At 40.2% G+C, this 144,179-nt stretch overlaps 4 protein-coding genes, 1 long non-coding RNA gene and 2 pseudogenes across 24 annotated transcripts; 5 read left to right on the plus strand and 2 right to left on the minus strand.

Annotated features, from left to right (window-relative positions):
* Window positions 1-12,599: 12,599 nt before the first annotated feature.
* Window positions 12,600-16,464, plus strand: LOC148714335 (receptor-like protein EIX1). Its single transcript, XM_088718100.2, has one exon. It carries the CDS (start codon window positions 12,685-12,687, stop codon window positions 16,264-16,266), a length of 3,582 nt encoding a protein of 1,193 aa, XP_088574226.2. The 5' UTR covers window positions 12,600-12,684; the 3' UTR covers window positions 16,267-16,464.
* Window positions 16,465-23,826: 7,362 nt separating this feature from the next.
* LOC103721309 (uncharacterized) lies at window positions 23,827-63,285 on the minus strand. Of its 18 annotated transcripts, none has more exons than XR_005510712.3 (14): window positions 63,075-63,283; window positions 62,671-62,830; window positions 62,478-62,563; window positions 58,468-58,735; window positions 57,817-58,160; window positions 55,103-55,388; window positions 53,248-53,315; window positions 46,338-46,586; window positions 41,654-41,729; window positions 37,523-37,599; window positions 37,396-37,445; window positions 27,054-27,138; window positions 25,032-25,107; window positions 23,827-24,294 (listed from the first exon to the last, which is right to left on the minus strand). XR_005510712.3 is itself a non-coding variant. In XM_039123640.3 (14 exons), the coding sequence occupies exons 2-14, from the start codon at window positions 62,804-62,806 to the stop codon at window positions 24,088-24,090; spliced, it is 2,031 nt and encodes a 676-aa protein (XP_038979568.2). In that variant the 5' UTR covers window positions 62,807-62,830; window positions 63,075-63,283; the 3' UTR covers window positions 23,827-24,087. The 18 variants fall into 18 exon arrangements, 14 of the variants coding, with proteins under 14 accessions (XP_038979568.2, XP_038979566.2, XP_038979567.2 ...); XM_039123640.3 differs by having other exon boundaries at window positions 25,032-25,130; XM_039123638.3 differs by having other exon boundaries at window positions 23,827-24,309; window positions 25,032-25,130.
* Window positions 63,286-67,143: 3,858 nt separating this feature from the next.
* LOC103721317 (UDP-glycosyltransferase 86A1-like) lies at window positions 67,144-69,000 on the plus strand. The gene is made up of 2 exons (XM_039123647.3): window positions 67,144-67,864; window positions 67,938-69,000. The coding sequence occupies exons 1-2, from the start codon at window positions 67,354-67,356 to the stop codon at window positions 68,855-68,857; spliced, it is 1,431 nt and encodes a 476-aa protein (XP_038979575.3). The 5' UTR covers window positions 67,144-67,353; the 3' UTR covers window positions 68,858-69,000.
* Window positions 69,001-84,959: 15,959 nt separating this feature from the next.
* On the plus strand, window positions 84,960-87,001 carry LOC148714342 (UDP-glycosyltransferase 86A1-like; annotated as a pseudogene). Its single transcript, XR_015976246.2, has 2 exons — window positions 84,960-85,587; window positions 85,685-87,001. The product of XR_015976246.2 is annotated as a UDP-glycosyltransferase 86A1-like (transcript).
* Window positions 87,002-107,212: 20,211 nt separating this feature from the next.
* LOC148714346 (UDP-glycosyltransferase 86A1-like) lies at window positions 107,213-108,919 on the plus strand (annotated as a pseudogene). Its single transcript, XR_016399863.1, has 2 exons — window positions 107,213-107,772; window positions 107,842-108,919. The product of XR_016399863.1 is annotated as a UDP-glycosyltransferase 86A1-like (transcript).
* Window positions 108,920-138,871: 29,952 nt separating this feature from the next.
* Window positions 138,872-140,085, minus strand: LOC149768067 (uncharacterized). Its single transcript, XR_016399864.1, has 2 exons — window positions 139,964-140,085; window positions 138,872-139,875 (listed from the first exon to the last, which is right to left on the minus strand). It is a non-coding gene; the product is annotated as an uncharacterized LOC149768067 (long non-coding RNA).
* On the plus strand, window positions 139,314-141,258 carry LOC148714345 (UDP-glycosyltransferase 86A1-like). Its single transcript, XM_088718105.2, has 2 exons — window positions 139,314-139,842; window positions 139,934-141,258. The coding sequence occupies exons 1-2, from the start codon at window positions 139,314-139,316 to the stop codon at window positions 140,851-140,853; spliced, it is 1,449 nt and encodes a 482-aa protein (XP_088574231.2). The 3' UTR covers window positions 140,854-141,258.
* The last annotated feature ends 2,921 nt before the right edge of the window (window positions 141,259-144,179 follow it).

The following is a 144,179-nucleotide window of genomic DNA, read 5'->3' on the forward strand; positions in this document are numbered from 1 at the left end:
TTACCTAGATTGGATCCAAATTGGTTCACCCTTGGGCTAAGCCTAATTGGATTAGAACTTGACCACATTAGGGCATTGCAAACCCTACTTAATGTGGATTAGGGTTTACCATGAGGAGGGGCGTACGCCCCTCCCCTTTCCATGTGGTGAGGGATGAAGAGAGGGGGCCGGCGCCCCCTCTTAGGAAATAACTCTAGGACTCCTAAATTGTAGGAGCCCTAGATGGCTATAAAAAAGGGAGGGATCATGGGCTGATGCCCTAAGGTGCTTCCTCTCCTCTCTTCAGCCGTCATCACCCCCTCTCCTTCCTTGGTTCGGCTGCAAGCAAAGGAAGAACAACTCCAAGTGTTGGCGGCCTCCTCCCCTTCCCTTCCTTCATCCAACGCAAGGAAGAAAAGAAGGCTGCGTGGGGATTCTTCTTCTTCCTCTTCTTCATCCCTCTTCTTCCCCCTCTCAAGTACATTCAAGAGTTGAAAGAAAGAGAGGAGATCAGCCATCAAAAGAAGTCTTTGCAAGGGAGCTAGCACTCCGAAAAGACGAGAGAGCTTTGATCGGATCTTTGCTTCGTGTGAATACCTGTAGAGGCCGGACACTTGAATGGCTTCAAGCGAACCCTCTTCCTAAAACCACGAACTCAGATTTACGGTGATCATCTACCCGCACAAGGTGAAGATCTGATCTTCCTAAAGGTTTTAAAAGTTTTAATCCTTACCTATCTACGAACGGTCATGAAACAACGTTCATGCGATGAACGTCGATCCCGCACTTGCCTCTTCCGCTGCCATCTGATTTTATTTTTGAAATATCAGCGGCATGGGCGGATTCCCAACAGTGTTATCAGAGCCTAGGCATCGTAGATTAAGATAAGGATTAATTATTAATAGGCTTATTAGATCTGAAAATTGAATGATCATGCATGCTGAAAATTTTCTGCATGCAGATTTTTTCTAGGGTGCTGATTTTTGCATGCTGATTTTTATGTGATAAAAAGATGATTCTAATTGCATTGTTAATGGGATTACAAAGTTTAGAATCATGATTAGCATGATCAGCAACCTATGTCATAAGATAATCAATTAGTTTTCAGATCTGAAAATTATAATTGTTGCATATGGTGATGATCATAGGATTCAAACCCTTTTGGTATTAAATGTAAAGACCTGCGATGTGATCTGCAATGTCATGTAATTTTTCAGATGCTTGCATGCATCTTATTTAATGTTTTGAGAGGCCTGCGTGCCTCCTAAAAGGGAGATGTAATTTATTATTATTTTTATTTTATATCTGGTTGTATTTCTGTGATGTGATGTACGTCAACGATCAAATCGAAGATGATGCATGAGATGAGCAGGGGTCTAAGCGGTTGATGGCGATTGGATCAAGAGTTAGTCAAGGATCGAATCAAGGAGGCTTGGAACCAATTTAAGAGTTGAAGACCAGTTGATCGATTAACGTGCATGTGCTTGTAATACGACCTAACTAGAATCCATGATCATCACCTATTTAAAGTTTAGCTTTAATTATTGCTGCGATTATAACTGCCTGCAATGTGCCGTTTGCATGTGATGTGAATGAGAGTCGGGTAGATAGGTTTACATGTGATGTAGCAAACCCAATTGAGACCTAAATTAAAACCTCCTCAATCAAGTCGAGAGTGAACCGACATGAGCAAGTCATATTAGATTAATTGATCTAATTGGTGTCTAGGAAAGCATGAAAGGTGGTTACTTAATTAGGACCTTACTCTCTGAGTAAGGGGAGCCTCCCACCTGCTTACCTGGCCAATTGTTCGATTACCTCTTATGAAGAGCTCAAGTTGCAAACACTAAGACCTGATTAACCAATATTAAGTCAATAGGTCTTCCACTGTAGTAGAGCTGCTAAGGTCTTTCTGATGTTGATTTGTCTCGGTTGGACACAGTGGGCAAGTTGCATCGGGGGGCTGGACCTCTCTATAGACATGAGATGTTGTAGGGTAAAGGTGGGGTTGGGCACCAATAACTATTAGGTGAGGACCCAATGACAACTTTATTCCTACGGTTATACGGTGGGTCAGACTTAACTAAGAAATGAGACCAATAACTGTTAGGTGAGGTCTTCATGGCTTAGAGACCAAGTTGCACTGCAACATACTTGAGAAGCATTGTACAAGAGTTGTACACTCATCCATCTATGTGTCACCAATAACTGTTAGGTGAGGTGCCATGTAGATTGGTGAGACCGCAGTACCTACTAGAAACCCTAGTCGCGTAGGATTTCCGTTTACTTACCAGGGGAGTGTAAGAGATTCGAAAAAATAGTGGGAGTTACATTTGTTCTAAAAGACCTTAGAACAGATTAGGATCAAGTACAAAAGTCTAACTAGAATCTTTACTCTCTGCAGATACAATGTCAGCTTCAAACCCTTTGACCCGTATTCTTGAGACCAACCGACTGACCGGAACCAATTACAAGGACTGGCTTAGAAACCTCAAAATCGTTTTGGACTGTGAGAAAATAGGCTACGTCACGACCCCCGCCCCATTCCCGGCGGGCCGCCGCGACGGTCCTAGGGTGCGGGTAGGCATAAGGCCACCAGCCACCGCGTAGAACCCTACTACCTATCAATCATCAATAAATCTTGAAAAATTTGGCATGATGCATGCACAAAATGATCACTTTTCCTATAGTGACCTGTCAGGATTATCTCAATACATACAACACACTACCTGTCAGAGCAGCAATCACATAATCTGTCACATAATAAACCTGGACAATATATAGCAATACATTATCACAGGCACACAACTGATCTGCACACATATATATATACCTGCTTCTCAATCCATCCATGGTCAAACCCATATCCACAACAGGATCTATGACTGTAACTATGCACTATATACAATAGAAGGTTTATAATACACCAAAAGGTATAAACCTCTATCTACATTATACTATACTATGGAGCGGCACAGCTAGCAGACAACCACTAATCCTGCTCCTCTCTAAACAATACTTGCCCTGCAATCAAAAACACCAAACTGGGGAGTGAGTATATGAATACTCAGTGAGTGGAGTAGAGAGTACTATGCACATGAGACCAGATATAATCATGGCTCGAGGTGAAATCTCAAGATCAATAACAAGATGAACATGATCTCAACATAGAGAATATGGAGTAAGTCATCAATATCCCCACAATCAATATCAACTCATCTGAAGCATATATGGAATAATCAAGTAAACATATATGCTACTCATGAATATGCTCAATAGATCATAATGCTGGAACATACAAATCAGGTGTCAATATGCTGAATCATCGACAAATAGCTATCGGAAGGTGGGTCTTACGCCCCAGGCGAACCACAACAACTCCCTACTGCCATATGCATACATCAAATATGACACCACACCAATATGTAAATCATCACTAGACAGCTATCGGAAGGTGGGTTTTACGCCCCAGGCGAACCAGCAACAACTCCCCACTGTCACATGCATATGCAAGATAAGATACCACACTGATCATGTAAATGCTAGACAGCTGTCGGGAGGTGGGTTTTACGCCCCAGGCGAACCAGCAACAACTCCCTACTGTCACATGCATATGCAGGATAAGACACCATACTGATAATGTAAATGCTAGACAGCTGTCGGGAGGTGGGTTTTACGCCCCAGGCGAACCAGCAACAACTCCCCACTGTCACATGCATATGCAGGATAAGATACCACACTGATCATGTAAATGCTGGCCAGTATCCAGAACAGAAATCTATCTCACATCTATATACTAAACGGCACCTCGCGGGAATTCTACATCCGCGGAAAGCCATACTGCACCTCGCGGGGTCTTACTATGCCCGGCGGCAAGCAGAATATAAGTCGTAGGACCGGCCGATCCTACGCCTAGGGTCGTGTCCCCCCTAGGAAGGGACTGGGCTCCGCCCACCCAGAAGGCTACTATGTGCACAAAGGCCGATGTTCAACCCCCATCGACTATAGGTGTCCTGCAGATACTGCCAAGCCATTCATAAATGCCATAATGCACCCTCCCAATACTCTACTAAAAAGGAGTATGATCAAGACTACCATTCACTCGACTCCGACCCAATCATAAACTAACATCAGGGTTGGGAGTGAGGGGTCAAGGAAGTGCAATACAACTCAATATACCACTAAAAAGGCTCTACAAATCTTTGAAATAGAGGAAATGAAATCAATTTACAAAAGAAATCATTTCACAATTCGAAATCAATTTGATTACTCATCAACCCCTCGTAATTCCTCTCAATGTTTCCTTAAATGCATGTACAGAATAATCAAGCATGGAGAACAAAACATAGAGGAATCTACCACAATATCAATCAATATGCTCAAGTGGAATCAATTCACACTTGGCGACATTCATGAAAATGAATTAAGGATGCTCATGGTGTAAAGTACATGACTCCCACTCACCTGTCAATCTGGCACAGCCCTGATACACCTTCAAAACTTTATGGTAGGCAGTAGGGGGCTCCTTCTTCTTGCTCCCTAACTTATTGCCCAACTGTGACATGCATTTATAATACATTTAGTCATGTATCAAGGGTCATAATCTACGTGCCAATTATAACATAGGGAACTTTAATTGATTCAACTCCCCCGTTCCCTAAATCTTTTCTTTTCTTTCTTTTTTTTCTTTTTAATTAATTAACTCACCATTTATGTGTATTAGAGACTCCTTTGCATGAGTACAAGGTCCCTTTTAGCTTGATCTAGGCTTAATACTCTATTATAGCATGAAATCCCTTATTTTCCACCCGGATGAACAGTAACCCGGACTGACAGTGGGTTACTTCATCCCGATTTTGATCCACTTTCAGGACTCCAAATTTGATAAAAGTTTTACCTAACATTCTACACTCATAGAGAATTCCAAAAAGGTAACATGCATCACCATCGGAGGCCGATTGACCTCCGAAATAATTCACCGAAGTTAGGACTTCGACACAGTTTTTCCGTAGTGCCGGAAAAATTTGTCGAAATCCGATTCTTCCTCTTTTAACCACCTCTACAACCCTTATCCGACCCCTCTAGACTACATCCACCCTTTGTATAGCCTAATATCATCAAAAGACTAGATAGAGATGGATATTTACCTTTTTCTTTTTGGAAATCGAGGTCCTTGCGTAGAGGGGAAGGAGACCTACGTTTTTCCCTTCAGCTGGAAGTGCAACCGGAATCCCTTTCCTCCTCGAATCCCCTTCCTCTTCTTCTTTCTTCTTCTTCTTCTTCTCTTTTTCTTTCTTTCTTTCCTCTCTGTTTCACGCCTGAGACTCCCTTCCTCTCTCTCTGTTTCACTCTCGTGAGCCAGCTCAAACCCTCCAATTAAATCACATCAAGATACTATTCACCATTTTTTTAATATTATTAAATTTCCATTTTGCCCCTAACACTTCAACATATCTACTGTTATGCCATTATCTTTTCATTCCTTCCAATTTTACCCCTCATATCAATTTTAAAGGACTATTCTATCCTTTTTTTATATAAAAAAAATATTTTGGGGTTATCACACTACATACTCGATTCAGATATCCCCACAATACCAACACGTCCTACTGATGTTCAGCGACAGATGCATCAAAAGTGGATGGATGATGACATTAGAGTTAAATGCTATATGATGGCATCCATGTCAAATGAACTCCAATGCCAGCATGAAAATATAAAGACTGCTAGGGACATACTGGCACACCTGCAAGAGTTGTATGGTGAGCAGAGTCGCACAGCTCGTTTTGAAGTGTCCAAGAGGCTCTTCAAGACAAAGATGCGCGAAGGGCAGTCTGTCCATGATCACGGTCTGACTATGATCAAGGACCTAGAGGAGCTTGAGAAGCTCGGAATGAACATGCACAAGGAATTACAAGTGAATTTGATCCTACAGTCACTTCCTGATTCATTTGGTCAGTTTATAGTAAACTACCACATGAATAAAATTGAATGCACTAAGACTGAACTAATAAACATGTTGGTAACTGCTGAGGGAGCCTTGAAAGGTTCAAGGGGCAATGTCCTTGCTGCTGAGTTGACTTCTGGTTCCAAGAGAAAGTCTGCTAGGAAGAAAAAGAAGCCTGCTAAGAAGCAGAAGAAAGACAAAAAGCCAAAGAAGGAAGTTCAAAAGAAAAAGGCTAATGACAAAGGAAAATGTTTCCACTGCAATGTCGACGGCCACTGGAAGAGAAACTGTCTTTCATACCTCGAGAGCCTGAAGAACAAGAAAGGTGACACACCTTCAGAAGGTATAGACTTGCTCATAAATGAAACTAATCTAACGGTTTCTTCTACTTCTAGTTGGGTTATAGATTCTGGTTCTAGTGCTCATCTGTGCACTACCATGCAGGGTCTAAAGGAAAGTAGAAGGCTGGCGGAAGGTGCAGTAACCCTTCGGGTTGGCAACGGGGCAAAAGTTGCTGCTGTGGCTGTGGGCACCTACCATCTGCGACTACCGTCTGATTTTAGTTTATTACTTAGAGACTGCTATTATGTACCTGCTGCTAGCAGAAATTTGATTTCTGTTTCATGTCTAGCACAGAAAGGTCATGTTTTTACATTTGACAAAGACTGCTGTTCTATTTATTTCAGAAATAAAATAGTCACACGTAGTTTTATGATTGACAGTCTCTATCATTTGCATATGGATGTATCTATAAATGTGTCTGAGCAAGAAGTGAGTGCCAAAGGATCCAAAAGATCCAGGAATGAGATAAACCAAAAGTATTTGTGGCACCTCAGACTTGGCCATATTGGAGAGGACAAAATGAACAAAATGGATAAAGATGGGCCTCTTGGCTCATTGACTTCCGAGTCATATCCAGTTTGCGAGTCCTGTCTTCAAGAAAAAATGGCCAGATTGCCCTTTGTAGGACATGGGAAGAGGACCACTGAAATACTTACCCTGGTACATACAGATGTATGCGGCCCATTCGATGTGCTAGCCAGGGGACGTTATTCATACTTCATTACCTTTACCGATAATTATTCACGGTATGGGTATGTGTATCTTATGAGACATAAATCTGAATCTTTCGAAAAGTTCAAAGAGTTCAGAAATGAAGTAGAAAAACAAACTGGAAAATCCCTTAAGGCTCTTCGATCAGATCGAGGAGGAGAATACCTTAGTGGAGAATTTCGGGACTATCTCAAGGACAATGGCATAGTCTCACAATGGACACCTCCTGGTACACCTCAACTCAATGGGGTCTCAGAGAGGAGAAATCGGACTCTATTGGATATGGACCGGTCCATGATGAGCTTCACTGATCTACCGATGTTTCTTTGGGGAGATGCCTTACTTACCGCAGTATATCTACTGAATAGGGTTCCCTCTAAATCCGTTCCTACCACACCGTATGAGATATGGCATGGGAAGAAACCAAGTCTTGGTCATCTCAAGATTTGGAGATATCCGGCCCACGTCAAAAGACTACATGCGGACAAACTAGAGGCTAGGACCATAAGTGCTCGTTTTATAGGATATCCTAAAGAGTCATTAGGATACAATTTTTACATCTCAGAGGATCACAATGTGTTTGTGAGCCGTCATGCCATCTTCTTGGAAAATCAGTTTATCCTTGACAGAGGCAGTGGGAGGAAAATTGAGCTTGAAGAGAAAGTTTCTGAAAAGCAACGAGTCATGGATCCTATCGAACCCATTCATACAGAGCCAGTACACGATGTCCCTCGACCACCTCGTAGATCTAGTAGGGTCTCCCATCCTCCTGATAGATACTTAGGTATACTAGAAGAGGATACCGAGGAAATGTTCCTAATGGGAGATAGGGATCATACACAAGATCTCAAAACCTACGACGAGGCGATATCTGATATCGATTCCGAGAAATGGCTGGAAGCCATGAAGTCAGAGTTAGACTCCATGCATTCCAACCAAGTCTGGACCTTAGTAGACCCACCAGAAGGTATTGTACCTATTGGATGCAAATGGATCTACAAAAGGAAAATAGGTTCGGATGGAGAGGTAGAGACCTATAAGGCAAGGCTTGTGGCGAAAGGGTATAGTCAGCGCGAAGGCATTGACTATCAGGAGACCTTTTCACCTGTAGCCATGCTAAAATCCATCCGAACATTGCTTGCCATTGCAGCATTTCATGATTATGAAATCTGGCAGATGGATGTGAAAACTGCTTTCCTAAATGGATATCTTGAAGAAGATATCTATATGGAACAACCTTTGGATTTCACTTCCAGTGATGGAGATCACAAGGTCTGCAAGCTGCAAAGGTCCATTTATGGACTAAAACAAGCATCTCGGAGTTGGAACACTCGTTTCGATGACGCAATCAAAACGTTTGATTTCATCAAAAACGAAGAGGAACCGTGTGTTTACAAAAAGGTTAGTAAGAGCGCTGTCGTATTTCTCGTACTGTACGTGGACGACATCCTCCTGATAGGGAATGATATTCCCATGCTAACCTCGGTCAAGGTCTGGTTGTCAAAAGAATTCTCCATGAAAGACCTTGGGGAAGCATCCTATATTTTGGGAATTAAGGTCTATAGAGATAGATCTAAAAGGATGCTTGGCCTATCACAGAAGATGTACATAGAGGAAGTGCTGAAAAGGTTCAGCATGGAAAACTCTAAAAGGGGTCTCTTACCCCTAAGACATGGAATTCATTTCTCCAAGAAGATGTGCCCCAACACATCTGAAGAGATTCAACGCATGAGCAAGATTCCTTATGCATCGGCAATAGGGAGCCTCATGTATGCCATGCTATGTACACGACCTGATATAGCTCTTGCTGTGAATGTCACAAGCAGATATCAGTCGAATCCAGGTGAAGAACACTGGACAGCTGTGAAGAATATTCTTAAGTACTTGAGAAGAACTAAAGATTTATTCTTAATCTTTGAAGGATCATCAGAGTTAAAGGTAGAAGGGTACACAGATTCAGACTTCATGACTGATGTCGATGATAGGAAGTCAACATCTGGATATGTGTTCTTGTGCAATGGTGGTACGGTGAATTGGAAGAGTTCTAAACAACCGATCATTGCTGATTCTACTATGGAAGCTGAATACATCGCCGCCTCTGAAGCTGCTAAGGAAGGCTTCTGGTTCAAGAAATTTATTGCGAAATTTGATGTAATGTCATCAGATGCCATAACACTCTACTGCGATAATAATGGCGCCATAGCTCTTGCTAAGGAACCAAGGTCTCATCAGAAGTCCAAGCACATAGAGCGGCGCTTCCACCTCATACGCGACTATGTTGAGAAGAAGTATGTCGAAGTGCAGAGAGTAGACTCCGCGGACAACGTGGCAGACCCATTCACTAAACAGCTAAGTCAGCAAAAGACTGAAGCCCACCTTGAGAAGATGGGACTAAGATATGTGACTGATTGGCTTTAGTGCAAGTGGGAGATTGTTAGATGTATGCCCTAGAAGCCAATTTTTGGCTGACACATTATTAATTCTGGGACATAATTTGTATTTGACTTTATTATTGAATAAATAAAAGGCATCTTTTTCATTCATATTAATTATGTGTCTATGAATCATCCAAGAATTAATAAGATGATGATGCATATTCTTAAGAGTTAAGATTTGAGCCATGCATCATTAGTAATTAATTTCTGAATGCTCCTGATCGATGGATCATCACGAGGACGGTGATCGATTCGATGAGATCAGTGCACACATTACTTTCCTTATGGATGGACGAGACTCGAGTCCACAGTGTGGAGACACTGAAGTAATAGTGCAGGTGCTTGTTAAAGAACAAGGGTACTGAGCGTGACCAAGACAAGCAGTCACTTGGATGTCTATCCACTCGTCAGTGACTTGCTTGATGTTGCAGTAGTATGACTGGTCCTTTGACCTGCGGTGCTTCGGCCACTCACAGTGAGGTTATTGTAGTTTGACTGCACACATACATAGTCTCTAGCTATATGGGTCCATGCAGTGTAGATTGGCTGCAGTAGGGTCACTGTAGGAGTAGGGTATGCACCTATAAGGAATCTATCGACCTTGATAGATAAGGAGAGATCCTATGTGATTTGTTAGGCTGAGTTCTAAGACCTCGGCCAGGGCAGTAATATAAAGTGGAGAAAGAGTTTTCCACTATCGAACTCGAGTCGAATAAATCTTGACATATGACAGACGAAGGGGTTTGACGAGTTATCCATGACCTTCGTCCTGTAGGGATCTACGATAGAAGGACTGTATCACATAATTACTGCACCTAGAGGTTCACCATTCTATTCTGCTGGGTAGCGACTACATGCTGCTAGGTGTCACTGGTGGATGGTGGGACTCATAGGGATTGTCTCGATGATCGATAAACCCTAATGAGTTGAGTTGGAATCGTTCCAACCCATTGAAAGAAGTTTTCAATGATATTGTGATAGAGATCGCAATATATCTCATTACCAGTCAGAATAGAACCTATGGGGTCACACACACTAGAAGTATTGACCGATCCGATGGTTGAAAAGTGATTATGAATCACGAGTAATCAATTCGATTGATAATAAGTTGAAGAAGGAACAATGGGAATTGATTAATTGGACTTAAAACACAAATCCTACTTAGAGTAGGATTTCTAGAGTCCTAATTGGATTAGGACTGGGAATCCTATTTGGAGTAGGACTGGAATTCCTACTTGGAGTAGGATTCCTACAATCCTAATTAGATTAGGATTTTGAATTCATTTTTTGGATTCCTACTTAGAATAGGATTCCTAGAAATCCTAATTGGATTAGGACTTCGGATTCAATTAGAGTCCTAATTGGATTAGTACTAAAATTAAATATGTCCTAATTTGGATTAGGGTTTCTTAAGTCACAATTAATTATTAATCTAATGAATTAATAAGACTCCTAATTGGATTAGGATTGAAGAGTTCAATTGAGTCAAAATTGATTTAAGTTCTAATTGGATTAGAACTTACCTAGATTGGATCCAAATTGGTTCACCCTTGGGCTAAGCCTAATTGGATTAGAACTTGACCACATTAGGGCATTGCAAACCCTACTTAATGTGGATTAGGGTTTACCATGAGGAGGGGCGTACGCCCCTCCCCTTTCCATGTGGTGAGGGATGAAGAGAGGGGGCCGGCGCCCCCTCTTAGGAAATAACTCTAGGACTCCTAAATTGTAGGAGCCCTAGATGGCTATAAAAAAGGGAGGGATCATGGGCTGATGCCCTAAGGTGCTTCCTCTCCTCTCTTCAGCCGTCATCACCCCCTCTCCTCCCTTGGTTCGGCTGCAAGCAAAGGAAGAACAACTCCAAGTGTTGGCGGCCTCCTCCCCTTCCCTTCCTTCATCCAACGCAAGGAAGAAAAGAAGGCTGCGTGGGGATTCTTCTTCTTCCTCTTCTTCATCCTTCTTCTTCCCCCTCTCAAGTACATTCAAGAGTTGAAAGAAAGAGAGGAGATCAGCCATCAAAAAAAATCTTTGCAAGGGAGCTAGCACCCCGGAAAGACGAGAGAGCTTTGATCGGATCTTTGCTTCGTGTGGATACCTGTAGAGGCCGGACACTTGAATGGCTTCAAGCGAACCCTCTTCCTAAAACCACGAACTCAGATTTGCGGTGATCATCTACCCGCACAAGGTGAAGATCTGATCTTCTTAAAATTATAAAAAGTTTTTAATCCTTACCTATCTACGAACGGTCATGAAACAACGTTCATGCGATGAACGTCGATCCCGCACTTGCCTCTTCCGCTGCCATCTGATTTTATTTTTGAAATATCAGCGTCATGGGCGGATTCCCAACACATGGGCCCACATATCCAAATCAAGAGTCAAGTCTTTCTGTTGCATGGGCCCACACATCCAAAATCAGGGGGGCCAAAAAAAGAAAAAAAAAAATCCTGTCCGATCTCCCACCCCACCACACGATCCGCAGGATGGAATATACCCTAGAATCACTTCACTTATAAAGCAGAGCATCCAGACGATAAGAATCCTGCAAACAGCCTGTCATAGCTTTAATTTCCTTTTTTCATCCCTTATCTTTGGAATGGTATCAGCTGCTGCTGCTGCTCGCATGGCTGTTAGCAATAGTTGGTGTACAAATGGATCCTGTCTTCATATGCGTGTGATGCTGATTGGGCTCCTCCTCTTGTGCATGAGGCCATCCCCTTGTGTCTGTGCCCTTATCCTGATCGCATTGAGTAATAGTTGTTGTCATCTCTCTAGGGGCAATGTCTAGATCTCCCATTTTACTTGGAAAAATTTATCGAATTTCTTTCGGGTTACATTCAGCCTGGCATGGAACACCGATTCTTTACCGTGCGTGATTTGCATGGCAAAGATATCAGCTGATTACTACTAGAACAATCTATACCTAATTGTTTACTTGCCTTGAGAATAAACCGAGTATTACTGGCGGTGCAATCTAACATTATTGTGAAAGTTTCGCATGATACCAAACACTAGAAAAGAGCAACATACGGAATAGAGAGATTAGCTGGAAGAAAGAATCAAGAAACCTAATTCCCAATACTCACGAGAAGGAAAGTGGGGCCCAAGCCACAAACTATTGATGGGGCCGCGCCTCATCATAACACCCGCACACAAAAGGAAGTCGAACAACCGCGGAATAGTCAAGTCCCTGTCGAGGGGGCCCAAAAAAAAGAAAAAAAAATCGTCCAAGGATCTCCCACCCCACCACCGCAATCCGCAGGATGGAATATGCTCTCTAGAATCACTTCACTTATAAATCAGAGCATCGAGATGATAAGAATTCTGCGAACAGCCTCTCATAGCTTTAATTTCCTTTTTTCATCCCTTATCTTTGGAATTGTATCAGCTGCTGCTGCTGCTCGCATGGCTGTTAGCAGTAGTTGGTGTACAAATGGATCCTGTCTTCATACGCGTGTGATGCTGATTGGGCTCCTCCTCTTGTGCATGAGAGCCATCCCCTTGTGTCTCAGCCTCGCTGATGGGGATGATTCCATCTTGGGTGGTAGTTGCACAAAGAGTGAAAGAACAGCTTTGCTTGCCATCAAAGCAGACATATACGATTCTGACCGACGCCTCTCTTCTTGGGGAGGCCAAGACTGCTGCGGATGGAGGGGAATCGGCTGCGACAATAACTCCGGTCATGTGGTAAAGCTCGATCTCAGGTACCTACATGACCTTCATGCCCGGCAAGCAATTGAAATGAACTCCTTTTCTTCTTTCCTTGCCTTTGAAACTGGTCCAAGTAAGGTAAATCCTTCTTTGCTTGACTTGATGCATTTGAAACATCTGGATTTGAGCCTGAACAATTTCTCTGGAGCGCCCATCCCAAAATTCATTGGTTCCCTCATGCACTTGGAATATCTTAACCTCTCCAATGCTAATTTTGGTGGATCCATTCCACCCGAGCTTGGAAATCTCTCCAGCTTGAACTTCCTTGATCTTCATTCGGATTATTATTATTATTATTATTATTATTATTATGATGGTCTTACATACATAGATGATTTTTCTGATATGAATAGATGGTTTTTACATGCCGACAAACTTCACTGGCTCTCTCGCATCCATTCTCTGCAGTTCCTTGACATGAGTCGTGTCAACCTCTCCATGGCAGCCAACTGGGTTCATGAGATTAACATGCTCCCTTCTTTGTTGGAGTTGCATTTGATTGATACCAACCTCCCTTCTATCCCTGGTACTCCATCCCACGTCAATCTCACATCTCTTAGAGTGCTTGATCTTTCTCTAAATTATCACATCAATACTACTGTATCCCCCTTGCTGTTCAATATTAGCAGTAGCCTCGTGCACCTCAATCTTGCAAGATGTGATTTCCCTGATAGGCTACTTATTGCCATAGGGGATCTACGCAACTTGCAGCATTTAGACTTGTCCGAAAACCAAATAACCAAAGAGATTTTTCAGAACTTGGGAAACCTCAGCCACTTGGAGTATTTAGACTTGTCGGACAACCAAATTACTGCAAATATTTCGGAAATGATACCAAAACTTGGCCACTGGAAGTATTTAGATCTGTCTTCTAATAATATCAGTGGGCACATTCCAGAAAAAATGGGAAACCTCATCCACTTGGAGAAGTTATTGATGGGTAAGAATCATATCACTGGTGCTATACCGAAGAGCATTGGGAATCTTCACAGCTTGGTGGAATTAGATTTGTGGGCAAACTATATAAGTGGTGAGATACCAAAAAGCATTGGAAACCTTGTACACCTACAACAGTTATCATTAGGAAATAACATGATTAGCGGAGAGATACCAAAAACTATTGGGAACCTCGTACAACTGCAAGCAATATATTTATGGGGGAATCACATAATTGGGAAAATACCAAGATCTATAGGGAATCTTTGCAAGTTGAACCAGCTAGTTATAGTTCAGAACAATATTAATGGAGAAATTGCAGATATCATAGAAGGTTGGTCTAAATGCATCAAAAATACGCGGGATACAAACAACCCTTTATACGGTCTAACAAGTCTACACATGAGTGACAACAACTTGAGTGGGGTAGTCCCAAAAAGTCTGGGTCAGCTTTCGACACTACAAGAACTGGATCTTTCCTCAAACTCCTTTACAGGTTATTTGACTAAAGCCCACTTTGCCAACCTCAGAAGATTAGAATATTTGGATATGTCTTACAACTCATTTGAAGTGATCCTAAATGATGATTGGAACCCTCCTTTTAATGCTCGATGGATTGGTATGAGCTCTTGTCATTTGGGACCAAAATTTCCTATGTGGCTTCGAACCCAGACAAATTTGGACGGGCTATGGCTCTCAGAAAATAGCATTTCAGATGACTTCCCTTCTTGGTTTTGGGATCTACATATCAATGATTTGAATGTTTCTCATAATAGCATTACAGGAAAACTGCCAACTTCTTTGAGAGGCCAGCAATATGAATACATTGAAATGAGTTCCAACAACTTCCATGGTCTACTACCTGAATTGGACCCTTCTCGTCTACAGATCATAAATCTATCCAACAATTCATTTGAGGGACCTATTCCTTTGAGCTTTGCTAGAGCTATGGAACTCAATTTCCTTTTGTTATCCAACAATTACATCAACGGCAGCATTCACCCGTTCATTTGCAATCTCACTAATCTGGCTGTTCTTGATTTGTCCAATAACAACTTGTCTGGAAGACTTCCAAATTGCTGGCATAAATCAAAGCTAGGGATAGTTGACTCACAACAAGACAACATGTTAGGGCATTCTCAAGGCTCCATGGCTGGTCCTATTAACCTCCAATCATTGCACATAAGGAACAATAGTCTCTCTGGAGATCTTCCTTTATTCTTGAGATATTGTAAGCAATTGGAGGTTCTTGATCTTAGCGAAAACAAGTTCTCAGGTAACCTTCCATTATGGATTGGAGAAAGCCTCGTGCAATTGAGAGTTCTTTCTTTGCGATCAAATTTCTTCAGTGGTAATATACCGGAGCAACTATCATATGTTACTTCTCTTCAAGTTTTGGACCTTGCTTGCAACAATTTCTCAGGTGTTTTGCCCCCATCTTTTGGAAAATTCAGTGCAATGATGGCAATAGAGAATGTGGACAGACCGATGATTTCAGAAAACTACAGCTTTCATTATACAGAGAACTTACTAATGGCCACAAACGGAATAGAAATTGAATACACCACTGTGCTTTCACTTGTTACGAGCATAGACCTCTCACACAACAATCTGTCTGGAATGATTCCTAAAGAATTGGTGAATCTTCGAGGACTGCTTTTCTTGAACCTCTCTAATAATCACTTCACAGGAAGGATCCCAGAAAATATCGGCGCCTTGGAGCAGTTAGAATCACTTGATCTGTCAGTGAATAATCTCTCGGGCATGATTCCCTCGACACTATCCTCCATGTATTCCTTAAGTCATTTGAACTTGTCTAATAACAATTTGTCAGGAAGTATTCCTTGGGGCAAGCAGCTGCAGACATTCTGTGATCCCTCCATCTATAGTGGAAATCCTGATCTTCATGGATGGCCAATACCATGGTGCTCTAATAGAGGCCCTCCAAAGAGTCCATTTCACACAAAAGGTCAAGAAGAGGAATCTGAAAGCGGAGACAAGTCCGAAAAGATATGGCTTTATGTTAGCTTTGCACTGGGCTTTGTTGTGGGGCTCTCGGGGTTCATCTATGCACTTATGATCCAACGAGCTCTAAGGATTACTTATTTCCAATTGATTGACAAGATTTTTGATTACATCAACGTTCAATTAGCCATATGCTTTGCTAAGCTGAAGCGCATTTTGATGAACAACATCGAAGGATGAGGTCAAACCATAAAGAAGATTGTACTGTGATTTATATATCCATGTAAAAGTTTTTAGTTTGGATTATTTTCTATGTTTGAATGGTCGACCGTTGTTGTAGTAACACTTACAAAGATAACTGCCCACTTATGCCACACAATCTTGGTACTCAAGAGTATTATAATTACAAATAATTTGCAACGCTTTTGGATTGTTTGATATTTTATTCTTATGAATGGCCTTAAGTGATACCCGAGATCTTTTTTACTCTTCTTTGGATATTACTTGTAAATTTATATTTGAATTAATGAATGAGTAGAGGTTCTCAAAACCTTCGATTTCGGCATACTGAACCTCCACAGCATTCATGCAATTACATCACGAGTCAAATGATATTACATACCTCGAGTGTTGAGGTACTTGTCACGCCAGGCATGGCGCAGTTGGGATGTTGATGCACAGGTTTTTTTAGACAAGAGAAGATGGAATTTCACCTCAAAAGCCTGCGAGCAGTCAGGCCTGAGCACACTCGAGGTGGACCGAAGGTGCAGAACAAGAACAAAAGTTGAACCAAGTCGTTGGAGGAACCAATACAGAGATGAATATCGTACACGAACTAGGAAAACATAAGTACATAACAAAGAGAGGTTGCTGCAAAAGTTTAAGCCAATCTATGGTCAAGGAACAGCATGAGAAATGAACCAAAAGATAGGAGGGAAATAAAAAGCATGAATTAAAGGCGATCTAGAATTTACCAAAGAAGATAGAGAGTCCCACGTACGTAAAAGGTCATAAATGGACTTGAACCAAGCAACACTGCAAATGCATAGTGATAGTAGGGTTGGATGTCTCTGCTCTCCGAACGGATGTGATCAGTCTCCACTCACTGCTCCTAACATCCTCATTTCAGGTCAGGCCAGGTTTGATAGGGGCCAAGTAGGGACGGCCCAATGTATTTAGAGGCTTAAAACGAATTCACTAAAAGAGATCTTTTTTTAAAAAAAATAAAATTAAATTAATAAGTGCAAAATATCTTAAAAATTTATTTAAAAATAATTCGTTTAGCTTTTTGAGATGCAAAATTACTAATCAAACTTTTGTACTCAAAATTCTTTCATTTCTTCTTTATTTCTTTCCTTTCCATTTCTCCTTCCTTCTATTATTTCCTTTTTCTTCTTTTTGCCTCTCTTTCTTCCGTCCTTTTTTTTTCCTCTTCTATCTTTCCTTTCTTGATTTTTTTTTCTTTCCATTCTTTTGTTTCTTTTCTTTTTCTTCTTCTTTCCTTCCTTTCTTTTCTTTCATTTCTTTCCTTTCTTTCTTCCCTTCCTTTCTTTCCTCTTTATTGTTCTTTCCTAGTGTGGGTTTCTCGGTCCCAACCCCATCCTGATTCCTATTTTCTCACAAGAACAAAATAATTTAGGAAATGGTATGAGAAGCAAATTTAGGAATGGCAGACAAAAAGAGAAAAAAGGAGTTACTTGAACACTAGGGTACGTCAGCTTGTGCAGTCTATCCTTGATTGCTAAGAAAATAGGCAATCAGGACCTGAGAGTGATTAGTGGAATTCTAATATGATAGCTCATACACTTAACGGTGTTATATCTGCATTATGTCTTGCTTGACACACTCTAAATGGAAGATCTTTAGGGCTCGTTTGGTTCGCGGGAAGTATTTTTCCTTCTAGGAATATGATTCCTGTGAAGCAGATTCCTAGGAAGAGAATGCCTGAGAAAATACTTTTGGCATGTTTGGTTGACCATGAAAAAGTGACAGATTTTCAGAGTGCTTATATTTGGTTGACCATCCACTTTTCTGGAAAAGTTATGTGTAATACCTATTACATTCTTAATAAAAATTAGATCTTTAATGCCTCTTTAATGTTGAAGGGCCTTTTTGGAAAAAAATAAAAATGGAGTGATTTCTGGCTCATCGGAAAGTAATTTTCCTATGTTTCTCATGGGAAAGACTTTCACATGAAATGTGGGAATCATATTTCCATGGGAATGCAACTTTTCTATTTTTCTTCTTTGAAAACTCCAACCAAACAAGAGGCATCTCATTACTTTTCCGTTGACCACACTTTTCCTCCTCCTTTTTCCGCAAACCAAACGAGCCCTTATATCTATTATACTAGTCTTCTCAACCATATAGAGCTAAAGTGGAGAATAAGAAGTGATCATGGCATACAAGAAGCGCCTCATATGGGACCCGGGTCCATCCGTTGAGAATAAGAAATGACCATGGTGTAAGTGTTTCGCAAGAAATACACGGACAACACCATGTATGCTTAGTTTAGATTCCATCTTCTTTCCCGAATCTGCCTGGACATTGTGTATAAACGACTTTGGATAAAGTTTTCCGGTAACTAGATCAAGTTTGGGCTTGGGCTAGAATATGAAACGCATCTTGATAGCAATATGATATCATAGATGAAACAAACCCGTAAGACACCTAGGTCCCTAAAATAGATTTGGACACGCAATCCAAATCCATTTTTTCTGGGCCTGCTTTATTTTGATTCCTATGAATTGATAGGTTACAAACGAATCCACAAAAAAAAAAAAAAGGCAAATGAATTAAGACTCAACCCAATCCAAATGACGCTCATTTGAAACAAAACTAACTCCACCAATTGGCGCACACATAGCGAACCTCCCATAAACTTTTCTTTTTTAGGGTTCTCCTTACTGCGCCACTCTAATACTGCAAGCCCTTTTATCCCGATCGTGCACGACCCTCCTCTCTCATAATTTTTAGTTGTCTTTTTGCATCAATGCCTTCTTAAATAGAATTTTTCTTTCTTCTTACACAAATGCCTCTGTCACAAACCAGTCGCTCCAATACGGTCAAAAGCAAGCTTTTTAGTAAAATGACATCATATCGTTGAGCCTTCATTTATCTACAATGAGTTTTTTTTGGTAGATAAGAATCTCCAGCAGCCAGATCAGTCCTTCAAAGGTTTTCCTTCTCTTCTTTTGTCAATTTGTTAAGAAAAGTTTGTAAAGAAATGTAATCCTAGATTAGGTTCGTGATTGACAACAGCAAAAGCATTTATGGACAAAAAAAAAAAGGTGATATACATATATATATATATATATATATATATATATATATATATATATATATATATATATATATATATATATATATATATATATATATATGACGGAATGGAAGTCAAAGTAATCTTACAAACTACAATACAAATTACTCAACCACCCAAACCACAAGCAGTAAGATTTTTTTTTATTTTTTATTTTTTATTTTTTTTGCAGAACTCCTCTGGATAATAAAATTTAAAATTTTTCATCTGTCATGGCAAAGATAATTGCAGAAGAAATAAATGTGCCCAATACGTACATGAATGGCATAGATGATGAAAGAAAAAACCAAAAATAGAGATCCTATATTGGCAGTTGCATCAAGCCGAGATCAACAGAGCTCCAATTAAACCAATGATTCAGTAAAAAAAGGAAATGTGATGTTATCATGGACTGCTAAAGCAGAGTAAAACCGAAATTATGTTACGATATAACCACACCACATCAAACAGTCCAAAGATGGCTACAGCCGGTTGTATCGCCTCTATATATCATAGTGTTTGGACGTATCATATCTAGGAGAGAAATGAAACTCAGGTTTGTTGCAGGCAGAATAAATAAAGCTACTTAAGAAGGCAAGGAATTGATACGTGGAAGATCTTCACATTTGTAACCTAGTCAGTAATCATTGCTTACTATGTCAACTAATTGCAACAAGAGGTTGAGAACCTATATAGATGTAGATGCAAGGGCGCCCAGAAGGTCTACGACAGGTCTCTGTTTTCCCTTTAAAAAATGAATTGCTTGACGATAGAGAATATTTCCCAAGAAAAAACCAAAAAAAAAGAGAAGAGAATAGTTTCAACTCAATGCTGCAAGCATCCACCATCCAGCATAAACCCTCAAACATAAAATTGGTAGGATACTGCAGAGATCTTCATTGATAATTCTGATGAAAGTTGATGATATCCATGTGATGTTTAATTTGCACATCAGCATTCGGTGCAAGAATGGTACATAAAGCAGATAAAAAATGATTTAATGGTACAGAATGGCAGGTGCCATCCACAACAGCCGTGAAGTGCATTTGGTTTATAATAGCCTGTATCATTTTGATTGTGTAATGTTCATATCATCACTATAAAAGAGCCTTATCAATCTTCATCAAGTCCCTCACAACTAACCACCTCAACCTTAAATTTATACAGTATTCTAAACAACCAAAATTTATGTCCTAATAAGCCTATAGCACAAAACATCACCATGTTGCCTTTAAGCTAAAATGGAGCAGTAATGTGTGCTTCAAAATAAACATAATAAACTGAAACTTGGTTTATAGCGACAATGTTGTTTGGTTGCTTTCATCTGATCACCTTTATGAGAGACTACAGCCTTTACAGAAACGAATTCATGAACCACCAATCAGGCATGGTGTCCCGCATTTAGGAGTTTACAAAATACAAGCATTAAATGGAGAACAGTTCCAGCTCGAATGAACTAATTATACACTCATCAAAAATTATTCTTCAGCATTACAACAATGGCCTCGCACAAGTAGCTCAAGGAATCAAATTTAAAAATCTGATGAACTATGGCTTGGCTCTACCAAAGGGGTTTCACTAAGCACAAAACTCCGACTGATAAAATGTAAGAACTAGAGAGAATTTTTCCATAACTGTGTTTCCCGGTAAACTTACATCTTAGAGACTCCATGTCAAAATTGATCAGGCATTCATTGGCAAATGAAAGAACAAGACCTGCAATCAAAATCATTACAAAAAAAGAACTAAGTTCGCAAAACCTGGACGCTAGTTTTGTACATTACTCAAAATGCAACAATTAGATAACTATCTTAAGAATTGAAGAGCACAATTTGTGCAAGACACGCGATAGACATTATTTCACCATACAATGCAATCATTGCAATTTTCGAATAGAAGAAACATATGCAATTCGGACATGTTTGGTCAGTTTCCAGTCATGATAAACTAACAGAGAGCTGAACTTGATCCTTTATCTCTTAATACTAATCATCAAGGGCTTAAGTAGCAGTACATAAAACATTATGCCATCCAATACATACTGCACCACTAGGTCGTTGAAACAATACAAAGGAGGAATGTCGTATAACGTCCCACATAGCATGTACAGCAATGTATTGGACTGCATCATATACTGCAAATCAGGGTGACATGCTAAAATATGGGGCCAGAATTCATCGACATCAGTATGAGACTGTATACAGGTAGCAAGAATGACCCCTCACGTATTTGGACAGGCAGGTTAATATCTCACTCTCTCTTCCTATACTTTGAACCACATTTACATTCTACTCAGAATTTAGATTTACCAATGGTCAGGAAAGACAACTAAATAAAGATCACTCCGTAATTCGTACAGGAGAGATTGGGTTCTCTGGTTTCATCAACATGAACATCTGAAACCATTGTTTTTTGCAACAAATTGCTGAGTTATCTCAAAAAAATATAAATGCTTGAAGATGTGATCCTATGTTCAAACAATGCAAGGTACTCTTTGTTAAAGATTGACAATCTTCAGTATCCTCCCCTCAAAATTTCGCAAATTTGACAACAAGGAAGACTCCATCCTTTTAAATTAGTTTCTTGATAGTTTGTCATAACGAAATAATGTGCACATCCTTTTACAAGGATGCTGGTTTCGAATCTATAAATAATAATAACTACATGAAACTTTAATAGGATGTTAGCATAAATAAGCAACACTATTTATAAAAATCTATTTCAACTAATTAGCAATTAAGTTCATAGTCCTTGCCATTCTGTGGACAAACCCACTTAGTGCTTTACACATGCAGATAGCTTTCCTTCATTTTTTTCTTATTAACAGTTTTGGACTTGTTCACGCAAGCCATTTTGTTGAATGAACCTTAAACTCCAGTAAAGATAGATTGCTCCTAATTAGTAGTTGAATTCTCATATGTAGAAGCATGGACAAGCATAGGATTATACTTTCTAGATGAATGACTAAAAAGAGCACTTCAAAAGCGATGACAAGCACATTGAATCACTGAATCCTTTTCCTATGCAAGTATAACAACATTCTGGAAAAATAGTGAAGTGAAAGCTAATATACCATGTTTTTAAATAACACCAAAGGACAGTACAGCCAGTACCGAATGGCTCTGGCCAAAAACCGGCACCGGGATGCCTCCGAGTCGCATAAACTCGTTAAATCAAGGCATCCCAGTCAGGTCGGGTTGTTACCAACTGGTACCGGCTGGTACAAACCCCCATTCATCCAATATGATTGGCCAAAACAGGTTGGAACAGCCTGAAATCAAGACCTATTCGACTGGCACTGTGGTCATCCCGACAAATCCACCCCTTTTTTTCTGAAAAGTTGTATGGTTGGGGGACAAGAGGAGCAAAAATGTGTCCTAGGGTGCCTTTAAGCATCTCGTGAGAGCCTAAGCCTTTCCTTTTGCCCAAGCTGTGAGAAAGAGAGAAAGAAGAGAAGCAAGAGGAAAGTGGAGGGGGGTCTTGGCGGAACAAGATGAGGCTCTTCCACCCTCCAACCCCCTTTTGGGACCAAAAATTGGCAAAATTGGAAAGATTAGGACAATCCATGCTTGATTTTTCCTGATTTACTTGAATTTCACAAATGACAAATGTTGTAGGGTGGACAGAACCCTACAACATGGCAATTTTTATTTTTTTTCTGCTTATCTTTTTATAAATTATTAACATTTTCAGATTTGAATATTAATAAAAATAAAAAAATTGGAGTTTGAGTTTGAAAATTTCTACCACACTTGCATCCATACATACTGTGTGCACACTGCTAGTTTATTGATTATTGAGTGTCACTACCAATATCAAGGCTCTGATTTAGATATGTAAGGGCTGTAGACCTCTAACATTTCTAAAGCTGATTTAACGAGATCTCCCATTTCTTAAATTTTTTATTGTTTAACATTATAGCAGGACCTAAGAAATAAACCTCTGTTTTTTCTCTCCGGTCCCTCAGCTATCACTGATCTCAATTCCCAAGTGATGTTCCCCTGCCCAACCCATATACTATAAAATTACTTTTACCAGTTTAGTAGTTGTGACAAACAAATTTATCACAATATTCACATGCTTAGGGATTGGTTCAATCTTGAGCGCAAATAGGCATAAACAAGTGTATTAGTCCTTTTGGAATATTAAGTCCTATTTGGTATTGCTATTGTTTTGTATTTTCATTTTCAAAAACCCACGAAGAAAAGTTAACGGACAATACACGTCTAACGAAAAGATACATTTTTTTCTAAACCATCTTTAAGATTTTTGAGCTTTCAATACCAACGATATATTGCTTTAGTGAGAAATAGAAGTAAGAAAGAACAGAAGTTTTGTACAAATGTTATCTTCAACACCCATCTCCTCTTCATATTTTACTAATTCATAGAGAAACAAAAATATAAATACAGCAAGAAATATACCTAACAGGCCCTAAAACTGTATTTCATACATCTTATGAGCAACTTTATTCAGCTCATGTAATGCTATACACCATGTTCTCTAGATAGGCCTCTTTAGCTTTATTTATAGTTTCCAACGGCTTTTCAAATATGTATTTAATGCTATACATGGATGCATCACAAGCTAGAAAAATTAAGAACTCAACTTGAGATAAAAGAGTAACGAAAGACCCTGCCCGCCTATTTACATCACAAGGCCAAAATACAAGAGAAGTTACAAATACCTAGCTACACAAATTAGCTCAATCTACAATTAGCACTTACAGATGACCAAATATAAATTGGTTGTTCTCATGGTCATCGAACTTTTCTAAGCATAATTCTAAACATGGGAGCACCTCGATCTATGACATGCTGTTCCCAATCTGATCGAATGCCAAATGGATTTTCCTCTAGCCATCCCATGTTCTCGTCCCCATCCACAACAAGTCTTCCCTTCGCGTACATGATAAATTGTTCTTTCATTCTTGTGGCGACAGCCTCAATGTCGGACTGTAAGAAGACCTGCAATGTCATTAACTGCAACTTGCTCAGGTGCAATAAAAGTGACATTTAATTAGGAATTGAAGTGCTTCACTTTGCTTAAAAGTGATAGCCAAAATGCATCTAACTCGAGCACATATGCAAAAGTTCGAGCAACCAATATCAAATCCAGAAAATATTTTAAAGAAACCATAGACTCAAGTGCTGATTTGCACATACTTTGTAGACCACCCAAAATAAACAGACTGTCCAAACAAAATCTTCTAACCAGACAAATTTACTGACAATAGGTCAGTGCATATATAATTCACTAATTCGTGGATATGGATCTTTTCTTTGTGGGCGCAGTTATTTGAAAAGGCAGAGTTGATTGTCAGAAAAAAACAAGGAGATTAGTAGAAGTGCAATGCTATCGGGGAGCAATTAATTAGAGAATCATCCATCTTAAAGTTGGAGGGACAAAACTATCTTCTGGCTGTGCACATAGAAATTTCTATGGGGGCATTGATGTTGGCATTGACCTTCTGAAGCCACTCAGGATACTCATATATGGCATCACAGCCAAGAAAGGGTGTCACCTAGGCATCACACCATGCATTTGTCAATTGAATGCCTTTTGGGGCAAGCTGGACGTGGAATTGCCAACCAGAGTTTATCATGCACATGTCCAAAATATAGACTTCTCCAAGTAGAAAAAATACAGGAGAAAATATTCTCTTTCAGTACAGAAAAGCATGAAAAATCTTATACAAAGATACCTTTCCATTGGTTATGAGCAGATCAATGATTGCTTCAATGAGCGTTCTTTGCACCATTCGCCATCTATGTTCTTCTCTGTTGAAATCAGGATTTGGGCACTAAATACAGAGAATTAGCTTAGAACGATGACCTTTTGTCATCAAATTTTAAAGATTTTAACATCATACAATAAATTTGAAATATCAATATACTTCTATGCAAGAAAAAAGCACAATTCACCATATGTGAGCACATGAACAATTTCGTGAAGATTATGTTGTGGCATAATGTCAGGTACACATTGAGCTCTCATTGAATTCGGAGAGTTCATAGTGCTAATAGGCCCTTGCACAAGGTAAAGAGCTTCTTTCATTGCCATCTAAAGGTAATGCAGTAAAACTAGGGGAAATAAGAATTTTGAACAGGAAGAAACAAGATTCTGAAGAAATTTGAAAAATTACTTGACTCTAGGCACACAGAACAGAGTGATCGAATCTATACTAAATTAAATGACATGGTGGAGGCCAACCAGAAGTATGCATGAGTGAATTTCCCTTCATCATCTTCCTTTCCTAGTAGGCCTATATCAATATGATTTAAGAAGCCATTTTATAGACCTATCGTCTGTCAAACTATAACTAGATATTAAATCTAGAATCCTCACCAATTCTGGTGTGCTCGAGACGAGTATCACATGGTGGTCGGTAATCTCTCTTTACTTTTTGTATTCCACATTAGCATGAAATACAGAAATATAACTATTACTTGGTTTAGAGAAATTTGATACTTTGGAAGTCATTCACTTTCTGTAATATCTGATCGCTCGCATTCTCACCAAAGGAGTAACAAAGTTCAACCATCAGTGAGTACTGCCGTGCTTTTATTTCTGCTGACATTAAGCAAGGGAGCATGAAATATAATATTGCTTCAGGGTATATTCATAAATTCCATATAAGCAAAGAAAATGGCAAGAAATTTTTATGATACAAAATAACTTATGGGCTGCGCACCCTAAGAAAGAATCGGAGCTACATCCATTGCTTCGATTTCTATTTTAAATCTTAGATTCATGGTATGTTGTACTGGCCCAAACCAGATGGTACAGGATGTACCATACCGTACTGGTTCAGTACCACTACGGGTGGCATATCGATACTCGGTACGCCAAAAACTTCTGTATCGTACCGTACCGACCAAGATCCGCAATCTTGGTACCGGATATCATATCGGTACCTTATCGGTTCGATACAGTACACTTCTGTGCCGAAATAGCTTTCTTATCCATTTTTTCGACTTTCATCTCAGTACGCCTCAGTACGGAGTGGGGTACAGAGCTTGTACCGACTTGAAGGTGTGTTTCATACCGATTTTCTTCCGATATGATACGGTACGCTCCGTACTGGGTGGTACGGTACGGTACGCCCCATATCGGGCGATACAACAAACGTTGGTACTGACACGGAGTTAGTATGGCACCAATATGGGATCCGGTACCGAGACGACGAATCTTGCTTAAGTTAGTTGGTTTCTGATTATTGTGAATATGAATTCAACTACAGATTTAAGAATCAATGGATTGAAATGGAGAATGATAGATATTCAGTATTATAATCAATTAATTCTCTATAAATGTATGGGGATAAAAATCTATACCTGATTGTTAGATTATATAAAAAGTGATTGTATGTTGTAATCAAGAAAATAAAAGATTGCCATATATAATGTTTGTTTAAGTCTTAATAAGTACCCTCTAATTCCTTTTGTCTTTAGGATGAATCTTCCCATTAAACTGATTGATCCTTTTTCCTTTTCTTTTATGAATTTGTGGTACTTCCATTGGGGTAAAAAGTCTGTACCAAGAATCTTTAATTTAGTAAGTCGGAGCACATTATGGACTTACTAGATGAGAGAATTAATATGTAAAACAACAATGAGGTGTAATACTGGAGGATAACATGTAAGATATACAAAAGAATGGCCACAGAAAATAACCAGGCAATAACAGAACCAGAAGAAAGACGACTGCAAATGAAACCTTATACCTGTACTGTAACAAGTACCGGATCTCCAGGATAGCTTGAAACTATAGGGCGAAATGTAGAAGTTGCGTTTGTTGATATAAAATATCTAACAGGAATAAGAAAAAAAATCATCTAAGTGTTGTTGCAGATGTTGAAGCAAATCAGGCTGCCATAATGGCAAAATAAGCTCAAACACAAGTGTTCTATGTTCTCAAGGAAGCATAGATGTTTAAATAACTGGTCAAGAGACCTAGTACATCTAGAGAATCACTAGAACCAGTACTCTAGGGAAATAAAACAAAGAAAGTTTTTTTTCCTACCTTCATATCAGTTATAATTGTTCAAGAAACGCCAAGGAAGAAAAGGTCAAGTACACACTTTCATAAGGAATTTTCAGTACAGAGTGATGCAGCCAACATTTGAGGTGAACAAAAAACAGAGAAAATTATTATTAATAGCAAAATGACATATATCAGTGGATTGGTCAAAAAAAGTTTAAAGTTTAAAGAATCTACTAGATCAGCAGCAGTGAAATCTGAGTTGCTAATTTCTAGATCAAGGTCGACGGAACCGTCCCGAACCAGACGGCGTTCTGAGCCGTACCGACCGCGGATCGGGAAGGTTCCGACGATGAAAATGAGACCGGCGCCGGAGGAGGAGAAGACGAAGGAAAAAGAGAAAAAGAGAGAGAGTGGGGGAGGGAGAGCAAGGGAGAGAAAGAAAGACAGAGAAAGGTCGAGGCCGGCTGGCGAAGGCCAGGGAGCCGTCGGGAAGCCACAGAAGAAGGGCTCCCTCCAGTCCCTTGTTTCGAACAAAACAAGGGACCAGAGGGAGCTCTTCTTCCGCGGCTTTCCGGCGGCTCTCCAGCCCTCGCCTCCTCCGCGTTGCGGCTCTCCGGCCCTCCGCTGGCTCTCCGTCGGCCTCTTTCGACCTCCCCCTACTCTCTCTCATTTCCTCTCTCATTCTCTCTCTCCCCCGCCTCTTCTACTGTATAGGTACGGGCTCAGCACAGCACGACGCATACCCGTACCAACTTGTCCCGCTGGGCAACCAGTGCGGTGCCCGGTACCGGTTTCGCCGACCCTGTTCTAGATCATTCAAAAGTAACCAAACCAACTACATGACTGTAAAGAAATTGGCCAGCCTTAAAAGAGGTAGAACTTGACTAGGATCTATGATGCATCTTATTGTTCCTTGTGCAACATTCTCAGCAATTTGCTTATCCTATCCAATGTACATATGTATATCTTTGGGCAGATGTCCTAAAAAGAATATGATCTGCTTTGTCCATTTGCTTCTCAAGCTACCACATGTGACTCTAGAATATGACTGTAGAATGGCATTACATCAAAAACCACATGTGAAAGCAAGAAATCAATGTTCCATTGGCTCTTGATTTGAAGAATCCAAACATTGGATTGTCATCATCTTGCTCATGTCTTTAGAAGATCTGGCAGCTGCATCTACGACCTAAAGAGTACCACTGTCAGGCAAGTTCATTAGAAAATGGGCTTTTGGTCCTGACTCTGAGGACTTTTGGGATACACCTTGGATTTGTATATTGTTGATGAAAATACCTGAAGCCATAATTCCTTATTGCTGAATATTGTCTGGTTTTTTGAGGTTTGTCTCACAGCTGAATGTACTTAACTACTTCTATTTCATGCCCCATGGGAAACTATGAACAACCACCTAAATGTGCAAAACTGCAAATAAAACAATCCTAACACGATAAGGTGGGCTTGATATGGGTTCCACTAGGTCCTTGCACCATCAGAGTATCTACTCCTTCCCTCTAATAGCACACTCCATCCTCTTAAGCCTTTTTCTTAGCTGACTGATTAGTTTTTGCTCAATATTTCCTCCTTTTCTCCAAATTCTTCCTTCACCATTTCTAGCTCTACTTGATTCTAGAAGCTTCCCTCGTTCTGCATGATCTTTTACACATCCCTTCCTATTTTTGTCATTCAGTGGACCTCTAATTTGGATCTAACTCCTTCCTTTTTGCCCTTTATGTGTTTCAAGGGCTTCAGCAGTTTGGCTTAGCCTATGGACTCTTGATATACTCTCCTTTTCATCTTGCACATTTTAATTCATCCATGCCAAAGATATGCTTACTAAAAATTTCCTTAACATTCCGCCACTTGGACATCACATCAAGTCATTATTATATCATCTACAAAGACTGCAAGAATGATGTAACTTGCAAACTATAGTTTATGAACCCATAGCAATCTACCTGACGTTGAGAAAACTTAGAAAATAAAGCATGTCGATAAACAAATTTAGATAGGACATCAGGGCTAGCAAATATACTTGCTTTTCCTTTGAGTTATATGTATCCACAGATCTTCAGAATCCATTATCCTGATATTACATGGTGGCTTCAAGGAAACAGGAGTTGGATGTTTCTTGACCCTTCTAATATAAAGCAAGGGAGGCTCCTCCTTTAGTCATCTCACTCTAAGTAGCCAGAAGCAGGCGTCATTGCAGGTGCAGACTGGGGAAGCAGCAAGGTCTTATAGGGCTGAAGCACCTCGGGATAATTGTGGGTGCAGCAGATTTTGTAGATAGGCTCTGCTAGAATGATAAAATCTCAACAGTAATATTTTTACACTCGTACTATGGTAGCAGTGATGTTAGTAACAACTTCCGAAAATGTTAGTGAGGCACATATCGCCACCACCAGAGACCTCTAGTACCTAATCTTATCGTCTAATCCAATGTTACAAATAGAACATGAAAAAACCACTTCCCTACTATATCACAACAGGAGGTAAGCAGTGCTTAGCAGCACATTCCACTCACCCAAAGATACATGGCTGCCTGCCACTTTCTCCCTCCCTCTCTCTCTTGCATTATGTTCCCATCCCCATTCTGACCACCACCTCCCCCTTGTTTCTTTATAGACTTATATATTTTTTAAATCATTTTCCTTTTGCTTTAATGAGATCCCAAACTCTAATAGATCCCGATCAGTATTGCCATTATGGCCATTGTGAAGCACCTCCCTCTCCTTCGTGCACCTTCCCCTCTTGCTGCCTCCTATCCACCATCATCACCGACATTGCCGAACTCCTCCACTGCTAGCAGATGCAGCAATCGCACCTTCCATCCAGCTGCCTCACCACCACCACCATTGCAAATATCGATCCCCTTTCTGATGCAGGTGCATGAACATCAGACAACTTGCATGCCATTTTCAGAGTATTAAATGGCCGAATTTAGAAAAGTTATTAACATAAAGGTTTCAGGTCTCTTTCTCTTCTTTCCAACAAGCCTAAGAACATTAAAATCCGAGTTATGGTTGGAAAGTTATAGGTATTTCAAGAGGCAGGTGTCTTTTGACCTTTTAAATTCCCTAAGAGAATTTAGTTGGTTTTGATGTCTTTTATTGTGTGAGTTACCCATATTAAGGTGACTTTTGATCTTTCATTTTCTTTTGTCTTTTCATGTTACCCATGACTTGCCTATAAATAGTCATGAATTGTAATGAGAAGGCATCCAAGTATTTGAATGAAAGTTATCTTCCTCCTTGCACAAGAAATTTATCTTATCTTTTCTCCCACTTCCATTGGATTGCAAATTGATCCAAACGGGATCAAGTGGTATCAGAGCGAGGTTATCATCTCTTGACGTTTCGAGAGGAATCCTATCGCATTTCTCGTGGTGGTGTTGACGCAAGCTTCAACCAACCATGGCAAGCCGAGGCAACCAAAGTCGTTCTAGCGATGAAGAACCTCGTAGAGAGCGAGATCTTCGCGACATAGAGAATGATGAGTTGCGGCGGCAAGTCCAAAATCTTACCGAAAGGTTGGCTCGTTATGAGCAAAACCCGAGTGAAGAGGAGGGCGGCACCACTGAAGAAGATCGCAACACCTTCCGTGACCAAAGTTTACGTCGTGGTAGGAGGAGCAACTCTTCTTCATCTCACCAACATCGTCATCAATTTCGATTTTCAGACATCAGGGTAGACATTCCTGAGTTTGAAGGAAAAATGCAACCCGACATCTTTCTAGATTGGCTTAACACTGTTGAGCGGATCTTTGACTACAAAGAGGTCCCCGATGAGCTTAAAGTGAAGATTGTAGCCATCAAGCTTCGAAAGCATGCATCAATATGGTGGGAGCGCCTCAAGTTGCAAAGAGCAAAGGAGGGCAAAACCAAGATTCGTACTTGGGAGAAAATGAAGAAAGAGCTTCGCAAAAAGTACCTTCCCGAAAATTACCTTCAAGATGCATTTCTCACTATGTATCAATTCACTCAAGGGATGCGAACCGTGGAGGAGTACACTGAAGAGTTCGACAATCTTATGGTTCGTTGTGGTGTAGCAGAGGCCGAAGAGCAAACAATAGCTCGTTACCTTAGCGGATTGAGGCGTGACATCCATGATATGGTACACCTCCATTCTTTTATTTCTCTTAATGATGTTATTAAACTTGCTACTAAGGTGGAACGCCAACTTCAACAACGGCGAGAAAAGGGTTTAACAAATGCTCCTGGAGGCCGAAATTTCAAGCGTGAGGGCATTCCTAACCGGGGGAGTGCATCGCAATCTCATTCATCTTCTACATCTAAGCCAACCACGATGGTGAAAAAAGATGCTTCATCTTCTTCTCGGCCAACATCATCTCGACCTCAATGTTTCAAGTGTTCTGGCTATGGGCACATTGCTTCTGAGTGTCCAAATAGAAGAGTGGTTTCTCTTGCCGAAGAAGGTGATAGTGAAGAAAATGAGTCAGACTCTATATATGATGAAATTGAAGGAGACATCACATATAGTGATCATGGTGAAGCTCTTGTGGTCCGTCGAACCCTGAATTCAATACGAAGCGAAGATCACATGTGGCTCCGGCACAACATCTTTCATACTCGATGTACGGCTCATGGCAAAATTTGCAATGTTATTATCGATGGAGGAAGTTGCGAGAATTGCGTCTCAATGGAGATGGTGGAAAAGTTGAAACTCAAGACAAAACCTCACCACCACCCATATTCTCTTTCTTGGCTCAAGAAAGGAAATGAGGTAAAAATTTTCCAACGTTGCCTTGTTCAATTTTCAATTGGGAAAAATTACCGTGATGAAATATGGTGTGACGTGGTTCCTATGGATGCTTGCCATTTACTTTTGGGGAGGCCATGGTTATTTGATAGAAGGGTTGTTCATGATGGATACAAATATACTTATGCATTCTTGAAGGATGGTGTCAAAATAACCCTTGGGCCTTCAAAAATGGACAACACACCCAAACCCATTAAGGGAGAGGGAAGTACCTTTTTGTCCATGGCAGAGTTTGAAGTTGAAATTCGAGAAGCCTCCCAAGCATATGCTCTTATAGTGGTGGAATCTAATCCGGAGGACAATTTATTGCCACCCAAGATTACTTCTTTTTTGCAGGAATTCCGAGATGTGACTCCCGATGAAATTCCTTCTGGTCTTCCACCAATGAGAGAAATTCAACATTGCATTGATCTTATGCCAGGTGCAACTTTACCAAACAAGGCGGCATATAGAATGAGTCCCAAGGAGCATGAAGAATTGCAAAGACAAGTGAACGAGTTGGTGGCCAAAGGCTTGGTACGTGAAAGCATGAGTCCATGTGCGGTTCCTGCCTTACTTGTCCCCAAAAAGGATGGAACATGGCGTATGTGTATTGATAGCCGAGCTGTTAACAAGATCACCATCAAATACCGTTTTTCTATCCCTCGGCTAGACGACATGTTAGATCAACTTGCCGGCGCTTGCATCTTCTCCAAGCTTGATCTTCGAAGTGGCTATCATCAAATTTGCATGAGACCGGGTGACGAATGGAAGACGGCATTCAAGACAAGAGATGGACTATATGAATGGCTTGTGATGCCATTTGGGCTCTCTAATGCACCAAGCACATTCATGCGCCTCATGAATCAAATCTTCAAGCCTTATATAGGTAAATTTGTCGTTGTTTACTTTGACGACATTTTGGTCTATAGCAGGGATCAAGAGCAACACTTGGAGCATCTTAGACAAATTTTTATGACGTTGCGAAAGGAGAAGCTCTATGTCAACCTTCGCAAATGCGACTTCTTGACCGATAGCCTAATATTTTTGGGTTATATGGTCACCGCCAACGGCATCAAAGTTGATCCTAAGAAGATTGAAGCTATCTCTAGTTGGCCGGTACCTCGTACCATTCACGAGATCCGGAGCTTTCATGGGTTGGCCACATTTTATCGAAGGTTTATACGACATTTTAGTTCTATTATGGCCCCCATCACAAATTGTTTGAAAGGTGGATCCTATCAATGGACTATGGAGGCTCAAGAAAGTTTTGAGAAGCTTAAGGTATTAATGACAACGGCCCCTATCCTTGCCTTGCCAGATTTTGAAAAAGTTTTCGAGGTGGATTGTGATGCCTCTAATGTGGGCATTGGCGCAGTGCTTAGTCAAGAAGGACGCCCTATTGCCTTCTTTAGTGCCAAACTTGGAGATGGGCGAAAGAACTATTCAACATATGATAAAGAATTTTATGCTATTGTTGAGGCTCTTCGTCATTGGCGGCACTATCTTGTGACTAAGGAATTTGTTCTCTACTCCGATCATGAAGCCTTGCGATTCCTCAATACTCAACACAAGCTTAGTGCAAGGCATGCCAAGTGGATTGAATTTTTGCAATCTTTTACCTTCACCATCCGTCATAAAGCCGGAAGTCTCAATCAAGTTGCGGATGCTCTTAGTCGAAGACATGCTTTGTTGTCAACCTTGGAGATTAAGGTAATCGGTTTTGATTTCATCAAAGATATCTATTCTAATGATGATTATTTTGGCGAGATTTGGGCTCGATGCAGTGATGCTCCTCATGAAGATTATTCAATTCAAGAAGGTTACTTATTTAAAGGTAACCAATTATGTATTCCTAATTGCTCTCTTCGCCAAGCAACCATCAAAGAAGCCCATAATGGAGGACTTGGAGGACACTTTGGCCGAGACAAGACTTTAATCCTTGTCAAAGAAAATTTCTTTTGGCCGAAGATGAAAAAGGATGTAGAGAGACATGTCAACTTATGTCGAACATGCCATATTGCCAAAAGCCGAGCTCAAAACACCGGCCTTTATACTCCTCTTCCTATACCTCAAGCTCCATGGGAGGATGTAAGTATTGATTTCGTTCTTGGTCTTCCTCGCACTCAACGTGGAAAGGATTCGATCATGGTGATTGTTGATCGATTCTCTAAAATGGCACATTTTGTACCTTGCGAGAAGACCTATGATGCATCTAAAATTGCTGATCTTTATTTTCGAGAGATTGTCAAACTTCATGGCATTCCAAAGACTTTCACTTCGGACCGAGATTCAAAATTTATAGGACACTTTTGGCGGACTTTATGGGCGAAATTGGGCACCAAACTTCAGTTCAGTTCTTCTCATCATCCACAAACCGATGGTCAAACGGAAGTGGTGAATCGAAGCCTTGGCAATCTTATTCGAAGTTATTTGGGCAATAACAAGAAGCAATGGGACTTAATTCTTCCTCAAGCGGAGTTTGCATACAACCGCTCAAGTAGTTCTACTACCGGTGCTAGTCCTTTTGAGATCGTCTATGGGTGCAATCCTAATGGCCCCCTTGATCTAGCTCCCCTTCCTCATGTTATTCGATTTAGCGGTGATGCAGAAGCAAGAGCTAATGAAATCAAAAAGATGCATGAGCAAGTTCGATCCAAGATTGAGAAGAGCAATCAAAAATTTAAGGAGAGAGCTGATAAGTATCGACGCTCGGCATCATTTAAAGAAGGCGACCTTGTATGGATTCATCTTCGTAAAGAACGATTCCCCCATGGAAGATATAGCAAATTACAAGATCGTGCTGATGGACCATTTCGAGTTCTTAAGCGTATTGGAGAAAATGCCTATCAAATTGAACTTCCTGATGACTATGGAGTTTCTGCTACCTTCAATATTTCTGATCTAATTCCATATCATGATAAAGAAGAGGCATTGGACAACTCGAAGACGAGTTGAGCTTCAACCGGGGGAGTATGATGCAGGTGCATGAACATCAGACAACTTGCATGCCATTTTCAGAGTATTAAATGGCCGAATTTAGAAAAGTTATTAACATAAAGGTTTCAGGTCTCTTTCTCTTCTTTCCAACAAGCCTAAGAACATTAAAATCCGAGTTATGGTTGGAAAGTTATAGGTATTTCAAGAGGCAGGTGTCTTTTGACCTTTTAAATTCCCTAAGAGAATTTAGTTGGTTTTGATGTCTTTTATTGTGTGAGTTACCCATATTAAGGTGACTTTTGATCTTTCATTTTCTTTTGTCTTTTCATGTTACCCATGACTTGCCTATAAATAGTCATGAATTGTAATGAGAAGGCATCCAAGTATTTGAATGAAAGTTATCTTCCTCCTTGCACAAGAAATTTATCTTATCTTTTCTCCCACTTCCATTGGATTGCAAATTGATCCAAACGGTATCACTTTCTCCCTTGGCAAAGGATGTCCTCTCCATGAAGGACGTTCGCATCTCCGACCACCCCATCTCGACATGCAGGCCACCACCCCATTGATCACATATTGATGACATGATAAAGTTTCAAGGATGGAGATCGAGGGGTGCTGGAAAGGAATAATTGTATTTCAAATGATAAAATTTTATGCATGGCAGTATGCGCCCCACAAATATTCTTAAGAGCTGATGCTCACGTTATCATCATCATGATTCATGTGGTAAAAAATATCACCACCAAGATTTTGCCATTCTTGTGCACCCCATCTATAAGGCCTACTATATTGAGGCTCTTCCCAAGATATGCATGAGGAGACGGTATGGAGGTGCAAAGTGGTCGCTCTAGCACATAAGGAAAAGCCAAGATGTCCATTAATGTGAAGATGACTTCATTGATGAATTTGTGGAAAAATCCCTATTATAATTCTAGCTTTTTTTGCATGTTTAAATAACTAGCTTGTAGAAACTTCTCAATTCATTGTAAGTCAAATTTTCAGTGACTATTATAATATGAATCTAACTTTGCAAAAGATATTTTCCAGGTTAAACAAAACTCAGTCATGACATTGGAAATATTTGCCCAGTATAGATATCAAAAAAAATAAATTAATCAAATCAGATACATAGAATCTGTACTTGATTATCTATGCTGTCACCACATTAGAAAATTGGCTAGGTGTATTTACAATTCTATCACATCAATCCCTTCTCTTTCTTCTTCCCTTACCCCACTTAACCTGATAGTTAATAAAATCAGCTTGATACCGTCGCATCCAGTCATCAGCCCTTCCCTTTTTCTTTTTTTCTTCTCCAACAAAACTCATTCACTCCATGCAAGAGAAATCTTGGTCTGAGGGCAAAGCCCATCTCCTTCCTACTCCTCTCCCTCTCACCCCCCCACCCCGCCCCCCCCCCCCCCCCAAACACACACACAAAAAAAAAAAAAAACTAACTTAGTTTCATGCTGCCATTGTTGGAACCCTAAGAAAAGGTTCCTTCCGTGCTGCATCAGCCATGGTCGATGATGACTGGAGGATGGCTGGCCTCAGCCCCGCCCACCAGCCTTCACCAACCCTCCACCCATGTTGCTACCACACCCTCCACTCATCACAACTTCCTGCTGCCCACCCTGCCTCTCTTTTTACCCTTAGCATCGGCCCCTGCTCCTGCTCAGCTTTTGCTACAAACTAGCTGACCTGAACCCACCTTGGATAACCTTGAGTTTTCTTTTGTCAAAAATATTCTAAGCAGTGGTTGCAATTCAACACTTCCGACTGCACTTTGGGATGGTAAGGTCCACGTTGAAGCCGAATCCAGTTCAGAAATGTGGGGCATGATTTGGGTGAGATAGCCTACTCCTATGGTTTCTCTCGTCACTAGCATCTTCATCATTAGCTTTTGTCATCTTATTCATAAATCTAGAATAGGTAAAGGAAACTGGCTCAAAAATTTATGTATAATCTCCGCAGCGGACTCAAAAACTTCTTGTTGTATCGAATATTATGAAGCAATGTAAAAGAATGTGACATCAACACTAGTACAATGTTTCCCGAGTATGAGCTATAGCACTTGTACCTTCTGGAGTACAAGATTGATGAAGAAAGATGCAAATTATTGACTTGGCCTCTATTTTCTTTCTCTAGGACTAAATTGATGTACAAAACATATAAATTACAATATACTTTCTGGAGGAAGAGAGAGCAAGAAATACTCTCCAAGTTTTACCAATAACCCTTCAAAAAGTTAAGTTAGATAGCAATTCATGAGAAATTAACAACACATAAACTATAGTATAGAATAATGTTTAAAATCTAGTTTAGTTATAATGACTAAGATGGGTAATTCTATCTAAGTTATTCAGGGAAGGCACTTACCCATTCTTGATGTTAGACTGAACCACATTATTTAGGCAACGCCTAACAAGCTGTACAAAATGGGAAAAATTTAAATTTTAGACATTCTTTCTCAAGCAATGTAATAATGATGAAAACATGCATTTACCTTTTTGTTAATCTCTAGGCCAAGAAAATTATAGTTTTGGCGTCTTCTAGCCATCTTTAAGAGAAATAAACCATTTCCTACATTATTAAACAAGCAAATTTATTTATAAGGATCATAATAAAGAAATAACAAAGTAAAACAAGCCAACGAGCATTAGGTTCTACCATAATAACAATTTCACAGAAACAAAGCATCAATCTAGTTAATGCATACATATTGTTTTTTTTCTTTAAACATAGAAGTTAGAACAGTAGTAAGTTAAAGGACTTCCAAAAAATGGATTCCTATGTTCGATGAGAAAAACCATCTCAAGATAATTAGAAACAATTATCATGAACATTTATATCTTACTTGATTTCACAGAATCACATTTTGAGAAAGTTCTAGGTGGCTACTCTTTGCAACATAACCAATATCCTGAAGAGATTGTATCTTCTTGTGAAACTCTTAGTTGCATAGGTTAATTATGCTAAACAATGCTTAAGAAAATGAATACCCAAAGTACCTTGAAACCATTTGATACAAGGGTATCTTGCGCCATGCCAGACAGATTGTGTTGATTTTGATCCCTGATGTTCAATGGCATTTATTCCAAGAGATCATCATATTGGCCAAGTTTGAATCAGAACTTAACAGTGTTAAAGTGTCGTAGCTTAAGATGAGATACTATTTATTTTTGTTTGTTGAAAGATTTAAGTCCTGAACCTGGTGCTCATGCCGGTCGGGTTTACGGTCGGTATAGTAGTAGGATGCTCATGTACACACAACAAATTGTGCCATCTCAGTACAATACTTGACCTTAATTTTTTTCTTTTTTTTCATTCGTTTGATGCCTGTTAATGTTCTTTAGGCTTTCTTTTTTTATTTAGGGTTAAATGAGGTTTTTGAGCCCCAATTATTTTTCTACTTTTTAATAATTATTTTACCCTAAAATTAGTAATTATATGAAAACAAGATATAAAGGAAAAGAAACGCAGTGTTGGAGATTCATGCCCGACTTGTAACATATCAAAATATAATACTATTTTTTTAAAAGGGCATGATCTTCTCTCTCTCTTTTTTGAATTTCAGCCATTTTAATGGCAAAAGAAAAGATGAGATGGGCGATGAAATTACCTAAAACATACAAGATTTGGGGTTGGAGTGCTATGTAACTCCTAAAGATCTTAAAAATAGATCGACATACTCTAACCTATGCTCCACTTCAACTCTAGCTACATCACCAGTGTGATGCTTAGTAGTCTTTTTACATTGGAAATAAATATCTTTGGTTTTTATAGGCAACAACATTTATAGCCCAATTATCAACCATTAGCACCTAGGAAGTTTATTAAGCAAGATGATAGACATTTATATTCTAGCTTTGAGAATCCTTGTCTAGTTTGCTTGATTTATAAGAGCTTGATGAAAAGAAAATACAGTTATTCTAAAGAAATCAATATTCAATATATAGCACAGATACATAATTTGAAGTTTTCAAAAGGCCGGGCTCAAATATTTGTTGATAAGGGCCAATATATCTGGATGATAGACGTGTAGGAACAAAAACTGAGTTCTTAAACTCCACATCAAGACAAACATTTACTTTTAGTATCTTAAGTTGCTTGGAACATGCCTCAAGCTTTCCAAGATAACATAGTTAAAATCCTTGGAGGATAGGGCACCTGTGATGAGCTTTGCCAATAAGTCATCCTTCATACTAAAATGAAATATCTTGACCAAGGTACGCCATATTGGCCCGAACCAGACGGTACAGAGCATAGCATACCATACTTGTTCGGTATCGGTACCTAATATGGGTGGCGTCCCGACAGTCGGTAAACCAAAAAAGTTTCATATCATACCATACCGACACTATACTAGTGTGGCACTGGCATGGGGTCCGGTACCGAGACGGTGAACCTTGATCTTGACTCTAGGGAACACAGAACCAGGTATTTTGAGAGACCAATTAACAAATTTAAGCATCACGATATGCAATGACAGGTGATCAATATGCAATGTGCCACACTTTTATCTTCATGTAATTCCACTGCAACCACTCAAAAACTTTGCGTTATATCATCTGTTGGCGCACAACATATCATAATATTTACACTAATGGAGATAGAATTTATTTGTCTGGCATATTATTGAGATGACACACATTATTAACAAAGTTCTTGAAGCGTTATGCATCCTCATCAGATGTGCCATACATACGAGATCAAAGTAAGGATTTCTATCTTCATGGTCCTTCAATAACTTTATTAACACCATGCTTCATCCAAATAACGTGACCAACATACATAAGTTCTATCTCCATTTGTATAGAGATTATCATGTATTAGGCGTTGATAGGTGGATGCCATTTGTAATACAATGTAGAATCGACTAGTTGTGCTAATTGTGGAATTGTATGAAGCAAGGTTCGCAATCTCGATATTGGGTAATGTATTAGTACCTTATCAGTTTGATACGGTACGGTGCAGTATGCACCCTATACCGAAATAGTCTTCTAACTATTTTTCTTATTTTTTATCTTAGTACACCTCGATACAGGTCAATACGCTTTGGTATGGGCCGGTACGCACCTCGATTTGCCTTAATATGGGGCGATACATCTCAATACAGGGTGGTATAGGGCTTGTACCAACTCGAAGTTGAATTTTGTACCACCTCCTGGTACCGTATGGTACGCTCCGTACCGGGCGGTATGGGGTGGTACAGCAGATCATAGTATGAAGATAAGTTGTTGCTTTTTTTTTTGTGATTGTTTGTCACTGTAGGTATTGATGCTTGAATCTGTTAATTAGTCTCTTAGAATGCTTGGTTTGTTATATTTCCCCATAACTAAGATATTGCACATTGTTCTCTCTAATATGAAGGACGCTTTGTTGATAAAAAAGCTCATACTTGATGCCCTCTTCTCTAAGAATTTTACTTGAAAATTTATTAGTTTGAAAAGCTTAAGATCTATTCCACTCAACTTAAGATACTAAACTTAGATGTTTATCATGATATGGACTTTATTGTTTTAGTTTTTGCTCCTATATTACTAAGACTCAACTTTAATCCTTGCAACATTTTCTTCGAAAGGATTAAAGCTTCCGACCGCATTGATCCGTCTTGGCCATCTCAAATTAGATCAGTGAGATTCTAGGTCCTAGGATAGGTCTAGAACCTTGGAACATCAAAAATTGGGCTATCTTGGTTGGTACCAGAGGGGATGAACAAGGATGATGACCAGGTAGGTCGATAATAGTTGTTTTGACACTTGGGACGACTTGGTGTTTTGATAATTCACCAATATGCCATTTTTTTTATTTTTATTTTGTTCATTGTTTTTATGGTTGTATAGAGACAATTGAGGGTTTGTTTATGTCAAATTTAGAAGCAGAGGATGTTTTTGAGGATTTAGGGTTTGGAGTTTGGCCTTAGTGGCTAAAGGCCCAAGGAGAGGCTTTGAGCTAGTACATCCTCAAAATACAAGATAGAACATAAGAAGAGAAAGAGAGGAAGGAGAGAGAGCTCAGTCATGTGGCACCTTTATCAAATTGATGCCAATACTAATATAACACCATAAACCCAATTCTAGGCTCAAAATCTTCTCTAATCCTAAATTATGAAAAACCAACCTTAAAAACCTTTCAACAATCATTTAAAACAACAAAAAATACAAGCAACAAAACAAAAAAAAGGCCATTATGCCCCTATCCCTAAAATGAATGAGACGTTTATCTTTGTCGACGTGCAAATATTGGTAATGGATGCAAGCATATTGGAAGTGGATGAACATGTCTTATGGGTCAGTGCACACTAGAAATGTTCTAATAAGTAGTTAGGAGGGCAGCGCTATAATGGTTTAGTAAACGTTTGAAACAAACTAAGGCGTGAAAAAGTGGTCTTTTTTTGCAAATTTCATAATCGAGTTGTTCTGCAAAATTCCCATGACCAATACTTAATAGACGATATCACTTGGTTTATCTTATTCTAATTGGTTTATCTTATTCTAATATTAATGACATGCATTCTTCTTTATTAATTTGCAACATTCTAAATTATAGATAATGATCATCTTTAGATGGTATTAAAAGCTACAAGGTGGTAAAATTTGCCTTTCGATGAAAAGTAAATAAAAGAGAGATGTACCACTTCCAATATCAATTATTAAAGGTTGAGATGGATCAGTAAAAGCAATGTTCCAATCAAGATCATGGGGATAAGCCTGCAAGAAGACAGCACAAAATATAAAGGAATGTAATGCTCTCTTAAAAAAATATTGTAAAGTTCACTTTCCATCTATGCCATATGTTGAATAATTTCGGTGGAAGGTTTAGTATGGATATCACTATGAACATAAATTCTTAACTTAATTCCTAGACAAACTTACACAACTAGTAGTGTCTATAATTGATACAAAAAATATATGGAATATATACACATAGTACGGACAATGAGGAATAAATGCTAAAAAAATCATCAAATGGTAAAAATAGTGCCATAATTCAAATATGTGAACAGGGTGTTAAGTTGCTTGTGGATTACATCCAACAACAGGACAATCGATACTCAAATTTGTAAGTTCTTTTTTCAAGACAGAAATTAAAGGCTGATATATATTTTAAGACTGACTCGAGAGAGTTATCAATCATGAGTTGGTGAAGCAAATTAGGTTCAAGTATAAAATATTGGGATGATGATCCTTAACAAAAGAAGAAATATGAATTGCATGGCTACGTCTTAATACAGGAATCTTGATGCATTAAGGAAAATCAATCGTCGCAATTAGTATTTGTCATGAAGTTGCACAATGTTAAGAAGTATAATCTAGAAAATATCTAAGGTTCTCCCTTGATAGCTTGTTTGCAAACAAGGACTTTTAAAGAAAAGGTGTGCACATCAATGTACTTTAATATGTCATAGAAAGCATGTTATGCACTTCAAAACCAACGCTACTCGTTTTGGCAGCTAAAATAAACCTGATGAAGCCACTACTAGTTAAAAAAGGTTAAGCAGTTCTTCGGGTTCCTCAGGATGTCCAATACAAGAACAGTTAAAATTCATGGCCATCAAGCTTAAGCACTAGACATCATTATTTTCAAAACATAAACAATATCATAGCCACAACTACACCTATGACCATAAGGTCCATAACCATCAACTCTTGTCTCAGCTATTTGAGATTATGTTGCAAATGTACCAAATATGAAGTCAAACAGGAAGAAGCAGATGAATGGGAAATTCTTTGGGAAACAAAAGGACATTCTTTTTTGTGTGTGTGGTCTCTTCTAGTTAGAAACTTAACAGAAGGAAAAGAGATACATTAATGTCAGTTATTAATCATTACATTAATTTCCAATTTTGACTCAATTTTAACTAAAAAATAGAACTTAGGTACTGATTACAAACAAAATGGTGGATGTACCAGTAACTTTATGTCATGCATCAGTGCACTTGTAGGATCCATGATGAAGGCAAGGCTTCTAAATTTCTAATAGTTCCTTCAACAAACTAACACAAATCAAGTAGTCTAGTAGATAATGACAAGGAAGCCTAAAAATTTTTGTTCCATGCTGATTAAAAATTCTATAAGTCCATCATCAATCAACAAAGGTAACTCTGGTCAAGTAATGTAAAAGAACACCACTCACCATATGAATGTAGAATTGAAATATATCATTAGATGAACTGTAGAACCTGCCTTGAATTAGATGGAGATAGTAACAGAACAGGAGCCACTCGAGCAAGTCTGAATCAGTATGCACTCACCATAAATGGATGTAATAGATAAATGTGTGCAAGGAATACAAACCAATCTTTTGCCATTAGTTCATACTTCGTACATATAATTAACAATGGGACTGTGCCTGCTTCACAGATACAGTGTGTTAAGAAAGGCACTTTTTACAACTCTAACTTGGTGTAAATTTGATCTAGCCTTGTTCAGTTTTAATGGCTACATGATATAGATCTGCACCAACTTTTGGCCCAGTTCTGATATATGAACAGATTTGATTAATGTAATAGCAATCACCTTAAAACTGATCAGTGATCTGCTGTTTAGAGAATGACAACAGTAGAAACTGATTCAGAACTAGATTTGTATAGGAGAACAGCATTTAGTCTGCTGATGTTAATATATCTGGAGAGTTATTTGCTCAGCAGTAGAAGAAACTAGAGAAGAGGAAAAAATTTAGAAGAGAGAAGAATAGAAAAAGAAAGAGGAGGAAAAAGAAGGCCCATGGCCAAAAATATTCTCAAGTGACATCACGTAAAATCCAAAAAATTACCACAAACAGCCGGCAGAAGCCCCTTACATTAAACTAAACCAGCTGCTAATCCTCCTACAATTAAGTCTGAGATTCAGAAATAGACCAAAATTAAACAGCTAATTAAATTTTTTCTTAATAGACTAGCTGGCTCACTATTAGGTTCACATTAGGACTCCCTAATTTAGGCATAAACTGAAACAGAAGAATGATTGCCCTGCTTGGCTCAGTTACTGTTCATGGTCCAGTAGAACAAATATGCTGCAGTATATTAATCCGCCCTCTCCTTAAAACTCGAAATTCATGACTAAGAAAAAACACCGAAAACAATACATATTGCATCAAAATCATTAATACATCATACCATTCAATTGACCTACACTATATATTTTCAAATCTTGTCATATTTTTTGATCTAGTTTATGCATATACTGCTTTTTATTATAGGCAAGGACTGTTGTGCCGGAACCAAGGCCTAGACCAGTTGCCTGGTGGCACGGGTCGGTATGGCCTTGTGACATTTCGTACCGGGCCCATACCAACCCAGTAGAGGGGATGGGGAAGAGGGAGAACCGGAGAGAGGAAAAGAGAGAGAAGGGGGGAGAGGGTGAGAGAGAGAGAGAGAGAGAGAGAGAAGGAGGGTGGAGGAGGCCAGCGAGCCGTGTGGAGGAGGCGGAGGAGGGGCTCCGCCTTTGGTTCCCCTGTTTTGTTTAAAACAGGGTCCCAAAAGGGGCTCCGATTTCATTTAAAAATTGCAAAAAAAAAAAGAGCCCCCTCCAGGACCCTGTTTCAAATGAAACAGGAAAACCGGAGGTAGAACCCCTCCTTCGCCTCCTCCGCACGGCTCGCCGGCCCTCCGCTGGCCGGCCTCCACCTCTCTCTCTCTTTGTTCCTCTCCCTCTCCCTCTCCCTCTCCCTCCCTCCCCCGCTCTCTCTCTCTCTCTTCCTCTCTTACCTTCTCCCTCTCCCTTCCGTCGCCGGTTTCTCGTTTTGGTTGCCGGAACCGTTCCAGTCCACCGCCGATAGGGCTAGGTTTGGGACGGTTCCACCGACCAAGATTATAGGTAAACAGACCAATATGCGGTGATATCTATTTTATATATTTTTAAGCATAGAACACAAAGCTTTTTTAGAAATCTTTCATTTCTAAAATTTATATTCCCTGATAATAGTTTTGATATGTTGGTTTGTAGTTTTAAGTAGTATACTTGTGAAAAATATGTGTTTCGATTGATGATTACCAGAAACTATTAGCAAAGTTGCAGTGCAAGTGTTTAAAAATGTGAAATATACTTAAATTGTTCATTTTCATTTGCTCTGTTTTACACCTATGGTGAACATGATAAAAATATAACCTACTAGGAACTGACTAACAAGAGAAAATATTTAATTATCTGAAAATTGGTTTCTGCCATATGCACTCATATGTACATTCAAAAAAGAAAGTTGCAGTGGAAAATCTAACATCCTATATAGTAATTGTAATCTCCTGCAGTTATATTCAGTAAGGCAGATGATGGAAGAGGCAATTTATTCTGATTATCCAGTTAATGAGGTCACTTTAATTAATTTGGATTTCTTTGGGCGAGCATACAATCTGTTCTCTCTGGAGGTCATTTGAATTTTGGAGCATGTGCCAAGAATGATCTACTTATGTCCCCATTATTATCTAAGCAAAATGATTTTCTCCCAGGCTCCCAGACAATTTAAGTAACCGAAATGGTCCAGCTGACTATATCCAAAAAAAAAGAATAAAATGAGTACCAGCAGAGTGCAAAAAGGGTGGGTTTATCAATAGAAACCAAGAAATTAATGACAGGATCAGTGACGTATAGGCCAAATGATGTGCAGGGAAATTACATCCTTCCAAAATCCAAACAAATAGCACAGCACACTGTAGGTGGAGAGTGTCACTGATTTCTGTTGGAAGATGGGTGGAGATCAAGAATGGCTGAAAAGCAAAAAACACAACAGTTACAATCTAAGGACAATAGTCGAATAGTATTTGGTCAATATTTGGGTATCTAAGCAAAATTGGACCGACAAAGCTGAAAATTTAATAAAGCCAATACAAATAAAGGTACAAAGAATTGGGTGGAGAATGAGAAGTGGGTACTTTGCGGAACCGCTCAACAAAATCTTTATCATAAATCACAGTGAAAAGCTGATTCCATTTTACTAATAACCAGGTGGGTCATCACAGTAGATATAAGATGATAGGACAATCAGACTATGAAAAGCATTTTTCAATATACTGAGTCAGAGATTGCCCAAAGTGAACTTTACTCCGATCACTTCTCACTTAAGGGTAAAAAGTGCAAATTTAGATTGAAAGTGAACTTTGAAAGAATGCAGTGTTAAAATCGACTATTAGAATAAATCTTTACAACATGCATCTGAAGTTATTGTCTGAACTCTGAACAACGCAACCTCTAGAAAATGTACATATTACAATTTGTTAACCCAAACTATATGTAAAGACAAATTTTGATGGTTGATCTACATAATTCAAGTAATTCTTAAGAGCTTGAGGCACAATCATACAGAGTTCAGAACAGGCATACTCTATCCAATGCTGCAACACCCGGCAATATTCTTCCTTTGAGAAATTCCCAAACAATTGATGCATTATTAAACATTTTATATTGAGATACAGAACATGATGTTCCTGCAACTGCCTTGCAGGCTGCATTCCCAGCAACCGTCACATCACATCCGGTCATGCTTATTCTTTGAAGCATCAGAGCCAATTTAGATGCTCCCACTGTGTCTTTTACTGAATCAAATTTGATTGAACCAATCAATAGAATCTTCTGTAATACAAAAACAGAGACTATGAAAATGATATTGTTGAAAAATATAACAAATTTTAGATATAATATTAATATTAGAAGAGATAAAAAGCATCAATGGAAATGCAGGGGGAGATCTGTCAGCTCTAAGCATAAGAAACCTAATTAAGGGGCAGAATTATTCACACAAGTACAAAATAAAAGAAAAGAAACAATTTATGATAATGAAGAGTAGCAAATTAGATGTAAATCATAAAAATCTTCCATGACGATAAATGATAACAAACAAGCCGCATCCCGGCTATTTGAGATTAGCTTTATGAATCTATCTTTGCCTATTATCTCTCCCAAAGACTGTCTCTGCTGCTACAAGCTTTACCCAGTCCTTTTCACAAAGTCATCTAAATTTTGTTATAACTTTTCCTCCGATTCTTGACCATTCAACGCACAATAGAGCCTCTACCCTTGCCTACTCTTAGTCAGATCATTTATGCAAATGCTCCTATATTTTTTTTCCTCCACTTTTTAGTCCTTGACCAGCGCAACCCTTACGCTTCTTCTAGTATGCTCATTTCTCATCCTACCCTTCTGAGCTTTAGCAGTGATCCACCTTAACATTCTCATTTTTTTTCCATTTTCATTTGTGTGCCAAGATCTTCTTCATTACCCAACATGAACCAAAACATCATGAGCATTTTAAAAAATCTTTTGTTGTCATATACAAATGTATCAATGACATGACATCCTTGATTTACCTGCATACTTCACCATTTGGTGCTAACTCAGTAAGATATGTATTCATTTAACTCCTAGTTTTTTATTATTAGATCCAAAAAATAATCATAGAAGAAAGAATTGTTTCTTGTGCCTATATTAGTTAAGGTATGATTGTTACGCCCCAAACACAACACCTGGGTCGGCTACATGACACAACCGCATACTCCCTAGGGCAAAGCCCTAGAGAGTATGCAAGGCCTGAAAATTTATTACAACCTCAATATCATTGAACGATAACAATATCAATTCATAACAATTAACAAAACTGGTACAGTTACAAAATTTAATCATCCAACTAGTATCAGTGATGGTCTATCTACTCATCCTTTCACCCGTGATCCCAACTATAGCCAAGTACCAAGCAACTTGCAACTCTAAAAAAAAAGGAAAGAGGTGGTGTGAGCTTTACAACTCAATAAGAATTCCCACACATCCATACCAACACAATAATATAAGTATGAAAATAGCAAAAACTTGTCACACACATCATGAAATCACAAACCGACTATCAATAATACTCGAATAAACAGTATATATATGTACATCAAATATCGATAGAAATCTAGCTACTCAAGAGTGATATATTATATGATATCTCACATGGAATGCCGTACCGGTTCAGTTCTAGACCGGTACCGGAACCACTAAAAAACCGGTATTTCCCCATTTTTTAGCCGAACCGGCCGGTACGCACCCGTACCGGCCGGTACCGGCCGGTTCGCACCGGTACGATTTTTTTTTTTAAGAACCACAGCGCCTCACGCTGTGGTTTTTGAAATCACCGCGTACCGGCCGGTACGTACCGGACCGGACCGGACCGGTACCGTACCGGTCCGGACAGCCACCGGTACGCCGACCGGTACCGGTACGGCGGACCTTGATATCTCATAATTCTTCAATAGTGTTTTCAATGCTTTTCATTCCATTCCATTTTAAGTTGATCCAGGTCAATTATCTTTTCAACTTTAGGCCAAATCTCGGTCACGTTTCTTGCTCGTGACGGGGCCATCAATAGGTGTCACGTTTCCAGCCTATGACGAGGCAACTGATGGTATCACATTTCTAGCCTGCAACATAGCCTTCGATGGTATCACATTTTCAGCCTGCGACAGGTCTTTAATAGTACCACATTTTCAACCTATGATGGGGTAACCGATGATAACGAGATCAGCCTAAAGTCCTTATTCATTCAATCAAGTTCACATCCACACATCAATTTTCTTTTATTTTCGGCTTTAGACTAACCGTGGTCACGTTTTTCATCCATGATGGAGCAATCAATATAAAATAGTTAGTCCAAAATACCGCATCCATTAGTCCGATTATGCAAGTGTAAGTTATACTCATATATGTATCCATCATACTATCAATCACAAGCATACATGATTAAAATATTATTTAATACAGAAACCATCATAAAACTATTTTTGCTTCTTACTTATCTTGATCATTAGCATATCATACATATATATGTACAAAAATATTTATATTATGCAGGTCGGTGTACAAGAATTCTTACCTCTTTTCTGACAACCCAGACAAATTAATCACCTGCCTATACCACGATCTATGAACTAGGGTGCAAAGAACTCTACTCAACGTCCTCTTGCCCAGAAGATTATTCTCCTACAGAACCAAATCAACATCAAAAATTATCCAAGGTATCCAACAACCCAGAACCCTCTACTGGTCCACTAAAGGGTCCACCATCACATAATAACCTCAAACTACCACCAAATCCTTTTAACCAAAAATTTTTCTGAATCAACTAGAGAGAGAAAACACCAAGATAGAGAGAGAAGTCAACTCAAAAATTCGGGACCCCTCATACACTCGCATAACGCTAACCTAGAACCCTTCCTACGGCTGCATAACGTCAACCCGAGACTAATACCGGCTCAAAGCTCTAGGTCACACAACACTGACTAGAACCCCTCTAAGAGTCAGTCCAACTTCACAAAATACCTAGACCCGCCATCAGTCTACTAAAACATGTAGAAAGAGAATGAGTAAAGAGAGAAAAACAGGAAGAGAGAGAAAATAGAAAAAAAATAAAAATAGGAGAGACCTTTCTTGCGATCAATCTGGCGATTTGCCGGCCGGATTCAAGGGAGAGATGGTGGCCCAATGACCAAAAGAAAGAGGAGAGAAAGATCAACCACCACGACTCACCTTCGGTGAGCTCTTTCGGCCAGATCGACGGCGAAATCTCCAAGTATATCCCACAATAATGAACTCAAAAATCCTCTATTTAAGAGACCTCACCCCTCCTTCGAGCCTTGCTATAGGGACCTCACCCCTCCTTCGAGCCTCACCATTGATCACCTGAGTTTGCTGCCGATTTGAGAGAATTTTTGAGTTTATTACTGTGGGATATACTCGGAGATTTCACCATCGATCCGGCCAGAAGAGCTCACCGGAGGTGAGTCGTAGTGGTCGGTCTTTCTCTCCTCTTTCTTTTGGTTGTTGGGCCACCGTCTCTCCCTTGAATTTGGCCGGTGAATCGCTGGATTGATCGCGGCAAAGGTCTCCCCTATTTTTGTTCTTTTCTCTTGTTTGGTTGACCACCACTGGGCATGGCTCGCCGTCGTTGGCCTACCGTCGGACGCCACCAAGGGGCATGGCTCACCAACGACTGTTGCTGCCTAAGGCGGCCTTCCTCCATTCGAGAAAGAGAAAGAGAAAGAGAGAGCCTCACGATTCTCTCTTCCTCTATTATTTTCTCTCTCCTTTCTCTAGTTTCTCTCTCTTCATGTTTTTCTCTTATCACTCTTTCTCTCTACTCGTTCTCTCTCTACATGTTTTAGTGGACCAGTGGCGGGTCTAGGTATTTTGTGAAGTCGGGCTGACCCTTAGAGAAGTCCCGGTCAGTATTGTGTGACCTTGAGCTTCGAGTCGGTATTGATCTCGAGTCGGCGTTATGCAACCATAGAAAGATTTTTGGATCGGCATTATGCGACCGTATAAGGGTTCCTAATTTTCAGGTTGGCTTCTCTCTCTATCTTGGTATTTTCTCTCTTTAGTTGCTTCGAAAAAATTCTTGGTTAAAAGGATTCGGTGGTAGTTTAAGGTTACTACGTGATGGTGGACCCTTTAGTAGATCAGTAAAGGATTCTGGGATGTCGGATACCTCGAATGATTTTTGATATTGATTTGGTTCTATAGAAAACAATCTTCTGGGTAAGAAGACGTTGAGCAGGGTTCTGTGCACCCCGATTCATAGATCGTGGTATGGACAGGTAATTAATCTGCCTGGGTTGTCAGCAAAGAGGTAAGAATCCTTGTACACCGACCTGCATGATATAGATATTTTGTACATATATATGTATGATATGCTAATAATCAAGATAAGTAATAAGTAAGAATAGTTTATATGATGGTTTCTGTATTAAGTAATATTTTGATCATGCATGCTTGTGATGATAGTATGATGGATACATATATGAGTATAACTTATACTTGCATAATCAGACAATAGATGTGTTATGGACTAACCATATTATATTGATTGCCCCATCATGGGCGGAAAACATGACTATGATTAGTCTAAAGCTGGAAATAAAAAGAAATTGATGTGTGGATGTGAACTTGATTGAATGAAAAAGAACTTTGGGTTGATCTCGTTATCATCGGTTGCCCCGTCACAGGCTAGAAATGTGATACTATCAAAGAATCATCGCAGGCTGGAAATGTGATACTATCGAATGCCCCATCACCGGCTGAAAATGTTATAGTATCAGTTACCTTGTCACGGGCTGAAAATGTGACACCTATTGACAGCTCCGTCATGGGCAGAAAACGTGACCGGAATTTGGCCCAAAGTCAAAAAGATATTTGATCCGAATCAAGTTAAAATGGAATGGAATGAAAAGCATGAAAAATACTATTGAAGAATTATGAGATATCATATGATATATCACTCTTGAGTGGCGGAATTCCTATTGATATTTGATATACATATATATATTGTTTATTCGAGTATTATTGATAGTCGGTTTGTGATTTCATAATGTGTGTGACAATTTCTTGCTATTTTCAAACTCATATTATTGTGTTGGTATGGATGTGTGGAGATTCTTATTGGGTTGTAAAGCTCACACCACCTCTCCTCTTTTTTTTAGAGTTGCAGGTCGTTTGGTACTTGGCTATAGTTGGGATCACGGGTGAAAGAACGATTAGATAGACCATCACTGATACTGGTTGGATGATTAAATTTTGTAATTGTACCAATTTTGTTAATTGTTATGAATTGAGATCGTTATTGTTCAATGATATTGAGGTTGTAATAAATATTCAGGCCTTGCATATTCTCTAGGGCTTTGCCTAGGGAGTATGTGGCCGTGTCATATAGCCGATCCGAGTGTTGGGTTCGGGGTGTGACAATGACATTAACAAGTTTGTAAAAATGTTCTCAAATGGCTTGCTAAAATATGTTATTTTATTCAATCTCTTCCAATTCATGATACATTACCATGCCATACTTGCACTGGCATAGCCTGGCTCTAGCATCTGACACTTAAAATCTTAATTTTGACAAGTTAACTACTTTTCTTAGTCTTAGGCATGTTTTAGACTTGTACTTGACATATGAGATATGGTTTGGTATTTTATACCAATGTATATTAGCAGATACTAATCTAAGTTGGACTTTATCACAAAATATCACAGATATACTAATATAGGCCAGTGTGGTTTCAATCCCTTCAGATTTAAATTATTGATGCATGATCTGCACATTCCATAAACATATTGGAATTTTTACATGAGAAATCAATAGCTAAAATTATTTTATATAGTGGTTAAGGAAGAAGAGAATTAACAAGATTCTCTTTAAAATCAAAACTTCTTGTCTTGCATATGTATTCTTTAATCTTGTATATGATAGTTCAATTTATGAGTTAAATTCCTTGAGATGCATTTTATGCTTCATATGTTTAAATTATGTTTGTCAACAATCGCATTTATATTGTCTGACTTAAGATGCTAAACGGAAGTGGCAAAACTTTTGTTTTAGTGTGGAAGGATGTAGGGGGTTGGGAAGATCTAAGGTGACATGGATGGGAGTTGTCAGAATAGATGTAGAAAGGCATAAAATCACATCAAAGGTGGTCCTAAATAGGAATTCTTGGTGAATGAGAATCTATGAAGCTGAGCACAAATAGTTGAGATAAAAATGCATCTACTTTCCATGGAAATGCTATTACACAATAATTACTGGAAGAAAAAACTAAAAATCTGACTTTATACTCAGTTAATATAAAAATTATGAATTTTGGCAGATCAAACAGCTCGTCAGTAAAAAAACCAGAGCTCCTCTATCAAAGCTCTGGTTCCTACATTCCTGAGTCTCTAGTAGGGGCAAGAGAGAACATCTTGAGCAGGGTCTTAAGGAGGAGAAGAGTCATTATCAAGCCAAAAAGAGCAGGAACAGCTGAAGGCCAAACTAGGATAGGGATGTGGTAAACTTTCTTAAGCATCATGCCCACCAAATCAGACTGAAGAAACTATGCTTGGCGCCCTCCAACAAGCCAATAGTGAATGTCCATTCCCGCCTAAAGATCGCACCAGGAGCTTTAGGCTAGGCAGGTCAGGCTGTATGTGATTAGGTTTACTCTGTAGATAATCCTAAGAATGGAGAAAGGAGCAAAATTTAATCCAACACCTTGTGGAACACTCATACCTTGAACTTTATGAAGTGCAAAGGGAGGAACTATAACTAACCTTGATGGAACCAGTGAAAAAAAGCCTTTAAAAAATTAACTTCAACGAAAGATTTAACTTTAGATGATAACAAATGTTAAACAATAATTAACAAAAAATTACTAAAATCCACAAATAGATGAGGACAATGCTTCTTGGATTTGGCTATGGTAATCAAACCACTAGCATGATGAGCTTGCCATACCTTACATATTGAAAGCAAGGAAGAGAGTTCCTTCAATGATACTGGCCCAAGATCTATAGGTGTCCAACCTAAAAGACAAACACACATGACATATCAGGTACAGATATACAAGGCTGTGTATTCAAGATGCAGTCTGGTAAGATATAAAAAGCTATAACCATGCTAGCTCGAATGTTAAAAAGGAAGAAGAGACCATTTTTACCTCACAATTTAGATCCTATTTTTATTAGCATGAAATTTCGAAAAGTAATAAATTATGCTTCTAACATTTCCCATATCATGGATATGTTTTAGAACAAGGATCAGAGTACTAGCCATACTAACCAAGAATCTATATGCGGTACCCCTTGCGTGCCCTCAAATTGCATACCAACCTTCATACTAACTTGTAACCTCCCAAATCATGTCGTATCAACTGATAATGCCTGATACAACTTGTCTTTTCTTTTTTTCTTTTTTTTTTTTGGGGGGGGGGGGGGGGGGTGCACATTTGAAGTAGCCTCGTATCAGCTTGTGCCAACTTGATATTGCCCCACATCACATTATGTACTACACTCACCAATAAGAGATACAGGTCTGTAGCTTGAAATTTAAATCCTTGGTTTCAATATACTCATGCATTAGCTATACAATGTAAAACAACCTAAATACCTTCCTCATTTCCAAGTACTAGAAAAATATAATAGTATATTTTGTGTTTTTTGCTATCAAGGTATTCTTGTAATTTAACCAGGTATTAAATGCATCCAAGAAAGTCAATCATGAGAAAGTTATGATATATTTAATGCCCAGTGAAATTACATATCCTTGCATTTTTCAAGGGAAGGATATTTAAGATATATGATGATCTGTTGAATTCCTCTCTTTCACATGTATGGTTTCATATGTGGATATATTGGGATCTTCAATAGGTGCTTTCAAATAAACAGTTCTATTTTTGGGCCTAAGCTAGTTAATAACATGGAATTAGATGGGTTGGATGGAATATAGTTTGCAATTGGGAATACAAAATTATTATTGCCTTTACTGATATTTCCCCCTTTGAAATTAATAATCAATTAACAATGCTCCAAATGATCATTAACAATAGCAAATAATTCATTGCTTCTGAAGATTTTAACCAAGTTATCAATCAAGAGACCTGTTAATTTAATAAAAAAGATTAGCCAAAAGTCAAGAACCACTGGATGTATATTGATAATAATGATGGGAGGACCACCGACCACCAAACGTTTTCATGAAATTTTGAAAGAATAACCCGTGCCAAACACTTTGAGCGACACCTCCAAGATTTAAGTTAGGAACCTCTTTCATATGGAAGAGGGGCACACCTGTTGGTCTATAACCTAGCTTACAGGAATAACTATATTATCAAAACAATTAATGACCTTATCAACTGGAAAATTGAACAAACAACAAAGCAAACAGAGGATGGAAAAAAGACCAAGATTACAAATCATCTAATTTGTCTGTCACGTATCCTTCAAGAAAACTTTACTTTTATGGATCTGCCTGATTACTATCATAGGTCAACTGTTCTCAAAAATGCTTGCCTAATTTAAGATCACTTCCATATAGAGAAGGCCATAACATCAAATATTGTAAAGCAAAAGGCAATTAATGAAACAAAATAGAAAAATGAAAGTTAAACTTAAGCATGCACCAATCTAAATTGATTGAACAATAAGCAAAAATGTGATCTTAATTATAATGTATGTGGAACAGAAAAGAAACCAAAGAAAAATTAAAAGGACAAGCCTCAAAAAAAGTTAATTTGAACAAGAAGAGCACAAGAAGTGTGATTAACTAAGACCTGAGAAAGCTCATGATTTACGATTAACAACTTAACACTCACCAGTCAAGATACCGCCTGAAGGAAATATCTCCAACAGGTCCTGTTTGCTATTATTAATACACCAAAAATCATTTGGAAAATAAATTGGAATTTTCCTACAATGTGCATGCTGGATTAGTTTCAATGCTTCTCCAACAGCATCCTGCTCCACAAAACATCCAGGGACAGAGAGGCCCAGAGCATTCATTACTTGAAATGCGAGTTTCCCAAAAAAATACAGTCCATCACATTTAGAGGCAAGAAAATGTAATGCATTTGCTTTTTTCAAGAAATTACTCCCTCCAATCTGCACCAAAGTGCAGCAATATTAGGATAAAAAGACAGGTAAAAAAATACAGATGAGCAAGTTAAAACCAAAAATAAAAATAAAGATGCATGTAAAATCATTTACTAAGTACCAAGATGCATGTCTATTCAATTACGAGATTTATCCACAATTCCACATCCTGGTCATGCTTAGCAAAAGAATAGTGCAGCGAAAAGAATCTGGGATAAGTTCAGAAACATGTCTGATGATTTTGACAAGTTTCAAAAAATTAGTATCGCCCCTACAGATGTGATACTGAAAGGTTTGTGAATTGTAAGAAGATAATCTCATTTCATAATTATATTAGCATGACTGCCATCAAAACATGCAAGTAAATAAAACAAACTGAAAGATAAAGTCATGAAGAAATAAATGGGAATTTATTTAGTCAAGAAATCGATGTTACAATGATTAGATATGTTAAAAGTTCAATTCAAAAAATTATGGGATTGAAGACTGATGTAATATCTGATGCAAGGCTCCAAAACAAACGGAGAATCATCATATATAATTACAACAGAATTTTTCCTTCAACATATAAGTGCATACAGTACACGACAAAACAATGTATGCATGTAGAAACCACAACTTCAGCATCTAAAGCAAATCTATTCCCGTTTCAAACCCATGATGGATGAAAGTCTTACCTATAAAATAATCAAAACTTACAAAATAGCATTGTCATTATCAAAAAGTCCACAAATAGCGATATAAATTACATGAATCAAGTTTTAGGCTGGAATGACAGAAGTGGTGGACAAAATGCCAATGAATACTTCACCCACTCTTGAAAAAGTAACATTGATGGCAATCTGGTAGACACTCAAGTCACCACCATGTATGGCAGTGACCATAAGAGTTTAGATGGAGAAGCCATACAAAAACCATATGACAAACCGTTGTTTGTGGATCATTTCATTACACTAGACCATGACATCGAAGAAAACGAGAAAATATTTTGTTTCTTCCTATGTGTTGAGATCATAGAATTTTCTGCGAAGGCATGGAAGAGCACAACAGCAATTATAATAGGATTGCTAGCATGATCAGAGATAAGCAAAAAAAGCAAAAGAGAAGAGAAACTAACAATACTATAGAGAAGAGAAACCTTATGAGTGAAGAAAATCAATTGTATAGATTGAGCTTTATGGTTCTACCACAAAAATCACAGTAAACTAGTGCGGTCAAGCAATAATTTGAAACTGATTTTTGCCAGTGACTATGTGACGTATAATCTCATTACTATGCTAAGTATCAACTACGAGCATTTTAGTTAACTAGGTGTCCATTTTTGGACTAAATACATACTAGGTGTTCATTTTTGGACTAAATACGTAAGAACTAGATAGTAATATTTTTATTTCTGATAGTGCCATAGAAAAAAGGGGTTTCGGAAACTCTCTTGCAATGCTGCAACTAGTGAAAGAAATCAAGTGACAATTCTTACATCATCAAAGCAATCACCCCGTAGTTTCCTGATGGTTTGCTGATCAAGTGAACTGATAACAAGTCTTTTAAAACTTCTCATCATGCGTAGAATACATTCTTATGTGCACAAGATGCGACTGAGACGAATTTGCCGATAAGTTGTCAGTACTGAAAATCAAACATTTTTGGACATGTTACACACTTAGGAAATGGTAGCTTATATGTTATGCACTTGCACAGTAGCTCTAACGTAATTGTATTGAAATGACTGATATGAACAACTTTGTTGATTAAATGGAACCTTCCCCACTTCCACTAAGCAAAGAAAATTGTGGCCAGATCAAAAGACATAGAAGGAGATACCTATAACCAAGATTCATTGTCTCGGTACCGGGCCCCGTACCGGTGCCACACTAGCATAGTATCGGTACGGTACGGTATGAAATTTGTTTGGCATGCCAAGTGTTGGTACGCCATCCGGATTTGATACCGGTACCAAATCGGTACAGTACGATATGCCCCGTATCACCCGACTCGAGCTAGTACAGCATATCATGCCTACAACAATTTGCCTTAACTATGTAGTCCTCCACCAGCAAAGCCATCTATCTCTACCAACACTGGGGCAACATTTCATGATCCCCACAAACCAGTTATTGTAGGTATTTCTAACTATAGCAATGTATATGGTTCGTTATGCACTGCTAATTTCAAAACCCCCCAAAGTCCATCTCTGGAAAAACAATAAGGATAATACTAGTGTTGTTGGCTATCCTTCATATGGTTTAAAAAGAAGACTTTCTGCAAAAGCAATTCCATTTACCCCGGCAACTTGACATAGAAGATGAACTGAAGAAAAAAAAAGAGAGCATGTTGCACTTTACAATCTAACAAAAAACATATTATAAAGAATAGGTACCAAATCTGCATAGCTTGCAATGACTACTAATTAAAAGATGAATGAGGACAAAGAATATACAATTGCAACATATGGTTGTCTAGTGGTTTTGCTGATATTTTTCAATTGGAGTAGTTCCTCCTCAAAATTGAAGCCAGCAACAGATGCATGGCAAAAGCGAGTGACACCAACAGTTGATGCAAGAATCTTATGTGATAAGGAGAAAGCATCATTAACAAATATGGTGGCGCCCGAAGATAATTTCTCAGAAAACTTGGAACAATTGGCAACTTCTTCTCTGAACATTGTCAGGTTGGCAAGAAGAAGAATATCTACATTCTCCCACTTGTTCATCTTGGACTGCGTCAAACCAGAAACATCATTTGCCGGCACAACTTTTACTTGGAGAAGTGATGACAAACGGTCTGTTAATTGTTAATGTTGAAGTAAAACCAAGTCAATAAACCAAAATAATTTTTTGAGATTATAGGCCAAGATAATTTAAATAAATATCTATCTGAGATTTTCTAATATTCATTTAATCTGCAACCTAACAGTAATGATGCCTAATAAAGCCGATAAAAATAGAAAATTCTCAAAGATACTATGAAATAGCAAAAGAAAAACTGATTGCAAGATCATAACAGTAAAGAGGGATTGGCATCGTTGTGAGCTCTAAGTAATCTACAAGAAGGATAAATCACATGTTTTGACAACAGGAATGATACTGACCTGCAAGGGACTCCACAGAGAAAAGCATTGGATCATGTGGTCGACCCCAGTTACTGACTAGAAGTACTTTTGCCCCAGCATTAAATAAATATTTGATCGTAAAAAGAGATTTATCTAATGAGAAATTGTTAGAGTCCAATGCTTCCAGCACAAGAGTGGAATTAAAACGTACTATGACAACCTCTCCATAGATCTTTTCAATTGGAAAGTTCCTAAGAGTTTGGACATGCAGAAATAAATTTGATTCACCAGAATCACCATTCTTGTCCTGAAGGAAAAAAATGAAAGAAATGCTCTCAAGTCAATGTTACAGCATGCAATATAAGTGAGGATTACAGCTTAAGAGTCTACCTACAGAAGGATAAATAATAAAGTGATTGACAAAAACACAAATTCTGGAGAAATAGACAAAGTCGAGAGACAGGTTATGTAATGATGCTGTTCTGCAATGATATAGGAGATAAACTAACCAAACACCATTCATTTCATCTCCTATCTAATAGATCTTGACTATCAGATTATCCCTATTCTACGCCATCCTCTGCTCCATCATCTAGGCGTCTTAAATTGTGGCAACAAACTGGAACAAAAGGTGACATTTAAAGTTATCCCATGAACTGATTCTTCTACAAATATGAATTATCAAAACCGACAGCAACCATCAATGCATTAAAAATCCAAATTATCACCTTTCATCAGGCTCCACACAATCAGACATTAATTTAGGCATCCTTAAAAGGGAACTCTGCTTCAAAGATTGGCAAAATGCCAAGCATTTAGGCATCCAAAAGAGCAATGACACTTCAACCTATGTATCTGTGCTGTGTGTGCCTGCATGTGTACGTGTGCGCGTGTGTGCACAAATGTAAGGGAATTTATTGACTATGTGGAGTAGTTGATGGTATTTTTTTTTCAAAAAAAGTTAAACACTGAGTCCATGCTCCATCGCATTATAACAGACAAAAAAAAGGTATCAAATTCCAGTAAGCATCTAGCAATGTGATGTGACTATTAAACATTTGAAAACAAATTAAGAATTGAAGTTCCGTAACTTGCTCTACAGCGTCTTTTGATGGGGCATCCAAAAAATTATGCCAAGTACTGATAACTCTTGCTGACATGAGCAAGGCGTCCATTTCTTGGGATACCGATATGTGTCATGCCATGTCCAAGCTTCCAGAAGTGTTGACACTCCAGATTTCAGAAGCTGAAGTGTTTTAGTAATACGGAGCCTCTACCATCACTATACAATTTGATTCATTCCATCTGAAGCTCTTTCCAAGAAAAACAGATAGGTTGGTTCCTTTCAGGGTTTAAGGAACAGCCTCACATATTCAAGACAGTGACAATTTATGAGAATCTTGCGATTCCAGCTTGCAAGTCTGCATGCAATACTGAACAAAAGGAGGACATTCTCGAACCACAAGGTTTTCTATGTCCCTCGCTGGTTTCTTTCTGCCCAAATATGCCAAGCAGAAACCAACCAGAAAAAAAAAATCCTGCCCAGAGAAAATAGTTGGTTCATATTTCTGACAGCACATGATATCAATCGCTTCTTGCTACAGCATGCAATTCTAGATTGATGAAGACCCAGCTTGAGCCTATATATATACCATGGATTCCTCCTCCTTTTCATTATATTCTTCAATACTTTTTAATTGATCAGAAATTTAGAAGTACTAAAACGTTCTTTTATCTATTTATTTATATCTTTTGGACTATTCATATGATTGCATGTTAGATTGCAAGTAGTGAATGATTGATAACATTTGGAAAATCCAAAACACTGTTTGAAAGAGTAACTCGTATAAACAAAGAATGCTGCTAAGTGAATTGAGTCCCATTCTTTCAACTAGAAAATGAAAGTTACATAAGCCTAAAATAATTATGCAATTATACCTTAAGAAATGAAGAAATAATTCCATTATGTCAGTTTAAACCCAAATGAAGGATCCAAGTGCTAGTGCTGATGGGCATGCTGGCCATGCCGACATGTGCCATGCAGAAGAGGAAAAAGAAAGAAAGAGAAAATTTTGGCTTAATAGGGAGTGGCATCAACACATGCTTGACTAGCATGGATCTATATGAGTTAGCATGAGACAATACCCTGTGATACACAGGGTATCACAACAGACGTGCATTCCAAGTGCCTTACACCATGTTGGCTTGGCAATGCATGGTCGGCATTGATTGGAACAGTTGGCACCTGTATCCTGAAGCCAAAAAATAAATAAATACAGCATTCATGTTTGGTTTTTGTCATTTTTATCCAAAACTGACCCATAACCAATGAAACTGGCCAAACTTGATTAGTTTACGTCAAAATTGGTAGAACCTGAAATCGGGGATTAGAGTCTCCTTCATCCTACTCAAAATAGAGCTCGCTTGCACAAAATGAATTGAAATTGAGATTTCTAGAACAAATTTTCATGATGGCAATATACTTTAACAACATATTGATCATTATATTCTTAACAGAAGGTTGGGGGTAATAATGACTAGATTGATTGATATCTTCAGATGCAAGAAAGTGCAAGAGTATTGGTGAACAAATAACATAAATGTATTCTTCGTGTACAAACAAGTTGTACGAGTAAAACTTAAGTAGCTTCCATCAAATATAGTGAAATAGATGTTTCAATGTGTTTGACCACTTGTGATGGACAAAGGTAGACGTGACACAAGTAGCTTAATTTCTATAGTAAAGAAAGTGCAGGAAATGCTATAGCACTGAAGTTAAATATGATGTGTTCTTTGATGGATCCTAGTTCGATCCAATAACAAAGCTTCTTCAAAAAAAAAGTTGGGGGGGGGGGGACTTTTTTGAAGCCGACAAAATTCTAACTACTTCATGGATCCAAGATTTGCGATACCAGTGCATACAATCTCGTACTGAGCATACCATATCGTATCGATACCTAAACTAACCCCTATACTAGGCATACCAACACTTTACTAATATGATGCCTACACAGAGTCCAGTACCGAGATTGAGAACCTTACATGGATCTTTCAAAAGCATGACTATTTGTACAAATCAAACCAAGAGCAAAGAATCAAAATATCATAAAGTTTTCTTAATTTTCTTTTACTTTTTCTGAAAAAGAAAATTAAACCCAACTTTTGTGCTTAGCTAACGAAATTAAGAGATGATATTTTTTTTTGCAGAAGTCCAAACTAAGATCCACATGTTCAAAATACATCTAGTCATCACAATAAAGAAAACTGAAAGAGTCAAGATTACGAAAAAAGCACTACATGGCTCTTTCCATTATCTTTTGAATACCAATAATATCCTTAAACAGAGCACATTCATTTCCTTATAGCTCCATGCCAATACTTAAGAAGGAATAATATAACATCTGACCCACAGCATGATACTTCAAACATATAGAAAGGTGGGGGGTGGGGTAGTGAATACAGTTTTATTCAAAGAACAAAACACGCATTATTCTCACCTTGGAACTCCCTTTTAGTCGGTTCAAACATGTAGAGGTAACTTCCTGAATCACATCCGTCACTTTTCTCTACAAACAACTCTTAACAGTTTCATTTTAGGCCGAGATTGAAACAAGTACATAATAGAAAAAGAAGCCCATTGTGCATGGTTGGGTTATCTTGTTTATGTTTTTAGATTTGTTTGGATGAGTCGAACAAGTAATTCAAATGTTCATAGCATGCCATTCTATGATTTGAAACAGATAAAACTACAATATTAGTTTTCCCTAGCATGTATCTGCATATTTGAAGAATCGCCCAAGACAATGCTATAAATCTTTCCATGAGCTATGTACCCGTAATTGGCATTATGCTGTATGATCATTTCAGAACCAACTGATACTTGCATGATAAGTTTTGATTCAAGCCCTAACAGTGAGAATTCTTGAAATATCGCAAATTGTTCTCATACTATGAATAAAATTCCATGACCTTCAAGTGATAATGAACCGAATTATAAGACAATTTGATGACCAACAAATAGGAGGCTGTCATATATGATTTAGAATTACCACTTCTTGAACATGGCATGTCTTTATGGAGTCTACCACTTGCCGGCACATAACTCTGAATTCTGAATGATAAGATCTTAAAGTACCTGGAGCAAAGAGAATAATGAATTGGCAACAACAATTTCGAAAATGAAGGAGAATAAAAAGAAGAATCCCGCTGCATAAATTATTGTTATTACTTTTGACGTCTTACCCAAACGAGATTGAAGCTGTTTGCAGCTCCAGGATCCAGCAGTGGTGTTGCAAGACATACATGAGGAATGTGGAAGCAATGTTAATGACTCAAAACGGCAATGGAGTTGATAAAGGAAGCTTGAAGTGTGAAGCATTGTCTGAGGCCGACTAATCGCTTCCTAATCGACAGAAAAATACTCATTAAAACAGACCTAACAAAAGTATAGTAGTTCATAAATTTTCTTCAAATTAAAATATAAAACCATATGCATTCAGTCAATCCCTTAACAAACAATGCAATGAAAAAAATGAGAGAAGGAACATAAGATAAGATAAACGAGGTCGTTCGAACTCCTTCAGCATCCGTCACCTTCGCAGGAAAGAGGAAAGATCAAGAAGCAAAGTGAGACGGCGAGGCGTTACCTTGGAGGTCGTTCGAACTCCTTCAGCCTCCGTCTCCTTCGCAGGAAAGTGGAAAGATCAAGAAGGAAAGTGAGACGGCGAAGAGGCGTTATCCATCTTTCAGCCCAAAAAAAAAAGAGGCGTTATCTTGGAGGTCGTTCGAACTCTTCCAGCCACCGTCTCCTTCGCAGGGAGGAGGCAGAACCGGATAAGGCTATTGGATTGGACGTAGGTATTAAAAAAAAAAAGGTTTTGCATAAATATTTTTTAAAAAAATTTAAATTTGCATAAATACTTTTTAAAAATTTATATTTATTTTTATACCCTCGTAAAATACTATTTTGGTACAAATGTCCCTAATATAACGGTTCTTCTAACACCATTAATAAAAATCATATTTATTTTAATTAAAAATAAAATAAAATTTTGAAATTACTTTTTTGTTTTCTGTTGTGATCGTCTTATAATTAAATATTTCTTTCTACCCATCTACCCATTAAAAATATTTTAGTCATTTTAATTTAAAACTGTTAATTTTTTAACGGCGGGCGTGGGTATATATGAAATAAGAATAAGAAAATAAAATAATAAAACAAAAATTTTACGAAGGTATACATATAAAAATGAATTTAAAAAGATATTTATATAAAATTTGATATTTAGAAGGGTATTTATAAAAAAAAAATTCTCTGAAAAATTGGGCTCAGATGCGAGAAAAGAAGTGGAAACGGTTCGCGCAAGTTAGAGTTGCAATCCAAAGCCGAGGGATTTGATTCTAGAAGAAACCCGATTCATCTCTGAACCAATTCGTAGTTACCCTGCCTCCCTCTTGGTTCCGAGAATGTGCAAGGGGTGGAGGAGGAGAAGAAGAAAAAGAGAACGAGAAGGGAAGAGGCTATTCATTCTTTTCTTTTCTTTTTTTTTTTTTCTGAATAAACATGAGGCAATCTCCATTATATAGGGTGCCCTAGATTTTTCTGGTTCTTCCGCAGCGCGAACGCTTTAATTAAAGGTCGCCCAAGTATGGCATCTGAACCCACGAACAAAACAATTGTGTAGGTTTACCTGCGATGGTCCAAACAACTTGGGAGCACTCACTGAGGTTTTTCAATGAAATGGAGATCGCTCTAAGTTGGTCATGTGCAATCCCAAATTTTTTCCTGCAATTCTCTGCAACCGGATGCCATATGCGGCTCATCCCATGGATGTCCTACGGTACAAGGGACTTATTTATTTTATGCACTTCTCTCTTTTTTTAACCAAAAATACCACAAAAATCAATGCGCTCTAGCCCTCCTGGACTACCGGATATCTCGCCAATGCTTATACCCCCCGTGAGACGCAACTTTATAGTGTCTTTTGGCAAGTCGTGACCCATAAACCACTTGTAGAAATTAGGCTCTCGTAAACCCATGACGGCGCAAATCACATCTAATGAAGAGCCCAGCAAACCTTGAAAACCAACAAAAGTAGGAAGAATAGTTGTGAGAATCTATACAGCTATATGTTTAGTTATACATCCGTTATATATTAAATAAATTTTTAGTATTTATACAAAACTAAAGAATTTAAATCACAATATTTTTTTTTAGGTGAAGCCTTAGGTTACGACAAACGCTACAGCATGAAGTCATTAGGGCTGATCATAAACTGAACGTAATGTTTGTGATTAGATTTGGATAAATTTACATCTTTAATTTAGTAAGGTTGGCAATGCTTAAACGGAAGGAGTATTTGAGAATCCATGCTGGTAATATATTTAGTTCTATATTGACTATGTACTCGATAGATTTTAGCTATTTATGCAAAATTTAGAAATTTAAATAATACCTTTCGGCTGCTGATTTTTTTGGATGAGCTCTTGGGTTGTGACAATGGTAGGAGGCATTTACTTGTTCAATTGTTAAAATAATACCTAACCTAGTTATTATTGAGCCAAGTACTCAATAATAATTGTGATTCGTTCTAGAATGTTCTAAAATGCACCCTTGCCATGTAAGTTTTTCAATTTGCTAACAATGTCCCATTAATAAATCGACGGTGTTTGGAAAAGCTTCTTCCGTGCTTGAAATAATATTAACATTGAATAAGTTTTGATATTTTGCCAGCCTGCAATCCCTTTGCAAACCAAAATCCTGGCTCTGAAACTGGCAGAAATTTGATGGTAATTGGGTACGGTGCTTGTGTTGGGCCAACGGACAAGGTAGTAGTCTCTCTAACTCGAATACGACAACGTAGAAGGATCGAAAGCCCATCATCAATCCATTGATGCCCATAGGTTGGGCCTGAGCTTTTCAATAGAATTCACCAAAAGGCCCAGCCTGAGCGATGTAACAATTCTGGGTTACTAACGTTTAGATACGCCTCATATAAACTGGCCCTTTCACAGTATTCTTCCACTGAATGTGCACATTTGCATTTAATTGGAACTGCCAAAGTAGCCCTCAGCATTCTAACCAATAATGAACCTAACCATTGAAAACTTGGTCATATCCAACTTTAACATTTTGAACTGAAACACAAATTGGCTTGGATTTGTATAGATCATGCTGGATTGATCTACGCAAGGCTTAATTTCCATTGGGGGTTCTTTTAGAAATGAGAATTTACATTGTTGGCGACATGCGGCTGCTAAAGTTTTGTTGAGCGAGATTGGGAGCCTTCTAACTAAAATTCGAGTTGGGCGAGGCTTTATCTTCAACTCAAACACAAACCAACTTGAAATCGGGATAACATTTTTGGACTCGAGCCTCACTAAAATTAAGCATCTAATGGCTAGCTCTGCCCAACCCAAACTGCAAGCTTGCATAGCCCATAATCAAATTTTACCTGCACCCCATGAATCAAGATCTTTTAATTCAGTGATAATTAAAGAATTAAATTTTACCAGCACCTGCATGGACCAAATTTTACCAGTCCCATATTGAGAATTAAAGAATCAAAGAGCTACATATACATTTGCGGAGGAGGAGAACAACATGGATGATGAAAATTTAGGACAGATGCATTCTCGTATGGTTCAATTTTTCTTTTGTATGTATATTTTAGAGAGTCAATAACAAAAAATTAATTCATTATTTGGATTTAACAGGGGTGTATTTGTGAATCATCTAAAAATTTTACAAATAAAGAGTTTTCATTTATTTAAATCAAATTACTTTCCCTATATTTAACTTTCCTTTCTTTTTTTCTACCATGTGACATGTTATAATTTCACGTAACCATCGTCAAATGCTTCTAGCTGGAAAGAGTCCACATGCTGTGTCGTTTGTTTGGTAGTGTCTTGAACGTGAAAGGAAGACAGGCAGTGGCAGCCGAAGAGCCTCAGCCACACCTCTTCTTATCATAATTTATCAGCGTCGGAACGTCATTCTTTGCTTGCATTTACGTCCATTTTTGCTTGCATTTGCTGATAAAGATTGGTCATTGGCGTGGCAATCTTGAAATGAGGAAGCGCAGTTCTGGCAGTTGTCGTGTCCCCAAAAGTTAACAAAAAGCCGCTCCACTAATTGAGCACTTGAGCATAACTCTTGATAAGATTTCTACATGCCAACGTCACTCAAGAAGTAAGCCAACTTCGCGGCTTCCTCTTCTTAAAAATAGTAAATAGCAAGTGGAACCTGGTAAAAATTGTCATGAAAGAGGAGACTTAAAAACGTATATTTATTGAAGACCATAGACGTGATTGACCTAGCTCCGTTGGCACAGTTGTTGATAGATCAGGAAGTATCTTCGAACTTTTTAAAAAATTAAAAAATTAAAAATATCGGCTTAGAAAAACTTCAAAATAAAAATTATTTTAAAAAAATATTTTTAGCATGTATCGAAAAGCTGTTTTAGATATATAATTTTTTTAGATCAAAATATTCATAATAAAATTATATAATTATAGAAAGTGTACCTTTATATTAAAATACACGAAGGAAGAAATCTACAGAAATTCTAGTAGGTAGAAAATTCTAATTAGTTTTAGCTTTTTTTTTTTTTTCTCTGATCAAAATATTTTATTTATTTATTTATTTTTTATTTTAATTTTTGTTTGAGGGGAGAGTTTTTCCTTGGGCGAACCCATACCGAGTAATTTTAGGCTATAACACCAAACATGAAAAGGACAAGTCCCTCTCTCAGCACATAATGAGGCGAGGGTGTTTCCGTCCATTCAAACCTACGACAACGTCAACACTTTGTCCGCCACCTCTATCTCACCGTTCAACCAGCCCGAAGTCTGGTGCCCCCTTCACTCTCTCTCTCTTTAACTTTCTATATTAAATCTTATCTCTGTGAAGCAACCGTCCGAGCAATGGCGGAACAAGGCGCGAAGCCCCACGCCCTTATCATCGCCTATCCCCTCCAAGGCCACATCATCCCCGTCGTCCACCTCGCCATCAAGCTGGCTTCCAAAGGCTTCACCATCACCTTTGCGAACACAGAAGCCGTCCACCACCAGACCACCCAAGCCCACAACTCCGACGACATCTTCGCCGGTGCCCGTGCATCCGGCCTCGACATCCGCTACGAGGTTGTCAGCGACGGCCTTCCCGTCTCCTTCGACCGATCCCTCAACCATGACCAATTCATGGCCGCCCTCCTCCACGTCCTCTCGGCCCATGTCGAGGAGCTCATGCAAAAGCTATTGCATGCCAGCCCCCCGATCACCTGCCTCATCACCGACACCTTCTTCGTCTGGCCCTCCACCATAGCCAAGAAGTTTGGCATACCCTATGTCTCCTACTGGACCGAGGCTGCCATCATCTTCGCCCTCTACTACCACATGAACCTCCTTACAAAACATGGCCACTTCGCTTCTCTTGGTAATAAGTACAACTTCTTCATCTATTGTTAGAATTTGTTGCCAACCTCAACATGTTTGTCGATGGATTGCAGAGAATCGCAAGGATGCCATAACGTACATACCAGGAGTGCCAATGATCGAGCCAACCGAACTCATGTCATACCTCCAAGAGACTGATACGTCTTCCGTGGTGCACCAAATAATCTTCAAATCGTTCGAAGAAGCCAAGGGGGCGGACTTCGTACTATGCAACACGGTGCAAGAGCTCGAGCCAGAGACCATCTCGGCACTGCAGAACGAGAAGCCATTCTATGCCATCGGTCCGATCTTTCCGGCGGGCTTCACCAAGAGCACCGTCGCAACGAGCTTGTGGACCGAGTCGGATTGCTCTCAATGGCTTCACTCCAAGCCGGCAGGCTCCGTCCTGTACATTTCCTTTGGAAGCTACGCTCATGTGAGCAAGAGAGACTTGGAGGAGATAGCATATGGGATTTTAGGCAGCAAGGCGAACTTTATATGGGTTCTTCGACCGGACATCGTAAGCTCCGACGATCCCGAGCCATTGCCGAGAGGATTCTTAAAGGAGAGTCATGGGAGAGGGATCGTCGTTCAGTGGTGCTGCCAAATAGAAGTGCTGTCGCACCCTTCGATCGGAGGCTTCTTGACGCATTGTGGGTGGAATTCGATATTGGAGAGCATATGGTGCGCCGTCCCGTTGCTGTGTTTTCCGCTGCTGACCGATCAGTTCACAAACAGGAAGTTGGTGGTCCAAGATTGGAGGATCGGTGTCGGAATTGGAGAGCTTAATGCTGTGAGGAGGAAGGAAGTCTCGAAGAAAATCGACAGTTTGATGGGAGGAGAAATTGGAGACCAAGCCAGGAAGGAGATCAAGAAGGTGAGGAAGGCCCTCGAGAGTGCACTCGCTCCTGACGGCTCGTCGCAGAAAAACTTTGATCAATTTATTAAGGATCTAATGAAGCATGGTTCGGAAATAAAACCCAATGGAAAATGATATGTATCTTATTTGTAGCTCAATTTCTTCCTCCATCTAACTATGAACATGCAGTATCTAAGGAAGAAAGACAATGAGCTAATTATTGTGAATTATGTTCTACAATAAAATAAGAAGAGTTCTCATGGCGTGGTTAGGTGAAACATTATGGAACATGCTTTGAGACATGGATTCTGTGCACAGAAAAAGTTGTCTGGACGCATTAACGCTTGATTGGTAGCTAAATAATCAAACTTTTGCTAACAATACCAACCTCCCCCTCCCATATATGGCAAGAATGGACTTTCCATGAGCATACAATTATTCATGAAAATATTTGAAGATATATATATCCAAATTTCCAACATGTAGATTCGGCAGGGCAACTACCAATCAGGTATATGGATGAGGAAAAAAAATTTCAAGTCCTTTTATTGGGGAGAAGTTAATATATACAAGAATGCATGGAAGGTGAATGAAACAATGTAGATTGTAGCTTTCGACATTTGCACGCAATTCTTAAAGTAACTATTCTTCTTGCATTTTTACTTACATCCAACAAGCAAGCATCTAGTTGATAACTATGATTTCATTAATTAAATTGTAATCTGCATATTAAAATTCTTAAAGTAACTAATCTTCCAGCTACAGATTATGTTGTTTAGAGGCTAGCCAATTTGAGGTAGGGCTAACTTGAAGCAGAGCCAATTGGGGGCAGAGCTTATTTGACATGGGCATATTAATTAAGGCTAAACTTTACATCTCCAGCGATCAAGCAGCCAAATTTTATTTTGTGACCAAATTATTTTGAGATATGCCAAGTGATTGAGGTGTACTAAATAAATTGCATTATGCATATTTCCATATGTTTGCTTGCGGAGAAAGAATTTATTAATTATATGTCATATAAACTATTTACTCAAGATAATTAATTTTTCACTACCAATTAGCTTCTAACATTAATACAACTTGATATGCTTCCATAAGACTTTTGGCCACTTAAACTTAATTTAATAACTAATGACTCAGAAATCCCACTTAAACTTATCTGCATATAGCTTTATGTTTGCTAGTTCTTGTAGTTGATTTATTTATTAATTTTTTGATATTGAGGGAGGCAAGGCCACCCAGCTTTTATTAGAAAAAGAGATTTTACAGAAACTATTTACAAAGGAATAATTTAATTAATTTAATCTATCATAAAATACAATAGCGTAGTTTTCATCTTTTGTTTATCTAAAAGAAATTATGTTACGGATTCCTAGTAGTGAAAATGAAGTGGTTGTCTGCTATGGCTGCCTCTCGCTTCATTCCAAAGATCAAGAAGACACCTCACAACAACTTGAAGGTAGAATCTAACCAAGATTGGAACAGGTGAGCCAATGTTTTAGTTCTTGAGTTCTTTATCTCAGAGCCGTCTTATTTTAATAGATATCGACAAAGCAAAAGCTTGGTTACATTCTTCATACAATGGATTGTCTCTAGACCTTTAGTGCATGTCTTGGATCCCTTTGGAAGCCACTTTTCTGAAGATGCCTGTAAATAATTCATCTACTGACTTTTTATGTGAATAATCCATCAAAGAAACGAAATGGGCAATATCCTAGTGCTTGGATTGACCTTCCACCATGGTGGGAGGTTCTTGTCTTCATTGAGCAATCCATCCTTATCTTCTCAAGGGATTTGTCTTCTTCTAAACGTCGTTAAGTCATCAATCTAAAGATGCCTTGAGTACACGCTGGACTGTGCATATTGGTCTGTCCTTATCTCCTGGAACATAAGCATAAATCTCTTTGTCCAGAGCTTGCCTAGCATTTTACTTTTTTAATTAAAGGAAATAATGAGGAATCATCTAAAAACATGAAGGTGCGCTTGCCACTTCACCTGTATTTCCCAAATCATGTATACAATAGAGAGCGAAACAATTGTAAATATTCATCAGCTTTTGCATGGTATTTGTGCCAAGTGCCAATTTCATTAAAAAGAATAAAGATACAAAACACCAAGTAAACAAGTTTGATGGAAACAAGTAAACAGAAAGAAGGCGGATAATTGGCCTCCAAAAGAGGAGGAGATATGAATTTGCTTAAGGAGATTCTATTATTACTTCCAATCCAAAGAGACCAAAAGATGGCAATGATTAAGAGGAACCAATGCAAAGGCTATTGATAGAATAGACTTCTCCAAGGTGTTTTGCAGTGGCCTCAAACCATGTTCCAACTGAAGGCAGAGAAGGGGCATTGGAAGAGAAGGTGGTCTATGGCATTTTGTGTGAGAAAATTGTTCGATGGGTCAGTCTTACTTGATGTAAGATGTAAGAGTAGCAATGGCCATTTGTCCTCTAGCTCAACCCAGTCCAACCAGCTAGCTTGTCAGCAATGGCCATTTGTAAGCCCATGTCTGTGCTTAATTATTGAGTTGTTTGCGAGGTTGTTTACTGAAACTTGATTTGATAGCCGATTCCAAGGTTGTTTAAAGCACCTTTACTTCTAGGACTCCTTATTCCTGCCAAGCCCAAAATGTTTAATTAAATCAGACCTAAGGCTTTTAAGAAATAAGCCTAAATTTACATAATCATGTGATGGGTTTTGGTATCCTGACTTAGATGGGTCAAAATCTGCTGATAAACCCCACCCAAATAGTTGGTGAATCAAGGATGTCTGCCTTAGATCGGTTGGCGAACCCAATGGTTTTTCGAATCTGGTCTAGATTAGGAATTAGGAGTTTATTTGGTTTAGATCAATTTTGCCACCCCTAGACATGCATTACTTAGTTGTCACAAATTGAGATATCAATATAAGAAGGTGGCGTGCCCTCATACGTTAAAAGGTTTTAATTTATTTTTTACTATTTTTTAAAAAAATTTAATAGCTAAATTGGATCTCAATTATATTTTTTTAACATCATTCTTAGGTGCATGTCATTAGTTTTATTTATTTTATGCTATTATTTATATTTTAATAGCTAGATCAAATCTCAATCATACTTTTTAACATGGTCCTTAGGTATATGTCCCTGTCAATGATTAGTGAAATATTTTCTTAATTTTTCAATCAATACACAATCTTTTATTTTTAATAAAATTCAAAGAGCTTATGGTTATATCCATAAAATTAGCTCTCTCTTTGCTATCAAAATCAGGACCTACGCAGTGATTGTATCAATACACAATCTTTTATTTTTAATAAAATTCAAAGAGCTTATGGTTATATCCATAAAATTAGCTCTCTCTTTGCTATCAAAATCAGGACCTACGCAGTGATTGTAATATTTCTAGAAAACGGAACTGGTTCCTATCTAACTTCACTAGGTCGAACAAGCACCAAAGAAAAATCTCGAATAAAACAACAGAGATGGGAAAGACCAGTTTGGAGAATTTAAAATAGAATTGGCTTCTCTGTACGCATGAGAGATGGTGACATGATGGATATCTCGAGGCAGAAGCCTAGCATTATTGAGGATGACAAACGTATAGAACAAGTTGGCTTTCTAACTTCGAAGCCAGTTGTTCACTATATTCACTGCATGTGAATGCGCCCCAATTTTTTACATCCACTCCTAGCTCCGGTAAGGGATAGCAATTTATGATCAGATGCATCAATTGGATCCGTAAAAAATCTATTTTAAATAGGTTTAAATTTGACATAAATAAATTTAAATCATAAATCGATTGATTTGTATAGACATATTTATTAAGTTGATTGAGGTCAGGTTTAGATCTTTCATCTATTTAACCCATTTTGATCCAGTTAATAGTTGAATCGGGTCATAATTGGATTCATTTAAAATCTACTTAATCCATTTTTATCCTATTTAATCCGACATGCTTAACTTATTTAATCTGTCTAACTCTATTTAATCAGTTAAAAATTCACTTAAACGGCTTCACTTGTTTAAGTTGATTTTACCTATTTAATAAATAAATTATGCAGGTCAAACTGGATTACCTTGTTAAATAAATAAATTAGAGCCAGTTCTGAATTTTTGATATATTTATAATAAATTGGTCAAGTCCGAGTTGATAAATTTTTGATCCAAGCTACATTCAACCGTTGCCACCACTAGCTCCAGCTGGTGAAGGCAACCAAATAGATCATAAGAATACGTCCATCCAAAATCAAGAACAAAGCATAGAAACAATAGACAAGGAAAATGGAATCAAGAAAAAAAATATTGGAGAAAAATATAAAATCTATTAAAAAGATTGTTAGAGATTGAGTTGTCTAATGTTCCAAAATGCAAGACCGGCTCAACCCTTAGGCAACGCCTCAGCCGCCTAAAGCCCCGGCCCAAAAAAAAAAAAATAAAGCCCCTATTTGATGGAAGAACTGCTCTCGTGGCTGCGGATTTTGCGCGTCACAAGTACAGTTCATTAACGAATTGCCCAATTGGCTCCGTAGAACAAATTTTTTTTTTTTTTTTTAACACTTAACAGGGTTTATTAGGTGTCCGTCATGAATTGCTGGGTGTTCATGCGTGCTATCGAGAGGCACGTTATACCTACAAGCTTAAGCTGTCTTGCCGAGAGGCCAGCAACCAACACACGGCGTGCCCGTCCACTGAAGATGGGGAGAAAATAGTGTGAACATCCAATAAGATGGGCTTCGCAATTGTCTTTTTGCATGCAATCAATTTGGTTGCCAAGTCACTGCAAATAACTCAAATCCAGCATTTGCTTTGACCTAGTTCAGTAATTAGAACGCACAATGACGTTCTTGGGTTCAGAAAGAACATATCTCAACCTGCAACTAAAATCATCATGTGACCAACTACAATAGTTGGGAAGTGAGAGTTGTTACATTACGATCGATTGATGTGGCTAAAATATGCCAACCAATTAGAAAGGGATACGGGGTGTTATGGAAATTCAGGTTTATTTGGATTCAAATTTTTGGGCTCATCTAGTCGATTCAGAAACTCTAGAGCCTAAGTCTAGCAGGAAAACTCTTTGTCTATAAAGAAAGGCCGAACACCCAGCACAAGAGAGGTATTCTAATTCTTTTCCTATCATCTTTGTTTTCTCTAGTCTTCATGCTTTATCGCCTCTACTGTTCCTCCAAAACCCTCTCAGGCTTAAAAGGTCTTTTTTCTTATTTAAAAAGTTATATGAAAAAAGGATTCATGTCTGCTTTGATTTCATCTAAAGAAATTTCAAATGAAATGAAAATAGAATTAATTTTTTATGAAAAATGTGTGATCCATAGAAGAAAACAATGTGATAAAAATAGAGATGAAATCTTATTTGCAGTCAACTATATCATAAGAAAGATTAAATGGATTAGCTATATTATCGATTGAAAATAGTATTTCAATAAATCTTGAGTACAAAAGTTTGATTAGTAATTTTGCATCTCAAAAAGCTAGACGAATTATTTTTAAATAAATTTTTAAAAGTATTTTGCACTTATTAAAATTTTTGCATTATTTTAAAAAAGGGTTTTCTTAGTGAGTTCCCCTTAGGCCCCAAATGCATTAAGCCGCCCCTGCCAAAACGACGCCCACTACAATAAAAATAGTCTTTTCTGGCACTTTTTAGAGCTTATACCGATGCTTAATTATAAGCATCGGTAATTTTCGCGCCGACGCTTCCAAAAGCCTCGCAAAAACATCGGGCAGGTGAGGGTGGAAAAAGTTTTTACCGACGCTTTTTGAAAGCGTCGGCAAAAACAGAAGCTTTTGCCGACGCTTTTAACCATCAGACTATCTTGGTTCTTTGCCGACGCTTTTAAGCGTCGGTACACCACCGACGTTTATAACGACCCTTTTAAACATTTTTTTTATAAAAAAATATTTTAAAAAAATTGGAAACCAGAGTTCCAACTCCAATATCTCATTTTAAAAGTGGACATCCTCAAATCTTATTCTGCATCTTATCCCAACTGTGAATCCGTTCTTAACAGCTTCCAAGTATTTGTTAACACCCACGATGAATAACATAGACGCAGGGCACAAGTTTACGCAAATAATCACATTAACTCGCAAAGGGGAAAACAAAAAAAGACAATCTGAAGGAAGAGCTGCACCCCACTCTACGCATATACCTCCACGAACATTTGGCCGTAGCGTTGGACAATCAACAACTCGGCTACTTTCTTTGCTCAAGCCAAAGAATGATTCGAACTCGAAAATCGGGGGGCAAATGATGGGAGGCAAAATGGATCGTCCTACTCCAGCATGGAACCACCTGATTCCTGCCGAGCAAACCTCAGAGCTGAGCAGGCCTCGGTCCTGCTAAGAGTCGAGCCGACCTCGAACCCCGCCAAAGGTCGAGCTGACCTCGTCCAGAGGCCGAGCCGACCTCGCCAAGCACATGCTGCGGCCTCCAAGCCTGCCCGACCTCAGACCCCGTTGAAGGCCGAGCCAGCCTCAGCCCTGTCAACCTCAGTCCCGTCGTCTCTGAATCCTCATCGAAGATCTCGCGGATCCTCAGAATCCTCATCGAAGGGCTCGCGGTCCTCAAAACAAGACTGGAAAGATATCTCCCGAATCCTCATAACAAATCTGGAATGATGTCTCCTGAATCCTCCACCGGCAGGATTAATCTCCGTGATTCATGTCACCTCCAGTTAATGGCTAGCTGATCACAGCTCAGCCCAAAACTTCAAGTAATGGTTGAAACCCTCACCCTATAAAAAGGGGTAGGGAAAGGCTCTCGGTAAGCAAGAGAAAGGCAATAGAAGCCATACAAAAGTACTTCGAAACCCTTTCAAAAATCCTGCTAACTTAGCCATCGGAGAGCTTTCGCCGGAATCCCCGGCTAAGGCTTCGTGCAGGTACACCGGAGTGCAGGAGGTGGCACTCTCTCTCCGTCCCAGCTGGTGTCTTCTCGACTTTCTCTGGCGTGGTCACTCTCAGGCCAGATTTCAACCCAAACGGGCCTAAGTTATCAAGCTAAACTATTCTATTACATTGCAATAACATGATTTCATTAATTGCATGCTTTTCTGAGTGCAGCAGCTCTCTTTTAGATATATTGGTTTGGTTTATGGGCCAATACTCTTCAAAACTTTTCAGTTTTTATAGAACCACTGAAATAATGAGATAATAAATGCTTCATACGTCGAGTACTATTTTTAGAATTAAGCTAAATTACTAATAATTGTATGTAACTAAATGCAAAGCATATTAAATAATTTTAAATTTAAGGCATATAAGAAATACAAGAAAGAATTAGAAAGAAAAAAAAATAGAAAGGGCCAATATCAAGACTAGTACATGAAACTGGGCTGGGTCAGGTCAAGCATACTACAATCCGACCCAACCCTTTTGCATCTCATATACCTCTCTCCATATATAGTTTTATTTTGTGAGTCCAATACATATTATTTGAAATATTTGACAAGTTTTCCTATTTACTGTGATTTTCCGCACACTACTGTAACAACGCGGTATTTGTACCCAATAGAACTGAAAGGTTAGCATCCTTTTTTTTCCCGGTCTTCTTCGAATTTTCCTCCAAAAATTAAGAGAGGTTTGACTTGAGATGATTGAGCTCACCTCAGCCACCAGGCACCCCAAAGGGGCACTTAATGAACATGTTACCAGAGGCGAGGTAATGTCGGAAAAAAACACATTCAGTTCTTAATAATTTTTTTTTTCTTAATAATATTTTGGTGATTTAGTCAGCAAAAATAAAATTTGGTGATCTAAGTGAGAAGTTGGTCAATTGTACATGGCTTCCAGTTTTCCACACGCTCAAAAAGGGAAAGAAGTTCATGGATTGCAAAAATAAACTAGTATTTGTCGTGTACCCAAAAGGAGAGAATTGGTCTTAATGGGGTCACCACTGCCATCCTACCTGCTCTTTGTATCAAAAGAGAGTTGTATAAAAGAACAAGTTGTAAACTAGTACACAGGCACCATTTCATAATTCAAAATAAACACCAATTAAATATACAACAATAGTAGAAGCAAAAAAAATTGGAATGAGAAAAATAAAGTCTGTAACAATAATGCTGAATTTCATGATGTTGCAAACGCCACAATAGCCTTTGCCTTTATTACTATAATAATAGCAATACATGACAGCTTATTGAACCAACAATTGAATAGTAAAACTTTTTTATTGGCTCGAACAATAATTTCTTCATCAGCTTGTCCCCTTCGATACATATGTCAAAATGGACAATGTCCACCAAAACTTTCTCTTAGCGCTAACTCTACGATGATTATGCCGAAATTCTATCGAGCATCTAGCTCATTCCAACGAACATCAAGTTGCCAATTATAATAATTGCTCATTATAGCATCAACTATCACTTGAATATAAGCAAAATCAACAACCAAATTTGGACAACATCGGCATTACTCTAGTTGAGTAGCTCCATGTTTCCGCATACATGGTTTTTATACATAGAGTCAAATCCTCATATAGAATCTTTTAACTATTCAAATTTTGAAGTAGCTTCAAAATTAACTGATGCATCAAAAATCTTTTAAATACTAAGGTACAATATGAATCATCTGCACCAAGCATGTTTTACTGTTTCTTGATCTATGAAACTACAAAATTAATCTGCGCTTCATCCTCATGGCTAACTAAACACCAAAAGAAATATTCATATCTTGGATAATTTCAATATAAGACTCTTGTGCATGATTTGAGTCCTCAGTATGAATCTTTATAATCAAATCAAAAGCATAATTGACTCTTTTGGAGTAATTTCCACTTGCTTTTTCATCATGATTTCTTCAAAATTTGATATGATATCCATTTAATCAAGCTTCTTTTGCTCCAGATCTTTTTCCCCACTTGATTGATCATTGAACTAATCACACTTGCCATGCTCTGAGTCTTTCTCTACACTTGATCTAGCCTCCAACCAATCAAGCTTCCCTACTTCAAAGCTTCATCTTTAAACCAATTCTGCTCTTCTTTGAGATTTTTAGGAAAATTTAGAGCCAAAATCTACTCTTCAAACAATTTTATTTAAGCTATCTCACTTTGCTAAATCTTTAGTGGACGGCTACAAAAAATATTCTATACTTTCTTCGGCTCCTTCATATCGTAAAGATGAAGATAATTCTCTTTATCAACTGTAACTTGAAGAATCTCTTGAAGAATCTACCTCACCTTCTTAGCTTTCAAGTTCCACTTTCTTATGATAACCTCATTATCAAAAGTGTATATTGGCATCACCTCAAGATTTCCTACAAATTTTATCCCATCAAATAAGACTTGACAATAAACTTCCAAATCGGAAAATAGGTGTTGTTTAATTCGCAGAGTCAATTGATAGTAGTAAAAATAGCCATGTTGATGTTCGTCAAGTCTGACATATTGATCCTAGTGAGAGAGATGGTAGTGGCATTAGCCAGGATGATTTACCTCGTAAATAATCAAAATAAAAATCTACATACTGATATCGTAGCACAACCATTCTCACCCGGTCCTTGGCTCTTTCCTGGTTTCAGGTTATCAAGAATAGAATCAGGAAGGGAATCGCATATTTCATTAACAGACAGTCATTCGTATAACCGATTAAGCGCTCAAGAGAAAGGCAGGGGAGGGGAGCCTTAACCCGAATTCTAAACCGGCGTCAGTACAAAACTCTCAAGCTGAGCACGATCTAGGGTGTGACAAAAAAGTTCAACTCAGGGCAACCAAGCGCGGGAATCTATGACTTTATAAGAGAATGGTCTCTTTGCTCTTCGCCCCTTGTCCATTCCGCGCTTACTTGCCAAAGCTTGTCCATATGTTATACTGGAAAGATCTTTTCCAAGAATATTCAGCTGCTGCGAAAACTATAGGGATAGGGAAGGAAGTTTCTCCGACACAACTCCGATCGGAGAAACTTCGGAACAAACAACTCCCCCCGAGGGGGACGAGGCCGGACTTGGAACTGGGTCTGAGGGTGCTGACAAAACGGAGGGCCAAATGAGGGAATTGTTTGACTGCATGACTCTGATATCCAACTCAAAGTCGACTTGACCCGAAACCGATCGATCTAGCCATGAGCAGGTTGAAGAGAGCTCAATAATGAGCAAGATGATGCAGCTCTAGTTGCTGGAGGCAGAGGACGTGGATGCGACAGGAATAGATCCAGGGGGAGGACGCGAATAAAAAAGTACGAATTACTGAAAGCTCTTCAATGATGCCAAACTACGAACACATGGACAACCTATCTCAAAGCTTGTGGTTCTCTTACCATGTAGAGTCACAAACATATAAATTACTAATTTCAAAATTTAGTATCATGTAAAACGTCACACTAACCGGTGTAGATTGAATGGGCCAATCCAAGATCCAAAATAGACACCAATTAAAACAAGTAGAAATTGTGGAAGAAAAATTTGGAGAGATATAAACTACACACAAAAAAAAGGGCTAAAACAAGCGTTCTACTCTTTTTCACAAAGACTGTCTTATGAAAAAAATCTCCCACCCCAACTTAACGTAAGTTTCTCTCTTTCTTAATAAAACTACAGTTTCTCCCCTATTAAAAAATAAAAAATATCAATATCGCCTATTAGAGGTTGAAAAAATCACTATCTCCAACTACGTGCCTAAGACTCAACTTAACTAGCATGGACCAATGTAAACGACAAAAATAAAATATTTAAATTTTTTAAATGATAAGTTGGAGTCCGAAACAAATTACCTAACGATGCCCAATGCTGGAAGCGGATGAAGATTACGAATGCTCAGCTAATGTTTAAATATTAACTTATTTATTCAGAAAACCTCTAATTTCATCAAGTCAAAGCAACGATCCAATCACGTCTTGTGACATTATAGCCCATATCTTAGCATAGCTGGTTCAAAACTGGCATGGTAAAATAATCTATCAGAGGATAACTTAATCATTAAATAATCCAATGCTTTTCCAAACCGTCTTCTCATGGGAATCACTTGATTAATCTATCGAGATACCATGAATAATCTCTCCGCATCTATACTGTAACAGATATTATTGCAGGCGATCTCCACCTTCTCCAATGTACTACAAATTGGTAAAATATATTCCTCCATTTTCATTGGTCACTACAACAAATGTGAGTTTTGCCGACTCTTTTTTTCCGACGCTAGGAGAAAGCGTCGGAAAAGTTTGGCTCAGCGCCAACCTTTGCCGACGCTTTCTCCTAGCGTCGGTAAAGGTTTAGATACAACGACGCTTAAAAGCGTCGGTAAAAGATTTAGAGACGACGACGCTTAAAAGCGTCGTTAGAAAACATAAAACCCTCCAACCCTTCGCCCAGCCCCCTCTCCTCCATTTTCTATCAGTCAATGCCCTACCTGTGCACGCGCCGACTTCCCACCTCCATCGCGAGCCGGTGCTTCCCCGCTGCCGTCTTCCTCCTTCCGTTCGCCCAGCCCCCTCTCCTCCATTTTCTATCGGTCGATGCCCTACCTGTGCGCGCGCAGACTTTCCACCTCCATCGTGAGCCGGTGCTTCCCCGCTGCCGTCTTCCTCTTTCTCCTCTGAGGTAAGCCTCCTCCTCCTCCTCCTCCTCCTGCTGCTCGTCCTCCTCCTCCTCCTCCTCCTCCTGCTGCCTATCCTCTCTCGGTCGATGCCCTAGCTACGCGCCGACATCAATCCTCCATCCCGAGCCCTAGCTACTCGGCCACCGTCGACCTCGCCGTCGTCTGAGGTAAGTGATCCTCATACTCTCTTTTAACATTTATTAATTGCATATTGATTGTTTAGTCCGAGCCTGGTACACCGAATGCATTTTGTTTTTCAGGCAGTATCAGAAATTTTCCCTAATTCCTGTAGGGAAAATTGTTCACCAGTTGAGGGAGATGCAGATACAAATCCCCTCTTCTTTTACTTTTTTTAATAGTAAGTGTGGTGGAGTGTATTTGAGCCGGCGGATTCCCCTACAGGATTGCAGCTTTAAGACTTGAAATTACCTAGTTCGGTGGGAAAAATAGGAAGACCCGCCAATGATACAATTACTTAGATCCAAATATTTCAAAATGTTACGTAAAAATTGAGTCTAGAATCTTTGTTCAAGCTTTGAGTGTAAGTGCTGTACTTTCTTCTTAGAGGTATTTTTCTTTGTATCTGTTAGTATTGCAGGACTTCCAGGACTTGTATACACAAGTGAAATCCTGATAAATAAATATCAAAGTGTTACAACTGGTTATATTCCAATTTCTTGAAAATATATGATTATTGCTTTTGTTAGAAGTTACTAGTGATGACTTTCGAAAGTTGTCTTTCTGCTGTTTTTGGCAAACAGTCTAAATTACCATCTTGATCATTTGATTTAGGTACACTCTGAATATATCTCCTTTTTTGTATGTGTAGCATATATGGGACTGTCATCTTTTTCATTGTTTTCTTGCAGGTATTCTTCACAGTGCATCTCCATGCCCTGTGGATACTATCAACTGAAAGTAACCTTAGATCTACTTGTTTGATTGCTAGGTCCTGAAAGATGCTTGGCTGAATGGGGCAGCTGTTCTTGGTGTTCCTGTAAAGGCTACCATAAAAGAGGTCTGTCTAGCTTTTGGGAAAGTTAAATTTATGAAATACATGTCATAATTTTTCAAGAATGCAGCTTCAGCACATATGGAGACTTCAGTTAATTCTGATTTGAACTGTTATAAATAACCTAGTGCTGATTGACCTTATCAGAAACCCATTGCATACTTGATGCCCTAATATTATGTACACAGATTTATGATGATTTCCGTCCGTCCATTTCCATTAGCTCTATTACTTCAGGCACTATACATATTTGATAATGAGAAACATTAACTTTATATCAATGATTTCTAATAATTTGTTTTTATAATGGCTGGAAGTGCCAAGGGCACAAACGTCGCTGCCTTTCGGTTTACAATACATGCAGAGATCAACTTGCTACCTTACCCTGTTGCCCTGTCCCAGGAATCTGATTGCATTTATTGGTAATGTATCAAATTTGCCACATGTGGATTATTGTGCTCCTCTATTTGTTCTCAGGACGAATCTTGCCTTTAGTCCAGACATGAAATGATACAATATTTTGTTTTAGTGGCTCACAACTGTTTCTTTTGCTTAAATTGCTGCATGGTCAAGCCCCATTATGGACCTGCAGTTCTTATCTCTACTATTGCGTTATGCAGGCCAACAGTGACTCTTTTGTGGTAAAAACCCTTGACAGGAAAACTCTTTGGGAAATGCACACTCCACAGGTATCCTTATTTAAGGCCAATTAAATGGCATTCCTATTGTTTACATCAAGATTCTTGTACCTTTCGAAGATTAAAATCTGTTGCTTTAAGAACTAATATTTGGACCAGCTTAGATGATCATGTATTGTAGCAATGTGATGTTACTGACTTTTTCCCTCCATAGCTTAGACTTATACCTTGCTTGTTCTCTATTTATGTGCATGTTTAAGATATATTATCATGATACAGTGTAATGTTTTGGCAGCTAGAAAAGTAAATATATTTCTTAAGACTAAACCTAGGGACTTGTATGATATGGGAAAAGGGTTAGCAGAGGAGGATGATGAAACTTATACTCAGTGTATGCCTTTTAATGTTCCGCCAATTGATGAATTGAATTCTACTAGTTTGGTTAGGATGGATGTTGAATGAGAGCTGGCTAGTTTCTTAATGGTAAGTAAAACATTAGTTTTATGCATTAAATTATTTTGCAATTTATAAATTATTTATATATTTTTAATATTTAACTAATATTGATTCTTTTTTGGGCATACTAGATTACAATATGCCGCGAGAAGGTAGTAACACTGCAGAGAAGGTAGAGAAGGTAGTAACACTGCAGAAGTTCGTCATTTTACAATATTGAGTTACCCCCACTCAGTTGTCTTCAGTGGGCACATATATAAGAAATGCCAAAGAAGGTAGTAACACTGTAGAAGTTCGTCATCTTCAAGCAACTATTGAAGAGCTGAAGCAAAACCAAGCAAATTTGCAGTCTCAGCTTACGAATATTTCATCCATGTTACAACGATTTCTACCTTCTCAGGTAAATAACTATATATATTTCAATACTTTACATATTATCAATTATGATATATGAGTTAATGTATCACATTATTCCTAACTTCTAAGGTTTCTCTTTTTTTTTTTTTGTAGATTCCTGATTCTTCAAACGCTTGTAGAGATGATGATGGAGCTGAATCCCGTCCCTGATGCATTCTAGATTATCTTTTATGAGTTTGATATGTACATTGTAGATGATGTATACGTTTCTTATTTTTCATAGTACATTGTAATTTGAAGTTTATTAAGCAAATTTTTAATCAGATATGACAATATTCATATTTCGAATGATCTGAGTGTTTGTGTCAATGTATCAATTTAATACAGGTTTATATTATTATAATGACTGTTTTGTAATGTGCGTTTTATAATATGAATTGGTGTTTTTAATTTTTTTTTAAAAAAACAGTTGCCGACGCTTTTAAGCATTGGTAAACGATCCCGTGCGACAGCAATTTGCCGACGCTTTTAAGCGTCGGCGAAAGACCCCGTGGCGCAGCACTGCCATAAGGATATACCGACGCTTAAAAGCGTCGATATATTACGACGCTAAAAAGCGTCGGCGAAAACCAGTGAGAATTTCATACCATCGAGTTATTGCCGACGCAAACCACTCTTTTTTCCGACGCTATGCAAGCGTCAGCAAATCCTAGTTTTTGCTGACGCTTTCTTCATGCGTCGGCAAAAAAATTTGCCACTCTGGTATCGCCGACGCTTGGGCGACGCTCTAGATTGCGTCGGCGGTACTTTAGCCGACGCTTATAAGCGTCATTATAGGTCAAAAAAAAGCGCCGGGATAGCTCTGTTTTCCTGTAGTGGGTCTTTCTCCATCTTTCGTGTATTTTTTTAATAACCACGTCTCTTTTTCACGTACCATAAATATACCTTTGTTCAAAGCTTTTCCCAGTCTATTGATGAAATGTAAAGAGAATGCACAAAAAATAACAAGCGCATTAACCAATGTATATGATAGAACGCATGCATCTATAATCAAGAAAATACTAAACTAACACAAAAGCAGATAATTATAATAAAAAATCGGTTTAAGAGCTTGTTAGGTAGTTTCTCGATTTTTTTTTTTCTGTTTGCCATTAGAGCTATTCATGGATCAGATTTCGAATCTATACTATATTCATTTTTAGTCAGACTTTGAACTAGTATCCAAATCCAACCTATAATCAGCTTTATTTATGTCATACATAAAATTTTAAAAATGAATTAGGAAACTATCTACTTTGAAAACTTTCTTATAGGAGCACCGTTCGGGCGCACTTACAAATCCTTTCCCATCGAAACTAGGCCTTTATCTATAATTTTATTGTTATATAGATTTCTAACATCTTAAGATTAGTGATAACTTCACATTAAACTCAAGTCAATGAGAGCCTCAAACAGATACAATATGTATTTAAAAAAATCAAAAAAAAATCCTTCTTTAAAGTTGCATGTGCATTACCACATGCTTGCTAAACTCTAGAGTCCGTTAATTCCTAGGGTCTCGCTGCAGAAAAATCGTGCTTTAAAGATTCTTTTTTGCCGATGCTTTTTCCAAGCGTCGGCGCTTTTTGGACTAGCGCTAAAACTTACCGACGCTTTTAAAAAGCGTCGGCCATAGACGACGCTAATTAGCGTCGTCGTAGACTGTGGCCTAAGACGACGCTTATACGCATCGTCAGAAGTAAAATTGACATCAAAACCTAGCGGCTGTTCTTCTCCTCTTTATTTTGCATCCCGATCAAGGCTAGCCCTAGCTCCTCTCCTCCTCCCTCCTCTCCGACGACGAGCGGCCGACTCTTGTTTTCTCCGGCGCCGAGCGACGTACGATGGCAAGCTTCTCTCCTTCTCCCTCCTCTCTCCTCTCTCCTCTCTCCTCTCCGACGACGAGCGGCCGATCCTTGTCCTCTCCGGTGCCGAGTGACGTCCAACGGCAAGCTCCCCTCCGGTGCCGAGCGACGTCCGATCAAGGCTAGCCCTAGCTCCTTATCCCTAGTAGCAGCCATTAATCCAACGGCATCAGGTGAATGACTATGACTCACCATCACATCTTCATGACAGCTGGCCGACACTCTGACCAGTTGACGGCAGCGACCCTCCCCATTGTTTTTTCTTCTCTAGATTCTTTTTTTTCTCAAGATCATCATCCCACCTCCACCAGGGATCCTGGGTCCCTGAACTCCAGACACGTGTATGTAAGTCACAGCAAGCGACCTATCCTTGGTTTAAAAGCTAGGAACTGTTCATCCCCTTTTTCTTACCCAAATAGGTTCAGCAACAATGGCAGAGCTCCCACAGAAGCCCCACGCAGTGCTCATCCCCGTCCCTCTCCAGGGCCACATCAACCCCGCCGCCTGCCTCGCCATCAAGCTCGCCACCAGGGGCTTCGCCATCACCTACGTCAACACCGAAGCTGTCCACCACCAGTCCTCCCGCGCCCGCCGCTCCGCCTCCTCCATCGACCACGATATCTTCGCCGACGCCCGTGCTTCAGGCCTTGACATCCGCTATGAGCTCATCAGCGACGGCCTCCCCATCTCCTTCGACCGCGCCGCGAACCCCATCCAATTCCTGCACTCCCTCCTCTATGTGTTCTCCGCCCATGTCGAGGAGCTCATGCGAAAGCTCACCCAAGCGGCAGGCCCCCCTATCACCTGCCTCATCGCCGACACCTTCTTCGTTTGGCCCGACACCATCGCCAACAAGTTCGGCATCCCCTACGTGTCCTTCTGGACGGAGCCTGCAGTCGTCTTCGCCCTTTACTACCACATCGACCTTCTCATCAAAAATGGCCATTTCGCTTCTCGTGGTACGAAAGTTCACCTCCCTCATTGAGGCATAGCCATCTCTCTTTTGCCATTAAATTTGTCGATTAGATTTCTTACTAATATATTTGCTGATGGTAGAGAATCGAAAGGACACCATAACCTACATACCAGGGGTGCCGGCGGTCGAGCCGACCGACCTCATGTCGTACCTCCAAGAGACAGATACAACTTCGGTGCTGCACCGGATAATCTTCAAGGCATTTGAAGATCTTCGTGGTATGCAACTCGGTGCAGGAGCTCGAGCCGGAGACCATATCGGCCATGCAGCAGGAGAAGCCATTCTATGCTGTTGGCCCACTCATTCAAGCTGGATTATTCCCCGGAATCTCTGTCAGAACGACCTTGCAGGTTGAGTCCGATTGCTCCCAGTGGCTCGACTCCAAGCCGGCAGGCTCCGTCTTGTACGTTTCCTTCGGGAGTTTTGCCAACGTCAGCAAGAGAGACCTGGGGGAGATCGCATATGGGATTTTACACAGCAAGGCGAACTTTATGTGGGTCCTTAGGCCAGATATCGTGAGCTCTGACGAGCACGAGCCATTGCCCCAAGGATTCTTAGAGGAGAGCCATGGGAGAGGGATCCTTGTTCCGTGGTGCTGCCAAATGGAAGTGCTGTCGCACCCTTCAGTCGGAGGCTTCTTGACGCATTGCGGGTGGAATTCGGTATTGGAGAGCATGCGGTGCGGGGTCCCGATGCTGTGCTTCCCGCTGCAAACTGATCAGTTCACCAATCGGAAATTGGTGGTCAGGGATTGGAAGGTCGGGATCGACCTCGGAAGGATTGAGGAAGTTAGCGGGAAGGATGTGTCCAAGAGAGTCGACAGCTTGATGGGAGGGGAAGAAGGGACTGAGGCCAAGAAGATGATCGAGGAGGTGAGGAGAGCACTAGAGAGTGCGGTAGCTGCTGAGGGTTCTTCGCAGAAAAACTTTTATCAGTTTGTGGAGGATCTAATGGGATATAGTTCAGAGAACAGGACAATGAAGTAAAGATCGATGGTCTTGCAGTGGGGTATACTGTCTTGGGGGATGGTACGGGATTCGATATCTGAGAGCGTATGGTACGGGATTGGAAGGCCGGGGTCGGCTTTGGAAGGATGGATGGGTTTAGTAGGAAGGAGAAGTGGGCAATGAGGTGAGGAAGGAGGTTGAGATGGTCGAGAGAACTTTGGAGACTGCGCTCACTCCTGATGGTTCGTTCGTCCCAGAAGAACTTTGATCGATTCATTGAGGATCTCACGAAACACAGTTCACAAAACATGATAATAAATTAATTGAAGGTAGTCTCGCAACGGAGAATGCCGTTTTTGATTTGTGGTTCAATAGCTTCATATCCCTGTAACTTTGGATTTCAAGTGCGAAAAGGGATGGAAATTAAGCAATGGACGTGCTATTAAGTGAGCTATTTTGTTTTTGCCGTGCTTAAAGGGTGCTTTTTTTTTTTTTTTTTTGCGAAAACGAACGTATCGTACATAACAAAGGTGGTCCCCAAAGTGGTCAGCAACAAGGGAAGCCACTCAATCCACGGCCCCATTGGCCTACCTGAACACATGTCTCGCCTAGATCACTAACCTGTATAGGCCATGTCTCTCAGCAGCGGGTGGTAATGACCAACCCCACCCAATGCCTGTAGGATCCACCCAATGACCATCGCAGAGTCACCCTCATGGAAGATCTCTCTCTCCAGTAGAGCACGCCGAACATAGCTCAACCTGACCAAGCCGCTCTCAACTTCGCCGCTGGCACTGAGGTGTTGAATAAGTAGCAACCCCCGGTCACGATCACCCTAGAATCTAGGCCCCCTGACAACAAAGCTCGCATCTCCACACTGCCGCCCTGCAAGACGCATCCATCGAAATTGACCTTGAGGAAACTCGGGGGTGGGGGCAATCAGGTGAAAAACACCATACGACGCGCTCCTCGAGCAGATGTAGAGCCCCAGATGTCCCGAACTGTCAAAGATCTATCCGAGCAGATCGCCTGAGAGGTCTCCACTGCCAGCATCCGCGCCCTCTCCACCGCCACCCCGGGTGTGGGGCTCCTCTCGCCAAAGGTCCATGCATTCCTCGCTAGCCAGATCTGATAGGTAGTATAAGTCGCCCGCACTGCTCCGGTTTGGACTGCAAAGCCTCGGCTAAGCGTTGGAGAACCTAAAGAAAGGCCGCCGCATGGCGCCATAAGTCCATGGAGAAACCTGCCATCCTTCAAATCCTCCTGGCCTGGTGACACTGGGAAGATAGCATGGTACAACGACTTGTCATTCTGACACTCCGGGCACTGAGGGTGGATACCCATCTCCCTCTCGCACAACAGCAACCTCGTCGGTAGCCTGCCCCAGGCGATCTTCTAGAGAAATAAGGCCACTCTGGGGTGCAGCCTAAATCGCCAGATCCACCCCCAACTGTCCTCTGCCCTAGACAACATAGCAAACGTCAGCCACCTTGACTTGAGCTCCACACCCTGACGTCGGGGCAAGGATGCCCCGAAACTGAGAGCGACCGAATCCGCTCTGCAAGTGGCTCCCCAAATAATTGATCGATCTGGTGGGTATCCCAGCCCGCACCACCTGGAAGAAGAAGGTCGCACACTCGGAGTCCCTCCTCGGCCTCAACACTGACTAGGATCGGCCACCACATCAATAGGAGCTCCTCCACCCAATTATCTCCCGTCACATCCACCCTCCGACCATCACCAATCAACCACCAGCATCTTGATAGGACCAAGGCATATACCAGCAGATCTCGTGCCAAACTGGTGACGCCCTCCGACCCCTAGGTGGGATCCCACTACTCCCAATAGGGCCATACCGGGCGACCATCAACTGACTTCAAACAGATTGTGGCTCCAAGATAACTTTGGCAGCATGCCGAGCAATCAGCGCTTCCTTCCTGACAGTAGAGACTGGATACCCAGCCCCCCTGCCCTAGTCAGTTGGCATACCGACTCCCAGTCCACCAGATGAGCCCCCCAGCCACTGCCCTACGACCCCCAAATAACGCTCCGTGCAAGCTTCTCAATCCTCATCAACACCATCTTGGGGACAATGGCGTTCGACATCAAGTAGACAAGCATGGAGTAGAGTACAGACCTAACCAAGGTCACCCTCCCCATCATGGAGAGCGGCAGCTCTCTAACCCTCCAACCTCTGCTGCATCCATTGCACCACATCCTGACAGTCCAAGATAGTAACCTCCTCCTAGTAATCGAGACTCCCAAATAGGTCCTAGGTCCACGGTCCATCCTACTCCCTTATGCCCAGAATCCCCCTAATCTCCTATCGCACCCGCACTGGAGTCCTCAGGCTAAAAGCAGCTGTCGATTTTTGGAGGTTCACCCTCTGACCCGAAGCCCGACAGTAATCCTCCAAAATCCTCTGAAGAACAATAACATCCCTAGGCCAAGGTCTGGCCAATAGAAGGCAGTCATCTATAAAGAGAAGGTGGGAGATCGGCTGGGCACCAAGGGCCGGAACATAGGCCTGCAGCACTCATTCCCCACAGGCATATCGTAGAGCACGAGACAATGAGTAATCGCAAATGATAAAAAGGTATGGAATAAGTTATGGATAATTTCACTAGATATCGTTCAATATTAATGAAGAATTCAAGGCCTTTGGGCAACAAGATTTCATCATAAATATCATACTAATAACATTATTTCATTCCATTATTAACTTTGTATAATGACTTTCCTTTGGGCCGGTTCATTATGTATGATGCAAGTATTCAATTTCATGAGATGGTGATAAAAGATTCTTTATTGATTAAATTAAAGCATTCTAAGATTTATGAGATGCTTTGGCTCATCACCACAAATATGCAAAAAATTTAATCATTTTTATGTCTTTTCCTACATAAGATGCTTTGGCTCGTCTCATGCATATATCACCCTTTTATCATGAAAATATGAATAATTTAAGCAATCATGTTTCATCATAAGAAGCATCTAAATTAATTATTTATGCAATAAATTCATTACAGGGAGTAATACATAGTTATCAGAGTATTGTTCTGTAATGAAACTTGAGTGTAGGGAGCAAATAAATATATTGGAGGACCTTTCTGTAACTCAACTTTCTTCTGGGGATCAAATATGAATTTTTGAAGCCCTTTTTTTTAAGTCATAACATATTCTCGGGGGTTAACTGCAAAAAACACAGTTTAAGTCAAAAGGATTCGGGTTGAAACCCAAAAACCCGAAACCTGTTAATACTTTCATTTTTTTAATTGATATTGGCCAAACGGATTCGGGTTTCGGGTTGGTTTTCAAGCCCGAAACCCGAAATCCAATGCTCCATCTTCTTGCCCAACCGAAAGCGGAGGGTTCGGAGCGAATGATCGAAACTAGGGAGAGGGTGGGGTGAGCAGGTGCATAGAGATTCGTGTTTTGGATGGGTGTCATAGGGGATTTTTGCCAAACAGTTATCGGGTTAGTGATATGGCTGAACCTGGAGCTGGGCCATCGGCGACACTGATGTCGGGGAAGTCCGGAGGACCGAGCAACATTACCCCTAGGAGTGCGGCGAAGCGTCCGTCGTGGGCGGAGGTGGCAAAAGGCATGCTGAGGCAATCGGTATGGACCAGTCACCGTATCTCTCCCCATGAACTAGAAGTGGTGCAGAGCCAGTTCACCGAGGTTGTGGAGGTGCCAGAAGAGGAGCTAGAGGGCACGTAGTCGGAGTAGAGGAACACCACAATCCTAGTGAGGAGTTTGGGGAGGAGCATTCCAGTGCATTGGGTGGCTAAGGAAATTCGATGGGCCAGGAGATTGGCGTATGATGTTGAAAGCTTCATGGTGGTGGACGGCTTCAGCGCCATTAGATTTGCCAATGAAACGGATTGGGAGGCCGCGTTGAGGAATGGTCCTTGGATAGTGGCCGGACAGCTGCTCGCCATAGATCGGTGGCGTCCCAATTTCACCCCGGGGGCCAGTGGTATCGGGCGGGTGGTGGTATGGCTCCGTTTGCCCGAGTTGCCGTTGGATTACTGGAAGAAGGAAACTATTCTTCGGATTGCGGTGAGGGCCGGCAACCCTCTAGAGTTAGATGGCTTCACGGCACAAGAGGAAGCGGTATGGATTTGCCAGGGTGAAGATTGAGCTGGACGTCTCTGCTCCGCTCAAGCTTGGGACTTTCGTGCTGGGGAGATCGGCAGGAAGAGAGGAGAAGTTCTTGCAGGGATTTACCTATGAAAGCTTGCCTGCTCCATGCTCTAAGTGCAGTCGGATTGGACACTCGTCGGTGGAATGCAAGTTCCCGCTTCCAGCAGCGGTGGGGAAGGAATCGGTGGCGGGGAAGGAATCGGCGGCGGAGAAGCATGGATTGGGAGAGGATGCAAATAGGAAGGTCGCTGCAGAGCACGCAGGTGGATAGGGAGGGCGACGGGTTCGGAGAGGAAGGTATCTACGGACCGTGGATAGTTACTAACCAGATCGGGTTCCGGTAGGTGCCCATGGGGGCGTCCTTGAGGAAGGAGATGAAGGGGACAGATGCGAGGAAGAACTCGACGCCCATCCCAAGAGAGCACTAAGCAATATTCTGCGAAATTTGAATAGCTTCCATTGAGGACTTCTAGAGTGAAAAGTGATTTTCATTAATGGTTTGAAGCTAACGGCGAGGCGGGGCTTGAGGTACTCCGTAATGAAATAGTTCGAGTTAGAAGTATGCTTTTAACAAGTCACTTGATTCTTCAATTTATTCCCCCTGTGAGGGGGGGTAACTCCGGAGTGAAAGAGGTAACTACGTTACCACTTTTACGTAGGAGTGGGGGGGGGGGGGGGGGGAGTTCGCCTAAGTAGTTATATCCCCCTGAAGGGGATATAACCTTAGGCTCATCCCCTTCGGTATAACACCTTCGGTGTTATACCTACGGGGCCCTCAGATTTGAAACCTGAATCCAAGCTGAGTTTGACGGGAGATAGGCCGGTCCCTACAGGCTCTCCGATTGACCTCGAAGGGTGGCAGAAACCTTCCAAGGTGGCCCGCCGGAGGACGCCGAAGAAGGACGTCTCGGAAGCTGGAGCAGGTGTTGTTCCGGGTGGTCCGAGTCCACCTGGCTCGGGCTCCGGGTCGGACGCTGAGTTCGGTTGTCGGCCGGACTCGAGTCGGACCGAAATCAACCTGGGCCGGGTTGAGGTGAGGCCCAAATCAAGCAGCGGACTGCGCTCAGGTGGGCCGGGCCTCAGTCTGATGAAACGGCCCAAGAATCCACCTATGGATCAAAGGGAAGTGGGCCTGATGGTGGGAGAACCATCTCTAGCTGCTGGAAGGGTGATGCCCTCGTCCACGAAGGCTGGGCGGCCGGTGGTCACTGCTCGCCAGAGGAGCAGGAGCACCCCCCCCGTCTTCTGCGACGGTGCATGGCCGGCCTCCTCGGGTGGTGCACGAGACTAGGGGAGCTGCTGACGCCTCACGGCGGCGGGGGGGGGGGGGGAGCCACCTAGGCAGCGGTTGGCCCGTGCTCTCTCCATGGTAGCAGACTTGTCCGAGTCGGGTGCGATGGCGATGGATGGGGATGAGCCTGGGGAGGTGGCGGTGCGGCAGGGTGGAGCGGAGGACGGCCTTGACACCGGTTCGGAGGAGGTGGCCATAGCCGGCTATGGTGCAGGTCTCCCAACCAAACCGTGCCAACGGCACGGATGGCCAATGATGCTCTTCTCAGGGTGAGGCTAACACGGGGGAAGGCCAAGAGTGGGGAATCGGGTGTTGATGTGGAGGCTTTGGATTTTGGTGGGAAGCAGGGGGAGCCAACGGCTACTAGCATGGGCACTGTAGATGCAGCATGCCATATGGCACAAGAGAATAGTGGGAGGCAGCATCTCCAAATTTTGCTTCAATTAATGACTTTAGCTAAGGGGAAGAACACTGATGCTCTAGGAGGTGAAGGGAGCGTGGAGGGGGCAGTAGGCGGCAGCAACAGCTCCGGGGTTGGGGGCTGTGCAGACTCTTTGGGTGATTTATGAAGATTATGCTATGGAATTGTCGTGGGGCGGGGAAACCTTCCTTTGCCCCCGCTTTCCGTTGGTTAGTGCAGTTGCACAACTCTGACATTTGTGTATTGTTTGAGACTCGACTCTCCGGGAGGAGTCTACAAAAGGCTAGAAGGGCGCTACCGAGATCATGAGGGTTCTGTGCTGTGGAATCTCAAGGATTGTCGAGAGGCATTATAGTCATTTGGGGACTGGGGTAGTGCAGGTTGGACCGTTTAATGTTTGTAATCAGGAGGTAATTATGGTGATTTCGGAGGGTAATAGGAGTCCTTGGGTTCTCTCAGCGGTGTATGCTAGCACTAAGTATAGGAAAAGGAGGATCCTATGGAAGGAAGCTTCTCAGGTGATCAGTCAGGGCTACCCAATGTTGATGGCAGGGGACTTCAATTATATTGTTGACTCCCAGAAGAAGATGGTGGGGAAGCCTTTCTCTTACAATAGGAAGATTAAGGAGTTCCAGAACTTTTTCACTTCCAACAGACTGATTGATCTGGGCTGCTCGGGCCCTAGGTTCACATGGTGCAATAATCAGCAGGGGCAGGCCCGAGTCTGGAGAAGATTAGATAGAGCCTGTGCCACAACTGGGTGGGTTCAGTACTTCCCAGACCATCATGTCAGACATTTGCCCAGGATTGCTTCGGACCATAGCCCTTTGCTGGTGAGTACTAAGAAACATATCCCAGTTCGTTCTCCCCTTAGATTTGAGAAGTTTTGACTTTGCTATCCACGGTCCTGGAAGATGGTGAGGGAGGCATGGAGAGTCTTGGTTAGGGAAGATGCTATATATCGGGTGTCTCGCAGGTTGGAGTTGACTAGGAGGCGGTTGCAGAGATGGAATCGTGAGGAAGTGAGAAACATCTTTAGGAGGAAGAGGAGGTCATTGCTAGGTTACAGTCTCAAGAGGCACAGAGGGGAGGATTATCGGAGGAGGAGGTGGGGGAGCTAAGATCGCATTTGGCTTTACATGATTCTCTTCTCAGATAGCAGGAGATACTGTGGAGACAGAAATCCAGAGTTCGGTGGATTTTGGAGGGGGATCGGAACACCAGATTTTTTTCATCAGGCGACGGTGATAAGGAGGCACCATAATAGGATCAGAGTCATCAGGGTTGAGGATGGATAACTATCAAAAGATCCTGCTATGATTCGGAGGGTGGTGGAGGGCTTTTTCAGAGCTAGGTGGATGGAGCAGACGGAGGATGGGAGTCGACCGGTGATGCCGATGCCTACGGTCCGGGTGTTGGAGGAGGAGACCACAGCGTTGATTAGAATGGTGTCGGAGAGGGAGATCAGGAAGGTGGTGTGGTCCCTCGAGGGAGACAAGGCATCAGGGCCGGATAGTTTTCCACCCTTATTCTTTCGGGGGTATTGAATGATAGTGGGACAGGATGTGACGGCGGCTATACAGCAGTTCTTCAGTACAACAGTGATGCCGTTAGATTGGCAGAGGACTTTCATCACTTTGATACCGAAGCGGCAGGATGCTACTAAGTCGGGTTCTTTTCGACCGAATAGCCTGTGTACCACCTTGTACAAAGTTATGACGAAGATACTTGCCGTTAGGTTGAGGAATATTCTTTCGAGGTTGATCAGTCCTAAGCAGGAAGCTTTTATTGAAGGGTGCAGTATCTCCAACAATGTCCTAATAGCACAGGAGTTTATGTTTGATTTGGGTAGGGACTCGATGAGGAGGAGCTTGATGGGAGTCAAGCTTGAAATGGAGAGAGAGCCTACAACAGGGTGCGTTGGGATTTTGTGCAGCAGTCTTTGCAGGGGTTTGGCTTTCATGAGACATGGATTCAGTGGATCATGGGTTGTGTTAGGGCTCCGTTGTTTGCCATCCTGGTGAATGGTACGCCATCTTGTTTCTTCGAGCCCTTGGGAGGGTTGTGCCAGGGATGTCCCCTATCCCACCTGATGTTTATTATTTATGCAGATGCACTATCTAGAGCCTTGCATCATGCTGTGATCACTCAGAAGTTGGAGGCTTACAGGCCAGTGGTGGTAGATACCCCGATTTTTCATTTGCTTTTTGCTGATGACTGCTTGTTGCTAGCCCGGTCATCACGGCAGGATGCCCGAGTCATTGGTAGGATTCTTCGGGACTATTGTGCAGCTTCAGAATAGTGGGTCAATTTTTTGAAGTCAGCTATTTGTTTCAGTCCAAAAATTAGACAGGCAGTGAGGCATTCTATTCTGAAGATCTTGGGGGTGGGCGAGCAGGATGGCACCATGAGATACCTGGGAGCCTGATTTCAGGTCGGCGGTTGCGTGGCAGGGATTGCTCTTCCCTTGAGCTCAGCATCAGGTGGAGACTGGAGGGCTGGCAGATGCATTCATTGCCTATGATGGGCAGGATCACCATAGTCCGGTCAATTCTCTCTTCGATCCCTATTTACTTACTCTCCAATTTCTTCATCCTAGTATCGGTTTTGGGATCTCTTGAGCAACTATTTAGAATCTTCATCTGGGGAAGGTATAGAGGCAATGGTGGTATCCATATGTTAGCATGGGAGGTGGTGTATCAGCCTACCAGGTTTGGAGGTTTGGGAGAGCAGTCCTTGTTGGAGAGGTGGGAGGTGTTAGCGGCCCGACACATTGCAAGATTTATTCTGAAGCCCGACAGTATGCGGTCCTCGTTGATGAGGGCAAAGTATGGTGCATTGTTGCATGGAGCGAGAGTTTCTCGCTACCACTCACCAGTTTGGAGGAAGATGTATGCCAGAGCTATGTTGGTCCTCCGAAAGATTAGATGGGCCATTGGTGATGGCCGATCCATTGATATTTTGGAGGATTGTTGGGTGACTGTGCAGCCGCTCAGTCATCTGCCGACCGTGGTGGATTCGGGATGATTGGCGGGCCACACGGTTGTGATTTGATAGTTTCAGAGGAGGGCCGATGGAGGGAGGGGTTGATTCGGAAGGTTTTCGGGGAGCACTTGGCGGAGATGGTATTGGCTCTCCCGGTGCCTATTCGGAGGGAGCCTAATAGGTTAGTGCCGACGAGGCGGTCGCAGGTGCGTGCGAGGGATCTACAGGTTCTGTTCAGTGGGGAGCCAGTTCGGCAGATCGAGGGAGGATGGATTTGGAGGATGTGGATTCATCTGCGGGTGGCGCTCTTCTTTTGAAAAGTGGCCTGGGGTTGCCTTCCTACCAGGAGCGTGCTAGTTAGGCAGGGCATGCAGATCCCTCTGTGTTGCTAGGTGTGCACAGACTCTGAGGAGACTATTGGGCATGCTCTTCTGCAGTGTCCCAGGGCCAGGAAGATATGGAGGAGGTCACCAGTCCCTCTTCTCCAGTCGGTGGTGTCGGTACAGGATCTGCTACAGCTGCTGAGAGACTCCTTTCGGAGCCCTAGATCTATTGAGGCAGGGGTACTTAGAGCATATCTGGCCTACCACATTTGGTTGAACAGAAATGCGGGCTTGTTTGAGGGCAAGAGGTCTTCTCCAAGGTTGGTGGTGGTTAGAGCAGTGCTTCAGGCCAGGGAGGTGACCTCATGCGCTGCTATGTGTTCTCTTGGGATAGCCAGGGATATCTAGGGTACTCGCTTCGCTGTTATAGCGCCCAGGTTCGCTTTTGTTTCTTGGATGCCCCCACCCTCTAATTTTCTCAAAGTAAACTTTAACGACAGTGTGGCGGTAGATGGGAGGTCTGGAGGTGTTGGATTTGTGATTAGAGACCACTGCGGTAGTCTGGTCGCAGCAGGGGGTTGTCGCACGCCGGTCTTACCATAGTTGGCGCAGAGCTTCGAGCAGCCAAGGAGGATATATTATATGCGAGGCGGGTGCTCGGTGCCGAGCAGGTGTACATGGAGGGGGACTCATCTATGGTGATCAAGTGGATACGGGGTGCAGACAGGTATGAAGATGGTCATCCACTTATTCGTGAGACACACAGGCTGGTTGTGGAGCTGGGTGAGCACCAGGTAGCACATGTTTTTTGAAAGGCGAACAGGGCAGCAGACTGGGTCATCTTCTATGTTGCACGACATTCCGGAGAGTTTTTATGGATGCCCATAGTAGAGCTCCCGCCCCCATTGTATTTTTTACTTGCTTCTGACATGGCAGGATGTACTCATGTTAGAGCTATATGAATTGCTGTCTTCACCAAGAAAAAAAAGGAGGATAAGGGGCCAAAACTGGTGACTCCTCGCCCAAACGGTGGCGACGGCCGTCAGAATCCCTTGGACGATGGCCCTCCTTCTCCCCATGCATCCGACCGCCGGGTCACCGGCGATCAAGAGGAGAACCGTCGGTAAATGGCGATTCTTTTTTTTTCTTCTTGAAGGCCGATGGGAAGAAGACCTCCCCTTTGCACGGTGGTGCGGCCCCCACGCGGCTCACGGACGGCGTCCCCCACGCGGCCACCTCATGAAAAAAGGAAGACCAACTGCCCCAAACCCCTTTCTCCCCTCCTCATCTTCTTCTTGCTGTCTTTTTTTTTTGGTAAAAGTGGCTACTCATTTTATATAACTCTAACGTGAGTACAACCTCCCAGATCATGGAAAAGTAAAAAATACAAAAGAGGAGGGATGTCTGATGCGGACATCCAAAAAAATTTTTCGGAGTGCCGGGCAACAAAGGAGACGACCCAGTCTGCTGCCCTATTCGCCTCCCTGAACACGTGTACTATCTTAACATCGCCCATGAACTGAGCCATCCTGCGAGTCTCCCGGATGAGGGGATGACCATCACTATACCGATCCGCCCTTCGGAGCCAATCGATAACCACAGATGAGTCTCCCTCGAGGCTGACCCGCTCCACGCCAAGTACCTGCCTCGCATAGGATATACCCTCCCAAGCTGCCCGCAACTCTGCCCCGACTACAATAGTCCTGGCATGCACCGCCCTCTTGCTGCAATCATTCTTACTGTCTTTCATCCGAACATCTCAAAGAAGAGAAAGGAGGAGCGATGGGTTACCTTAGGAAGAATTTAATATTTAAGAACCAAAGATAGAGAAGGCTGGTTCTCTGACTTTCCAATTACTAGCATGTGGAGCCTATGGGAGGAGGTTGGTTCTCCTGGTTCCAAGTTGGGCAGTGGGAGCAAAGGGATAGGTTGTCACGGGTCTTGGTATAACCAACGGCTCTAACAACACACTCTTCTTCTCTATTCTCAAAGAGGGCGCTGTGGGGTGAAGAGTTTAGTCCCACATCGCTTAACTAAAAGTACTTCATATGTTTAGATAACATGTGTTGTTAAATTTCAATGGCTTCTAGATATCGAAGGTATAATTTATTTTAGAATCTACCCGTTCGGTAAGTCCATCTTGATATTCTAAGATCTGTGCAATCTGATCTAAAGAGATCTTTTGGAGAGAGAGCTCTTAATGCGTGATCCCGTAAAGAGTCGCCCTTCTCCCTCCATCAAGATAACTCTTTACTACTGCGAAATTACTTTAATACCCTTAGGATCATTAGAATTTATAAATGATACTTGTCAAATGTGGGCCCTAATTAGACGAGATCGATTCTTAATTAAATGGGATCCAACATAGATAAGTAAACCCCATGGCAATAACTGAGGTATGTCATTCTTGTTACAAATTCGAGTCCAACGGACAATTTTTCTGTTTCTTATATTGTTGTTTCACAGTGAACAAGGTAGTAGTCTATATAACTCGAATAAGACAAGGTAGAAGGATTAAAAGCCCATCGTCAATCCATTGATGCCCCTAGATTGGGCCTGGGCTTTCAATAGGATTGACCAAAAGGCCCAGCCTGAGCGCTGTAACAATCCTAGGTTTCTCACGTTTAGATCCGCCTTATATAAACTGGCCCTTTCATAGTATTTTTCAACTGAATGTGCGCATTTACATTTAATTGGAACTTCCAAAGTGGCCCTGGTATGGCATTCTAACCAATAATGAACCTAACCATTGAAAACTTGGTCGCATCCAACCTGAACATTTTGAACTGAAACACAAATTGGCTTGGATTTGGATAAATCATTGTGGATTGATCTAAGCAAGGCTTAATTTCCATTGGGGGTTCTTTTAGAAACAAAAATTTACATTGTTGGCGACATGCGGCCGCGAAAGTTTTGTTGAGCAAGATTGGGAGCCTTCTAACTAAAATTCGAGTTGGGCAAGGTTTTATCTTCAACCCAAACACAAACCAACTAGAAATCGGGATAACATTTTTGGACTTGAGCCTCACTAAAGTTAAGCATCTAATGGCTAGCTCTGCCCAAGCCAAACTGCAAGCTTGCATAGCCCAAAATCAAATTTTACTTGCACCCCAAGAATCAAGATCTTTTAATTCAGTGATAATTTAAAGAATTGAATTTTGCCTGCAACCGCGTGAACCAAATTTTACCAGTCCAATATTGAGAATTAAAGAATTAAAGAGCTACATATACATTTGCCGAGGAGGAGAACAGCTTGGATGATGCATTCTCGTATGGTGCATTTTTTTCTTTTGGTATGTATATTTTAGAGAGTTAATATCAAAAAATTAATTCATTATTTGGATTTAACAGGGGTGTATTTGTGAATCTTCTAAAAACAGTACAAATAAAATTTTCATTTATTTAAATCAAATTACTTTCTCTATATTTAACTTTCTTTTTTTTTTACCATGTGACATGTTATAATTTCATACAGCCATCATCAAATGCTTCTAGCCGAAAACAGTCCTCATGCTGTGTCGTTTGTTTGGTAGTGTCTTGAACGTGGAAGGCAGGCAGTGGCAGCCAAAGAGCCTCAGCCACACCTCTTCTTATCATGCTTTATCAGCATTGGAACGACGTTCTTTGCTTGCATTTACGTCCATTTTTGCTTGCATTTGCTGATATAGATTGGTCGTTGACGTGGCAATATGGAAATGGGGAAGCGCAGCTGTGGCAGTTGTCGTGTCCCCAAAAGTTAACAAAAGGCCACTCCACTAATTGAGCACTTGAGCATAACTCTTGGTAAGATTTCTATCATGCCAACATCACTCAAGAAGTAAACCAACTTCGCGGCTTCCTCTTATTAAAAATAGAAAATAGCAAGTGGAACCTGGTAAAAATTGTCATGAAAGAGGAGACTTAAAAACGTATATTTATAGAAGACCATAAATGTGATTGACTTAGCTCCATTGGTAGAATTTTTGATAGGCTAGAAAGTATTTTTAAATTTTTTAAAATAAAAATATTTGATTAAAAAATGAAAAACTATTTTGTTTTTTAAAAAAACTAAAAACGACTATTTGAGATAAACTCCAAAATAAAGATTGTTTTAAAAAAAAATATTTTTAGCAGGAAAGCTGTTTTAGATTTATAATTTTTTAGGTCAAAATATTCATAATAAAATCATATAATTATAGAAAGTATGCTTTTATATCATAATGCACAAAGAAAGAAATCTACATAAACTTCAGTAAATAAGAAATTCTAATTAGTTTTAGCCTTTTTTTCTCGCCACGTTATCAAAATATTTTATTTATTTATTCATCATTTTAATTCTAATGGGTTAAGGCGGCTATTATGCGAGTCGTCTCCGGAGCCAATGATGATGATGTTCAGCGGAGTAGCATTTATCCCGAGGTGAAGATGGCCCCTGTGGCCTAGGAGGTGGATGTGCCTGTCTGTAGCCGACCTCTCGGACTTTTCTCCATGAAGATTCTGGCATGAAACTGTAGAGGGGCGGCAAAGCCATCTTTCATGTCGTCTTTCAGGAGGTTGGTGCAGATCCACGGACCAGAGATCTACTTTCTTTATGAAACGCGTCTGTCTGGTAGTGTCCTCCGCCGAGTACAGCGGTACTTAGAGGCAGACTGGGAGATCTACGCAGTAGAATCCCAAGGGCTGTCCGGGGGTATTTGGCCATATGGAAGCGGGGTGTGGCGTCAGTAGACGTTTTCCACAACTGCTCTCAATAGGTTATTATGGTTGTCTCAAAACCCAATGTAGAACCGTGGGTTTTAAGTGGCGTGTATGCGAGTACTGACCATAGGACTAGGAGAGTCTTGTGGGACGAAATCACCCATTTAGTCGCCCAGGGGTTTCCGATAGCGGTGGTGGTAGATTTCAATTGTATCCAGGACGCTAGTGAGAAGAAGGGTGGAAGGGCTTTTACTAATATAGTAGATAGGAGGGAGTTTCATGACTTTCGATTGCGGAATGGCCTAGTGGACCTAGGCTTCTCCGGACCGTGGTTTACATGATGTAACAACCAGTCTGGTAGAGCTAGGATTTGGGAGAGGCTTGACAGGGCCGTGGCGTCCACTGATTGGATTATCTGGTGTCCTTCCTATCGAGTCAGCCACTTATCTCGGATTGCCTCAGATCATTGTCCACTGCTGATCTCGACGTCATCCGACTCTAGTCACCATTGCCCCTTCCGCTTTGAGAAGGTTTGGTTGTCTTACCCTCAGTCCGGGATATTGTCCGAGGAGCTTGGAGCTTGCTAGTGTGCGACGATGCTATGCAGAGGGTTTCTTGGAAGTTGGAACTGACCAAGAGGCGGCTGCGCCGTTGGAACCGTGTGGTTGTAGGCCGACAAGCTCCTCGGAGGCCAACATGGTATGCCTTCGGGGGCTTCTTGCCACTCATAACTCGATCTTGTGACAACATGAGATATTCTAAAGATAGAAGTCCATAATTTAGTAGGTCAGGGAGGGTGATCGGAGCACTAGTTTCTTCCACCGTGCTGCGGGGAATATAATCCGGTCCCTGCAAGACGTGACGGGTTAGCGGGTGGAGGGGGACTTGGCGATTAGACAGGTCTTGCTTGATTTCTTCCGCTCTAGATGGCCAAAGGATAGTGATGGTGACGAGGTCGATCAGCTCCCGAGGGCCGACATGGGAATTGGTATTACAAAGAATGCATTATTGGTTCGACCGGTGGTGGAGGGGGAGGTGTGGGAGGCGGTTTGGGCCCTGAGAGAGAATAGGGACATGGTCCAGATGGGTTCCCACCCTTCTTTTTTTGGAAATACTGGGGCGTTATCCGGACAGCTGTTGTTGAAGTGGTTCCGTGTTTCTTCAGTCGGAGAGGGATGCCTGATGACTGGTAGGCCATATTTGTCACGTTGATATCGAAGCGTCAGGATGCGGCAGAACTGAGTCACTTTAGGCCTATCAGTCTGTACACAACTTTATATAAAGTTATGACAAGAATACTGGCGGAGTGGATGAAGCCCTTACTTTCCAAAATTATCTGTTAGGAACAAAGAGCTTTTGTTGGAGGTAGGAGCATCTCCGACAATGTCATGCTGACCCAAGAGATGATGTGGGATCTTCAGCGGGCCTCAATGCGGCGAAGCCTAATGGCTGTCAAGCTGGACATGGAACGAGCTTATGATAGAATCAGATAGAGCTTCCTTAAGCGAGCCTTGGAGAGTCTTGACTTCCATGAGACCTGAATTAGTTGGGTGCTGGGGTGTGTTTGAGGATCGAGGTTTTTTATTATGGTCAACGGCACACCGTCCCCCCTTTTCAAATCCACCATGGGGCTTCGGCAGGGATGTCCCCTATCTCCATACCTGTTTATTATTTGCTCTGATGTCTTGTCTCGGGCACTACGGGCTGCATGCGCCGCCAGGGAGATGAAGGCTTACATCCCAGCTCCAGGGGCTCGGCCGATATCTCACTTACTCTTTGTCGATGACTGTCTCCTCTTCACGAGGGCGTGAGTAGAGGATGCACGGGCCCTCAGGAGGGTGTTGGCCGACTACTGTGTCGCGTCGAAGCAGAGAGTGAATGCCCAGAAGTCCACAATCTCCTTCAGCCGTAGCACGTCGTCCGAGGTTCGACGGGGGATCTGGAGGATTTTGGAGATGCCTGAGCAGGACGGGACCTGGTGCTACCTGGGTGTACCGATCATAGGTAGGAGACAGTGGATATCTGAGTGTACTGGGTTGGTGCAATGGGTTCAGAGTAGGCTGTAGGGATGGCGGGCAGCATCTCTATCTATGATTGGTAGATTGACGCTGATCAGATCTGTACTTAGCTCTATACCCATCTATCTCAGGGCAAACACGATGGTGCTAAGGACAGTGCTATTGAAGATTGAGCGGCTACTTCGAGGCTTCTTATAAGGCTCGTATGGAGGTAGTCGGGGGGCGCAATAGGTGGCATGGGAGAGCATCTGCCTCCTATTTAGTGAGGGTGGCCTTGGGGTTCTATCTTTCTGGAGAGATGGGAGATGCTCATTGCCCGGATGCAGTCTGTTTTTTTTTGGAGCCGCAGGGGATCTGGAACCGAACCATGGCAGCCCACTACGGGCAGGTGGGCCCTGAGGCACTGGCACGAGGGCGGAGATGTTTCTTCCTGTGGCGAGAGATTGCAAGGTACCTGCCTACTGCTATGATGCACACTAGATGGCTGATAGGCGATGGGCACAGTATTGATGTGGTTGGGAACTGTGGGTAGATGCTCTCCCCGTGCGGCATTGGCCGACTATGGTTAGTGTCGAGGCTGCAGAAGGCCTGTGAATCTATGATCTCCTTATCCCTGGAGGGGTTGCATGGGATGAGACTAGGTTGGTTTAGATTTTCGGGGGGCACCTGGCGGAGAGGGTTCGATCCCTCCCGTAACCTGGGTGTGCAGGTTCTAGCGTGCAGGTTTGGAGCACCTCTACCAAGACTAGCGTCAGGGTGGGTGACCTCTCCCGCATTCTCCGGCGGCAGTATGAGCCTGGGTCAAACTGCACCTGGATCTGGCGCTTGGGACTCCATCCGAGGGTAGCCCTGTTTCTCTGGAAGGTGGTCTGGGACTGTCTTCCGATGAGGGCAGTACTTAGTGGGCGAGGACTGAGAATTTTTCTGGTATGTGGGGATTGTGGTGTGGATGAGACGGTGGACAATGCCTTATTTCAGTGCACATGAGCTAGGGCAACTTGGTGAATGGCAGAGATCCCGCGGGAGGTTCGGGGCTGGAGGGACCAGTTTTTATAGGCCATGCGCCGATGTTCGGAGTCCCCACTACTTCGCTAGGAGGCAGCCCGAGCGATTTGCACGTCCTACCAGATTTGGCTAGCTAAAAATGCTCGTACCTTTGGCTAACGCAGCATGTCACCGAGACTTGTGGTGGAGAGTGCCCGTGTGCAGGCTGCAAAGCGCAGTCATATCATACATGTCGAAGGGATCTTGATAGCTCAGAACGTCTGGGATTTTCATTTTGCTTTGGCAGTATCCTGTACAGTGTTTTTCACTTGGGAGCCCCCATCCCCGGATTTCCTCAAGGTCAACTTCGATGGGTCTGTCTTGGATGGAGGTACGCGGGGCGGGGCGGGTTTCATTATTCGGGACTCGTCTGCCAGGATCGTGGCTGCAGAGGTAGTCAACTCTTTGACATTTCAATTTCGGGTGCGAAGCTGAGGGCCGCTTGGGCGGGCTTCCGTCATGCCCGGTGTGTTTTACGGGTCAGTTCCATTGTCCTAGAGGGGGACTCGGCCACGGTCATCAGCTGGATCCGGAGGGGCCCAAGGGGTAATGGTTGCGTCCACCCTTTGCTTCAAGATATCTGGGCATTGGTGAGAGACGGAGGGGCCTTACAAGCCAAGCATGTTTTTCGTGAAGCCAATGGGCTGTGAACTGGGTGGCTGATTGTGTAGCCAGTCACTCTGGCAGTACTCTATGGGCTGGATATAGGAAGCTTCCCGTGGCACTCCGAGGTATTTTATTTTTTGATTTTATTAGGTGTATCCATACTCGTCAAGTATGATCCACCCGCCTTAGCAAAAAAAAAAAAACATGCCGAGTAATTAAAGGCTACAACATGAAGCATCAAAATGTTGGTCCGAGGAGGAGGGCTTGGACAGTGGTGTAGCTTTCCCTCGCCCGAACACGGTGTGGGGTCGTCGGAGAATGCAGTGCTGACGAGGAGGTGACAGAGGCGGAGATCAGGAGGGCGGTCTAGGCCATGGGGGAGGACAAAACCCCGGAGCCTGATGGGTTCCCCTCTTTTTTCTTCAGGAGATACTGGGGCATTGTCGGGAGAGCGGTGGTGGAGGCGGTCCGGCTCTTCTTTAGTTCAGTAGTTATGGCAGATGACTGGAAAGCAACCTTTGTCACCCTGATACCGAATCGATGCGATGCGATGGAGCCCGGCCATTATAGACCCATCAGCCTTTGCACCACCCTTTACAAGGTGGTGGTAAAGATCTTGGTGGGTAGGATGCAGCTCCTTTTGCCTCATCTCATTTTCTCGGAGCAGGGGGCTTTTGTTGGTGGATAGAGTATTACCGACAATGTCATGATAGCCCAGGAGATGATGTGGGACTTGCAGCAAGCTCCGCGGCGGAGGTGTTACATGGCTATGAAGCTTGACATGGAGCGAGCCTACGACAGGGTCCGTTGGCCTTTCTTGCAGAGGGCGCTGGCAAGCCTTGGTTTCCACGAGACCTGGATCTCCTGAGTTATGGGGTGTGTGCAAGGGCCGTCTTTCTCTATCTTGGTCAACAGCACGTCGTCGCCTTTCTTCCGGTTGACTATCGGGCTGTGCCAGGGTTGTCTCCTATTCCAATATCTTTTCATCATCTGTGCTGATGTTTTGTCCCGTGCTTTGCGACAGGCGTGTGGGAAGCGGGCGCTGGAGGCCTATGTCCCTGCGCCTGGTTCCCCACCGATCACTCACCTCCTTTTTGCAGATGATTGCCTTATTTTGGCTAGGGTCAGACCCAGAGATGCCACTGCTCTTCAAGGGTCCTGGAGAATTATTGCTTGGCTTCGAGGCAGAGGGTGAATCTCTAGAAATCAACCATTATTTTTAGCTCGAAGACTGAGGTGCAGATGCGACAGGAGATCTGGGATCTTCTTGGTATGAGGGAGCATAAAGGTCTGTAGAGCTATCTGGGTGTCCCTATCACGGTCTCGGACTGCCAGGATGTGGTGCACCGGGTGCAGTAGAGGTTGGAGGGTTGGAGGGCGGCCTTGCTTTCTATGATGGGGAGGGTCATCCTAGTCAAGTATGTTCTCTATTCCATGTCTGTGTACCTGATGTCGAAAACCACTATCCCCAAGACGGTCCTGTCGAGGATCGAGAGGCTGGCTCGAGCCTTCATCTGGGGGTCGCGTGGTGGCGGCCGGGGGGTGCACCTGGTGGATTGGGAGTCGGTTTGCCGACCGACTAGGGCTGGGGGGCTGGGCATCCAGTCCTTGCTGACCTGGAGGGAAGCTTTGATTGCTCAGCATGCTGCTAGGATCCTCTTGGAGCCACAGTCTCTTTGGAGTCAGATGATCGTTGCCCGGTAGGGCCCCGTTGGGAGCGGTGGGACCCCATCTGGGGTCAGAGGGATTCTCTAGTGTGGTTGATCGATGATGGCCAAAGGGTGGATGTGGTGGGGGACGCATGGGTAGATGAGTTCTCGATGTTGCGTTGGCCGACCCTAGTTGGCTTGGAGGCTGGGGACGGAGTCCGAGTTTGTGACCTTCTCCTACCCGGAGGTGGGCGGTGGGACACTCACCGGATCGATCAGTTGTTCGGGGAGCCACTTGCGGAGCGAATTCGGTCGCTCCCAGTTTCGGGGCACCCTTGCCCTAATGTCAGGATGTGGAGCTCTTCCTGCAGCCCTAAGGTCAGAGTTGCTGATGTCTGTAGTGTTGCCCAGGATGGAGGGCAGATGGGGGTGGACCTCGGATGGATCTGGCGATTTGGCTTGCACCCCAGAGTGGCCTTATTTCTCTGAAAGGTCGCTTGGGGGAAGCTACCGACTAGACTGCTGTTGTTCGAAAGGGGCATAGATATCCACCCCCAGTGCCGTGAGTGTCAGAGTGATGAGTCGCTGGACTATGCTATCTTCTAGAGCCACCAGGCTAGGAGGGTTTGGAGGTAGACGGGACTTCCTACAGTGCTCTAGCGTCACGTGGTGGCCTTTCTCAAGGTTATTCGCCGATTGGCGAGGGTCTTGCAGTCCAAACTGGAGGCAGTGCTGACGACTTATTTTGCTTATCAGATCTAGCTTGCAAGGAACGCATGGACTTTTGGAGAGAGATAGCCCCACCAGGGGTGCCGGTGGAGAGGGCGCGACTGTTGGCGGTGAAGGCCTCTCAAACGATTCAGTCGGATAGACCTTTGACAGTTCGGAATATCTGGGGCTCCTCATCTGCTCGTCGAGCATCTCGCTTGATGTTTTTCACCTGGGATCCCCCATCTCCGAGCTTCTTCAAGGTCAACTTCAATGGATGTGTCCTGCAGGGCGGCAGGAGGGGTGGTGCGGGCTTCGTTGTTAGGGGCCCGGACTCGAGTGTGATCGCAGCTGGGGGCTACTATTTGTTCGACACCTCGGTGCCAGAGGCGGAGTTGAGAGCGGCCTGGTCTGGTTTGTGCTACGTTCGACGAGCCTTGTAGGGGAAAGAGGTCCTGCTGGAGGGCGATTCTGCGACAATCATCGGATAGATTCTGCAGGTTTCAGGGGGGTCGGCGATTACCACCCACTTTTGAGAGATATTTGGACCATGGTGAGTAGGGGATGGTGCTTCAAGCGAAGCATGTATTTAGAGAGGCTAGTGGGGGACCATCGCTATGTATGATACTCGCGTTTTCAGAAGAAAAAAAATAAAAGACAAGTCCCTCTCGCACCTAATAATGAGGCGAGGGTGTTTCCGTCCATTCAAACCTACGACAACGTCAACCCTTTGTCCGCCACCTCTATCTCACCGTTCAACCAGCCCGGTCTGGTGCCCCCTTCACTCTCTCTCTCTCTCTTTAACTTTCTATATTAAATCTCATCTCTGCGAAGCAACCGTCCGAGAAACAATGGCGGAACAAGGCCAGAGTATCATCGCCTATCCCCTCCAAGGCCACATCATCCCCGTCGTCCACCTCGCCATCAAGCTGGCTTCCAAAGGCTTCACCATCACCTTTGCGAACACAGAAGCCGTCCTCCACCAGACCACCCAAGCCCACAACTCCGACGACATCTTCGCCGGTGCCCGTGCATCCGGCCTCGACATCCGCTACGAGCTTGTCAGCGACGGCCTTCCCGTCTCCTTCGACCGATCCCCCAACCATGAACAATTCATGGCCTCCCTCCTCCACGTCCTCTCGGCCCATGTCGAGGAGCTCATGCAAAAGCTTTTGCATGCCAGCCCCCCGATCACCTGCCTCATCACCGACACCTTCTTCGTCTGGCCCTCCACCATAGCCAAGAAGTTTGGCATACCCTATGTCTCCTTCTGGACCGAGGCTGCCATCATCTTCACCCTCTACTACCACATGAACCTCCTTAAAAAAAATGGCCACTTCGCTTCTCTTGGTAATAAGTCCAACTTTTTCATCTATTGTTAGAATTTGTTGCTAACATCAACATGTTTGTGGATTGTAGAGAATCGGAAGGACACCATAACGTACATACCGGGAGTGCCGATGATCGAGCCAACCGAACTCATGTCATACCTCCAAGAGACCGATACGTCTTCCGTGGGGCACCAAATAATCTTCAAATCGTTCGAAGAAGCCAAAGGGGCGGACTTCGTACTATGCAACACGGTGCAAGAGCTCGAGCCAACGACCATCTCGGCACTGCAGAAGGAGAAGCCATTCTATGCCATCGGTCCGATCTTTCCGGCGGGCTTCACCAAGAGCACCGTCGCGACGAGCTTGTGGACGGAGTCGGATTGCTCTCAATGGCTTCGTACTCCAAGCCGGCAGGCTCCGTCCTGTACATTTCCTTTGGGAGCTATGCTCATGTGAGCAAGAGAGACTTGGAGGAGATAGCATATGGGATTTTAGGCAGCAAGGCGAACTTTATATGGGGCCTTAGACCGGACATCGTGAGCTCCGACGATCCCGAGCCATTGCCGAGAGGATTCTTAGAGGAGAGTCATGGGAGAGGGATCGTCGTTCAGTGGTGCTGCCAAATAGAAGTGCTGTCGCACAGTTCGATCGGAGGCTTCTTGACGCATTGTGGGTGGAATTCGATATTGGAAAGCATATGGTGCGCCGTCCCGTTGCTATGTTTTCCGCTGCTGACCGATCAGTTCACAAACAGGAAGTTGGTCGTCCAGGATTGGAGGATCGGTGTCGGAATTGGAGAGCTTAATGCTGTGAGGAGGAAGGATATCTCGAAGAAAATCGACAGCATGATGGGAGGAGAAATTGGGGACCAAGCCAGGAAGGAGATCAAGAAGGTGAGGAAGGCCCTCGAGAGTGCACTCGCTCCTGACGGCTCGTCGCAGAAAAACTTTGATCAATTTATTAAGGATCTAATGAAGCATGGCTCGGAAATAAAAGGGAAATAAAAGCTAATGGAAAATGATATGCATCTTATTTGTAGCTCAATTTCTTCCTCCATGTAACTATGAACATGCAGTATCTAAGGAAGAAAGACAATGAGCTAATTATTGTGAATTATGTTCTACAATAAAATAAGAAGTGTTCACTATTTTAGCCAAGCTAGAATTTTGAAGGACTGCTGTTCTCATGGCGTGGTTAGGTGAAACATTATGGAACATGCTTTGAGACATGGATTCTGTGCACGCAAAAAGTTGTCTGGACGCATTAACGCTCGATTGGTAGCTAAATAATCGAACTTCTGCTGACAATACCAACCTCCCTCTCCCATATTTGGCAAGAAGGACTTTCCATGAGCATACAATTATTCATGAAAATATTTGAAGATATATATATCCAAATTTCAACATGTAGATTCGGCAGGGAAACTACCAATCAGGTATATGCAATGAGGAAAAAAAAATTCAAGTCCTTTTATAGGGGAGAAGTTAATATATACAAGAATGCATGTAAGGTGAATGAAACAATGTAGATTGTAGCCTTCGATGTTTGCACGTATTTCCTAAAGCAACCGTTCATCTTGCATTTTTACTTACATCCAACAAGCATGCATCTAGTTGATAACTATGGTTTCATTAATTAAATTGTAATCTACATATTAAAATTCTTAAAGTAACCAATCTTCCAGCTACAGATTATGTCATTTAGATGCTAGCCAGTTTGAGGTAGGGCTACTTGAGGCAGAGCCAATTGGGGGCAGAGCTTATTTGACACAGGCATATTAATTGAGGCTAAACTTTACATCTCCAGTGGTCGAGCAGCCAAACTTTTTTTTGAGACCAAATTATTTAAATATAATTATTTGAGATATGCCAAATGATTGAGGTGTACTAAATAAATTGCACTATGCATTTTTCCATATGTTTGCTCGTGGAGAAAGAATTTATTAATTATATTTCATATAAACTATTTACTCAAGATAATTAATTTTTCACTTCCTATTAGCTTCTAGCATTAATCCAACTTGATATGCTTCCATAAGACTTTTGGCCGATCTAGCTAACTGAACAAATATATATAATTTAATAACTAATAACTCAGAAATTCCACTTAAAATTATCTGCATATAGCTTTATGTTTGCTAGTTCTTGCAGTTTATTTATTCATTTATTTTTTGATGAAGAGGGAGGCAAGGCCACCGAGCCTTTATTAGAAAAAGAGATTTTATAGAAACTATTTACAAAGGAACAATTTAATTAATTTAATCTATCATAAAATACAATAGTGTAGTTGTCATCTTTTGTTTATCTAAAAGAAATTATGTTACGAATTCCTAGTAGTGAAAGTTGTTAGCCTAGATGCACAAATATAATTGATAAATTAAATATTTCTAATATTCAAAAACAATAATTAAGAAGAATAAACTAGCAAATAATTAACTTGACAATATAATAATAAAATGAAGAAAGAGAGAGAAGATGGCCTATGGATCGAAGCACGCTGATGCGCTGTCCCAGAAAAGTTTATGCCCCCCACGCACGGGTCTGCTGGCACAGATCTCCTAGAGATACGACGACCTAATACAGAACCACGTTTTCCCCGTCAGTGCGCCTCCAGGGAAGAAAATAGAGCACGTTCACACTTGCAGATACCTCAAAAGAAAACTTAGAAAAATTATGAGGAGAAGAAAAATTTTCTTTATTTTTTTCTCCCCAATGATCCCTAGAGCCCTTTTTATCTAGACTCTTGGAATAGGGAGAAGAGAAAATTTTGATTGTGCTTTGAAATGATCCCTAGAGCCCTTTATATAGGCTCATGCGCGTCAAAAGAAGAAGATTCCTCTTCCGCGGATTGATGACGTGTCTTTTTGTGCTTCTTTGATCCTTCGGCTTATTGCATCTTGGCCATCCACGTTTTCTTCCTTCTTCGAGGGGCCTTTCCATGCTTGCTCTTACGCTGGATGCATGACACTTGTCATAGTTTGCTTTCTTTAGAAATTTTTCCATATTTGCTCTTGTGCTGGATGCTTGCCACTTGGCCGTTGACTAAATTAGTTTTCAAAATTTTAAAATATTTAATTTAATTTCAACAATCCCCCACATAAATTAAATATTTTTAAAAAATTTAAAATCAAAATAAAATAAATAAATAAATAAAATAAAAATAAAAATAAAATGCTGAGTATCTTATATTATGTAATAGGTATAGGTACCTTTGTTGACCCCCTAATGGATTTTGATGAACACAAAATACTAGAGTATAATTCCCTATGTATTAACAATTTATTTGAGGATTTCAGGTGTTTATCTAAAAATATTGTTAAGAAATGTCTAGGCAAGTTTCCTTATTTTTCAAGGATTTATTGAAGAATTTTTGAGATGAAGAAAACAGATCAGGGACAGCCGAGACGTCTCCGGTTTATCCCAGAGACGTCTCCGGCATGAATAGGAAGAATTGGCACGTTTGGAGACGTCCCCGGCACCTGGCGAGGCGTCTCGCAGGGTCGGAGTCGACTCTCTCAGTAGCGGAGTCGACTCTCTCAGTGGTGGCAGAAAGGGTGATTTCAAGAGATGCGCGCGAGTCGTCTCCGAAGGACGCGGAGTCGTCCCCACGCATAAAAAGCAAACTTTCCGAGACGTCCCCAGAAAGCGCGGAGTCGACTCTCTCAGGAGATTCCAGAGGACTTGTTTTTCGGTGATAAAACTGCGGAGTCGTCCCCGACGTCGCGGAGTCGTCCCCATGCAAAAAGCGCAAACATCCCGAGACGTCCCCGTAAAGTACCGAGTCGACTCCAACATCGTCAAAAGATTTCTTATATAGCCGAGACGTCTCGCGTTCAAGCGGAGACGTCTCCGGAGCGCCTGGGACGCGACTGACACACTTTTTCAGGTTTGTTTGAATTTCAAACGGCTATATTTTTGTGTCTAACGGATCTATTGCTTGTAGGGCTATAAAAGGGAGCTTTTAAGTGCCTTTAAAACATCTCTTACAAGCCAAACATAAGATCATTCAAGAGAGAAGAAAGAAGAAGAGGTTCAAGGGAGTTGGTGCTTTAAAGAGGAAAAATCAAGTGCATTCAAGCCTTCTTCATCTGATTTCGTGCTCATCTACTCACTCCCACTTGGCAATCAAAGCTCGCATTCAAGCCAACGTGATCCACATCGGAAGAACCACCATCATCCACGCTTCCAACGGCAAAAAGGGGTCTTCCGATTTTGTTATTTCTCATTGCTATATTTGCTTTCATAAGAGCTTTTAAATCTTTGTAAAACGTTTGAATATTGAGCTTGTTCCAGTCAAGGGACTTGGAACAAAGGATAGGTGTCCCAAGCCTAAGTTAAAATTGGGGGATTGTAGGGTTCGTTGTTAGTCCGGGGTAAAACAACGAGTTGGGTAGTTCACTCGAAAAACTACCGGATTGTAGGGTTCGTTGTTAGCCCGGAGTAAAACAACGAGTTGGGTAGTGCACTCGCAAAACTACCGGACTGTAATCGCTGATTATAGTGGAAATTCCCAAAGGTGTTTGGGGAGTGGATGTAGGAGCAGTGGAATCTCCGAACTACTATAAACCTTTGTGTTTGCGATTGACTGTGGTTACAACTTTAGTTTCACTTTTGCACATACACTTGTGTATTTTCTTTTAATCAGACAAAAAGTTTTTAAAACACCCAATTCACCCCCCTCTTGGGTTGTATCTACTGGGCAACAAGTGGTATTAGAGCAGGTGCTCTTCTATTAATTATAGTCTTAACCGACTAGAGCTAAAGATTATGACAACCCTACATAACATATTATTTGCCGAGGGACTTTCCATAAACAGACCTCCACTGTTTGATGGAACATATTATATTCAATGGAAAGCTAGAATGAAAATTTTTGTTCAATCACAAAACTATAGAATATGGAATATCATTATAGATGGACCTCACACACTCTCTCAAAATGTCAATGAAAAAGAGTTAGTGAGGATGATAGTGTTATTTTGATGATTAACAAGCAATTCTCTAGAGTATGCTATAAGTTAAAATTGATACTTCATTTATAAGTTCATTGCTCTCAGTACATTTGCTTAATTGGAAATATATATATGGTCTTGTTCATTTGGATGAAACTAACCTTGAGAATGCAGCAAAGTGTGGATTGAGTCGACCCATAGGTTGATTGGGTCGACCCCGGCACATCGAGGAATCATCTGGCACACTCCTGCAAAAACAGCACAAATGAACAGTGAGTTGGGTCGACCCAAGGTAAGCAAGAGTCGACCCAACCTCCAAAGAACCTCAAAATGCAAAGGAAGAATGCTCTCTGGATTTACTGAGAGGGTCGACCCAAGATGAAGTTGAGTCGACCCAAGCTTGAGTCGACCCAAAGAAAGGTTGAGTCGACCCAAGTGAAGAAAGGCTGAAATTCAAGGCTCTGAATTTTTTGAAGCTGACCTTGGGTCGACCCAAGAAAAATGTTGAGCTGACCCAAGGTTTGAGTCGACCCAAAGAAAGGTTGGGTCGACCCAAGGCAACAGAAGGCTGAATTTCAAGTTTCTGTGTTTTCTGAGAGGGTCGACCCAAGAAATGGTTGAGTCGACCCAAGTGAAGGTTGGGTCGACCCAAGGACAGGTTGAGCCGACCCAAACACGGGCTGAACATAACGGCTAGTTGTGCAGAAATGCTTTTTGGACTCCCAACGGCTATAAACGGCTAGTTTCTTCAATCCAACGGTCAGAAAGGACTATTTGGAGGTTGGAGAAGTATTTAAGAGGGAGTATTCATCAGAGGAAGCAAGCTTTTGGGAAAATACATCAAGTGCATTCAAGAGAGAACCCTAGCAAGGCAAGCTTCATCCAAGGGCTTCATTCAAGAATCAAAGAAAGGGGTTGAGCAGATTCAAAGAGGCATCAAGAGCTCCATCCTCCCTTGAAGAGTGAAGCATCCTTGACAAAGAAGAGAGAAGCTACTTCAAAGCGATAAATATTTTCTAACTCTTCTTTGTAGTTCATATTGTTTCATTTGCTCATTTAGGAGTTTGAATCTTTCTTCTTGTTTATCAAACTACTTGTAATAGGTTGTTGGTGAACCCGTAAAACCAACATAGGTTCGTTGGTGAGCCCGTAAAACCAACATAGGTTTTTGGTGAACCCGGAAAACCAAAGTGTATAGGTTCGTTGGTGAGCCCGCAAAACCAACAAAGGTTTTTGGTGAACCCGGAAAACCAAAGTGTATAGGTTCGTTGGTGAGCCCGCAAAACCAACAAAGGGTTTTGGTGAACCTGGAAAACCAAAGTGTAAAGGTTCGTTGGTGAGCCCGTAAAACCAACAAAGGTTTTTGGATTGTGAGCCCGGAAAACAATCCAACTGTAATCCACAGGATTATAGTGAATTCCCAAGGGGACGCTTGGGGAGTGGACGTAGGTGCTAAGGAGAGCACCGAACCACTATATATTGTTGTGTTTGTGTTGTGCTTGTGCTTACGTTTATTCTTGCATCATCTTCTATCTTTGCACTAGTTTAAATCATTCAAATAGTTTAAGGAAGCATCCACCGCACTTAATTAAGAAAACGTTTAAAGCACCAAAATTTAGAAGAAACCAATTCACCCCCCCCCCCTCTTGGCTTGTCACCTTGGGCAACAAGTGGTATCAGAGCAAGGTGCTCTAATAGTGCTCATTGATCTAACAATCAAGAGTTAAAGATCATGACAACCCAAGTGGGATGTGCAATGAGTGAGGGGCAATTCACAGATAGACCTCCACTATTAGATGGTATAAACTACACACATTGGAAAGCACGCATGCGCACTTTCATTCAAGCACATGACTGCGATCTATGGAGTATCATAGTCAATGGGCTACACACAAATAATAATCATGATAAGAAAATGGCTCAGCAAAATGCAAAAGCCATGAATATTCTATATTGTGCATTGGATGATAGTGAACTTGATGACATATCTTTTTGCATGACTGCTACAGAAATATGGAGTATACTTGAAGCTAAATATGAATGCACTAATGTTTCTAGTGACATTGAAATTATCTCAGAAGAAGAAGAGCAGCAAACTGAAAATGAAGATCTTTGCTGTGTGGCACATGGAGATGAGGTGTGTACTCGAATACAAAGTGATCTCTCATTCAAAAATCAAGTACATACTGAAACTCAATCTGATTTTACATTTGATGAACTTTATGATGCTTTTCATAATCTATACTTTGAATATAAGAAGCTTAGGTTAAAGAATAAAAAGCTAAATCAGAAAAATCTATCTCTTGCTGAAAGCTATGATATAACTCAGAAAAATAATAAATTACTTTCAGAAGACAATGAAAGGCTAACTAAAGAAGTTAACAAATTTAAGTCTATAGTTGAAAAATCTACTATCAGCTCTGAAAAACTGAACTTAATGATAAATAATCAAAGAGCTGAATTTGAAAAGGCTGGATTAGGATATCAATCTTGGTACACACAAAAATCCCTTAATGATATATGTGTTAAATCCTCCACTATCTATCCTAAAACGGATTCTAATTTATCTGGTGAAACTAATAAACAGAAACAGAAAACTGAAAATTCATTATCTGTTTTTGCTAAATCTATGTTGTTTAAATTTAGCAAAAGTATGCAGAAGTATATTACTTGCAATCCTAAAACCTGCAAACTAATAGACAAAATGGTAATTAAGAGAATATGGGTTCCAAAAGGAACAATTATAGCTAACCTGCAAGGACCCAAAAGAGCTTGGGTTTCTAAGTTGAAAACATAATCATTTTTAGCAAATGTGTCTAGCTACCCAAGATTCCAATGAAAGATGTTAATTTAGACATTGGGTGCTCTAGACATATATTAAAGAATGAAACTTAAAATATACTTGAGAAAAGTAATTAAAATAAAAAGAATAATGAAATTAGTAATCCTTGCATCTCATCATTCTCTTTGCCTTAGTATCAAATTAAAACATGAATTGCAGGTATTAATCAATTTTGTGATATAGGTAATATTTTTAAAAATATAATCAAATCACTTCATTTTATAGTATGCCTTATTTACTGCTGGATAAGTTGCTAAATGATTAATCAATTTATTAAGAATAACTCTATGAATTCTCTATATGCTTGATTGAGAGTTTTTATCAATGGTATTATCTTATTGATCATAGACATGAGAATGTATACTTGGTATGCTTTTAAATATATGCACTATGAATACCAAGATTAAAGAAACCATCCTTGGCACATAGAATCAACTCATGCTAGTATGTACTTACTCCCAAAAGATCTTGCCATAGGCCCACTTAGATTATCTACTTAAAGGTCAAAGTTTTGCTATGCATGCTAACTAAGGAAACAAACAAAAATCTTTTCTAAATCTAAAGATGTTGTTTCCATCTCTAAGTTTTCAAAAGCTTACGTTGGATTTATTCTTGGGAAATAAAACTGAAGTATTTTTCTGTATTTACTAAATCTTGTAAAAGTGTTTCAAATGATAAAGGTTTCCAAACTGTGAAGATAAAGAGTATCATGGCACAGTGTTGAAAACCAAGATCCTGATAAAGGTTATACAGAAAATAATATTAAATCCAACGATTTCAGCACCAAGGACACCATAAGTAAAATAGAGTTAATAGAATTCTTGAAGAAATGCAAAAGATAATTATGTATGATAGTCATCTACTTAAATAATTTTTAAAAGACTATCATCACTGCGTGTCATACATATGATCTCTCTTAAATCTATTTTTTGATGAAAACTTCTTTTGATCTTCTGAAAAATAGAAAAAGAACTATTGCATATCTCTCATATTTTTCAGTCGTACATGTTATGCTTGATATGTTCCCATGAAAATAATGCCAAATCTGATAAAGATATTTCTATCCTTGGATATCATTCATCAAGCAATGCATATAGAACTTTCATGAAAACTTCTAGTTGTAGAGGTATCAATTCACTTTATTCTTTATGAGACTAATGATTTATTATCAAAATACTAAAAACAAATTATATATATGTATATGGTTAATCTTTTACATATAACAATCTGAAAACATGTTAATAATTAGAACCAAATTGAGTTTTTCAGAAATGCACTTAATGAAGAAAAATTGATCAAGAAAAGATAAAATAGATCTTGATGAGATTCTTGTATGATTAGAAGTAAAGATCACCATTATCATTTGCTTGCTTTATGAGCTTTATATGCTATCAAATGAATGTGTAGAACTCACCCCTATGTGGTTATTTCATTAAAAAGGAGATCTATGTAAAATAACCACCATACTTAAAAATACACATTACATATATGATAAAGCAATATGTGATTTGGTACAAGCATCAAAAGCATGATATATAAAAGCTTAAGTAACCTTTTTGATAGAAAGTAATAGTGATAAATCTATGCATCAAAAAGAAGAATTTGTAATATCTTATTTGCTCAAAGAATGCATTGATGACATCATTTTTGGGTTCTACTAATGAAGAATTATAATGAAGATTTTACTTAGCTCATGTAAGGTGAGTTTGAAATATGTGTGATGAATGAATTAACATCTTCTCTCAATCTCCAAATTAAGACAAACAAGAAAGGGGATCTTCATTGACCAACGGTAGTCCACAAGAAAATTCTTATAGAAGATTGGCATGAAGAAGGTACATCTATGACCCCATCTTGTAGAATTTGAAAAGGATGAGCAAAGTAGATCTATTGTTTAAAGCTGTATTGAAGCTTGATAGAATAATTATTTCATCTTACAGCTAATAGACCAGAATGTATGCTCATTATGTGCACTTGGGCAAGACTTCAATCTAACTTTAATGAATCTTATTTTATTGATAACAAATAAATCATAATCTGAATTTTTGATAGAAACAACTGATTAAGATAAAATTGATTAAAACTTAGCTAATATGTCTTATTGATAATTATCTTAAGGAAATAGAATCTAAGCTAAATTGATTCTGAAAATAAAAATTGACTTGACCTTGATAAATCTTTCCATTGCTCACATGCTTGTCATTGAACTATCTTGGTTAATGAAACTATCTCTTTAGTTCAAGTGATATGTGCTTGCTTATATTTAGGCAATCTCTTGAGTAAAGTGACTCAACAAGCAACTATTGTCATATCTTATATTGAGTCATCTAGTTTAAAACAAAGAATATGTTGGATGAATGTTTTGTATCTTGAAGAAACTAATGACTCTCCTTCAAGAAAGAAAAGGAGTTTGTTAATAATGCAGGATCCTTGAGCAAGAAAAATGAGAGATCTCAACTTGAAGGATATCTCCATATAAGGTACAATAAACATTCACATGCAAACAAGAGAGAGGACCTTCCTCAGCCAAAAGTTCATACATAAGAAATCTAGTAGGTATTTGACTGAAGAATGCAGAATGAAATGGTAATTCTAGATACTTCTCTCATAAATTAATTGAGCAAAGTCAATAACTTAAATCTTATTATGGCATGATTGAGGCCTTTAATTATTAATTTTTGATATCATGTCTATAATTGATTGACTTATACTTTTAGAGATTGTTTCATGGTTTGCCCAAACTAGAATATATCTTTGCATATGTCATAACCATGAAATACACAAGTTTATGCTTAAAATTTTGATCTAAAATAACTTGTGTGAAATTATGAATCCATGAACATAATGAAAATGTTGTTTGTATGATACACAAGATTAATTCCTCATTCTGCTCTTTCATGTAAATTACTTGAGAATAACAAAAAGAGAGAGAGATAAAGAAAAGAAAAGGAATATTATTCAAGAGGTGTAGAATCTAAGCAAAGGCAAATACTCCAATCTTAAGAAAAAGTAAAACAAGCATAATATATTCGGGACATTTGGAAGGGATAAAATCCATAATTAATTACACTAAAACAGGAAGAATTCGAAGTAAACATTTTAACCCTTCTATATTGCTCATCATAGGGATGGTGCCAATGGGGAGGCTAATGGTAGTACCCGGCACTATTTGACCCAACTATTCGGTGTAGGGCATATTAGGGACGGCACAAGAGGGAGGCTAGTGGTAGTACCTCGTGCCCCTTTCCAACTCCACCGGATAGGGAGCAAATAGAGTATAGAGCATAAGAAAGTAAAAATGAAAGACAAAGTAAATGAAAGTATATAAGAAGAATCAAGTCAAAATGGTTAATCACTTGAAAACATACTTTAAGGAATATATCAGTGCGAAATTATATTTAAATAGGGGGAGTTTATTTGAAAAGAACTGATTTTGATCCTTGACATTCTTGTTCTTAGTATTTTAATGCATGACTTAACACATGATATATTTTACTAAATAAAATGTTAATGTAAGAAAAACAGAATTAATTTTGATGCCTTGGTTGATTGCTCTGATACGCATCCGAAACATATCTTTTCTTATCATTAAAATGTACTAATATTGGTCTAAATGATGTGTCTTTCAATGATCTTGATTACAAGCAAACATTTTTAAATATATGATTATGTTTTGATATTTAAAAATTCATTGAGCTTCATGTATACATTGCTGAAAAACTGTGATTAAGAAATTGAATTCTATAAATACACGTACCTCAATGATCATCTATAAAAACTGTGATTTAGAAAATCTCTTTTGATATTCACTAATGAATCCTAATTGACTTGATCTTTAGAACTTAAATTGTGTGCCAATTCATATTTTTATGTATCAAATTGTGCTTATTTTCTAAAGGGATAAAAGAAAGTTTGTAAAAGAACTCTAAGATGTATCAAAAACTACATGAATTCACATTTTGGTACTTGTGCCCCAATGCTCTTTTTATCATAAAAGAACCTTGAAGTCATTAAAAGTTAATGATCCAACATGATGATATGACTTTCAAGTATATAAGTTTTGATCTTTCACTCTGAAAATTAATTAAAATTACTCTCCTATTGATAAAATACTTAATAAATTGGGCAAAAGGTCTTAAACGAACAAGCTTTCATACTTAGTGAAGAGAGAGTAGATTTCCACTCATGTTCTTCCTTGAATATCATTCATGGTACTCCTTGAAATAACTTGAAAAAGATTCCATCTACACTTGATTTCAAAACTATCTTTGGAATCTACATTTAGAGATCACTTCTGGCTTATATCCTAAATATCTCATTCCTAAAGCCAAACACATAGAAATAAGATATGATTTTATTAGGGATCATGTGCAAAATGGAAACATATGTATTGAGCATATATGTACTGAAAAACAATTAGCTCACATATTCACAAAACCCTTGAGTGAAGATAGAGTCTGCACGCTAAGGAGGAAATTAGGCATATGTGATCCTTTTTATTGAAGAGATATAAAAGGGAGCAAGCAATCTCATGATACATTCCTCCCATTTCTAAAAACCCATGAAACATGAGTCAAACTTGTTATCTATAGATTCCTTACTCATGTATAATTGTTCCAGAAAGAATTTATAAGGATTGGAAGCAAAGAAAATTTTTAGAAGCAAAAAGGAAGAGAAAAGAAAAATTCTGCACTTGGGTCAACCCAACCCAGAATAGGGTCGACCCAACGTTGAGTCGACCCAAGAAGTTTCTTGAGTCGACCCAACGTCGGGACCCCACTGTTAAAAGGGGGACCCGTGAGCTATCTAGGGCACTGTTTACCCTTTGTTCTCTTCCGAAAACCCTATTTCCCACTCTCAATTAGAGTCTCCCTAGGCTGATCTTAGCATCTATATTTAGAGCCTAGGCTAGAAATCTAGTTCTCGTATGTATCTTGCCTTTTCTCATATGTATCTTGCTTTTTTCCTTATGAATCTTGTCTTTCCCTTATATCTTTAAATCTTGATTGTGGAACATTGTACTTTTCATCATTTTGAGCATTAATATATGAAAATGTTCCTATTTTGATCAATGAAGTCTGAAGTTTGTTCTTTATTGCATCTTTTCCCATATATATGTTTTTGATGATAACAAAAAGGGGGAGAAGAGAAGGAAAGAGTATATAAAGGAGAAGAGAAGGAAAGAGTATATAAAAGAGAAGAGAAGGAAAGAGTATATAAAAGAGAAGAGAAGGAAAGAGTATATAAAGGGAGAAGAAAGAGTATTACTTTTGTGAGAAAGAGTGAGTAAAGAAGTTATGAAAAGAAAAGAGAAATAAATGGGCAAACAAATTGAAAATCATATAAGAAAGCTTACATATCTAAGGGGGAGCAATTTGTAACAATGAAAATCATCAAATCAAAAATTTCTATCATAATTCAGAATTTGGCACATATAAATTCAGAATTTGGCACGCTCCTTTCTCACCCCGATACATAAGCTGAAACTCTTTTTTGAAGTTTCATTGCTAATGAATTATAAATGAAAGGGGGAGCCATTCAAAAAATCAAATTGGCAAATTTTGAATGATATAGGGGGAGATTTCACTTATATATATGAAAAGCTGAAATTCTGAAATTCAATCCCTTTTATAAACTGATTTTAAAGACAAGTATCAATAGGCTTATACTCTTTATTTTGTAATCATCAAAAAGGGGGAGATTGAGGATGATAGTGTTATTTTGATGATTAACAAGCAATTCTCTAGAGTATGCTATAAGTTAAAATTGATACTTCATTTATAAGTTCATTGCTCTCAGTACATTTGCTTAATTGGAAATATATATATGGTCTTGTTCATTTGGATGAAACTAACCTTGAGAATGCAGCAAAGTGTGGATTGAGTCGACCCATAGGTTGATTGGGTCGACCCCGGCACATCGAGGAATCATCTGGCACACTCCTGCAAAAACAGCACAAATGAACAGTGAGTTGGGTCGACCCAAGGTGAGCAAGAGTCGACCCAACCTCCAAAGAACCTCAAAATGCAAAGGAAGAATGCTCTCTGGATTTACTGAGAGGGTCGACCCAAGATGAAGTTGAGTCGACCCAAGCTTGAGTCGACCCAAAGAAAGGTTGAGTCGACCCAAGTGAAGAAAGGCTGAAATTCAAGGCTCTGAATTTTTTGAAGCTGACCTTGGGTCGACCCAAGAAAAATGTTGAGCTGACCCAAGGTTTGAGTCGACCCAAAGAAAGGTTGGGTCGACCCAAGGCAACAGAAGGCTGAATTTCAAGTTTCTGTGTTTTCTGAGAGGGTCGACCCAAGAAATGGTTGAGTCGACCCAAGTGAAGGTTGGGTCGACCCAAGGACAGGTTGAGCCGACCCAAACACGGGCTGAACATAACGGCTAGTTGTGCAGAAATGCTTTTTGGACTCCCAACGGCTATAAACGGCTAGTTTCTTCAATCCAACGGTCAGAAAGGACTATTTGGAGGTTGGAGAAGTATTTAAGAGGGAGTATTCATCAGAGGAAGCAAGCTTTTGGGAAAATACATCAAGTGCATTCAAGAGAGAACCCTAGCAAGGCAAGCTTCATCCAAGGGCTTCATTCAAGAATCAAAGAAAGGGGTTGAGCAGATTCAAAGAGGCATCAAGAGCTCCATCCTCCCTTGAAGAGTGAAGCATCCTTGACAAAGAAGAGAGAAGCTACTTCAAAGCGATAAATATTTTCTAACTCTTCTTTGTAGTTCATATTGTTTCATTTGCTCATTTAGGAGTTTGAATCTTTCTTCTTGTTTATCAAACTACTTGTAATAGGTTGTTGGTGAACCCGTAAAACCAACATAGGTTCGTTGGTGAGCCCGTAAAACCAACATAGATTTTTGGTGAACCCGGAAAACCAAAGTGTATAGGTTCGTTGGTGAGCCCGCAAAACCAACAAAGGTTTTTGGTGAACCCGGAAAACCAAAGTGTATAGGTTCGTTGGTGAGCCCGCAAAACCAACAAAGGTTTTTGGTGAACCCGGAAAACCAAAGTGTAAAGGTTCGTTGGTGAGCCCGTAAAACCAACAAAGGTTTTTGGATTGTGAGCCCGGAAAACAATCCAACTGTAATCCGCAGGATTATAGTGAATTCCCAAGGGGACGCTTGGGGAGTGGACGTAGGTGCTAAGGAGAGCACCGAACCACTATATATTGTTGTGTTTGTGTTGTGCTTGTGCTTACGTTTATTCTTGCATCATCTTCTATCTTTGCACTAGTTTAAATCATTCAAATAGTTTAAGGAAGCATCCACCGCACTTAATTAAGAAAACGTTTAAAGCACCAAAATTTAGAAGAAACCAATTCACCCCCCCCTCTTGGCTTGTCACCTTGGGCAACAGTTAGCACAATTGAATGCTAACGCCATGAACTTTCTATATTGTGCTATCCATGAATCTATATTTCATAAGTTTTCTGCATGCTTATCTGCTAAAGAAATCTGGGATACTTTAACAATTATTTATGATAAATCTCAGATTAGCTCACATGTGCTTCAATTGCGTACTAACAATGAGATTGCAGAATCTTCCACATTAGCCGAGTCGACTCCCAATTTGTACGAGTCAACTCCTAGAGAAGAACAGTCTGAAAGACAGATCAGTTCAAAAAATAAAGAGTTCGGTAATGGAAACAAGGATCCATTCCCGAACACCGAAAGATTCAAAAGCTTCCTAAAGACAGAGAAGAAGAGGAAGCAAGAAGAAAGAAAGAAAGAGATAAAAAGGAAGAAAGTTTTGACCAAGGAAGAGTCAAGCAAGAAAATGAAAGCTAGGAGCAACAACGATGATTTTAGCTCCAAAGAACTACAAGAGGTGACTAACTTTTGCTTTATGGCACAAGAAGATAAGGTAAAATCTGAATCTACTTTTACATCAAATGATTTTCAAGAAGAATTTTCTTATGATGAACTTTTAAATGCTTTTCATGATTTGTATGGTGAATGTAAAGAATTAGCTATAAAAAATAAAAATCTTAAAAAGCTTAATTTGGAAATTTCAAAAGAAAAAAATTCTATTGCTGAAATACATGACAAACTAAATTCTGAATATAAAAGCTTAGGGTTAATTTCAGAAGAATTGATTCAGAAAAATCATAGCTTAATCAAAACAAATCAAAACTTAAGTAAAGAAATTAATCAATTAAAATCTTTTATTAACAAATTTACTGTAAGTTCAGAACGATTAAAAATGATGTTTGAAAGCCAATATGTTGCTTATGATAAACCAAAACTTGGCTTGACTCCTTTACTTAACAATAAATCTCTAGAGAAAAAGGTTATCAATGCATCAAGCAAACCATTAAATAAGATAACTTATTTCAAACATGAAAAGAATGGACATAACAACTTTACCTATCGTTCTAACATAATTAAATCAAGTGGTAAAGTTATTACAATTAAACAAATTTGGGTTCCAAAAAGAACCATATGTCCTAACTCTCAAGGACCCAAGCAAGCTTGGGTACCCAAAATAAAAATATGAGGATATAGATGTAGGTGTGCCAAGATACCCATGGAACAAATAGAACTTTCATACAAATGGGTGTTCTAGACACACGTCAAAAAAAATGAAACTTAAAATATAATTATGAAAAGTGATTAAAAATAATAATAATGAAATCAGTAACCCTTGCATCTCATCATTATTTTTGCTTTAGTATTTGATTAAAATATGAATTGCAAGTATTGATCAATTTTGTGATATGAAAAATACTTTTGGAAATATAATCAAATCACTTCATCTTATAGTATGATTTACTCACTATTGGATAAGTTGCTAAGAATAACTCTATGAATTCTCTATATGCTTGATTGAGAGTTTTTATCCATGGCATTATTGTTTATCGATCATAGATATGAAAATATGCACTCGGTATGCCTTTGAATATATGCACTATGAATACCAAGATTAAAGAAACCATCCTTGGGATATAAAATCAACTCAAGTTAGTATGTACTTAATCTCAAAAGATCTTGTCATTGGTTTACTTAGATTATCTTCTGCAAGGTCAAAGTTTGCTATGCATATTAACTAAGAAAACAAACAAAAACCAATCTCTAAATCTAAAGATGTTGTTTCCAACACTAAGTTTTCAAAAGCTTACATTGGCCTTGTTCTTGGCACTCAAATTGAAATATTTTCTACATTGGCACAAACTCACAAAAAGGGTTCAAATGAAAAAGGTTTGCAAACTATGAAAATAACGAAGTATCATGGCATAGTTTTGAAAACCAATTTTGTATTAAGTTGTGCATAGAAAATAATATTGAATACAATTGTTTCTGCACCAAGAACACCATAAGTAAAATAGGATTAATAGAATCCTTGAAGAAATGAAAAAGGCAATGTTGTATGATAGTCATCTACTTAATTTTTTTTGTTAAAAGCTATCATCATTACTTGTCATATATATGGTTTCTATTAGGTCTATTTTTGATGAAAACTCTATTTGATCTTCTGAAAAATAGAAAATGAACTATTGCATATCTTTCATATTTTTCAGTCATACATGTTATGCTTGATATGTTCTTATGAAAATAATGCCAAATCTGATAAAGATACTTCTATCTTTGGGTATCATTCATCAAGCAATGCATATAGAATATTCAATGAAAAGATCCTAGTTGTAGAAATATCAAGTCATTTTATGAGACGAATGATCTTTCATAAAGTCACTAAAATTAGATTATATATGTATATGTTAATCTTTTTTCTTACATATAACAATCTAAAACTAAAACACCTTAAGAAGAATGAACAAGATTAGAATTGGTCAAGTTAAACTAAATCATTTTTAAAAGAAAGAGAATTTGAAATCTTGTCGATAAAATCTGAAAACTTGTTAATAATTAGAACCAAATTGAGTTTTCAGAAATGCACTTAATGAAGAAAAATTGGTGACTACTAAAAGATTCAATCAAGAAAAGATGAATTAGATCTTGATGAAATTCTTGCATGATTAGAAGTAAAGATCACCATTATCATTTGCTTGCTTCATGAGCTTTATAGTCTGTCAAATGAATGTGTAGAAACACTCATGACAAATATGATAAAGCAATATGTGATTTGGAACATGCACCAATATAAATGACATAAAAGCTTGAGTAACTTTTTGATAGAAAGTAATAGTGATAAATCTATGCATCAAAAAGAAGAATTTGTGATATCTTATTTGCTCAAAGTATACATTGATGATATCACTTTTTGGTTCTACAAACGAGGATTTATATGAAGATTTTACTAAGCTCATGCAAGTTGAGTTTGAAAAATGTATGATGAATGAATTAACATCTTCTCTCAAACTCCAAATTAAGAGAAACAAGAAAGAGGATCTTCATTGACCAAAGTTAGTCCACAAGAAAACTCTTATAGAAGATTGGCATGAAGAAGGTATTCTATGACCTCATCTTGTAGAATTTGAAAAGAATGAGCAAGGTAGATCTATTGTTTTTAAAGCTGTATTGAAGCATGATAGAATACTTATTTTATCATACAGCTAGTAGACCAGATTGTATGCTCATCATGTGCAAGATTTCAATCTAACTCTAATGAATCATAATTTATTGATAACAAATAAATCATAATCTGAATTTTGATAGAAACAACTGTTTAAGATAAGTTGATTAAAACTTAGCTAGCGTGTCTTATTGATAATTATCTTAAGCAAATAAAATCTAAACTAAATTAACTTTGAAAATAAGAAATTGATTTGACCTTGATAAATCTTTCTATTGCCTCACATGCTTGTCCTTGAACCATCTTGGTTAATGAAACTATCTCTTTAGTTCAAGTGATATGTGCTTGCTTATACTTAGGCAATCTCTTGAGTAAAGTGACTCAACATTCAACTAGTGTCATATCGTGTATTGAGTCATCTAGTTAAAGATATGGTAGATGAATGTTTTGTATCTTGAAGAAACTAATGACTTTCTTTCAAGAAAGAAAAGGAGTTTGCAGGATCCTTGAGCAAGAAAATGAGAGATTTCAACTTGAAGGACACCTCCATAAAAGGTACAATAAACATTCACATGCAAACAAGAGAGAGGACTTTCTTCAGCCAAAAGCTTACACATAAGAAATCTAGTAGGTATTTGACTTGAAGAATGCAGAATGATTCGATAATTTTAGGTACCTCTCTCATAAATTAGCTGAGCAAAGTCATTAACTTAAATTTTACTATGGCATGATTAAAGTCTTTAATTATTAATTTCTTGATATCATGTCTATATATGTATTGATTGACTTGTGCTTTTAGAAATTGTTTCAAGGTTTGCCCAAACTAAAATATATCTTTACCTATGTCATAACCATGAACTACACAAGTTTATGCTTAAAATTTTAATTTAAAATGACTTGTGAGAAGCTATGAATTCTTGAGCATAATGAAAATGTGTTTGCATGATATACCTCTATATGATACATTTGATTATTTCTTTATTCTGCTCTTTCAAGAAAATTACTTGAGAATAACAAAAAGAAAGAGAGATAAAGAAAAGATAATGGATATTAGTCAAGAGAAGTAAAATCTAAGTAAAGGCAAATACTCCAATCTTAAGAAAAAGCAAAACAAGCGTAATATATTCAGCACATTTGTAAGACTTGTGTGAGCACTCTTTTGGAAGAATAAAATCCGTAATGAATTACACTTAAATAGAGGGAGAGTTTAAAGTAAATATTTTAACCTTTCTATATTGCTCATCATAGGGATGGTGCCAATGGGGAGGCAAGTGGTAGTACCCGGCACTATTTGACCCAACTATTCGGTGTAGGGCATATTAGGGACGGCACAAGAGGGAGGCTAGTGGTAGTACCTCGTGCCCCTTCCAACTCCACCGGAAGGGAGCAAATAGAGTATAGAGCATAAGAAAGTAAAAATGAATGACAAAGTAAATGAAAGTATATAAGAAGAATCAAGTCAAGCTTTAATCACTTGAAAACACATTTCAAGGATGAAATCAGTGCAAAATTATATTTAAATAGGGGGAGTTTATTTGAAAAGAATTGATTTTGATCCTTGACATTCTTTTTCTTATTATTTTAATGCATGACTTAACACATAATATATTTTGCATGTGGCATGATGTCTTGAATTATGAGTTCTCAATATTTTGTAATGCTCCATGCTTGGACAATTTGATTGAATGTTTGGAATACTACATAAAATTTTTGTTTGGTAATATTGAAAAGAAATTCCAGATTTGTCGTACACAATCATCGTCAAAATCTGAAAGTTGAATAAATTTGTAAAAAGGAGAAGAGAAGGATATCTCTATTTAGGCAATGACTTTAGTATATAATGTTCTAACTCATACCAAAACTCAACATAAATACAAATATTCTGAATATGCTCTTGTATGTTTGAAATATGTGTTTTCAATCGTAATGATTTAAGATGAGCTACAATGTGGAAGATACATATCTCAAATTATGACTTTGAAAGCCTTTATTGAAAATCTTTATGAAATTCAGAATCTGATTTTGTATAAAAGCTTAAACTCAATGTGATTTCTAAATAAAATCTTAATGTAAGAAAAACAGAACTAATTTTGATGCCTTGGTTGATTGCTCCGATACGCATCCGAAACATATCATTTCTTATCTTTAGCGTGTACCAATATTGGTCCAAATGATGTGTCTTTCGATGATCTTGATTGCAAACAAAAATTTCTAAATATATGACTTTATTTTGATATTAAAAAATTTATTGTGTTTCATGTATACATTGCTGAAAAATTGTGATTAAGAAATTGAGCTCTATAAATATATATACCCCAATGGTAATCTATATGTTTTTCTCTCCTACATTCTTAAAGACTTCCATCAGAATATATATAGAGTGAATAATCTTAAAGCTAGAAATATTTCAGCTCACTCAAACGAGTCTAAAAGAAAGAAAATGTAAATGCTTTTGAAAGAAACTGAGCTTCAAATGAATCATTTTCTGATTAATATTTCTATACATTTTCTCTAAGATTAAGAGAAAGCATAACTTGTTCTTGAAGGATTAGAAAGAGTAATTGCTACAAATTTTGAATAATACTAGATTACTCTACATTCTCGATATCATAGAATTTCAGTTTTATTCACGTTTATCACTAAAATCTGAAATTCAACAATAGAAAAGAATGATTAAAGAAGAATGCATCTTTTGAGGGGGAGCTTTAGATATTCAGTATCTCATACCTTGATTTTTATAGATTGATTTTGATGAACCTCCTTATATTGCAAGACTTGCTTTAATTATATAATAAGTTTATACCTTGAGATGAGTTCTATAAAGGCTGTCTTATCTCAAACATTGAGTCTTATGAAAATAAGCTGAAACTTATAGAAAATATATTTTTTTAGATTGACAATTTTATTGAACATTATCTTCAAATTCTAAACTCTTAAATGGAATGATCAATTGAGGGGGAGAAAGAAAATCTCAGAAGGAGAGATCTTATGGAACTTAATCGCATAAATCTATAACTAAAGGAGAGAGAAAGCATACTAAATGAAAAGTGATCCTAATGCTCTCCAATATGTATCATCTGAAATTTAAATCTGAAAATCCTTATGATACACCTTGAGGCTTGTTATTGGATTAGTATATCTTATGCATCAATCATGAACCAAGTTGCAATTCAAATAGTTGATCTTAAGAGCCTCTAATTTAATGAAAAAGGGGGAGAATGATAAAAAAAAATTGCATGAATACATATTTTGGTATTTGTGCCCCAATGCTCTTATTATCATAAAAGAACTTTGAAGTCATTAAGAATTAATGATCCAACATGATGATATGTTTTTCAAGTATATAAGTTTTGATCTTATACTCAGAAAATTAATTAAATTGCTCTCATGTTGATAAAATACTTAATATATTGGGCAAAAGATCTTAAATGAACAAGCTCTCATACTTATTATTGAAAAGAGGTTAGATTTCCATTCGTGCTTTCCTTGAATATCATTTGTGGTACTTCTTGAATTAACTTAAGAAAGATTCCATCTACACTTGAGTTGAAAACTATCCTTGGAATCACATTAGATGTGCTCTCATCATAATTTGCTCTGAAATTATCTGAAATGGCTCTGATCTATGCTCATTTATTTTTTTCTAACATTATTGCCTTGAGCATTCTTATCTTTGTGATTAATGTTTCACTATCTTTTTGATGTTGTCAAAAAGGGGGAGAAATATCTGAGTATATGCTCATAATGCTTTATGTGTTGCATTTACTCCAAGTTTTGTCAAAAAGGGGGAGTAGAGCCAATATGGAATGCAAAATGCAAAATTTAAACTCATACTTGAAATTTTAATTAGAATCAACAAAATGTAAAGATAAAATTGAAGAATATTGGCTTTAAGACAATTGTCCTTCTGAAAAAGAAAGGGGGAGTCAAAAGTATTTGGTTTTTAATTATTGTTAGCATCAATATTTCATTAATTTACATCTTAACTTGATTCAAATTCAGTTGATATGCTAAAATTGCTCAAGAGCTACTAAGATCAATACTTATGCATAAGGATAGAACTGAAAGTTGACTATTTTGAATTATGCACACTGTATCTAGCTCTAACCAAAACACAATACTTGTACATCTGATCAAATACTGTGTATATGTTTAAATTTCGAATTTTGCATATACTCAGTGTTTTGTCATCATCAAAAAGGGGGAGATTGTTGACCCCCTAATGGATTTTGATGAACACAAAACACTAGAGTATAATTCCCTATGTATTAACAATTTATTTGAGGATTTCAGGTGTTTATCTAAAAATATTGTTAAGAAATGTCTAGGCAAGTTCCCTTATTTTTCAAGGATTTATTAAAGAATTTTTGAGATGAAGAAAACAGATCAGGGACAGCCGAGACGTCTCCGGTTTATCCCAGAGACGTCTCCGGCACGAATAGGAAGAATTGGCACGTTTGGAGACGTCCCCGGCACCTGGCGAGGCGTCTCGCAGGGTCGGAGTCGACTCTCTCAGTAGCGGAGTCGACTCTCTCAGTGGCGGCAGAAAGGGTGATTTCAAGAGATGCGCGCGAGTCGTCTCCGAAGGACGCGGAGTCGTCCCCACGCATAAAAAGCAAACTTTCCGAGACGTCCCCAGAAAGCGCGGAGTCGACTCTCTCAGGAGATTCCAGAGGACTTGTTTTTCGGTGATAAAACTGCGGAGTCGTCCCCGACGTCGCAGAGTCGTCCCCATGCAAAAAGCGCAAACATCCCGAGACGTCCCCGTAAAGTACCGAGTCGACTCCAACATCGTCAAAAGATTTCTTATATAGCCGAGACGTCTCGCGTTCAAGCGGAGACGTCTCCGGAGCGCCTGGGACGCGACTGACACACTTTTTCAGGTTTGTTTGAATTTCAAACGGCTATATTTTTGTGTCTAACGGATCTATTGCTTGTAGGGCTATAAAAGGGAGCTTTTAAGTGCCTTTAAAACATCTCTTACAAGCCAAACATAAGATCATTCAAGAGAGAAGAAAGAAGAAGAGGTTCAAGAGAGTTGGTGCTTTAAAGAGGAGAAATCAAGTGCATTCAAGCCTTCTTCATCTGATTTCGTGCTCATCTACTCACTCCCACTTGGCAATCAAAGCTCGCATTCAAGCCAACATGATCCACATCGGAAGAACCACCATCATCCACGCTTCCAATGGCAAAAAGGGGTCTTCCGATTTTGTTATTTCTCATTGCTATATTTGCTTTCATAAGAGCTTTTAAATCTTTGTAAAACGTTTGAATATTGAGCTTGTTCCAGTCAAGGGACTTGGAACAAAGGATAGGTGTCCCAAGCCTAAGTTAAAATTGGGGGATTGTAGGATTCGTTGTTAGCCCGGGGTAAAACAACGAGTTGGGTAGTTCACTCGAAAAACTACCGGATTGTAGGGTTCGTTGTTAGCCCGGAGTAAAACAACGAGTTGGGTAGTGCACTCGCAAAACTACCGGACTGTAATCGCTGATTATAGTGGAAATTCCCAAAGGTGTTTGGGGAGTGGATGTAGGAGCAGTGGAATCTCCGAACCACTATAAACCTTTGTGTTTGCGATTGACTGTGGTTACAACTTTAGTTTCACTTTTGCACATACACTTGTGTATTTTCTTTTAATCAGACAAAAAGTTTTTAAAACATCCAATTCACCCCCCTCTTGGGTTGTATCTACTGGGCAACAACCTTTCAGTTTGAACCTTCACTTAGTAACAATTGATTACCTCTGTGGAGCCAAGGTGGACTATGCCTTGAACCTTGATACATGGCTCAGATTTCATCAACATCACACATAATATAGCGTGAACATGCTCGAAGCGGGTTTGCACTTTACGGCCATGCGCAGGTATCTCTTCATGTATGTTATTAGGGAACAGCCCACTTTCCACAGTCGCGGCCTCATGACTACACGCATATAGGTGAATCCTAAAAAGGGTACGAGCAAGTAGGTACCCTACCTCATGGGTCTCAGATTCATTAAGAGTAAAAACTCAACCTAACTCTTGCTTTTTATGAGCATTATTGCCCTAGGGATGGGAAAAATAAATAGTTCTACTCATTAGTCACCTATCGAGCTTGTTTCTACCCATTGAACCTTTTCAGGTTGGGTTACCACCGTGGTGACTTTACTTATGGGCTTAGCCCCATCCCCCTCAACAACTCTAGAACCACTGTTCTAGACAATCCTTAGGTAAGCTGATAAGCTAGATTCCTTTCAGATCTTACAAAATTTAGTGCAATCAAGTTATTCTTTAATTTGTATCTCAATGATTTATAGCGCACTTTCAAGTGCCTATTCATTTTCACATTTGCATTTTCTTGATTGCATTTATCTATAGCAGATCTGCAGTCACAATGACTAGATATAGAAGGTAATGGTGAAGTCTCAAGAGGCAAATCTATCAGTAGATCTCTAAGCCACTCGGCCTCAATGCTAGTGGTATCAAGGGCAATCATTTCAGATTCCATGATGCTCCTAGCCACTACAGTTTGTTTGGTAGACTTCTATGATACAGCTGCACCTCCTAAAAGGAAGACAAAACCAGTGGTGGATTTGGTGTCAACTGTATTACTGATCCAGTTGGCATCACTATAGCCTTCCAGAACAGTAGGATGACCACAATAGTGTAATCCTAGAGATATGGTACCCTTAAGATACCTAAGAATTCTTTCTAGAGCAGTCCAATGATCATTATTAGGATTGTGAGTATATCTACTCAGTCGGTTCACAGAGTATGCAATATCAGGTCTGGTATAATTTGCAAGGAATCCTAAAGAACCAATGATCTGGGCATACAAGCTTTGATTGACTGGATCACCTAAGTTCTTCTTTAGATAAATAGATGGATTATAGGGAGTAGATACAGGATGACAATCAGAGTAGTGAAACTTTTTAAGAATTTTCTCCACATAGTGGCTTTGGGACAAAGTTATTCCATTTTCATTCCTCATGATTTTAGTATTAAGGATTAGGTGTGCTTCTCCTAAATCTTTCATGTCAAATTTTAGAGATAAAAATTGTTTTACTTCATTAATAATTTCTAAGTCTGTTCTAAAAATTAGGATATCATCTACATATAAACATAAGATTTGTTATTCTTCTTTTTATAATATACACATTCATCTGTGTTATTAATTTTAAATCCATTAGTTAGGATTATTTCATCAATTTAAGGTGCCACTATTTAGGGGCTTGTTTTAGACCATAAAGAGATCTAATCAACCTACATACCTTTTTCTCTTGACCTGGGACAATGAAACCTTCGGGTTGGTTCATGTAGATCTCTTCATCTAGGTCCCCATTCAAGAAAGCGGTTTTAACATCCATTTGATGTATAACCAGCTTATGAATGGAAGCCAATGCAATAAGAATCCTAATAGTAATGATTCTAGCTACGGGGGCATAAACATCAAAGAAGTCAATCCCAGATTTTTGAGTAAATCCTTTGGCTACTAACCTAGCATTATATTTGTCTATAGTTCCATCTGGCCTAAGTTTTTTCTTAAAGATCCATTTACACCCTATAGGTTTACTTCCTGGGGGTAGGTCCGCCAATTTTCAAGTGTGGTTTTGGATTATAAATTGCATTTCATTATCTATTGCTTCTTTCCAGAAGGGGGCATCTAGAGATTTCAAGGCATCCTCTAAAGAAGTAGGAGAGTCTTCTATTAGGAATGTGTAGTAGTCTTCTCCAAAGTTCTTTTCAACTCTAGTTCTTTTACTTCTTCTAGGTTCAGTTTCTTCTTCTTCTTCTCTAAATCTGGTTCTGCTAGAACTAGTCCCTAAATTATTATTGGTATTTATTTGATCATTTATCCTTGTTTTAAAAGAAAAAATACTTTCAAAGTAGATTGCATCTCTTGCTTCCATTATGGTGTTGTTATTAATTTCATTTATTTGAGAGTTAAACACTAAAAATCTATTAGCAGTACTCTCAATTACATATCCTATAAATATTGCATCTACTGTTTTGGGTCCAATTTTCTTTCTTTTATTTTCTGAAATTTTTACTTTAGCTAAGCACCCCCACACTTTTAAGTATTTTAAGTTAGGTTTTCTATGTTTCCAGATTTCATATGGAGTTTTATCATTATGTTTGAATGGAATTCTATTCAAGATATAAGATGCAGTTACTAGTGCTTCCCTCCAAAAATTTTCTGGTGCTCCTGAACTAATTAACATAGAGTTAACCATATCCATTAAGATTCTATTCTTTCGCTCAGCTACTCCATTAGATTGGGGTGAATAAGGAGCTGTCACTTCATGAATTATCCCATATTCTTCACAGAACTGGGTCAGCTCAAATGAGGTATATTCACCTCCTCTATCAGACCTTAAGATTTTAATCTTTTTATCTAGTTGGTTTTCAGCCTCTGCTTTATAGACTTTGAATTTATTTAAGACCTCATTTTTAGCTTTGATAAGATAGAGGTGACAGTATCTAGAAAGGTCATCTATGAAAGTTACAAAATATTTGTTTCCACCTCTTGAGGTTCTCCCTGAGTCACATACATCACTATGTATGAATTCAAGGAGATCAGAATCTCTACTTACAGCGTGAAAGGGTCTTTTAGGTAATTTGGCCTCTACACATATCTCACATTTATCATTATTCTTAAGTTCTGATTTTGGGATTAAATTCAAGTGCATTAATCTTTTAATTGAACTATAGTTTACATATCCCAGCCTACTATGCCAGACAATAGGAGAGTCAATATGAAGAATAATAAAATTTTCATTCATAGATGGAATAATTACATTGAGTTTAAACAATCCATCAAAAAGAAAACCTTTTCCGATGAAAGAGACACCATGGGTTACTACAACTTTATTTGATTCAAAAACAATTCGGTATCTTGCTGGACAAGCAAGGATCCACTAACTAGATTTCTACGGATGTCTGGAACGTGGTGCACGCCTTGCAGAGTAAAGATCTTCCCAGAGGTAAGTGTCAGATCCACTCGTCTCACTCCAAGCACGCGCGCCAAAGCATTATTACCCAAGGTCACAGTTCCTCTACATGAGATCTGATAAGATGAAAACCAGGAGCGATCAGAACAAACATGTATACAAGCTCCGGTATCAATCCACCAGTCAAGTGCTAATTGTGTCATGTTAACTTCAGGTATGAAGAAAACAAATCTGATAGCAGTCTCAAAGGAGTCAGCCTTATAGGTCACCATGTTGGCCTGGGCGCCAGAAGTGGCAGGACCCTTACTTCTAGGTTGACGAGGAGTAGTGATCTTGTAGAAGCATTAGTGAGCCATATGGTTGGTCCGACCACAGACAAAACAGCAACGAACAGATTCTCCTTCTTTCTCTTTCTTCTGGTTCTGAGAGAAGTTGGGTTTTCTGTTGTTGGGCTGAAAGGAGTTCCTATGGTTGAATGATTTTCTTCTTGAAGAACTTGTTGTGGTTGGGTCAGAAAGAACGATTCTGATTTTTGGATTTGGGCTTGGATTCAACATTGTTGACTTTGGACAAAGGATTGGAGGAGTGGGATTTTTCTCTAAGGCGATGTTGTTCTTCAATCCTGATAGAATTTAGGACTTGGATTAGAGACAGATCACCTTGGGTGTGGCTCAAAGTCTTGGCAAAGTCTGACCAGGTAGAGGAAAGTTTGTCTATAATACAGGCAACTTGGAAAGACTCATCTAAGTAGGTTCCATTTGCCTGGAGTTGAAGAATCAATGTTTCATATTCATGGATTTGATCATTTATAGGTTTGGAATCAATAAATTTAAATTTGCTAAAGTCAGAAGCTTTGAATCTCTTTACCCCGGCATCATCAAGTCCATATTTATTTTCTAGGGTATCCCAGAGATCCTTGGCACTCTTAGCTATATAATAAATATCATAAAGCCTATCAGAAAGGGCTCCTAGGATTCTATGAAGACAGTGGTAGTTGGTTTCTTCTGGAGTCCTAGTGGAGGAGGCAACATCAGAAGGAGCAGGGTTTGGGTTGTTGCGGATGGAAGGTTGTGAAGCAGATGGGCTAGACCCACCAATGGCGGAGATTAAGCCTAAGGTGGTGAGCCAGAACTGCATTTGATTCTGCCACCTTATAAAGTTTTGACCATCAAACTTTTCAGGTTTAGCACTAAGATTTTCAGATGTGTGGGAAACCATTAATTTGTAGCTTAACACAGTTTTGACACCTGTGGAAATGAGAAGGTTTATGTCAAATTATTGCACTGATATCTAATTTGAACTTTAGATGTCTAATTGAAAAATCCAAAGAATAACAGCCAGATCAGCTCTAGATCGGTAGTGGAGCATTTGGCTTACTTAAGTACCAGCCTTTCTTAGGCACGTATGCCTTTTTGACAAGCTTTTCTTAGACACTGTTATTCAATAGATAATTTCACTAGATATCGTTCAATTTTATCCTAAGTGCAATATTAAACTAGCTCCTATGAATTAATCAATTTCCGAATTTCCGTTTGAATGGAATCTGGAAATTACTCCGTAAGGAGTCCAAATGGAGGTATTAATAAACCTCTTAGAGGTTAAGCAATCTAATATTTTGCTTGAAAGATTAAGTACTAAAGTAAAGCTAGCATAAATGTGTAACAGTTAAAATATAACAATTTATAATTATGTAGCAAAATATATAATAAATGTTGTAATTTAAAATCTAGTGCTAACAGTAAATAAACTTTCCTAGATTGTTAGCCTAGATGCACAAATATAATTGATAAATTAAATATTTCTAATATTCAAAAACAATAATTAAGAAGAATAAACTAACAAAAAATTAACTTGACAATATAATAATAAAATGAAGAAAGAGAGAGAAGATGGCCTGTGGATCGAAACACGCTGATGCGCTGTTCCAGAAAAGTTTATGCCCCCCACGCACGGGTCTGCTGGCACAGATCTCCTAGAGATACGACGACCCAATACAGAACCACGTCTTCCCCGTCAGTGCGCCTCTAGGGAAGAAAGTAGAGCACGTTCACACTTGCAGATACCTCAAAAGAAACTTAGAAAAATTATGAGGAGAAGAAAAATTTTCTTTATTTCTTTTCTCCCCAATGATCCCTAGAGCCCTTTTTATCTAGACTCTTGGAATAGGGAGAAGAGAAAATTTTGATTGTGCTTTGAAATGATCCCTAGAGCCCTTTATATAGGCTCATGCGCGTCAAAAGAAGAAGATTCCTCTCCCGCGGATTGATGACGTGTCTTCTTGTGCTTCTTTGATCATTCGGCTTATTGCATCTTGGCCATCCACGTTTTCTTCCTTCTTTGAGGGGCCTTTCCATGCTTGCTCTTGCGCTGGATGCATGACACTTGTCATGGTTTGCTTTTTTTGAGAATTTTTCCATATTTGCTCTTGCGCTGGATGCTTGCCACTTGGCCGTTGACTAATTTAGTTTTCAAAATTTTAAAATATTTAATTTAATTCAACAATGAAAGTTGTCTGCTATAACCGCCTCTCGCTTCATTCCAAAGATTAAGAAGACGCCTTGCAACAACTTGAAGGTAGAATATAACCAAGATTGGAACAGGTGAGCCAATGTTTTAGTTCTTGAGTTCTTTATCTCAGAGCCGTCTTATTTTAATAGATATCGACAAAGCAAAAGCTTGGTCCCGTTCTTCATACAATGGATTATCTCTAGACCTTTAGTGCATGTCTTGGATCCTCTTAAAAGGAATCCACTTTTCTGAAGATGCTTGTAAATAATTCATCTACTGACTTTTAATGTCAATAATCCATCAAAGAAACGAAATGAGCAATATCCTAGTGCTTGGATAGACCTTTCACCATGGTGGGAGGTTTTTGCCTTCATTGAACAATCCATCCTTATCTTCCCAAGGGAATTGTCTTCTTCTAAACGTCGTTAAGTAATCAATCTAAAGATGCCTTGAGTACACCCTGGACCATGCATATTGATCTGTCCTTATCTCCTGGAACATAAGCATAAATCTCTTTGTCCAGAGCTTGCCTAGCATTTTACTTTTTTAATTAAAGAAAATAATGAAAGAATCATCTAAAAATATGAAGGTGCACTTGCCAATTTACCTGCATTTCCCAAATCATGTATACAATAGAGACCGAAGGAGTTGTAAATATTCATCAGCTTTTAATGGTATTTGTGCCAAGTGCCATTTTCATTAATAAGAATAAAGATACAAAACAAAACCACCAAACCCTTTGCAAAGTTAAGCGGAAAAGTTTGATGGAAACAAGTAAACAGAAAGAAGCCAGAATTTTTAAAGAAATAGTTGGCTTCCAAAATGAGAGAGATGGTAGTAGCATCAGCCATGATGATTTATCTCATGAATAATCAAAATAAGAGTCCACATACTGACATTGTAGCACAACAAATTTCTGGAAACTTTTCAATGATGCCAAACTACGAACACGCGGACAACCTTTCTCAAAGCTTGTGGTTTTGATACCATGTAGAGTTACAAACATTAAAAATCATCAATTTCAAAATCTATGGCTTTGGTACCATATAGAACGTCACACTAACCAATGTAGATCGGATGGGCCAATTTAGGATCCAAAATAGACACCAATTAAAACAAGTAAAAAAAATTTGGAGAGATATAAATTACACACACACACACACAAAAAAAAAAGAAGGGCTAAAACAGTCGTTCTACTCTCTCTCACAAAGACTGTCCTATGAAAAAAATCTCCCACCCCAACTTAAGTAACTTTCTTTCTTTCTTAATAAAACCACAGTTTTTCTCCTACTAAAAAATAAAAAATATCAATATCGCCTATTGGAGGTTGAAAATATCGCTATCTCCAACTATGCAATAAACTTTAATATAGAGCCTAAGACTCAACTTAACTAACATAGGCCAATGTAAAAGACAAAAATAAAATATTTAAATTATTTAACCGACAAGTTGGAGTCCGAAACAAGTCACCTAACAATGTCCGAAGATTACAAATGCTCAGCTAATGTTTAAATAGTAACTTATTTACAAAATACTGCAGATGTCTTGTATCAGTGCAATTCATCTGCTGTATGGTACGATTCCGAAATTTAATAGAATTAGATGGTCCGCACTCAACACTCTTCTCGCATAAAAAATTTCCTCCGATATGACTCTGAGCTCAGCGCCGAAGCACAGACTAATTGGAGATTCGTCGATCCCAAAATGTCACAAATCTGACTTCGTGTTTCTCATAACAAATCAGGCACCACACCGGCCATCGTCCTTGGCGCTACCAAGTTCAAGCACCTACCCTTGATTTAATAGCTAGGAACTGTTCGCCCCCTTTTTCTTGCACAAACAGGTTCCACAACAATGGCAGAGCTCCCACCGAAGCCCCACGCAGTCCTCATCCCCCTCCCTCTCCAGGGCCACATCAACCCCGCCGCCTGCCTTGCCATCAAGCTCGCCACCAGGGGCTTCGCCATCACCTACGTCAACACCGAAGCGGTCCACCACCAGTCCTCCCGCGCCCGCCGCTCCGCCTCCTCCATCGACCACGATATCTTCGCCGACGCCCGTGCTTCAGGCCTCGACATCCGCTATGAGCTCATCAGCGACGGCCTCCCCATCTCCTTCGACCGCGCCGCGAACCCCATCCAATTCCTGCACTCCCTTCTCTATGTGTTCTCCGCCCATGTCGAGGAGCTCATGCGAAAGCTCACCCGAGCGGCAGGCCCCCCTATCACCTGCCTCATCGCCGACACCTTCTTCGTTTGGCCCGACACCATCGCCAACAAGTTCGGCATCCCCTACGTGTCCTTCTGGACGGAGCCTGCAGTCGTCTTCGCCCTTTACTACCACATCGACCTTCTCATCAAAAATGGTCATTTCGCTTCTCGTGGTACGAAAATTCCCTTCATTGATATAGCCATCTCTGTTTTGTCATTAAATTCATCGATTAGATTTCTTATTATTATATTTGCTGATGGTAGAGAATCGAAAGGACACCATAACGTACATACCAGGGGTGCCGGCGGTCGAGCCGACCGACCTCATGTCGTACCTCCAAGAGACGGATACAACTTCGCTGCTGCATCAGATAATCTTCAAGGCATTTGAAGAAGCCAAGGGGGCGGACTTCGTGCTGTGCAACTCGGTGCAGGAGCTCGAGCCGGAGATCATATCGGCCATGCAGCAGGAGAAGCCATTCTATGCTGTTGGTCCACTCATTCAAGCTGGATTATTCCCCGGAATCTCTGTCAGAACGACCTTGCAGGTTGAGTCCGATTGCTCCCAGTGGCTCGACTCCAAGCCGGCAGGCTCCGTCTTGTACGTTTCCTTCGGGAGTTTTGCCAACGTCAGCAAGAGAGACCTGGGGGAGATCGCATATGGGATTTTACACAGCAAGGCGAACTTTATGTGGGTCCTTAGGCCAGATATCGTGAGCTCTGACGAGCACGAGCCATTGCCCCAAGGATTCTTAGAGGAGAGCCATGGGAGAGGGATCCTTGTTCCGTGGTGCTGCCAGATGGAAGTGCTGTCGCACCCTTCAGTCGGAGGCTTCTTGACGCATTGCGGGTGGAATTCGGTATTGGAGAGCATCCGGTGCGGGGTCCCGATGCTGTGCTTCCCGCTGCAAACCGATCAGTTCACCAATCGGAAATTGGTGGTCAGGGATTGGAAGGTCGGGATCGACCTCGGAAGGATTGAGGAAGTTAGTAGGGAGGAAGTGTCCAAGAGAGTGGACAGCTTGATGGGAGGGGAAGAAGGGAATGAGGCCAAGAAGATGATCGAGGAGGCGAGGAGAGCACTAGAGAGTGCAGTCGCTGCTGAGGGTTCTTCGCAGAAAAACTTTGATCAGTTTGTGGAGGATCTAATGGGATATAGTTCAGAGAACAGGACAATGAAGTAAAGATCGATGGTCTTGCAGTGTGGTATACTGTCTTGGGGGATGGCACGGGATTCGATATCGGAGAGCGTATGGTCCGGGATTGGAAGGCCGGGGTGGACATTGGAAGGATGGATGGGTTTAGTAGTAGAAAGGAGAAGTGGGCAATGAGGTGAGGAAGGAGGTTGAGATGGTCGAGAGAACTTTGGAGACTGCGCTCACCCTGATGGTTCGTTCGTCCCAGAAGAACTTTGATCGATTCATTGAGGATCTCATGAAACACAGTTCACAAAACATGATAATAAATTAATTGAAGGTAGTCTCGCAATGGAGAATGCTGTTTTTGATCTGTGGTTCAATAGCTTCATATCCCTGTAACTTTGGATTTCCAGTGCGAAAAGGAATGGAAATTAAGCAATGGACGTGCTATTATTTTGTTTTTGCCATGCTTAGAGGGTGCTTTTTTTTTTTTTTTTTGCTAAAACGGACGTGTCATACATAACCTGTATGGATACACCCAAAAAAATCAAAAAGTAATACATCACGGAGAGCACTAGGCAACTCCGCCTCGCCCACCCATAGGTGGTCCCCAGAGTGGTCAGCAACAAAAGAAGCCACTCAATCCGCGGCCCCATTGGCCTCCTTGAACACATGTCTCGCCTAGATCACTAACCCGTCACAAACTATAGCTCGGATGTCTTTTAGCAGTGAGTGGTAATCACCAACCCCACCGAATGCCTGTAGGATCCACCCAATGACCGTCACAGAGTCGCCCTCAAGGAGGACCTCTCTATCCAGTAGAGCATGCCGAACATAGCTCAATCTCGACCAAGCCGCTCTCAACTCCGCCGCTGGCACCAAGGTGTCGAATAAGTAGCAACCCCCGGTCGCGATCACTCTAGAATCCAGGCCCCTGCAACAAAGCCTGCACCTCCACACCTGCCGCCCTGCAAGACGCATCCATTGAAATTGACCTTGAGGAAACTCGGGGATGGGGGATCTCAGGTAAAAACACCATACGGGGCACTCCTCGAGCAGATGTAGAGCCCCAGATGTCCCGAGCTGTCAAAGATCTATCCGAGCAGATCGCCTGAGAGGCCTCTACTGCCAGCATCCGCGCCCTCTCCACCGCCACCCCAGGTGTGGCGCTCCTCTCGCCAAATGTCCATGCATTCCTCGCTAGCCAGATCTGATAGGTAGTATAGGTCGCCTGCACTGCTCCGATTTGGACTACGAAGCCTCAGCTAAGCGTTGGAGAACCTGAAGAAAGGCCACCGCATGGCACCATAAGTCCATGGAGAAACTTGCCATCCTCCAGAACCGCCTGGCCTAGTCACACTGGGAAGATAGCATGGTACAACGACTCGTCAGACACGCCGGGCACTGAGGGTGGATACCCATCCCCCTCTCGCACAGCAGCAACCTTGTCGGTAGCCTGCCCCAGGTGCAGCCCAAATCATCAGATCCAGCCGAGATCCACCCCCAACTGTCCTCTGCCCTAGATAACATAACAAATGTCAGCCACCCTGACTTTAGCCCTGCAGGATGAGCTCCACACCCTGACGTCGGGGAAAGGATGCCACGAAACTGGGAGCGACCGAATCCGCTCCGCAAGTGGCTCGCCAAACAATTGATCGATCTGGTGGGTATCCCAGCCCGCACCACCCGAGAGAAGAAGGTCGCACACCCAAAGTCCCTCCTCGGCCTCAACACTGACTAGGATCGGCCACCACATCAACAGGAGCTCCTCCACCCAAGCATCTCCCATCATATCCACCCTATGACCATCACCGATCAACCACCTGCATCTCGATAGGACCAATGCATGTACCTGCAGATCTCGCGCCAAACTGGTGACGCCCTCCGACCCCTAGGTGGGATCTCACCACTCCCAATAGGGCCATACCGGGCGACCATCAACTGACTTCAAACAGACTGTGGCTCCAAGATAACTTTGGCAGCATGCTGAGCAATCAGCGCTTCCTTCCTGATAGCAGAGACTGGATACCCAACCCCCTTGCCCTAGTTAGTTGGCATACCGACTCCCAGTCCACTAGATGAACCCCCCGGCCACTGCCCTACGACCCCCAGATAAAGCTCCAAGCAAGCCTCTCAATCCTCATCAACACCATCTTGGGGACAACGGTGTTTGACATCAAGTAGACAAGCATGGAGCAGAGTACAGACCTAACCAAGGTCACCCTCCCCATCATGGAGAGCGGCAGCTCTCTAATTCTCCAACCTCTGCTGCACCCGTTGCACCACGTCCTGACAGTCTGAGATACGCAACCTCCTCCCAGTAATCGGGACTCCCAAATAGGTCCACGGCCCATCCTGCTCCCTCGTGCCCAAAATCTCCCTGATCTCCTATCGCACCTGCACTGCAGTCCTGGGCTGAAAGCAGCTGTCGATTTTTGGAGGTTCACCCTTTGACCCGAAGCCCGACAGTAATCCTCCAAAATCCTCTGAAGAACAATAACATCTCTAGGCCAAGCTTTGGCCATAGAAGGCAGTCATCTACAAAGAGAAGGTGGAAGATCAGCTGGGCACCAAGGGCCGGAATATAGGCCTCCAACACCCGCTCCCCACAGGCATATCGCAGAGCACGAGACAATGAGTCAGCGCAAATGATAAAAAGGTATGGGATAAGGTATGGATAATTTTACTAGATATTGTTCAATATTAATGAAGAATTCAAGGTCTTTGGGCAACAAGATTTCATCATAAATATCATACTAATAACATTATTTCATCCCATCATTAACTTTGTATAATGACTTTCCTTTGGGCCGGTTCATTATGTATGATGCAAGTATTCAATTTCATGAGATGGTGTTAAAAGACTCTTTATTGATTAAATTAAAGTATTCTAAGATTTATGGGATGCTTTGGCTCGTCACCACAAATATGCAAAAAATTTAATCATTTTTTATATCTTTTCCTACATAAGATGCTTTGGCTCGTCTCATACATATATCACCATTTTATCATGAAAATATGAATAATTTAAACAATCATGTTTCATCATAAGAAGCATCTAAATTGATCATTTATGCAATAAATTCATTACAGGGAGTAATACATAGTTATCAGAGTACTGTTCTATAATGAAACTTGAGTATAGGGACCAAATAAATATATTTGAGGATCTTTCTGTAACTCAACTTTCTTCTGAAGATCATATATGAATTTTTGAGGCTCCCTTTTTTTAGACATAACATATTTTTGGGGGTTAACTGCAAAAAACACAGTTTAAATCAAAAGGATTCGGATTTTGGGTTGAAACCCAGAAACCCAAAACCTATTTATCCTTTTATTTTTTTTTAATTGATATTGGCCAAATGGATTCG

Source organism: Phoenix dactylifera, chromosome 3 (assembly GCF_051530095.1).
Source record: "Phoenix dactylifera cultivar Ajwa chromosome 3, Ajwa_hap1_PhDact_Kaust_v1.1, whole genome shotgun sequence".
NCBI classification, from domain to species: domain Eukaryota; kingdom Viridiplantae; phylum Streptophyta; class Magnoliopsida; order Arecales; family Arecaceae; genus Phoenix; species Phoenix dactylifera.

What these genes read in the sequence shown, in the direction of transcription:
- LOC148714335 (XM_088718100.2), top strand. Translation starts at nt 12,685, where the DNA reads ATGCTCTCTAGAATCACTTCACTTATAAATCAGAGCATCGAGATGATA.
- LOC103721309 (XM_039123638.3), bottom strand. Translation starts at nt 62,806, where the DNA reads ATGCTTCACACTTCAAGCTTCCTTTATCAACTCCATTGCCGTTTTGAG. An exon ending in TTCAGGCGGTATCTTGACTG is followed by an intron (nt 53,316 to 55,102) that starts GTGAGTGTTAAG and finishes TTTGTCTTTTAG; the next exon opens with GTTGGACACCTATAGATCTT. An exon ending in AATAATTGATATTGGAAGTG is followed by an intron (nt 37,600 to 41,653) that starts GTACATCTCTCT and finishes TTAATAATGTAG; the next exon opens with GAAATGGTTTATTTCTCTTA.
- LOC103721317 (XM_039123647.3), top strand. Translation starts at nt 67,354, where the DNA reads ATGGCGGAACAAGGCGCGAAGCCCCACGCCCTTATCATCGCCTATCCC. An exon ending in TGGCCACTTCGCTTCTCTTG is followed by an intron (nt 67,865 to 67,937) that starts GTAATAAGTACA and finishes GATGGATTGCAG; the next exon opens with AGAATCGCAAGGATGCCATA.
- LOC148714345 (XM_088718105.2), top strand. Translation starts at nt 139,314, where the DNA reads ATGGCAGAGCTCCCACCGAAGCCCCACGCAGTCCTCATCCCCCTCCCT. An exon ending in TGGTCATTTCGCTTCTCGTG is followed by an intron (nt 139,843 to 139,933) that starts GTACGAAAATTC and finishes TGCTGATGGTAG; the next exon opens with AGAATCGAAAGGACACCATA.